This window comes from Hydra viridissima, unplaced genomic scaffold (genome assembly GCF_058129835.1).
Source record: "Hydra viridissima isolate aposymbiotic clone 2 unplaced genomic scaffold, HvirCarnegie_v1 scaffold_10, whole genome shotgun sequence".
In the NCBI taxonomy this organism is placed as follows: domain Eukaryota; kingdom Metazoa; phylum Cnidaria; class Hydrozoa; order Anthoathecata; family Hydridae; genus Hydra; species Hydra viridissima.
This window is the reverse complement of record NW_028324309.1, coordinates 7,464,518-7,608,696: the sequence shown is the minus strand read 5'-3', so window position 1 is coordinate 7,608,696 and position 144,179 is coordinate 7,464,518. Positions and strand designations below refer to the sequence as shown.

Below are 144,179 nucleotides of genomic sequence, written 5' to 3'. Positions count from 1 at the left end.
TGGATCCCTTGGCCCTAATTTCTTGTATCCTGTCAGGCTGAGCACGAAAATGACAAAGACAATCAACAGAGAGGCTGGCAAGTACCGGATTTGGCGACAAAACCCCGTTTTTGGCTCAATTTCCTTACAAAACGTAGAAATTTCGGCCAAATTTGGCCAAATTCGAGGCTTTCACCGTCTCCCATTGGATCCCTTGGCCATATTCTATTGTATCCTGTCAAGCTGAGCAAAAAAATGCCTAAGGGCATCAAGCAATTCAGTGGTAAGTACCGATTTTTGCGACAAATGCACAGAAATGCTTAGAATTTGCTTGTAATGTCGATTCTGTGATTATTTCGTCAAATTGGAGCCTTTCACCCAGATTTCTTGGAGCCTTTGAACATATTCTGTTGTAACCTATCAGGCTGAGCACGGAAATGACAAAGACAATCAACAGAGAGGCTGGCAAGTACCGGATTTGGCGACAAAACCCCGTTTTTGGCTCAATTTCCATACAAAACGTCGAAATTTGGGCCAAATGTGGCCAAATTCGATGCTTTCACCGACTCCCATTGGATCCCTTGGCCATATTCTGTTGTATCCTGTCAGGCTGAGCAAAAAAATGCTCAAGGGCATCAAGCAATTCAGTGGTAAGTACCGATTTTTGCGACAAATGCACAGAAATGCTTAGAATTTGCTTGTAATGTCGATTCTGTGATTATTTCGTCAAATTGGAGCCTTTCACCGAGATTTCTTGGAGCCTTTGAACATATTCTGTTGTAACCTATCAGGCTGAGCACGGAAATGACAAAGACAATCAACAGAGAGGCTGGCAAGTACCGGATTTGGCGACAAAACCCCGTTTTTGGCTCAATTTCCATACAAAACGTCGAAACTTGGGCCAAATGTGGCCAAATTCGAGGCTTTCACCGACTCATCTTGGATCCCTCGGCCCTATTTTCTTGTATCCTGTCAGGCTGAGCACGAAAATGACAAAGACAATTAACAGAGAGGCTGGCAAGTACCGGATTTGGCAACAAAACCCCGTTTTTGGCTCAATTTCCATAAAAAACGTCGAAATTTGGGCTAAATGTGGCCAAATTCGAGGCTTTCACCGACTCCCATTGGATCCCTTGGCCATATTCTGTTGTATCATGTCAGGCTGAGCAAAAAAATGCCCAAGGGCATCAAGCAATTCAGCGGTAAGTACCGATTTTTGCGACAAATGCACAGAAATGCTTAGAATTTGCTTGTAATGTCGATTCTGTTATTATTTCGTAAAATTGGAGCCTTTCACCGAGATTTCTTGGAGCCTTTGAACATATTCTGTTGTAACCTATCGGGCTGAGCACGGAAATGACAAGGACAATCAACAGAGAGGATTGCAAGTACCGGATTTGGCGACAAAACCCCGTTTTTGGCTCAATTTCCAAACAAAACGTCGAAATTTGGGCCAAATGTGGCCAAATTCGAGGCTTTCACCGACTCCCATTGGATCCCTTGGCCATATTCTATTGTATCCTGTCAGACTGAGCAAAAAAATGCCCAAGGGCATCAAGCAATTCAGTGGTAAGTACCGATTTTTGCGACAAATGCACAGAAATGCTTAGAATTTGCTTGTAATGTCGATTCTGTGATTATTTCGTCAAATTGGAGCCTTTCACCGAGATTTCTTAGAGCCTTTGAACATATTCTGTTGTAACCTATCAAGCTGAGCACGAAAATGACAAAGACAATCAACAGAGAGGCTGGCAAGTACCGGATTTGGCGACAAAAACCCGTTTTTGGCTCAATTTCCATTCAAAACGACGAAATTTGGGCCAAATGTGGCCAAATTCGAGAATTTCACCAACTTCTCTTGGATCCCTTGGCCCTATTTTCTTGTATCCTGTCAGGCTGAGAACGAAAATGACAAAGACAATCAACAGAGAGACTGGCAAGTACCGGATTTGGCGACAAAACCCCGTTTTTGGCTCAATATCCATACAAAACGTCGAAATTTGGACCAAATGTGGCCAAATTCGAGAATTTCACCGTCTCCTCTTGGATCCCTTGGCCCTATTTTCTTGTATCCTGTCAGGCTGAGCCCGAAAATGACAAAGACAATCAACAGAGAGGCTGGCAAGTACCGGATTTGGCGACAAAACCCCGTTTTTGGCTCAATTTCCATACAAAACTTCGAAATTTGGGCCAAATGTGGCCAAATTCGATGTTTTCACCGACTCCTCTTGGATCCCTTGGCCCCATTTTCTTGTATCCTGTCAGGCTGAGCACGAAAATGACAAAGACAATCAACAGAGAGGCTGGCAAGTACCGGATTTGGCGACAAAACCCCGTTTTTGGCTCAATTTCCATACAAAACGTCGAAATTTGGGCCAAATGTGGCCAAATTCGAGGCTTTCACCGACTCCCATTGGATCCCTTGGCCATATTCTGTTGTATCCTGTCATACTGAGCAAAAAAATACCCAAGGGCATCAAGCAATTCAGTGGTAAGTACCGATTTTTGCGACAAATGCACAGAAATGCTTAGAATTTGCTTGTAATGTCGATTCTGTGATTATTTCGTCAAATTGGAGCCTTTCACCGAGATTTCTTAGAGCCTTTGAACATATTCTGTTGTAACCTATCAAGCTGAGCACGAAAATGACAAAGACAATCAACAGAGAGGCTGGCAAGTACCGGATTTGGCGACAAAAACCCGTTTTTGGCTCAATTTCCATTCAAAACGTCGAAATTTGGGCCAAATGTGGCCAAATTCGAGAATTTCACCAACTTCTCTTGGATCCCTTGGCCCTATTTTCTTGTATCCTGTCAGGCTGAGAACGAAAATGACAAAGACAATCAACAGAGAGACTGGCAAGTACCGGATTTGGCGACAAAACCCCGTTTTTGGCTCAATATCCATACAAAACGTCGAAATTTGGACCAAATGTGGCCAAATTCGAGAATTTCACCGTCTCCTCTTGGATCCCTTGGCCCTATTTTCTTGTATCCTGTCAGGCTGAGCCCGAAAATGACAAAGACAATCAACAGAGAGGCTGGCAAGTACCGGATTTGGCGACAAAACCCCGTTTTTGGCTCAATTTCCATACAAAACGTCGAAATTTGGGCCAAATGTGGCCAAATTCGAGGCTTTCACCGACTCCCATTGGATCCCTTGGCCATATTCTGTTGTATCCTGTCATACTGAGCAAAAAAATACCCAAGGGCATCAAGCAATTCAGTGGTAAGTACCGATTTTTGCGACAAATGCACAGAAATGCTTAGAATTTGCTTGTAATGTTGATTCTGTTATTATTACGTCAAATTGGAGCCTTTCACCGAGATTTCATGGAGCCTTTTAACATATTCTGTTGTAACCTATCAGGCTGAGCACGAAAATGACAAAGACAATCAACAGAGAGGCTGGCAAGTACCGGATTTGGCGACAAAACCCCGTTTTTGGCTCAATTTCCATACAAAACGTCGAAATTTGGGCCAAATGTGGCCAAATTCGAGTCTTTCACCGACTCCTCTTGGATCTCTTGGCCCTATTTTCTTGTATCCTGTCAGGCTGAGCACGAAAATGACAAAGACAATCAACAGAGAGGCTGGCAAGTACCGGATTTGGCGACAAAACCCCGTTTTTCGCTCAATTTCCATATAAAACGTCGAAACTTGGGCCAAATGTGGCCAATTTCGAGGCTTTCACCGACTCCTCTCTGATCCCTAGGCCCTATTTTCTTGTATCCTGTCAGGCTGAGCACGAAAATGACAAAGACAATCAACAGAGAGGCTGGCAAGTACCGGATTTGGCGACAAAACCCCGTTTTTGGCTCAATTTCCATACAAATTTTCGAAATTTGGGCCAAATGTGGCCAAATTCGATGTTTTCACCGACTCCTCTTGGATCCCTTGGCCCTATTTTCTTGTATCCTGTCAGGCTGAGCACGAAAATGACAAAGACAATCAACAGAGAGGCTGGCAAGTACCGGATTTGGCGACAAAACCCCGTTTTTGGCTCAATTTCCATACAAAACGTCGAACCTTGGGCCAAATGTGGCCAAATTCGAAGCTTTCACCGACTCCCATTGGATCTCTTGACCATATTCTGTTGTATCCTGTCAGGCTGAGTAAAAAAATGCCCAAGGGCATCAAGCAATTCAGTGGTAAGTACCGATTCTTGCGACAAATGCACAGAAATGCTTAGAATTTGCTTGTCATGTCGATTCTGTTATTATTTCGTCAAATTTGAGCCTTTCACCGAGTCCTCTTGGATCCCTTGGCCATATATTCTTGTATCCTGTCAGGCTGAGCACGAAAATGACAAAGACAATCAACAGAGAGGCTTGCAAGTACCGGATTTGGCGACAAAACCCGTTTTTGGCTCAATTTCCATACAAAACGTCGAAATTTGGACCAAATGTGGCCAAATTCGAGGCTTTCACCGACTCCCATTGGATCCCTTGGCCATATTCTGTTGTATCCTGTCAGGCTGAGCAAAAAAATGACCAAGGGCATCAAGCAATTCAGTGGTAAGTACCGATTTTTTCGACAAATGAACAGAAATGCTTAGAATTTGCTAGTAATATCGATTCTGTGATTATTTCGTCAATTTGGAGCCTTTCACCGAGATTTCTTGAAGCCTTTGGACATATTCTGTTGTAACCTATCACGCTGAGCAAGAAAATGACAAAGACAATCAACAGAGAGGCTGGCAAATACTGGATTTGGCGACAAAACCCCGTTTTTGGCTCAATTTCCATACAAAACGTCGAAATTTGGGCCAAATGTGGCGAAATTCGAGGCTTTCACCAACTCCCATTGGATCCCTTGGCCTTATTCTGTTGTATCCTGTCAGGCTGAGCAAAAAAATGCCCAAGGGCATCAAGCAATTCAGTGGTAAGTACCGATTTTTGTGACAAATGCACAGAAATGCTTAGAATTTGCTTGTAATGTCAATTCTGTGATTATTTCGTCAAATTGGAGCCTTTCACCGAGATTTCTGGAGCCTTTGGACATATTCTGTTGTAACCTATCAGGCTGAGCACGAAAATGACAAAGACAATCAACAGAGAGGCTGGCATGTACCGGATTTGGCGACAAAACCCCGTTTTTGGCTCAATTTCCATACAAATTTTCGAAATTTGGGCCAAATGTGGACAAATTCGAGGCTTTCACCGACTCCTCTTGGATCTCTTGGCCCTATTTTCTTGTATCCTGTCAGGCTGAGCACGAAAATGACAAAGACAATCAACAGAGAGGCTGGCAAGTACCGGATTTGGCGACAAAACCCCGTTTTTGGCTCAATTTCCATACAAAACGTCAAAATTTGGGCCAAATGTGGCCAAATTCGAGGCTTTCACCGACTCCTCTTGGATCTCTTGGCCCTATTTTCTTGTATCCTGTCAGGCTGAGCACGAAAATGACAAAGACAATCAACAGAGAGGCTGGCAAGTACCGGATTTGGCGACAAAACCCCGTTTTTGGCTCAATTTCCATACAAAACGTCGAAATTTGGGCCAAATGTGGCCAAATTCGAGGTTTTCACCGACTCCTCTTGGATCCCTTGGCCCTATTTTCTTGTATCCTGTCAGGCTGAGCAAAAAAATGCCCAAGGGCATCAAGCAATTCAGTGGTAAGTACCGATTTTTGTGACAAATGCACAGAAATGCTTAGAATTTGCTTGTAATGTCGATTCTGTGATTATTTCGTCAAATTGGAGACTTTCACCGAGATTTCATGGAGCCTTTGAACATATTCTGTTGTAAACTATCAGGCTGAGCACGAAAATGACAAAGACAATCAACAGAGAATCTGGCAAGTACCGGATTTGGCAACAAAACCCCGTTTTTGGCTCAATTTCCATACAAAACGTCGAAATTTGGGCGAAATGTGGCCAAATTCGAGGCTTTCACCGACTCCCATTGGATCCCTTGGCCATATTCTGTTGTATCCTGTCAGGCTGATGACGAAAATGACAAAGACAATCAACAGAGAGCCTGGCAAGTACCGGATTTGGCGACAAAACCCCGTTTTTGGCTCAATTTCCATACAAAACGTCAAAATTTGGGCCAAATGTGGCCAAATTCGAGGCTTTCACCGACTCCCATTGGATCCCTTGGCCATATTCTGTTGTATCCTGTCATACTGAGCAAAAAAATACCCAAGGGCATCAAGCAATTCAGTGTTAAGTACCGATTTTTGCGACAAATGCACAGAAATGCTTAGAATTTGCTTGTAATGTCGATTCTGTTATTATTTGGTCAAATTGGAGCCTTTCACCGAGATTTCATGGAGCCTTTGAACATATTCTGTTGTAACCTATCAGGCTGAGCACGAAAATGACAAAGACAATCAACAGAGAGGCTGGCAAGTACCGGACTTGGCGACAAAACCCCGTTTTTGGCTCAATTTCCATACAAAACGTCGAAATTTGGGCCAAATGTGGCCAAATTCGAGGCTTTCACCGACTCCTCTTGGATCCCTTGGCCCTAATTTCTTGTATCCTGTCAGGCTGAGCACGAAAATGACAAAGACAATCAACAGAGAGGCTGGCAAGTACCGGATTTGGCGACAAAACCCCGTTTTTGGCTCAAGTTCCATACAAAACGTCGAAATTTGGGCCAAATGTGGCCAAATTCGAGGCTTTCACCGACTCCCATTGGATCCCTTGGCCATATTCTGTTGTATCTTGTCAAGCTGGGCAAAAAAATGCCTAAGGGCAACAAGCAATTCAGTGGTAAGTACCGATTTTTGCGACAAATGCACAGAAATGCTTAGAATTTGCTTGTAATGTCGATTCTGTTATTATTTCGTCAAATTGGAGCCTTTCACCGAGATTTCATGGAGCCTTTGAATATATTCTGTTGTAACCTATCAGGCTGAGTACGAAAACGACAAAGACAATCAACAGAGAGGCTGGCAAGTACCGGATTTGGCGACAAAACCCCGTTTTTGGCTCAATTTCCATACAAAACGTCGAACCTTGGGCCAAATGTGGCCAAATTCGAAGCTTTCACCGACTCCCATTGGATCCCTTGGCCATATTCTGTTGTATCCTGTCAGGCTGAGTAAAAAATGCCCAAGGGCATCAAGCAATTCAGTGGTAAGTACCGATTTTTGCGACAAATGCACAGAAATGCTTAGAATTTGCTTGTAATGTCGATTCTGTTATTATTTCGTCAAATTGGAGCCTTTCACCGAGTCCTCTTGGATCCCTTGGCCCTATATTCTTGTATCCTGTCAGGCTGAGCACGAAAATGACAAAGACAATTAACAGAGAGGCTGGCAAGTACCGGATTTGGCGACAAAACCCGTTTTTGGCTCAATTTCCATACAAAACGTCGAAATTTGGGCCAACTGTGGACAAATTCGAGGCTTTCACCGACTCCTCTTGGATCTCTTGGCCCTATTTTCTTGTATCCTGTCAGGCTGAGCACGAAAATGACAAAGACAATCAACAGAGAGGCTGGCAAGTACCGGATTTGGCGACAAAACCCCGTTTTTGGCTCAATTTCCATACAAAACGTCGAAATTTGGGCTAAATGTGGACAAATTCGAGGCTTTCACCGACTCCCATTGGATCCCTTGGCCATATTCTGTTGTATCATGTCAGGCTGAGCAAAAAAATGCCCAAGGGCATTAAGCAATTCAGCGGTAAGTACCGATTTTTGCGACAAATGCACAGAAATGCTTAGAATTTGCTTGTAATGTCGATTCTGTTATTATTTCGTAAAATTAGAGCCTTTCACCGAGATTTCTGGATCCTTTGGACATATTCTGTTGTAACCTATCAGGCTGAGCACGGAAATGACAAAGACAATCAACAGAGAGACTGGCAAGTACCGGATTTGGCAACAAAACGCCGTTTTTGGCTCAATTTCCATACAAAACGTCGAAATTTGGGCCAAATGTGGCCAAATTCGAGGCTTACACCTACTCCCATTGGATCCCTTGGCCATATTCTGTTGTATCCTGTCAGGCTGAGTAAAAAATGCCCAAGGGCATCAAGCAATTCAGTGGTAAGTACCGATTTTTGCGACAAATGCACAGAAATGCTTAGAATTTGCTTGTAATGTCGATTCTGTTATTATTTCGTCAAATTGGAGCCTTTCACCGAGTCCTCTTGGATCCCTTGGCCCTATATTCTTGTATCCTGTCAGGCTGAGCACGAAAATGACAAAGACAATTAACAGAGAGGCTGGCAAGTACCGGATTTGGCGACAAAACCCGTTTTTGGCTCAATTTCCATACAAAACGTCGAAATTTGGGCCAACTGTGGACAAATTCGAGGCTTTCACCGACTCCTCTTGGATCTCTTGGCCCTATTTTCTTGTATCCTGTCAGGCTGAGCACGAAAATGACAAAGACAATCAACAGAGAGGCTGGCAAGTACCGGATTTGGCGACAAAACCCCGTTTTTGGCTCAATTTCCATACAAAACGTCGAAATTTGGGCTAAATGTGGACAAATTCGAGGCTTTCACCGACTCCCATTGGATCCCTTGGCCATATTCTGTTGTATCATGTCAGGCTGAGCAAAAAAATGCCCAAGGGCATTAAGCAATTCAGCGGTAAGTACCGATTTTTGCGACAAATGCACAGAAATGCTTAGAATTTGCTTGTAATGTCGATTCTGTTATTATTTCGTAAAATTAGAGCCTTTCACCGAGATTTCTGGATCCTTTGGACATATTCTGTTGTAACCTATCAAGCTGAGCACGAAAATGACAAAGACAATCAACAGAGAGCCTGGCAAGTACCGGATTTGGCGACAAAACCCCGTTTTTGGCTCAATTTCCATACAAAACGTCGAAATTTGGGCCAAATGTGGCCAAATTCGAGGCTTTCACCGACTCCCATTGGATCCCTTGGCCATATTCTAATGTATCCTGTCATACTGAGCAAGAAAATACCCAAGGGCATCAAGCAATTCAGTGTTAAGTACCGATTTTTGCGACAAATGCACAGAAATGCTTAGAATTTGCTTATAATGTCGATTCTGTTATTATTTCGTCAAAATGGAGCCTTTCACCGAGATTTCTTGGAGCCTTTGAACATATTCTGTTGTAACCTATCAGGCTGAGCACGGAAATGACAAAGACAATTAACAGAGAGGCTGGCAAGTACCGGATTTGGCGACAAAACCCGTTTTTGGCTCAATTTCCATACAAAACGTCGAAATTTGGGCCAACTGTGGACAAATTCGAGGCTTTCACCGACTCCTCTTGGATCTCTTGGCCCTATTTTCTTGTATCCTGTCAGGCTGAGCACGAAAATGACAAAGACAATCAACAGAGAGGCTGGCAAGTACCGGATTTGGCGACAAAACCCCGTTTTTGGCTCAATTTCCATACAAAACGTCGAAATTTGGGCTAAATGTGGACAAATTCGAGGCTTTCACCGACTCCCATTGGATCCCTTGGCCATATTCTGTTGTATCATGTCAGGCTGAGCAAAAAAATGCCCAAGGGCATTAAGCAATTCAGCGGTAAGTACCGATTTTTGCGACAAATGCACAGAAATGCTTAGAATTTGCTTGTAATGTCGATTCTGTTATTATTTCGTAAAATTAGAGCCTTTCACCGAGATTTCTGGATCCTTTGGAAATATTCTGTTGTAACCTATCAAGCTGAGCACGAAAATGACAAAGACAATCAACAGAGAGCCTGGCAAGTACCGGATTTGGCGACAAAACCCCGTTTTTGGCTCAATTTCCATACAAAACGTCGAAATTTGGGCCAAATGTGGCCAAATTCGAGGCTTTCACCGACTCCCATTGGATCCCTTGGCCATATTCTAATGTATCCTGTCATACTGAGCAAGAAAATACCCAAGGGCATCAAGCAATTCAGTGTTAAGTACCGATTTTTGCGACAAATGCACAGAAATGCTTAGAATTTGCTTATAATGTCGATTCTGTTATTATTTCGTCAAAATGGAGCCTTTCACCGAGATTTCATGGAGCCTTTGAACATATTCTGTTGTAACCTATCAGGCTGAGCACGAAAATGACAAAGACAATCAACAGAGAGGCTGGCAAGTACCGGATTTGGCGACAAAACCCCGTTTTTGGCTCAATTTCCATACAAAACGTCGAAATTTGGGCCAAATGTAGCCAAATTCGAGGCTTTCACCGACTCCCATTGGATCCCTCGGCCATATTCTGTTGTATCCTGTCAGGCTGAGCAAAAAAATGCCCAAGGGCATCAAGCAATTCAGTCGTAAGTACCGATTTTTGTGACAAATGCACAGAAATGCTTGGAATTTGCTTGTAATGTCGATTCTGTGATTATTTCATCAAATTGGAGCCTTTCACCGAGATTTCTGGATCCTTTGGACATATTCTGTTGTAACCTATCAAGCTGAGCACGAAAATGACAAAGACAATCAACAGAGAGCCTGGCAAGTACCGGATTTGGCGACAAAACCCCGTTTTTGGCTCAATTTCCATACAAATCGTCGAAATTGGGCCAAATGTGGCCGAATTCGAGGCTTTCACCGACTCCCATTGGATCCCTCGGCCATATTCTGTTGTATCCTGTCAGGCTGAGCAAAAAAATGCCCAAGGGCATCAAGCAATTCAGTGGTAAGTACCGATTTTTGCGACAAATGCACAGAAATGCTTAGAATTTGCTTGTAATGTCGATTCTGTGATTATTTCGTCAAATTGGAGCCATTCACCGAGTCCTCTTGGATCCCTTGGCCCTATTTTCTTATATCCTTTCAGGCTGAGCACGAAAATGACAAAAACAATCAACAGAGAGGCTGGCAAGTACCGGATTTGGCGACAAAAACCCGTTTTTGGCTCAATTTCCATACAAAACGTCGAAATTTGGGCCAAATGTGGCCAAATTCGAGAATTTCACCGACTTCTTTTGGATCCCTTGGCCCTATTTTCTTGTATCCTGTCAGGCTGAGCACAAAAATGACAAAGACAATCAATAGAAAGACTGGCAAGTACCGGATTTGGCGACAAAACCCCGTTTTTGGCTCAATTTCCATACAAAACGTCGAAATTTGTGCCAAATGTGGCCAAATTCGAGAATTTCACCGACTCCTCTTGGATCCCTTGGCCCTATTTTCTTGTATCCTGTCAGGCTGAACCCGAAAATGACAAAGACAATCAACAGAGAGGCTGGCAAGTACCGGATTTGGCAACAAAACCCCGTTTTTGGCTCAATTTCCATACAAAACGTCGAAAATTGGGCCAAATGTGGCCAAATTCGAGGCTTTCACCGACTCCCATTGGATCCCTTGGCCATATTCTGTTGTATCCTTTCAGGCTGAGGAAAAAAATGCCCAATGGCATCAAGCAATTCAGTGGTAAGTACCGATTTTTGCGACAAATGCACAGAAATGCTTGAAATTTGCTTGTAATGTCGATTCTGTGATTATTTCGTCAAATTGGAGCCTTTCACCGAGATTTCTTGGAGCCTTTAAACATATTCTGTTGTAACCTATCAAGCTGAGCACGGAAATGACAAAGACAATCAACAGAGAGGCTGGCAAGTACCGGATTTGGCGACAAAACCCCGTTTTTCGCTCAATTTCCATATAAAACGTCGAAACTTGGGCCAAATGTGGCCAAATTCGAGGCTTTCACCGACTCCTCTCTGATCCCTAGGCCCTATTTTCTTGTATCCTGTCAGGCTGAGCACGAAAATGACAAAGACAATCAACAGAGAGGCTGGCAAGTACCGGATTTGGCGACAAAACCCCGTTTTTGTCTCAATTTCCTTACAAATCGTCGAAATTTGGGCCAAATGTGGCCAAATTCAAGGCTTTCACCGACTCTCATTGGATCCTTTGGCCATATTCTGTTGTATCCTGTCAGGCTGAGCAAAAAAATGCCCAAGGGCATCAAGCAATTCAGTGGTAAGTACCGATTTTTGCGACAAATGCACAGAAATGCTTAGAATTTGCTTGTAATGTCGATTCTGTGATTATTTCGTCAAATTGGAGCCTTTCACCGAGTCCTCTTGGATCCCTTGGCCCTATTTTCTTGTATCCTGTCAGGCTGAGCACGAAAATGACAAAGACAATCAACAGAGAGGCTGGCAAGTACCGGATTAGGCGACAAAAACCCGTTTTTGGCTCGTTTTCCATACAAAACGTCGAAATTTGGGCCAAATGTGGCCAAATTCGAGAATTTCACCGACTTCTCTTGGATCCCTTGGCCCTATTTTCTTGTATCCTGTCAGGCTGAGCACGAAAATGACAAAGACAATCAACAGAGAGACTGGCAAGTACCGGATTTGGCGACAAAACCCCGTTTTTGGCTCAATTTCCATACAAAACGTCGAAATTTGGGCCAAATGTGGCCAAATTCGAGGCTTTCACCGACTCCCATTGGATCCCTTGGCCATATTCTGTTGTATCCTGTCAGGCTGAGCAAAAATATGCCCAAGGGCATCAGGCAATTCAGTGGTAAGTACCGATTTTTGTGACAAATGCACAGAAATGCTTAGAATTTGCTTGTGATGTCAATTCTGTGATTATTTCGTCAAATTGGAGCCTTTCACCAAGATTTCTGGAGCCTTTGGACATATTCTGTTGTAACCTATCAGGCTGAGCACGAAAATGACAAAGACAATCAACAGAGAGGCTGGCAAGTACCGGATTTGGCGACAAAACCCCGTTTTTGGCTCAATTTCCATACAAAACGTCGAAATTTGGGCCAAATGTGGCCAAATTCGAGGCTTTCACCGACTCCTCTTGGATCTCTTGGCCCTATTTTCTTGTATCCTGTCAGGCTGAGCACGAAAATGACAAAGACAATCAACAGAGAGGCTGGCAAGTACCGGATTTTGCGACAAAACCCCGTTTTTCGCTCAATTTCCATATAAATCGTCGAATCTTGGGCCAAATGTGGCCAATTTCGAGGCTTTCACCGACTCCTCTCTGATCCCTAGGCCCTATTTTCTTGTATCCTGTCAGGCTGAGCACGAAAATGACAAAGACAATCAACAGAGAGGCTGGCAAGTACCGGATTTGGCGACACAACCCCGTTTTTGGCTCAATTTCCATACAAAACTTCGAAATTTGGGCCAAATGTGGCCAAATTCGATGTTTTCACCGACTCCTCTTGGATCCCTTGGCCCTAATTTCTTGTATCCTATCAGGCTGAGCAAGAAAACGACAAAGACAATCAACAGAGAGGCTGGCAAGTACCGGATTTGGCGACAAAACCCCGTTTTTGTCTCAATTTCGTTACAAAACGTCGAAATTTGGGCCAAATGTGGCCAAATTCGAGGCTTTCACCGACTCCCATTGGATCCCTTGGCCATATTCTGTTGTATCCTGTCATACTGAGCAAAAAAATACCCAAGGGCATCAAGCAATTCAGTGGTAAGTACCGATTTTTGCGACAAATGCACAGAAATGCTTAGAATTTGCTTGTAATGTCGATTCATTTATTATTTCGTCAAATTGGAGCCTTTCACCGAGTCCTCTTGGATCCATTGGCCCTATATTCTTGTATCCTGTCAGGATGAGCACGAAAATGACAAAGACAATCAACAGAGAATCTGGCAAGTACCGGATTTGGCAACAAAACCCCGTTTTTGGCTCAATTTCCATACAAAACGTCGAAATTTGGGCGAAATGTGGCCAAATTCGAGGCTTTCACCGACTCCCATTGGATCCCTTGGCCATATTTTGTTGTATCCTGTCAGGCTGAGCACGAAAATGACAAAGACAATCAACAGAGAGGCTGGCAAGTACCGGACATGGCGACAAAACCCCGTTTTTGGCTCAATTTCCAAACAAATATTCGAAATTTGGGCAAAATGTAGCCAAATTCGAGGCTTTCACCAATTCCCATTGGATCCTTTGGCCATATTCTGTTGTATCTTGTCAGGCTGAGCAAAAAAATGCCCAAGGGCATCAAGCAATTCAGTGGTAAGTACCGATTTTTGCGACAAATGCACAGAAATGCTTAGAATTTGCTTGTAATGTCGATTCTGTTATTATTTCGTAAAATTGGAGCCTTTCACCGAGATTTCTTGGAGCCTTTGAACATATTATGTTGTAACCTATCAGGCTGAGCACGGAAATGACAAGGACAATCAACAGAGAGGCTTGCAAGTACCGGATTTGGCGACAAAACCCCGTTTTTGGCTCAATTTCCAAACAAAACGTCGAAATTTGGGCCAAATGTGGCCAAATTCGAGGCTTTCACCGACTCCTCTTGGATCTCTTGGCCCTATTTTCTTGTATCCTGTCAGGCTGAGCACGAAAATGACAAAGACAATCAACAGAGAGGCTGGCAAGTACCGGATTTGGCGACAAAACCCCGTTTTTCGCTCAATTTCCATATAAAACGTCGAAACTTGGGCCAAATGTGGCCAATTTCGAGGCTTTCACCGACTCCTCTCTGATCCCTAGGCCCTATTTTCTTGTATCCTGTCAGGCTGAGCACGAAAATGACAAAGACAATCAACAGAGAGGCTGGCAAGTACCGGATTTGGCGACAAAACCCCGTTTTTGGCTCAATTTCCATACAAAACGTCGAAATTTGGGCCAAATGTGGCCAAATTCGAGGCTTTCACCGACTCCCATTGGATCCTTTGGCCATATTCTGTTGTATCCTGTCAGGCTGAGCAAAAAAATGCCCAAGGGCATCAAGCAATTCAGTGGTAAGTACCGATTTTTGCGACAAATGCACAGAAATGCTTAGAATTTGCTTGTAATGTCGATTCTGTTATTATTTCGTCATATTGGAGCCTTTCACCGAGATTTCATGGAGCCTTTGAACATATTCTGTTGTAAACTATCAGGCTGAGCACGAAAATGACAAAGACAATCAACAGAGAATCTGGCAAGTACCGGATTTGGCAACAAAACCCCGTTTTTGGCTCAATTTCCATACAAAACGTCGAAATTTGGGCGAAATGTGGCCAAATTCGAGGGTTTCACCGACTCCCATTGGATCCCTTGGCCATATTCTGTTGTATCCTGTCATACTGAGCAAAAAAATGCCCAAGGGCATCAAGCAATTCAGTGGTAAGTACCGATTTTTGTGACAAATGCACAGAAATGCTTAGAATTTGCTTGTGATGTCAATTCTGTGATTATTTCGTCAAATTGGAGCCTTTCACTGAGATTTCTGGAGCCTTTGGACATATTCTGTTGTAACCTATCAGGCTGAGCACGAAAATGACAAAGACAATCAACAGAGAGGCTGGCAAGTACCGGATTTGGCGACAAAACCCCGTTTTTGGCTCAATTTCCATACAAAACGTCGAAACTTGGGCCAAATGTGGCCAAATTCGAGTATTTCACCGACTCATCTTGGATCCCTCGGCCCTATTTTCTTGTATCCTGTCAGGCTGAGCCCGAAAATGACAAAGACAATCAACAGAGAGGCTGGCAAGTACCGGATTTGGCGACAAAACCCCGTTTTTGGCTCAATTTCCATACAAAACGTCGAAATTTGGTCCAAATGTGGCCAAATTCGATACTTTCACCGACTCCCATTGGATCCCTCGGCCATATTCTGTTGTATCCTGTCAGGCTGAGCAAAAAAATGCCCAAGGGCATCAAGCAATTCAGTGGTAAGTACCGATTTTTGTGACAAATGCACAGAAATGCTTAGAATTTGCTTGTAATGTCAATTCTGTGATTATTTCGTCAAATTGGAGCCTTTCACCGAGACTTCTGGAGCCTTTGGACATATTCTGTTGTAACCTATCAGGCTGAGAACGAAAATGACAAAGACAATCAACAGAGAGGCTGGCAAGTACCGGATTTGGCGACAAAACCCCGTTTTTGGCTCAATTTCCATACAAAACGTCGAAATTTTGGCCAAATGTGGCCAAATTCGAGGCTTTCACCGACTCCCATTGGATCCCTCGGCCATATTCTGTTGTATATTGTCAGGCTGAGCAAAAAATTGCCCAAGGGCATCAAGCAATTCAGTGGTAAGTACCGATTTTTGTGACAAATGCACAGAAATGCTTAGAATTTGCTTGTAAGGTCGATTCTGTGATTATCTCGTCAAATTGGAGCCTTTCACCGAGTCCTCTTGGATCCCTCGGCCCTATTTTCTTGTATCCTGTCAGGCTGAGCACGAAAATGACAAAGACAATCAACAGAGAGGCTGGCAAGTACCGGATTTGGCGACAAAACCCCGTTTTTGGCTCAATTTCCATACAAAACGTCGAAATTTGGGCAAAATGTGGCCAAATTCGAGTATTTCACCGACTCCTCTTGGATTTCTTGGCATTATTTTCTTGTATCCTGTCAGGCTGAGCACGAAAATGACAAAGACAATCAACAGAGGGGCTGGCAAGTACCGAATTTGGCGACAAAACCCCGTTTTTCGCTCAATTTCAATATAAAACGTCGAAATTTGGGCCAAATGTGGCCAAATTCGAGAATTTCACCGACTTTTCTTGGATCCCTTGGCCCTATTTTCTTGTATCCTGTCAGGCTGAGCACGAAAATGACAAAGACAATCAACAGAGAGACTGGCAAGTACCGGATTTGGCGACAAAACCCCGTTTTTGGCTCAATTTCAATACAAAACGTCGAAATTTGGGCCAAATGTGGCCAAATTCGAGAATTTCACCGACTCCTCTTGGATCCATTGGCCTTATTTTCTTGTATCCTGTCAGGCTGAGCCCGAAAATGACAAAGACAATCAACAGAGAGGCTGGCAAGTACCGGATTTGGCGACAAAACCCCGTTTTTGGCTCAATTTCCATACAAAACGTCGAAATTTGGGCCAAACGTGGCCTAATTCGAGACTTTCACCGACTCCCATTGGATCCCTCGGCCATATTCTGTTGTATCCTGTCAGGCTGAGCAAAAAAATGCCCAAGGGCATCAAGCAATTCAGTGGTAAGTACCGATTTTTGTGACAAATGCACAGAAATGCTTAGAATTTGCTTGTAATGTCAATTCTGTGATTATTTCGTCAAATTGGAGCCTTTCACCGAGACTTCTGGAGCCTTTGGACATATTCTGTTGTAACCTATCAGGCTGAGCACGAAAATGACAAAGACAATCAACAGAGAGGCTGGCAAGTACCGGATTTGGCGACAAAACCCCGTTTTTGGCTCAATTTCCATACAAAACGTCGAAATTTGGGCCAAATGTGGCCAAATTCGATACTTTCATCGACTCCCATTGGATCCCTCGGCCATATTCTGTTGTATCCTGTCAGGCTGAGCAAAAAATTGCCCAAGGGCATCAAGCAATTCAGTGGTAAGTACCGATTTTTGTGACAAATGCACAGAAATGCTTATATTTGCTTGTAATGTCGATTCTGTGATTATTTCGTCAAATTGGAGCCTTTCACCGAGTCCTCTTGGATCCCTCGGCCCTATTTTCTTGTATCCTGTCAGGCTGAGCACGAAAATGACAAAGACAATCAACAGAGAGGCTGGCAAGTACCGGATTTGGCGACAAAAACCCGTTTTTGGCTCAATTTCCATACAAAACGTCGAAATTTGGGCCAAATGTGGCCAAATTCGAGAATTTAACCGACTTCTCTTGGATCCCATGGCCCTATTTTCTTGTATCTATTCAGGCTGAGCACAAAAATGACAAAGACAATCAACAGAGAGACTGGCAAGTACCGGATTTGGCGACAAAACCCCGTTTTTGGCTCAATTTCCATACAAAACGTCGAAATTTGTGCCAAATGTGGCCAAATTCGAGAATTTCACCGACTCCTCTTTGATCCCTTGGCCCTATTTTCTTGTATCCTGTCAGGCTGAGCCCGAAAATGACAAAGGCAATCAACAGAGAGGCTGGCAAGTACCGGATTTGGCGACAAAACCCCGTTTTTGGCTCAATTTCCATACAAAACGTCGAAATTTGGTCCAAATGTGGCCAAATTCGAGGCTTTCACCGACTCCCATTGGATCCCTTGGCCATATTCTGTTGTATCCTGTCAGGCTGAGCAAAAAAATGCCCAAGGGCATCAAGCAATTCAGTCGTAAGTACCGATTTTTGTGACAAATGCACAGAAATGCTTAGAATTTGCTTGTGATGTCAATTCTGTGATTATTTCGTCAAATTGGAGCCTTTCACTGAGATTTCTGGAGCCTTTGGACATATTCTGTTGTAACCTATCAGGCTGAGCACGAAAATGACAAAAACAATCAACAGAGAGGCTGGCAAGTACCGGATTTGGCGACAAAACCCCGTTTTTGGCTCAATTTCCATACAAAACGTCGAAATTTGGGCAAAATGTGGCCAAATTCGAGGCTTTCACCGACTCCTCTCTGATCCCTAGGCCCTATTTTCTTGTATCCTGTCAGGCTGAGCACGAAAATGACAAAGACAATCAACAGAGAGGCTGGCAAGTACCGGATTTGGCGACAAAACCCCGTTTTTGTCTCAATTTCCTTACAAAACGTCGAAATTTGGGCCAAATGTGGCCAAATTAGAGGCTCTCACCGACTCTCATTGGATCCTTTGGCCATATTCTGTTGTATCCTGTCAGGCTGAGCAAAAAATTGCCCAAGGGCATCAAGCAATTCAGTGGTAAGTACCGATTTTTGCGACAAATGCACAGAAATGCTTAGAATTTGCTTGTAATGTCGATTCTGTGATTATTTCGTCAAATTGGAGCCTTTCACCGAGTCCTCTTGGATCCCTTGGCCCTATTTTCTTGTATCCTGTCAGACTGAGCACAAAAATGAAAAAGACAATCAACAGAGAGGCTGGCAAGTACCGGATTTGGCGACAAAACCCCGTTTTTGGCTCAATTTCCATACAAAACTTCGAAATTTGGGCCAAATGTGGCCAAATTCGATGTTTTGACCGACTCCTCTTGGATCCCTTGGCCCTAATTTCTTGTATCCTGTCAGACTGAGCTCGAAAATGACAAAGACAATCAACAGAGAGGCTGGCAAGTACCAGATTTGGCGACAAAACCCCGTTTTTGTCTCAATTTCCTTACAAAACGTCGAAATTTGGGCCAAATGTGGCCAAATTCGAGGCTTTCACCGACTCCCATTGAATCCCTTGGCCATATTCTGTTGTATCCTGTCATACTGAGCAAAAAAATACCCAAGGGCATCAAGCAATTCAGTGGTAAGTACCGATTTATGCGACAAATGCACAGAAATGCTTAGAATTTGCTTGTAATGTCGATTCTGTTATTATTTCGTCAAATTGGAGCCTTTCACCGAGATTTCATGGAGCCTTTCAACATATTCTGTTGTAACCTATCAGGCTGAGCACGAAAATGACAAAGACAATCAACAGAGAGGCTGGCAAGTACCGGATTTGGCGACAAAACCCCGTTTTTGGCTCAATTTCCATACAAAACTTCGAAATTTGGGCCAAATGTGGCCAAATTCGATGTTTTCACCGACTCCTCTTGGATCCCTTGGCCCTATTTTCTTGTATCCTGTCAGACTGAGCACGAAAATGACAAAGACAATCAACAGAGAGGCTGGCAAGTACCGGATTTGGCGACAAAACCCCGTTTTTGTCTCAATTTTTCTTACAAAACGTCGAAATTTGGGCCAAATGTGGCCAAATTCGAGGCTTTCACCGACTCCCATTGGATCCCTTGGCCATTTTCTGTTGTATCCTGTCATACTGAGCAAAAAAATACCCAAGGGCATCAAGCAATTCAGTGGTAAGTACCGATTTATGCGACAAATGCACAGAAATGCTTAGAATTTGCTTGTAATGTCGATTCTGTTATTATTTCGTCAAATTGGAGCCTTTCACCTAGATTTCATGGAGCCTTTCAACATATTCTGTTGTAACCTATCAGGCTGAGCACGAAAATGACAAAGACAATCAACAGAGAGGCTGGCAAGTACCGGATTTGGCGACAAAACCCCGTTTTTGGCTCAATTTCCATACAAAACGTCGAAATTTGGGCCAAATGTGGCCAAATTCGAGGCTTTCACCGACTCCTCTTGGATCTCTTGGCCCAATTTTGTTGTATCCTGTCATGCTGAGCACGAAAATGACAAAGACAATCAACAGAGAGGCTGGCAAAAACCGGATTTGGCGACAAAACCCCGTTTTTGGCTCAATTTCCATATAAAACGTCGAAACTTGGGCCAAATGTGGCCAATTTCGAGGCTTTCACCGACTCCTCTCTGATCCCTAGGCCCTATTTTCTTGTATCCTGTCAGGCTGAGCCCGAAAATGACAAAGACAATCAACAGAGAGGCTGGCAAGTACCGGATTAGGCGACAAAACCCCGTTTTTGGCTCAATTTCCATACAAAACGTCGAAATTTGGGCCAAATGTGGCCAAATTCCAGGCTTTCACCGACTCCCATTGGATCCTTTGGCCATATTCTGTTGTATCCTGTCAGACTGAGCAAAAAAATGCCCAAGGGCATCAAGCAATTCAGTGGTAAGTACCGATTTTTGCGACAAATGCACAGAAATGCTTAGAATTTGCTTGTAATGTCGATTCTGTTATTATTTCGTCAAATTGGTGCCTTTCACCGAGTCCTCTTGGATCCCTTGGCCCTATTTTCTTGTATCCTGTCAGGCTGAGCACGAAAATGACAAAGACAATCAACAGAGAGGCTGGCAAGTACCGGATTTGGCGACAAAAACCCGTTTTTGGCTCAATTTCCATACAAAACGTCGATATTTGGGCCAAATGTGGCCAAATTCGAGAATTTCACCGACTTCTCTTGGATCCCTTGGCCCTATTTTCTTGTATCCTGTCAGGCTGAGCACGAAAATGACAAAGACAATCAACAGAGAGAATGGCAAGTACCGGATTTGGCGACAAAACCCCGTTTTTGGCTCAATTTCCATACAAAACGTCGAAATTTAGGCCAAATGTGGCCAAATTCGAGAATTTCACCGACTCCTCTTGCATCCCTGGGCCCTATTTTCTTGTATCCTGTCAGGCTGAGCCCGAAAATGACAAAGACAATCAACAGAGAGGCTGGCAAGTACCGGATTTGGCGACAAAACCCTGTTTTTGGCTCAATTTCCATACAAAACGTCGAAATTTGGGCCAAATGTGGCCAAATTCGAGGCTTTCACCGACTCCCATTGGATCCCTTGGCCATATTCTGTTGTATCCTGTCAGGCTGAGCAAAAAAATGCCCAAGGGCATCAAGCAATTCAGTGGTAAGTACCGATTTTTGTGACAAATGCACAGAAATGCTTAGAATTTGCTTGTGATGTCAATTCTGTGATTATTTCGTCAAATTGGAGCCTTTCACCAAGATTTCTGGAGCCTTTGGACATATTCTGTTGTAACCTATCAGGCTGAGCACGAAAATGACAAAGACAATCAACAGAGAGGCTGGCAAGTACCGGATTTGGCGACAAAACCCCGTTTTTGGCTCAATTTCCATACAAAACGTCGAAATTTGGGCCAAATGTGGCCAAATTCGAGGCTTTCTCCGACTCCTCTTGGATCTCTTGGCCCTATTTTTTTGTATGCTGTCAGGCTGAGCACGAAAATGACAAAGACAATCAACAGAGAGGCTGGCAAGTACCGGATTTGGCGACAAAACCCCGTTTTTCGCTCAATTTCCATATAAAACGTCGAAACTTGGGCCAAATGTGGCCAATTTCGAGGCTTTCACCGACTCCTCTCTGATCCCTAGGCCCTATTTTCTTGTATCCTGTCAGGCTGAGCACGAAAATGACAAAGACAATCAACAGAGAGGCTGGCAAGTACCGGATTTGGCGACAAAAACCCGTTTTTTGCTCAATTTCCATACAAAACGTCGAACCTTGGGCCAAATGTGGCCAAATTCGAAGCTTTCACCGACTCCCATTGGATCCCTTGGCCATATTCTGTTGTATCCTGTCAGGCTGATTAAAAAAATGCCCAAGGGCATCAAGCAATTCAGTGGTAAGTACCGATTTTTGCGACAAATGCACAGAAATGCTTAGAATTTGCTTGTAATGTCGATTCTGTTATTATTTCGTCAAATTGGAGCCTTTCACCGAGATTTCTTGGTACCTTTGGACATATTCTGTTGTAACCTATCAGGCTGAGCACGAAAATGACAAAGACAAACAACAGAGATGCTGGCAAGTATCGGATTTGGCGACAGAACCCCGTTTTTGGCTCAATTTCCATACAAAACGTCGAAATTTGGGCGAAATTTGGCAAAATTCGAGGCTTTCACCGACTCCTCTTGGATCCCTTGGCCCTATTTTCTTGTATCCTGTCAGGCTGAGCACGAAAATGACAAAGACAATCAACAGAGAGGCTGGCAAGTACCGGATTTGGCGACAAAACCCCGTTTTTGGCTCAATTTCCATACAAAACGTCGAAATTTGGGCAAAATGTGGCCAAATTCGAGTATTTCACCTACTCCTCTTGGATTTCTTGGCCCTATTTTCTTGTATCCTGTCAGGCTGAGCACGAAAATGACAAAGACAATCAACAGAGAGGCTGGCAAGTACCGGATTTGGCGACAAAACCCCGTTTTTGTCTCAATTTCCTTACAAAACGTCGAATTTTGGGCCAAATGTGGCCAAATTCGAGGCTTTCACCGACTCTCATTGGATCCTTTGGCCATATTCTGTTGTATCCTGTCAGGCTGAGCAAAAAAATGCCCAAGGGCATCAAGCAATTCAGTGGTAAGTACCGATTTTTGCGACAAATGCACAGAAATGCTTAGAATTTGCTTGTAATGTCGATTCTGTGATTATTTCGTGAAATTGGAGCCTTTCACCAAGTCCTCTTGGATCCCTTGGCCCTATTTTCTTGTATCCTGTCAGGCTGAGCACGAAAATGACAAAGACAATCAACAGAGAGGCTGGCAAGTACCGGATTTGGCGACAAAAACCCGTTTTTGGCTCAATTTCCATACAAAACGTCGAAATTTTGGCCAAATGTGGCCAAATTCGAGAATTTCACCGACTTCTCTTGGATCCCTTGGCCCTATTTTCTTGTATCCTGTCAGGCTGAGCACGAAAATGACAAAGACAATCAACAGAGAGACTTGCAAGTACCGGATTTGGCGACAAAACCCCGTTTTTGGCTCAATTTCCATACAAAACGTCGAAATTTGGGCCAAATGTGGCCAAATTGGAGGCTTTCACCGACTCCCATTGGATCCCTTGGCCATATTCTATTGTATCCTGTCAGGCTGAGCAAAAAAATGCCCAAGGGCATCAAGCAATTCAGTGGTAAGTACCGATTTTTGCGACAAATGCACAGAAATGCTTAGAATTTGCTTGTAATGTCGATTCTGTGATTATTTCGTCGAATTGGAGCCTTTCACCGAGATTTCTTGGAGCCTTTGAACATATTCTGTTGTAACCTATCAGGCTGAGCACGGAAATGACAAAGACAATCAACAGAGAGGCTGGCAAGTACCGGATTTGGCGACAAAACCCCGTTTTTGGCTCAATTTCCATACAAAACGTCGAAACTTGGGCCAAATGTGGCCAAATTCGAGGCTTTCACCGACTCATCTTGGATCCCTCGGCCCTATTTTCATGTATCCTGTCAGGCTGAGCACGAAAATGACAAAGACAATTAACAGAGAGGCTGGCAAGTACCGGATTTGGCGACAAAACCCCGTTTTTGGCTCAATTTCCATACAAAACGTCGAAATTTGGGCCAAATGTGGCCAAAATCGATGTTTTCACCTACTCCTCTTGGATCCCTTGGTTCTATTTTCTTGTATCCTGTCAGGCTGAGCACGAAAATGACAAAGACAATCAACAGAGAGGCTGGCAAGTACCGGATTTGGCGACAAAACCCCGTTTTTGGCTCAATTTCCATACAAAACGTCGAAATTTGGAACAAATGTGGCCAAATTCGCGGCTTTCACCGACTCCCATCGGATCCTTTGGCCATATTATTTTGTATCCTGTCAGGCTGAGCAAAAAAATGCCCAAGGGCATCAAGCAATTCAGTGCTAAGTACCGATTTTTGCGACAAATGCACAGAAATGCTAAGAATTTGCTTGTAATGTCGATTCTGTAATTATTTCGTGAAATTGGAGCCTTTCACCAACTCCTCTTGGATCCCTACGCCCTTTTTTCTTGTATCCTGTCAGGCTGAGCACGAAAATGACCAAGACAATCAACAGAGAGGCTGGCAAGTACCGGATTTGGCGACAAAACCCCGTTTTTGGCTCAATTTCCATACAAAACGTCGAAATTTGGGCCAAATGTGGCCAAATTCGAGGCTTTCACCGACTCCTCTTGGATCTCTTGGCCCTATTTTCTTGTATCCTGTCAGGCTGAGCACGAAAATGATAAAGACAATCAACAGAGAGGCTGGCAAGTACCGGATTTGGCGACAAAACCCCGTTTTTGACTCAATTTCCATACAAAACGTCAAAATTTGGGCCAAATGTGGCCAATTTCGAGGTTTTCACCGACTCCTCTTGGATCCCTTGGCCCTATTTTCTTGTATCCTGTCAGGCTGAGCAAAAAAATGCCCAAGGGCATCAAGCAATTCAGTGGTAAGTACCGATTTTTGCGACAAATGCACAGAAATGCTAGAATTTGCTTGTAATGTCGATTCTGTTATTATTTCGTCTAATTGGAGCCTTTCACCGAGATTTCATCGAGCCTTTGAACATATTCTGTTGTAAACTATCAGGCTGAGCACGAAAATGACAAAGACAATCAACAGAGAGGCTGGCAAGTACCGGATTTGGCGACAAAACCCCGTTTTTGGCTCAATTTCTATACAAAACGTCGAAATTTGGGCAAAATGTGGCCAAATTCGACGCTTTCACCGACTCCCATTGGATCCCTTGGCCATATTCTGTTGTATCCTGTCAGGCTGAGCAAAAAAATGCCCAAGGGCATTAAGCAAATCAGTGGTAAGTGTCGATTTTTTCGACAAATGCACAGAAATGCTTAGAATTTGCTAGTAATGTCGATTCTGTGATTATTTCGTCAAATTGGAGCCTTTCACCAAGTCCTCTTGGATCCTTTGGCCCTATTTTCATGTATCCTGTCAGGCTGAGCACGAAAATGACAAAGACAATCAACAGAGAGGCTGGCAAGTACCGGATTTGGCGACAAAACCCCGTTTTTGGCTCAATTTCCATACAAAACGTCGAAATTTGGGCCAAATGTGGCCAAATTCGAGGCTTTCACCGACTCCTCTTGGATCTCTTGGCCCTATTTTCTTGTATCCTGTCAGGCTGAGCACGAAAATGACAAAGACAATCAACAGAGAGGCTGGCAAGTACCGGATTTGGCGACAAAACCCCGTTTTTGGCTCAATTTCCATACAAAACGTCGAAATTTGGGCCAAATGTGGCCAAATTCGAGGCTTTCACCGACTCCTCTTGGATCTCTTGGCCCAATTTTCTTGTATCCTGTCAGGCTGAGCACGAAAATGACAAAGACAATCAACAGAGAGGCTGGCAAGTACCGGATTTGGTGACAAAACCCCGTTTTTGGCTCAATTTCCATACAAAACGTCGAACCTTGGGCCAAATGTGGCCAAATTCGAAGCTTTCACCGACTCCCATTGGATCCCTTGGCCATATTCTGTTGTATCCTGTCAGGCTGAGTAAAAAAATGCCCAAGGGCATCAAGCAATTCAGTGGTAAGTACCGATTTTTGCGACAAATGCACAGAAATGCTTAGAATTTGCTTGTAATGTCGATTCTGTTATTATTTCGTCAAATTAGAGCCTTTCACCGAGATTTCTTGGAGCCTTTGGACATATTCTGTTGTAACCTATCAGGCTGAGCACGAAAATGACAAAGACAAACAACAGAGAGGCTGGCAAGTATCGGATTTGGCGACAGAACCCCGTTTTTGGCTCAATTTCCATACAAAACGTCGAAATTTGGGCCAAGTTTGGCCAAATTCGAGGCTTTCACCAACTCCTCTTGGATCCCTTGGCCCTATTTTCTTGTATCCTGTCAGGCTGAGCACGAAAATGACAAAGACAATCAACAGAGAGCCTGGCAAGTACCGGATTTGGCGACAAAACCCCGTTTTTGGCTCAATTTCCATACAAAACGTCGAAATTTGGGCCAAATGTGGCCAAATTCCAGGCTTTCACCGACTCCCATTGGATCCTTTGGCCATATTCTGTTGTATCCTGTCAGACTGAGCAAAAAAATGCCCAAGGGCATCAAGCAATTCAGTGGTAAGTACCGATTTTTGCGACAAATGCACAGAAATGCTTAGAATTTGCTTGTAATGTCGATTCTGTTATTATTTCGTCAAATTGGTGCCTTTCACCGAGTCCTCTTGGATCCCTTGGCCCTATTTTCTTGTATCCTGTCAGGCTGAGCACGAAAATGACAAAGACAATCAACAGAGAGGCTGGCAAGTACCGGATTTGGCGACAAAAACCCGTTTTTGGCTCAATTTCCATACAAAACGTCGAAATTTGGGCCAAATGTGGCCAAATTCGAGAATTTCACCGACTTCTCTTGGATCCCTTGGCCCTATTTTCTTGTATCCTGTCAGGCTGAGCACGAAAATGACAAAGACAATCAACAGAGAGAATGGCAAGTACCGGATTTGGCGACAAAACCCCGTTTTTGGCTCAATTTCCATACAAAACGTCGAAATTTAGGCCAAATGTGGCCAAATTCGAGAATTTCACCGACTCCTCTTGGATCCCTGGGCCCTATTTTCTTGTATCCTGTCAGGCTGAGCCCGAAAATGACAAAGACAATCAACAGAGAGGCTGGCAAGTACCGGATTTGGCGACAAAACCCTGTTTTTGGCTCAATTTCCATACAAAACGTCGAAATTTGGGCCAAATGTGGCCAAATTCGAGGCTTTCACCGACTCCCATTGGATCCCTTGGCCATATTCTGTTGTATCCTGTCAGGCTGAGCAAAAAAATGCCCAAGGGCATCAAGCAATTCAGTGGTAAGTACCGATTTTTGTGACAAATGCACAGAAATGCTTAGAATTTGCTTGTGATGTCAATTCTGTGATTATTTCGTCAAATTGGAGCCTTTCACCAAGAATTCTGGAGCCTTTGGACATATTCTGTTGTAACCTATCAGGCTGAGCACGAAAATGACAAAGACAATCAACAGAGAGGCTGGCAAGTACCGGATTTGGCGACAAAACCCCGTTTTTGGCTCAATTTCCATACAAAACGTCGAAATTTGGGCCAAATGTGGCCAAATTCGAGGCTTTCTCCGACTCCTCTTGGATCTCTTGGCCCTATTTTTTTGTATGCTGTCAGGCTGAGCACGAAAATGACAAAGACAATCAACAGAGAGGCTGGCAAGTACCGGATTTGGCGACAAAACCCCGTTTTTCGCTCAATTTCCATATAAAACGTCGAAACTTGGGCCAAATGTGGCCAATTTCGAGGCTTTCACCGACTCCTCTCTGATCCCTAGGCCCTATTTTCTTGTATCCTGTCAGGCTGAGCACGAAAATGACAAAGACAATCAACAGAGAGGCTGGCAAGTACCGGATTTGGCGACAAAAACCCGTTTTTGGCTCAATTTCCATACAAAACGTCGAAATTTGGGCCAAATGTGGCCAAATTCGAGGCTTTCACCGACTCCCATTGGATCCCTTGGCCATATTCTGTTGTATCCTGTCAAGCTGAGCAAAAAAATGCTTAAGGGCATCAAGCAATTCAGTGGTAAGTACCGATTTTTGCGACAAATGCACAGAAATGCTTAGAATTTGCTTGTTATGTCAATTCTGTGATTATTTCGTCAAATTGGAGCCTTTCACCCAGATTTCTTGGAGCCTTTGAACATATTCTGTTGTAACCTATCAGGCTGAGCACGGAAATGACAAAGACAATCAACAGAGAGGCTGGCAAGTACCGGATTTGGCGACAAAACCCCGTTTTTGGCTCAATTTCCATACAAAACGTCGAACTTTGGGACAAATGTGGCCAAATTCGAGGCTTTCACCGACTCCCATTGGATCCCTTGGCCATATTCTGTTGTATCCTGTCAGGCTGAGCAAAAAAATGCCCAAGGGCATCAAGCAATTCAGTGGTAAGTACCGATTTTTGCGACAAATGCACAGAAATGCTTAGAATTTGCTTGTTATGTCGATTCTGTGATTATTTCGTCAAATTGGAGCCTTTCACCGAGATTTCTTGGAGCCTTTGAACATATTCTGTTGTAACCTATCAGGCTGAGCACGGAAATGACAAAGACAATCAACAGAGAGGCTGGCAAGTACCGGATTTGGCGACAAAACCCCGTTTTTGGCTCAATTTCCATACAAAACGTCGAAATTTGGGCCAAATGTGGCCAAATTCGAGAATTTCACCGACTTTTCTTGGATCCCTTGGCCCTATTTTCTTGTATCCTGTCAGGCTGAGCACGAAAATGACAAAGACAATCAACAGAGAGACTGGCAAGTACCGGATTTGGTGACAAAACCCCGTTTTTGGCTCAATTTCCATTCAAAACGTCGAAATTTGGGCCAAATGTGGCCAAATTCGAGAATTTCACCGACTCCTCTTGGATCCCTTGGCCCTATTTTCTTGTATCCTGTCAGGCTGAGCCCGAAAATGACAAAGACAATCAACAGAGAGGCTGGCAAGTACCGGATTTTGAGACAAAACCCCGTTTTTGGCTCAATTTCCATACAAAACGTCGAAATTTGGGCCAAATGTGGCCAAATTCGAGGCTTTCACCGACTCCCATTGGATCCCTTGGCCATATTCTGTTGTATCCTGTCAGGCTGAGGAAAAAAATGCCCAAGGGCATCAAGCAATTCAGTGGTAAGTACCGATTTTTGTGACAAATGCACAGAAATGCTTAGAATTTGCTTGTAATGTCGGTTCTGTGATTATTTCGTCAAATTGGAGCCTTTCACCGAGATTTCTTGGTACCTTTGGACATATTCTGTTGTAACCTATCAGGCTGAGCACGAAAATGACAAAGACAAACAACAGAGATGCTGGCAAGTATCGGATTTGGCGACAGAACCCCGTTTTTGGCTCAATTTCCATACAAAACGTCGAAATTTGGGCGAAATTTGGCAAAATTCGAGGCTTTCACCGACTCCTCTTGGATCCCTTGGCCCTATTTTCTTGTATCCTGTCAGGCTGAGCACGAAAATGACAAAGACAATCAACAGAGAGGCTGGCAAGTACCGGATTTGGCGACAAAACCCCGTTTTTGGCTCAATTTCCATACAAAACGTCGAAATTTGGGCAAAATGTGGCCAAATTCGAGTATTTCACCGACTCCTCTTGGATTTCTTGGCCCTATTTTCTTGTATCCTGTCAGGCTGAGCACGAAAATGACAAAGACAATCAACAGAGAGGCTGGCAAGTACCGGATTTGGCGACAAAACCCCGTTTTTGTCTCAATTTCCTTACAAAACGTCGAATTTTGGGCCAAATGTGGCCAAATTCGAGGCTTTCACCGACTCTCATTGGATCCTTTGGCCATATTCTGTTGTATCCTGTCAGGCTGAGCAAAAAAATGCCCAAGGGCATCAAGCAATTCAGTGGTAAGTACCGATTTTTGCGACAAATGCACAGAAATGCTTAGAATTTGCTTGTAATGTCGATTCTGTGATTATTTCGTGAAATTGGAGCCTTTCACCAAGTCCTCTTGGATCCCTTGGCCCTATTTTCTTGTATCCTGTCAGGCTGAGCACGAAAATGACAAAGACAATCAACAGAGAGGCTGGCAAGTACCGGATTTGGCGACAAAAACCCGTTTTTGGCTCAATTTCCATACAAAACGTCGAAATTTTGGCCAAATGTGGCCAAATTCGAGAATTTCACCGACTTCTCTTGGATCCCTTGGCCCTATTTTCTTGTATCCTGTCAGGCTGAGCACGAAAATGACAAAGACAATCAACAGAGAGACTTGCAAGTACCGGATTTGGCGACAAAACCCCGTTTTTGGCTCAATTTCCATACAAAACGTCGAAATTTGGGCCAAATGTGGCCAAATTCGAGGCTTTCACCGACTCCCATTGGATCCCTTGGCCATATTCTATTGTATCCTGTCAGGCTGAGCAAAAAAATGCCCAAGGGCATCAAGCAATTCAGTGGTAAGTACCGATTTTTGCGACAAATGCACAGAAATGCTTAGAATTTGCTTGTAATGTCGATTCTGTGATTATTTCGTCGAATTGGAGCCTTTCACCGAGATTTCTTGGAGCCTTTGAACATATTCTGTTGTAACCTATCAGGCTGAGCACGGAAATGACAAAGACAATCAACAGAGAGGCTGGCAAGTACCGGATTTGGCGACAAAACCCCGTTTTTGGCTCAATTTCCATACAAAACGTCGAAACTTGGGCCAAATGTGGCCAAATTCGAGGCTTTCACCGACTCATCTTGGATCCCTCGGCCCTATTTTCTTGTATCCTGTCAGGCTGAGCACGAAAATGACAAAGACAATCAACAGAGAGGCTGGCAAGTACCGGATTTGGCGACAAAACCCCGTTTTTGGCTCAATTTCCATACAAAACGTCGAAATTTGGGCCAAATGTGACCAAAATCGATGTTTTCACCTACTCCTCTTGGATCCCTTGGTTCTATTTTCTTGTATCCTGTCAGGCTGAGCACGAAAATGACAAAGACAATCAACAGAGAGGCTGGCAAGTACCGGATTTGGCGACAAAACCCCGTTTTTGGCTCAATTTCCATACAAAACGTCGAAATTTGGAACAAATGTGGCCAAATTCGCGGCTTTCCCCGACTCCCATCGGATCCTTTGGCCATATTATTTTGTATCCTGTCAGGCTGAGCAAAAAAATGCCCAAGGGCATCAAGCAATTCAGTGCTAAGTACCGATTTTTGCGACAAATGCACAGAAATGCTAAGAATTTGCTTGTAATGTCGATTCTGTAATTATTTCGTGAAATTGGAGCCTTTCACCAACTCCTCTTGGATCCCTACGCCCTTTTTTCTTGTATCCTGTCAGGCTGAGCACGAAAATGACAAAGACAATCAACAGAGAGGCTGGCAAGTACCGGATTTGGCGAAAAAAAACCCCGTTTTTGGCTCAATTTCCATACAAAACGTCGAAATTTGGGCCAAATGTGGCCAAATTCGAGGCTTTCACCGACTCCTCTTGGATCTCTTGGCCCTATTTTCTTGTATCCTGTCAGGCTGAGCACGAAAATGACAAAGACAATCAACAGAGAGGCTGGCAAGTACCGGATTTGGCGACAAAACCCCGTTTTTGACTCAATTTCCATACAAAACGTCAAAATTTGGGCCAAATGTGGCCAATTTCGAGGTTTTCACCGACTCCTCTTGGATCCCTTGGCCCTATTTTCTTGTATCCTGTCAGGCTGAGCAAAAAAATGCCCAAGGGCATCAAGCAATTCAGTGGTAAGTACCGATTTTTGCGACAAATGCACAGAAATGCTAGAATTTGCTTGTAATGTCGATTCTGTTATTATTTCGTCTAATTGGAGCCTTTCACCGAGATTTCATCGAGCCTTTGAACATATTCTGTTGTAAACTATCAGGCTGAGCACGAAAATGACAAAGACAATCAACAGAGAGGCTGGCAAGTACCGGATTTGGCGACAAAACCCCGTTTTTGGCTCAATTTCTATACAAAACGTCGAAATTTGGGCAAAATGTGGCCAAATTCGACGCTTTCACCGACTCCCATTGGATCCCTTGGCCATATTCTGTTGTATCCTGTCAGGCTGAGCAAAAAAATGCCCAAGGGCATTAAGCAAATCAGTGGTAAGTGTCGATTTTTTCGACAAATGCACAGAAATGCTTAGAATTTGCTAGTAATGTCGATTCTGTGATTATTTCGTCAAATTGGAGCCTTTCACCGAGTCCTCTTGGATCCTTTGGCCCTATTTTCATGTATCCTGTCAGGCTGAGCACGAAAATGACAAAAACAATCAACAGAGAGGCTGGCAAGTACCGGATTTGGCGACAAAACCCCGTTTTTGGCTCAATTTCCATACAAAACGTCGAAATTTGGGCCAAATGTGGCCAAATTCGAGGCTTTCACCGACTCCTCTTGGATCTCTTGGCCCTATTTTCTTGTATCCTGTCAGGCTGAGCACGAAAATGACAAAGACAATCAACAGAGAGGCTGGCAAGTACCGGATTTGGCGACAAAACCCCGTTTTTGGCTCAATTTCCATACAAAACGTCGAAACTTGGGCCAAATGTGGCCAAATTCGAATCTTTCACCAACTCCTCTCTGGTCCCTAGGCCCTATTTTCTTGTATCCTGTCAGGCTGAGCACGGAAATGACAAAGACAATCAACAGAGAGGCTGGCAAGTACCGGATTTGGCGACAAAACCCCGTTTTTGGCTCAATTTCCATACAAAACGTCGAAATTTGGGCCAAATGTGGCCAAATTCGAGGCTTTCACCGACTCCTCTTGGATCCCTAGGCCCTATTTTCTTGTATCCTGTCAGGCTGAGCACGAAAATGACAAAGACAATCAACAGAGAGGCTGGCAAGTACCGGATTTGGCGACAAAACCCCGTTTTTGGCTCAATTTCCATACAAAACGTCGAAATTTGGACCAAATGTGGCCAAATTCGAGGCTTTCACCGACTCCCATTGGATCCTTTGGCCATATTCTGTTGTATCCTGTCAGGCTGAGCAAAAAAATGCCCAAGGGCATCAAGCAATTCAGTGGTAAGTACCGATTTTTGCGACAAATGCACAGAAATGCTTAGAATTTGCTTGTAATGTCGATTCCGTGATTATTTCGTCAAATTGGAGCCTTTCACCGAGTCCTCTTGGATCCTTTGGCCCTATTTTCATGTATCCTGTCAGGCTGAGCACGAAAATGACAAAGACAATCAACAGAGAGGCTGGCAAGTACCGGATTGGGCGACAAAACCCCGTTTTTGGCTCAATTTCCATACAAAACGTCGAAATTTGGGCCAAATGTGGCCAAATTCGAGGCTTTCACCGACTCCTCTTGGATCTCTTGGCCCTATTTTCTTGTATCCTGTCAGGCTGAGCACGAAAATGACAAAGACAATCAACAGAGAGGCTGGCAAGTACCGGATTTGGCGACAAAACCCCGTTTTTGGCTCAATTTCCATACAAAACGTCGAAACTTGGGCCAAATGTGGCCAAATTCGAATCTTTCACCAACTCCTCTCTGGTCCCTAGGCCCTATTTTCTTGTATCCTGTCAGGCTGAGCACGGAAATGACAAAGACAATCAACAGAGAGGCTGGCAAGTACCGGATTTGGCGACAAAACCCCGTTTTTGGCTCAATTTCCATACAAAACGTCGAAATTTGGGCCAAATGTGGCCAAATTCGAGGCTTTCACCGACTCCTCTTGGATCCCTAGGCCCTATTTTCTTGTATCCTGTCAGGCTGAGCACGAAAATGACAAAGACAATCAACAGAGAGGCTGGCAAGTACCGGATTTGGCGACAAAACCCCGTTTTTGGCTCAATTTCCATACAAAACGTCGAAATTTGGACCAAATGTGGCCAAATTCGAGGCTTTCACCGACTCCCATTGGATCCTTTGGCCATATTCTGTTGTATCCTGTCAGGCTGAGCAAAAAAATGCCCAAGGGCATCAAGCAATTCAGTGGTAAGTACCGATTTTTGCGACAAATGCACAGAAATGCTTAGAATTTGCTTGTAATGTCGATTCTGTGATTATTTCGTCAAATTGGAGCCTTTCACCGAGTCCTCTTGGATCCTTTGGCCCTATTTTCATGTATCCTGTCAGGCTGAGCACGAAAATGACAAAGACAATCAACAGAGAGGCTGGCAAGTACCGGATTTGGCGACAAAACCCCGTTTTTGGCTCAATTTCCATACAAAACGTCGAAATTTGGGCCAAATGTGGCCAAATTCGAGGCTTTCACCGACTCCTCTTGGATCTCTTGGCCCTATTTTCTTGTATCCTGTCAGGCTGAGCACGAAAATGACAAAGACAATCAACAGAGAGGCTGGCAAGTACCGGATTTGGCGACAAAACCCCGTTTTTGGCTCAATTTCCATACAAAACGTCGAAACTTGGGCCAAATGTGGCCAAATTCGAATCTTTCACCGACTCCTCTCTGATCCCTAGGCCCTATTTTCTTGTATCCTGTCAGGCTGAGCACGAAAATGACATAGACAATCAACAGAGAGGCTGGCAAGTACCGGATTTGGCGACAAAACCCTGTTTTTTGCTCAATTTCCATACAAAACGTCGAAATTTGGGCCAAATGTGGCCAAATTTGAGGTTTTCACCGACTCCTTTTAGATCCCTTGGCCCTATTTTCTTGTATCCTGTCAGGCTGAGCACGAAAATGACAAAGACAATCAACAGAGAGGCTGGCAAGTACCGGATTTGGCGACAAAACCCCGTTTTTGGCTCAATTTCCATACAAAACGTCGAAATTTGGGCCAAATGTGGCCAAATTCGAGGCTTTCACCAACGCCCATTGGATCCCTTGGCCATATTCTGTTGTATCCTGTCAGGCTGAGCAAAAAAATGCCCAAGGGCATCAAGCAATTCAGTGGTAAGTACCGATTTTTGCGACAAATGCACAGAAATGCTTAGAATTTGCTTGTAATGTCGATTCTGTGATTATTTCGTCAAATTGGAGCCTTTCACCAAGTCCTCTTGGATCCCTTGGCCCTATTTTCTTGTATCCTATCAGGCTGAGCACGAAAATGACAAAGACAATCAACAGAGAGGCTGGCAAGTACCGGATTTGGCGACAAAACCCCGTTTTTGGCTCAATTTCCATACAAAACGTCGAAATTTGGGCCAAATGTGGCCAAATTCGAGGCTTTCACCAACTCCTCTTGGATCCCTTGGCCCTATTTTCTTGTATCCTGTCAGGCTGAGCACGAAAATGACAAAGACAATCAACAGAGAGGCTGGCAAGTACCGGATTTGGCGACAAAACCCCGTTTTTGGCTCTATTTCCATTCAAAACGTCGAAATTTGGGCCAAATGTGGCCGAATTCGAGAATTTCACCAACTCTTCTTGGATCCCTAGGCCCTATTTTCTTGTATCCTGTCAGGCTGAGCACGAAAATGACAAAGACAATCAACAGAGAGGCTGGCAAGTTCCGGATTTGGCGACAAAACCCCGTTTTTGGCTCAATTTCCATACAAAACGTCGAAATTTGGGACAAATGTGGCCAAATTCGAGGCTTTCACCAAATCCCATTGGTTCCCATGGCCATATTCTGTTGTATCCTGTCAGGCTGAGCAAAAAAATGCCCAAGGGCATCAAGCAATTCAGTGGTAAGTACCGATTTTTGCGACAAATGCACAGAAATGCTTAGAATTTGCTTGTAATGTCGATTCTGTGATTATTTCGTCAAATTGGAGCCTTTCACCGAGTCCTCTGGGATCCCTTGGCCCTATTTTCTTGTATCCTGTCAGACTGAGCACGAAAATGACAAAGACAATCAACAGAGAGGCTGGCAAGTACCGGATTTGGCGACAAAACTCCGTTTTTGGCTCAATTTCTATACAAAACGTCAAAATTTGGGCCAAATGTGGCCAAATTCGAGGCTTTCACCGACTCCTCTTGGATCTCTTGGCCCTATTTTCTTGTATCCTGTCAGGCTGAGCACAAAAATGACAAAGACAATCAACAGAGAGGCTGGCAAGTACCGGATTTGGCGACAAAACCCCGTTTTTGGCTCAATTTCCATACAAAACGTCGAAATTTGGGCCAAATGTGGCCAAATTCGAGGTTTTCACCGACTCCTCTTGGATCCCTTGGCCCTATTTTCTTGTATCCTGTCAGACTGAGCACGAAAATGACAAAGACAATCAACAGAGAGGCTGGCAAGTACCGGATTTGGCGACAAAACCCGTTTTTGGCTCAATTTCCATACAAAACGTCGAAACTTGGGCCAAATGTGGCCAAAATCGAGGCTTTCACCGACTCCCATTGGATCCCTTGGCCATATTCTGTTGTATCCTGTCAGGCTGAGCAAAAAAATGCCCAAGGGCATCAAGCAATTCAGTGGTAAGTACCGATTTTTGCGACAAATGCACAGAAATGCTTAGAATTTGCTTGTAATGACGATTCTGTGATTATTTCGTCAAATTGGAGCCTTTCACCGAGTCCTCTTGGATCCCTTGGCCCTATTTTATTGTATCCTGTCAGGCTGAGCACGAAAATGACAAAGACAAACAACAGAGAGGCTGGCAAGTACCGGATTTGGCGAAAAAACCCCGTTTTTGGCTCAATTTCCATACAAAACGTCGAAATTTGGGCCAAATGTGGCCAAATTCGATAACTTCACCAACTCCTCTTGGATCCCTTGGCTCTATTTTCTTGTATCCTTTCAGGCTGAGCCTGAAAATGACAAAGACAATCAACAGAGAGGCTGGCAAGTACCGGATTTGGTGACAAAACCCCGTTTTTGGCTCAATTTCCATACAAAACGTCGAGATTTGGGCCAAATGTGGACAAATTCGAGGCTTTCACACACTCCCATTGGATCCCTTGACCATATTCTGTTGTATCCTGTCAGGCTGAGCAAAAAAATGCCCAAGGGCATCAAGCAATTCAGTGGTAAGTACCGATTTTTGTGACAAATGCACAGAAATGCTTAGAATTTGCTTGTAATGTCAATTCTGTGATTATTTCGTCAAATTAGAGCCTTTCACCGAGATTTCTGGAGCCTTTGGACATATTCTGTTGTAACCTATCAGGCTGAGCACGAAAATGACAAAGACAATCAACAGAGAGGCTGGCAAGTACCGGATTTGGCGACAAAACCCCGTTTTTGGCTCAATTTCCATACAAAACGTCGAAATTTGGGCCAAATGTGGCCAAATTCGAGGCTTTCACCAACTCCTCTTGGATCTCTTGGCCCTATTTTCTTGTATCCTGTCAGGCTGAGCACGAAAATGACAAAGACAATCAACAGAGAGGCTGGCAAGTACCGGATTTGGCGACAAAACCCCGTTTTTGGCTCAATTTCCATACAAAACGTCGAAACTTGGGCCAAATGTGGCCAAAGTCGAGGCTTTCACCGACTCCTCTTGGATCCCTAGGCCTTATTTTCTTGTATCCTGTCAGGCTGAGCACGAAATCGACAAAGACAATCAACAGAGAGGCTGGCAAGTACCGCATTTGGCGACAAAACCCCGTTTTTGCCTCAATTTCCATTCAAAACGTCGAAATTTGGGCCAAATGTGGCCAAATTCGAGGTTTTCACCGACTCCTCTTGGATCCCTTGGCCCTATTTTCTTGTATCCTGTCAGGCTGAGCACGAAAATGACAAAGACAATCAACAGAGAGGCTGGCAAGTACCGGATTTGGCGACAAAACCCCGTTTTTGTCTCAATTTCCTTACAAAACGTCGAAATTTGGTCCAAATGTATCCAAATTCGAGGCTTTCACCGACTCCCATTGGATCCCTTGGCCATATTCTGTTGTATCCTGTCATACTGAGCAAAAAAATACCCAAGGGCATCAAGCAATTCAGTGGTAAGTACCGATTTTTGCGACAAATGCACAGAAATGCTTAAAAATTGCTTGTAATGTCGATGCTGTGATTATTTCGTCAAATTGGAGCCTTTCACCGAGATTTCTTGGAGCCTTTGAACATATTCTGTTGTAAACTATCAAGCTGAGCACGGAAATGTCAAAGGCAATCAACAGAGAGGCTGGCAAGTACCGGATTTGGCGACAAAACCCCGTTTTTGGCTCAATTTCCATACAAAACGTCGAAACTTGGGCCAAATGTGGCCAAATTCGAGGCTTTCAACGACTCTTCTTGGATCCCTTGGCCCTATTTTCTTGTATCCTGTCAGTCTGAGCACTAAAATGACAAAGACAATTAACAGAGAGGCTGGCAAGTATTGGATTTGGCGACAAAACCCCGTTTTTGGCTCAATTTCCATACAAAACGTCGAAACTTGGGCCAAATGTGGCCAAATTCGTGGCTTTCATCGACTCCCATTCGATCCTCATTCCATCCTTTGGCCATATTCTGTTGTATTCTGTCAGGCTGAGCAAAAAAATGCCCAAGGGCATCAAACAATTCAGTGGTAAGTACCGATTTTTGCGACAAATGCACAGAAATGCTTAGAATTTGCTTGTAATGACGATTCTGTGATTATTTCGTCAAATTGGAGCCTTTCACCGAGTCCTCTTGGATCCCTTGGCCCTATTTTCTTGTATCCTTTCAGGCTGAGCACGAAAATGACAAAGACAATCAACAGAGAGGCTGGCAAGTACCGGATTTGGTGACAAAACCCCGTTTTTGGCTCAATTTCCATACAAAACGTCAAAATTTGGGCCTAATGTGGCCAAATTCGAGGCTTTCACCGACTCCCATTGGATCACTTGGCCATATTCTGTTGTATCCTGTCAGGCTGAGCAAAAAAATGCCAAAGGGCATCAAGCAATTCAGTGGTAAGTATCGATTTTTGCGACAAATGCACAGAAATGCTTAGAATTTGCTTGTAATGTCGATTCTGTGATTATTTCGTCAAATTGGAGCCTTTCACCGAGATTTCTTGGAACCTTTGAACATATTCTGTTGTAACCTATAACGCTGAGCACGGAATTGTTAAAGACAATCAACAGAGAGGCTTACAGGTACTGGATTTGGCGACAGAACCCCGTTTTTGGCTCAATTTCCATACAAAACGTCGAAATTTGAGCGAAATGTGGCCAAATTCGAGGCTTTCACCGACTCCTCTTGGATCCCTTGGCCCTATTTTCTTGTATCCTGTCAGGCTGAGCACGAAAATGACAAAGACAATCAACAGAGAGGCTGGCAAGTACCGATTTTGGCGACAAAACCCCGTTTTTGGCTCAATTTCCATACAAAACGTCGAAATTTGGGCCAAATGTGGCCAAATTCGAGGCTTTCACCGACTCCCATTGGATCCCTTGGCCATATTCTGTTGTATCCTGTCAGGCTGAGCAAAAAAATGCCCAAGGGCATCAAGCAATTCAGTGGTAAGTACCGATTTTTGCGACAAATGCACAGAAATGCTTAGAATTTGCTTGTAATGTAGATTCTGTGTTTATTTCGTCAAATTGGAGCCTTTCACCGAGTCCTCTTGGATCCCTTGGCCCTATTTTCTTGTATCCTCTCAAGCTGAGCACGAAAATGACAAAGACAATCAACAGAGAGGCTGGCAAGTACCGGATTTGGCGACAAAACCCCGTTTTTGGCTCAATTTCCATACAAAACGTAGAAATTTGGGCCAAATGTGGCCAAATTCGAGACTTTCACCGACTCCCATTGGATCCTTTGGCCATATTCTGTTGTATCCTGTCAGGCTGAGCAAAAAAATGCCCAAGGGCATTAAGCAATTCAGTGGTAAACACCGATTTTTTCGACAAATGCACAGAAATGCTCAGAATTTGCTTGTAATGTCGATTTTGTGATTATTTCGTCAAATTGGAGCCTTTCACCTAGATTTCTTGGAGCCTTTGAACATATTCTGTTGTAACCTATCAGGCTGAGCACGGAAATGACCAAGACAATCAACAGCGAGGCTGGCAAGTACCGGATTTGGCGACAAAACCCCGTTTTTGGCTCAATTTCCATACAAAACGTCGAAATTTGGGCGAAATGTGGCCAAATTCGAGGCATTCACCGACTCCTCTTGAATCCCTTGGCCCTATTTTCTTGTATCCTGTCAGGCTGAGCACGAAAATGACAAAGACAATCAACAGAGAGGCTTGCAAGTACCGGATTTGGCGACAAAACCCCGTTTTTGGCTCAATTTTTATACAAAACGTCGAAATTTGGGTCAAATGTGGCCAAATTCGAAGCTTTCACCGACTCCCATTGGATCCCTTGGCCATATTCTATTGTATCCTGTCAGGCTGAGCAAAAAAATGCTCAAGGGCATCAAGCAATTCAGTGGTAAGTACCGATTTTTTCGACAAATGCACAGAAATGCTTAGAATTTGCTTGTAATGTCGATTCTGTGATTATTTCGTCAAATTGGAGCCTTTCACCGAGTCCTCTTGGATCCCTTGGCCCTATTTTCTTTTATCCTGTCAGGCTGAGCACGAAAATGACAAAGACAATCAACAGAAAGACTGGCAATTACCGGATTTGGTGACAAAACTCCGGTATTTGCTCAATTTCCATACAAAACGTCGAAACTTGGCCCAAATGTGGCCATATTCGAGAAATTCACCGACTCCTCTTGGATCCCTTGGCCCTATTTTCTTGTATCCTGTCAGGCTGAGCACGAAAATGACAAAGACAATCAACAGAGAGGCTGGCAAGTACCGGATTTGGCGACAAAACCCCGTTTTTGGCTCAATTTCCATACAAAACGTCGAAATTTGGGCCAAATGTGGCCAAATTCGAGGATTTCACCGACTCCCATTGGATCCTTTGGCCATATTCTGTTGTATCCTGTCAGGCTGAGCAAAAAAATGCCCAAGGGCATCAAGCAATTCAGTGGTAGGTTCCGATTTTTGCGACAATTGCACAGAAATGCTTAGAATTTGCTTGTAATGTCGATTCTGTTATTATTTCGTCAAATTGGAGCCTTTCACCGAGATTTCATGGAGCTTTTGAACATATTCTGTTGTAACCTATCACGCTGAGCACGAAAATGACAAAGACAATTAACAGAGAGGCTGGCAAGTACCGGATTTGGCGACAAAACCCCGTTTTTGGCTCAATTTCCATACAAAACGTCGAAATTTGGGCCAAATGTGGCCAAATTCGAGGCTTTCACCGACTCCCATTGGATCCCTTGGCGATATTCTGTTGTATCCTGTCAGGCTGAGCAAAAAAATGCCCAAGGGCATCAAGCAATTCAGTGGTAAGTACCGATTTTTGCGACAAATGCACAGAAATGCTTAGAATTTGCTTGTAATGTCGATTATGTGATTATTTCGTCAAATTGGAGCCTTTCACCGAGTCCTCTTTGATCCCTTGGCCCTATTTTCTTTTATCCTGTCAGGCTGAGCACGAAAATGACAAAGACAATCAACAGAAAGACTGGCAATTACCGGATTTGGCGACAAAACTCCGGTTTTTACTCAATTTCCATACAAAACGTCGAAACTTGGGCCAAATGTGGCCAAATTCGAGGCTTTCACCGACTCCTCTTGGATCCCTTGGCCCTATTTTCTTTTATCCTGTCAGGCTGAGCACGAAAATGACAAAGAAAATCAACAGAGAGGCTGGCAAGTACCGGATTTGGCGACAAAACCCCGTTTTTGGCTCAATTTCCATACAAAACGTCGAAATTTGGGCCAAATGTGGCCAAATTCGACGCTTTCACCAACTCCTCTTGGATCCCTTGGCCCTATTTTCTTGTATCCTGTCAGGCTGAGCACGAAAATGACAAAGACAATCAACAGAGAGGCTGGCAAGTACCGGATTTGGCGACAAAACCCCGTTTTTTGCTCAATTTCCATACAAAACGTATAAATTTGGGCCAAATGTGGCCAAATTCGAGAATTTCACCGACTCCTCTTGCATCCCTTGGCCCTATTTTCTTGTATCCTGTCAGGCTGAGCACGAAAATGACAAAGACAATCAACAGAGAGGCTGGCAAGTACCGGATTTGGCGACAAAACCCCGTTTTTGGCTCAATTTCCATACAAAACGTCGAAATTTGGGCCAAATGTGGCCAAAGTCGAGGCTTTCACCGACTCCTCTTGGATCCCTAGGCCTTATTTTCTTGTATCCTGTCAGGCTGAGCACGAAAATGACAAAGACAATCAACAGAGAGGCTGGCAAGTACCGGATTTGGCGACAAAACCCCGTTTTTGGCTCAATTTCCATACAAAACGTCGAAATTTGGGCCAAATGTGGCCAAATTCGAGGATTTCACCGACTCCCATTGGATCCTTTGGCCATATTCTGTTGTATCCTGTCAGGCTGAGCAAAAAAATGCCCAAGGGCATCAAGCAATTCAGTGGTAGGTACCGATTTTTGCGACAATTGCACAGAAATGCTTAGAATTTGCTTGTAATGTCGATTCTGTTATTATTTCGTCAAATTGGAGCCTTTCACCGAGATTTCATGGAGCTTTTGAACATATTCTGTTGTAACCTATCACGCTGAGCACGAAAATGACAAAGACAATTAACAGAAAGGCTGGCAAGTACCGGATTTGGCGACAAAACCCCGTTTTTGGCTCAATTTCCATACAAAACGTCGAAATTTGGGCCAAATGTGGCCAAATTCGAGGCTTTCACCGACTCCCATTGGATCCCTTGGCGATATTCTGTTGTATCCTGTCAGGCTGAGCAAAAAAATGCCCAAGGGCATCAAGCAATTCAGTGGTAAGTACCGATTTTTGCGACAAATGCACAGAAATGCTTAGAATTTGCTTGTAATGTCGATTCTGTGATTATTTCGTCAAATTGGAGCCTTTCACCAAGTCCTCTTGGATCCCTTGGCCCTATTTTCTTTTATCCTGTCAGGCTGAGCACGAAAATGACAAAGACAATCAACAGAAAGACTGGCAATTACCGGATTTGGCGACAAAACTCCGGTTTTTACTCAATTTCCATACAAAACGTCGAAACTTGGGCCGAATGTGGCCAAATTCGAGGCTTTCACCGACTCCTCTTGGATCCCTTGGCCCTATTTTCTTTTATCCTGTCAGGCTGAGCACGAAAATGACAAAGAAAATCAACAGAGAGGCTGGCAAGTACCGGATTTGGCGACAAAACCCCGTTTTTGGCTCAATTTCCATACAAAACGTCGAAATTTGGGCCAAATGTGGCCAAATTCGACGCTTTCACCAACTCCTCTTGGATCCCTTGGCCCTATTTTCTTGTATCCTGTCAGGCTGAGCACGAAAATGACAAAGACAATCAACAGAGAGGCTGGCAAGTACCGGATTTGGCGACAAAACCCCGTTTTTTGCTCAATTTCCATACAAAACGTATAAATTTGGGCCAAATGTGGCCAAATTCGAGAATTTCACCGACTCCTCTTTCATCCCTTGGCCCTATTTTCTTGTATCCTGTCAGGCTGAGCACGAAAATGACAAAGACAATCAACAGAGAGGCTGGCAAGTACCGGATTTGGCGACAAAACCCCGTTTTTGGCTCAATTTCCATACAAAACGTCGAAATTTGGGCCAAATGTGGCCAAATTCGAGGCTTTCACCGACTCCTCTTGGATCCCTTGGCCCTATTTTCTTGTATCCTGTCAGGCTGAGCACGAAAATGACAAAGACAATCAACAGAGAGGCTGGCAAGTACCGGATTTGGCGACAAAACCCCGTTTTTGGCTCAATTTCCATACAAAACGTCGAAATTTGGGCAAAATGTGGCCAAATTCGAAGCTTTCACCGACTCCCATTGGATCCCTTGGCCATATTCTGTTGTATCCTGTCAGGCTGAGCAAAAAAATGCCCAAGGGCATCAAGAAATTTTGTGGTAAGTACCGATTTTTGCGAAAAATGCACAGAAATGCTTAGAATTTGCTTGTAATGTCGATTCTGTGATTATTTCGTCAAATTGGAGCCTTTCACCGAGTCCTCTTGGATCCCTTGGCCCTATTTTCTTGTATCCTGTCAGGCTGAGCACGAAAATGACAAAGACAATCAACAGAGAGGCTGGCAAGTACCGGATTTGGCGACAAAACCCCGTTTTTGAATCAATTTCCATACAAAACGTCGAAATTTGGGCCAAATGTGGCCAAATTCGAGAACTTCACCGACTCCTCTTGGATCCCTTGGCCCTATTTTCTTGTATCCTGTCAGGCTGAGCACGAAAATGACAAAGACAATAAACAGAGAGGCTGGCAGGTACCGGATTTGGCGACAAAACCCCGTTTTTGGCTCAATTTCCATACAAAACGTCGAAATTTGGGCCAAATGTGGCCAAATTCGAGGCTTTCACCGACTCCCATTGGATCCCTTGGCCATATTCTGTTGTATCCTGTCAGGCTGAGCAAAAAATTGCGCAAGGGCATCAAGCAATTCAGTGGTAAGTACCGATTTTTGCGACAAATGCACAGAAATGCTTAGAATTTGCTTGTAATGTCGATTCTGTGTTTATTTCGTCAAATTGGAGCCTTTCACCGAGTCCTCTTGGATCCCTTGGCCCTATTTTCTTGTATCCTCTCAAGCTGAGCACGAAAATGACAAAGACAATCAACAGAGAGGCTGGCAAGTACCGGATTTGGCGACAAAACCCCGTTTTTGGCTCAATTTCCTTACAAAACGTAGAAATTTCGGCCAAATGTGGCCAAATTCGAGACTTTCACCGACTCCCATTGGATCCCTTGGCCATATTCTGTTGTATCCTGTCAGGCTGAGCAAAAAAATGCCCAAGGGCATCAAGCAATTCAGTGGTAAGTACCGATTTTTTCGACAAATGCACAGAAATGCTCAGAATTTGCTTGTAATGTCGATTTTGTGATTATTTCGTCAAATTGGAGCCTTTCACCAAGATTTCTTGGAGCCTTTGAACATATTCTGTTGTAACCTATCAGGATGAGCACGGAAATGAACAAGACAATCAACAGCGAGGCTGGCAAGTACCGGATTTGGCGACAAAACCCCGTTTTTGGCTCAATTTCCTTACAAAACGTAGAAATTTGGGCCAAATGTGGCCAAATTCGAGGCTTTCACCGACTCCCATTGGATCCCTTGGCCATATTCTGTTGTATCCTGTCAGGCTGAGCAAAAAAATGCCCAAGGGCATCAAGCAATTCAGTGGTAAGTACCGATTTTTTCGACAAATGCACAGAAATGCTCAGAATTTGCTTGTAATGTCGATTTTGTGATTATTTCGTCAAATTGGAGCCTTTCACCAAGATTTCTTGGAGCCTTTGAACATATTCTGTTGTAACCTATCAGGATGAGCACGGAAATGAACAAAACAATCAACAGCGAGGCTGGCAAGTACCGGATTTGGCGACAAAACCCCGTTTTTGGCTCAATTTCCATACAAAACGTCGAAATTTGGGCCAAATGTGGCCAAATTCGAGGCTTTCACCGACTCTTCTTGGATCCCTTGGCCCTATTTTCTTGTATCCTGTCAGGCTGAGCACGAAAATGACAAAGACAATCAACAGAGAGGCTTGCAAGTACCGGATTTGGCGACAAAACCCCGTTTTTGGCTCAATTTTTATACAAAACGTCGAAATTTGGGCCAAATGTGACCAAATTCGAGGCTTTCACCGACTCCCATTGGATCCCTTGGCCATATTCTATTGTATCCTGTCAGGCTAAGCAAAAAAATGCCCAAGGGCATCAAGCAATTCAGTGGTAAGTACCGATTTTTTCGACAAATGCACAGAAATGCTTAGAATTTGCTTGTAATGTCGATTCTGTGATTATTTCGTCAAATTGGAGCCTTTCACCCAGATTTCTTGGAGCCTTTGAACATATTCTGTTGTAACCTATCAGGCTGAGCACGAAAATGACAAAGACAATCAACAGAGAGGCTTGCAAGTACCGGATTTGGCGACAAAACCCCGTTTTTGGCTCAATTTCCATACAAAACGTCGAAATTTGGGCCAAATGTGGCCAAATTCGAGGCTTTCACCGACTCCTCTAGGATCCCTTGGCCCTATTTTCTTGTATCCTGTCAGGCTGAGCACGAAAATGACAAAGACAATCAACAGAGAGGCTTGCAAGTACCGGATTTGGCGACAAAACCCCGTTTTTGGCTCAATTTCCATACAAAACGTAGAAATTTGGACCAAATGTGGCCAAATTCGAGGCTTTCACCGACTCCCATTGGATCCTTTGGCCATATTCTGTTGTATCCTTTCAGGCTGAGCAAAAAAATGCCCAAGGGCATCAAGCAATTCAGTGGTAGGTACCGATTTTTGCGACAATTGCACAGAAATGCTTAGAATTTGCTTGTAATGTCGATTCTGTTATTATTTCGTCAAATTGGAGCCTTTCACCGAGATTTCATGGAGCTTTTGAACATATTCTGTTGTAACCTATCACGCTGAGCACGAAAATGACAAAGACAATTAACAGAGAGGCTGGCAAGTACCGGATTTGGCGACAAAACCCCGTTTTTGGCTCAATTTCCATACAAAACGTCGAAATTTGGGCCAAATGTGGCCAAATTCGAGGCTTTCACCGACTCCCATTGGATCCCTTGGCGATATTCTGTTGTATCCTGTCAGGCTGAGCAAAAAAATGCCCAAGGGCATCAAGCAATTCAGTGGTAAGTACCGATTTTTGCGACAAATGCACAGAAATGCTTAGAATTTGCTTGTAATGTCGATTCTGTGATTATTTCGTCAAATTGGAGCCTTTCACCGAGTCCTCTTGGATCCCTTGGCCCTATTTTCTTTTATCCTGTCAGGCTGAGCACGAAAATGACAAAGACAATCAACAGAAAGACTGGCAATTACCGGATTTGGCGACAAAACTCCGGTTTTGGCTCAATTTCCATACAAAACGTCGAAACTTGGGCCAAATGTGGCCAAATTCGAGAGTTTCACCGACTCCATTTGGATCCCTAGGCCCTATTTTCTTGTATCCTGTCACGCTGAGCACGAAAATGACAAAGAAAATCAACAGAGAGGCTGGCAAGTACCGGATTTGGCGACAAAACCCTGTTTTTGGCTCAATTTCCATACAAAACGTCGAAATTTGGGCCAAATGTGGCCAAATTCGATGCTTTCACCGACTCCTCTTGCATCCCTTGGCCCTATATTCTTGTATCCTGTCAGGCTGAGCACGAAAATGACAAAGACAATCAACAGAGAGGCTGGCAAGTACCGGATTTGGCGACAAAACCCCGTTTTTGGCTCAATTTCCATACAAAACGTCGAAATTTGGGCCAAATGTGGCCAAATTCGAAGCTTTCACCGACTCCCATTGGATCCCTTGGCCATATTCTGTTGTATCCTGTCAGGCTGAGCAAAAAAATGGCCAAGGGCATCAAGCAATTCAGTGGTAAGTACCGATTTTTGCGAAAAATGCACAGAAATGCTTAGAATTTGCTTGTAATGTCGATTCTGTGATTATTTCGTCAAATTGGAGCCTTTCACCGAGTCCTCTTGGATCCCTTGGCCCTATTTTCTTGTATCCTGTCAGGCTGAGCACGAAAATGACAAAGACAATCAACAGAGAGGCTGGCAAGTACCGGATTTGGCGACAAAACCCCGTTTTTGGATCAATTTCCATACAAAACGTCGAAATTTGGGCCAAATGTGGCCAAATTCGAGAACTTCACCAACTCCTCTTGGATCCCTTGGCCCTATTTTCTTGTATCCTGTCAGGCTGAGCACGAAAATGACAAAGACAATCAACAGAGAGGCTGGCAAGTACCGGATTTGGCGACAAAACCCCGTTTTTGGCTCAATTTCCATACAAAACGTCGAAATTTGGGCCAAATGTGGCCAAATTCGAGGTTTTCACCGACTCCTCTTGGATCCCTTGGCCCTATTTTCTTGTATCCTGTCAGGCTGAGCACGAAAATGACAAAGACAATCAACAGAGAGGCTGGCAAGTACCGGATTTGGCGACAAAACCCCGTTTTTGGCTCAATTTCCATACAAAACGTCGAAATTTGGGCCAAATGTGGCCAAATTCGAGGCTTTCACCAACTCCTCTTGGATCCCTTGGCCCTATTTTCTTGTATCCTGTCAGGCTGAGCACGAAAATGACAAAGACAATCAACAGAGAGGCTGGCAAGTACCGGATTTGGCGACAAAACCCCGTTTTTAAATCAATTTCCATACAAAACGTCGAAATATGGGCCAAATGTGGCCAAATTCGAGGCTTTCACCGACTATCATTGGATCCCTTGGCCATATTCTGTTGTATTTTGTCAGGCTGAGCAAAAAAATGCCCAAGGCCATCAAGCAATTCAGTGGTAAGTACCGTTTTTTGCGACAAATGCACAGAAATGCTTAGAATTTGCTTGTATTGTCAATTCTGTGATTATTTCGTCAAATTGGAGCCTTTCACCGAGATTTCTTTGAGCCTTTGGACATATTCTGTTGTAACCTATCACGCTGAGCACGAAAATGACAAAGACAATCAACAGAGAGGCTGGCAAGTACCGGATTTGGCGACAAGACCCCAATTTTGGCTCAATTTCCATACAAAACGTCGAAACATGGGCCAAATGTGGCCAAATTCGAGGCTTTCACCGACTCCTCTTGGATGCCTTAACCCAATTTTCTTGTATCCTGTCAGGCTGAGCACGAAAATGACAAAGACAATCAACAGAGAGGCTGGCAAGTACCGGATTTGGCGACAAAACCCCGTTTTTGGCTCAATTTCCATACCAAACGTCGAAATTTGGGCCAAATGTGGCCAAATTCGAGGCTTTCACCAACTCCCATTGGATCCCTTGGCCATATTCTGTTGTATCCTGTCAGGCTGAGCAAAAAAATGATCAAGGGCATCAAGCAATTCAGTGGTAAGTACCGATTTTTGCGACAAATGCACAGAAATGCTTAGAATTTGCTTGTAATGTCAATTCTGTGATTATTTCGTCAAATTGGAGCCTTTCACCGAGATTTCGTGGAGCCTTTGGACATATTCTAATGTAACCTATCAGGCTGAGCACGAAAATGACAAAGTCAATCAACAGAGAGGCTGGCAAGTACCGGATTTGGCGACAAAACCCCGTTTTTGGCTCAATTTCCATACAAAACGTCGAAACATAGGCCAAATGTGGCCAAATTCGAGGCTTTCACCGACTCCTCTTGGATGCCTTAACCCTATTTTCTTGTATCCTGTCAGGCTGAGCACGAAAATGACAAAGACAATCAACAGAGAGGCTGGCAAGTACCGGATTTGGCGACAAAACCCCGTTTTTGGCTCAATTTCCATACCAAACGTCGAAATTTGGGCCAAATGTGGCCAAATTCGAGGCTTTCACCAACTCCCATTGGATCCCTTGGCCATATTCTGTTGTATCCTGTCAGGCTGAGCAAAAAAATGATCAAGGGCATCAAGCAATTCAGTGGTAAGTACCGATTTTTGCGACAAATGCACAGAAATGCTTAGAATTTGCTTGTAATGTCAATTCTGTGATTATTTCGTCAAATTGGAGCCTTTCACCTAGATTTCGTGGAGCCTTTGGACATATTCTAATGTAACCTATCAGGCTGAGCACGAAAATGACAAAGTCAATCAACAGAGAGGCTGGCAAGTACCGGATTTGGCGACAAAACCCCGTTTTTGGCTCAATTTCCAAACAAAACGTCGAAATTTGGGCCAAATGTGGCCAAATTCGAGGCTTTCACCGACTCCCATTGGATCCCTTGGCCATATTCTGTTGTATCCTGTCAGGTTGAGCAAAAAAATGATCAAGGGCATCAAGCAATTCAGTGGTAAGTACCGATTTTTGCGACAAATGCACAGAAATGCTTAGAATTTGCTTGTAATGTCAATTCTGTGATTATTTCGTCAAATTGGAGCTTTTCACCGAGATTTCTCGGAGCCTTTGGACATATTCTGTTGTAACCTATCAGGCTGAGCACGAAAATGACAAAGACAATCAACAGAGAGGCTGGCAAGTACCGGATTTGGCGATTAAACCTCGTTTTTGGCTCAATTTCCATACAAAACGTCGAAACTTGGGCCAAATGTGGCCAAATTCGAGGCTTTCACCGACTCCTCTTGGATCCCTTGACCCTATTTTCTTGTATCCTGTCAGGCTGAGCACGAAAATGACAAAGACAATCAACAGAGAGGCTGGCAGGTACCGGATTTGGCGACAAAACCCCGTTTTTGGCTCAATTTCCATACAAAACGTCAAAATTTGGGCCAAATGTGGCCAAATTCAAGGCTTTCACCGACTCCTCTTGGATCCCTTGGCCCTATTTTCTTGTATCCTGTCAGGCTGAGCACGAAAATGAAAAAGACAATCAACAGTGAGGCTGGCAAGTACCGGATTTGGCGACAAAACCACGTTTTTGGCTCAATTTCCATACAAAACGTCGAAATTCGGGCCAAATGTGGCCAAATTCGAGGCTTTCACCGACTCCCATTGGATCCCTTGGCCATATTCTGTTGTATCCTGTCAGGCTGAGCAAAAAAATGATCAAGGGCATTAAGCAACTCAGTGGTAAGTACCGATTTTTGCGACAAATGCACAGAAATGCTTAGAATTTGCTTGTAATGTCAATTCTGTGATTATTTCGTCAAATTAGAGCCTTTCACCGAGATTTCTTGGAGCCTTTGGACATATTCTGTTGTAACCTATCAGGCTGAGCACGAAAATGACAAAGACAATCAACAGAGAGGCTGGCAAGTACCGGATTTGGCGACAAAACGCCGTTTTTGGCTCAATTTCCATACAAAACGTCGAAATTTGGGCCAAATGTGGCCAAATTCGAGGCTTTCACCGACTCCCATTGGATCTCTCGGACTTACTCTGTTGTATCCTGTCAGGCTGAGCAAAATATTGCCCAAGGGCATTAAGCAATTCAGTGGTAAGTAACGATTTTTGCGACAAATGCACAGAAACTCTTAGAATTTGCTTGTAATGTCAATTCTGTGATTATTTCGTCAAATTGGAGCCTTTCACCGACTCCTATTGGATCCCTTGGCCCTATTTTCTTGTATCCTGTCAGGCTGAGCACGAAAATGAAAAATACAATCAACAGTGAGGCTGGCAAGTACCGGATTTGGCGACAAAACCCCGTTTTTGGCTCAATTTCCATACAAAACGTCGAAATTCGGGCCAAATGTGGCCAAATTCGAGGCTTTCACCGACTCCCATTGGATCCCTTGGCCATATTCTGTTGTATCCTGTCAGGCTGAGCAAAAAAATGATCAAGGGCATTAAGCAATTTGGTGGTAAGAACCGATTTTTGCGACAAATGCACAGAAATGCTTAGAATTTGCTTGTAATGTCAATTCTGTGATTATTTCGTCAAATTGGATCCTTTCACCAAGATTTCTTGGAGCCTTTGGACATATTTTGTTGTAACCTATCAGGCTGAGCACGAAAATGACAAAGACAATCAACAGAGAGGCTGGCAAGTACCGGATTTGGCGATTAAACCCCGTTTTTGGCTCAATTTCCATACAAAACGTCGAAACTTGGGCCAAATGTGGCCAAAATCGAGGCTTTCACCGACTCCTCTTGGATCCCTTGGCCCTATTTTCTTGTATCCTGTCAGGCTGAGCACGAAAATGAAAAAGACAATCAACAGTGAGGCTGGCAAGTACCGGATTTGGCGACAAAACCCCGTTTTTGGCTCAATTTCCAAACAAAACGTCGAAACTTGGGCCAAATGTGGCCAAATTCGAAGCTTTCACCGACTCCTCTTGGATCCCTTGGCCCTATTTTCTTGTATCCTGTCAGGCTGAAAACGAAAATGACAAAGACAATCAACAGAGAGGCTGGCAAGTACCGGATATGGCGACAAAACCCCGTTTTTGGCTCAGTTTCCATACAAAACGTCGAAACTTGGGCCAAATGTGGCCAAATTCGAGACTTTCACCGACTCCCATGGGATCCCATGTCCATATTCTGTTGTATCCTGTCAGGCTAAGCAAAAAAATGCCCAAGGGCATCAAGCAATTCAGTGGTAAGTACCGATTTTTGTGACAAATGCACAGAAATGCTTAGAATTTGCTTGTAATGTCAATTCTGTGATTATTTCGTCAAATTGGAGCCTTTCACCGAGATTTCTTGGAACCTTTGGACATATTCTGTTGTAACCTATCAGGCTGAGCCCGAAAATGACAAAGACAATCAACAGAGAGGCTGGCAAGTACCGGATTTGGCGACAAGACCCCGTTTTTGGTTCAATTTCCATACAAAACGTCGAAACATGGGCCAAATGTGGCCAAATTCGAGGCTTTCACCGACTCCTCTTGGATTCCTTGGCCCTATTTTTTTGTATCCTGTCAGGCTGAGCACGAAAATGAAAAAGACAATCAACAGTGAGGCTGGCAAGTACCGGATTTGGCGACAAAACCCCGTTTTTGGCTCAATTTCCATACAAAACGTCGAAATTCGGGCCAAATGTGGCCAAATTCGAAGCTTTCACCGACTCCCATTGGATCCCTTGGCCATATTCTGTTGTATCCTGTCAGGCTGAGCAAAAAAATGCCCAAGGGTATCAAGCAATTCGGTGGTAAGAACCGATTTTTGCGACAAATGCACAGAAATGCTTAGAATTTGCTTGTAATGTCAATTCTGTGATTATTTCGTCAAATTGGATCCTTTCACCGAGATTTCTTGGAGCCTTTGGACATATTCTGTTGTAACCTATCAGGCTGAGCACGAAAATGACAAAGACAATCAACAGAGAGGCTGGCAAGTACCGGATATGGCGACAAAACGCCGTTTTTGGCTCAATTTCCATACAAAACGTCGAAACTTGGGCCAAATGTGGCCAAATTCGAGGCTTTCACCGACTCCTCTTGGATCCCTTGACCCTATTTTCTTGTATCCTGTCAGGCTGAGCACGAAAATGACAAAGACAATCAACAGAGAGGCTGGCAATTACCGGATTTGGCGACAAAACCCCGTTTTTGTCTCAATTTCCATACAAAACATCGAAACTTGGGCCAAATGTGGCCAAATTCGAGGCTTTCACCGACTCCTCTTGGATCCCTTGACCCTATTTTCTTGTGTCCTGTCAGGCTGAGCACGAAAATGACAAAGACAATCAACAGAGAAGCTGGCAGGTACCGGATTTGGCGACAAAACCCCGTTTTTGGCTCAATTTCCATACAAAACGTCGAAATTTGGGCCAAATGTGGCCAAATTCCAGGCTTTCACCGACTCCCATTGGATCCCATGTCCATATTCTGTTGTATCCTGTCAGGCTGAGCAAAAAAATGCCCAAGGGCATCAAGCAATTCAGTGGTAAGTACCGATTTTTGCGACAAATGCACAGAAATGCTTAGAATTTGCTTGTAATGTCGATTCTGTAATTATTTCGTCAAATTGGAGCCTTTCACCAACTCCTCTTCAATCCTTTGGCCCTATTTTCTTGTATCCTGTCATGCTGAGCACGAAAATGACAAAGACAATCAACAGAGAGGCTGGCAAGTACTGGATTTGGCGAAAAAACCCAGTTTTTGGCTCAATTTCCATACAAAACGTCGAAATTTGGGCCAAATGTGGCCAAATTCGAGGCTTACACCTACTCCCATTGGATCCCTTGGCCATATTCTGTTGTATCCTGTCAGGCTGAGCAAAAAAATGCCCAAGGGCATCAAGCAATTCAGCGGTAAGTACCGATTTTTGCGACAAATGCACAGAAATGCTTAGAATTTGCTTGTAATGTCAATTCTGTGATTATTTCGTCAAATTGGATCCTTTCACCGAGATTTCTTGGAGCCTTTGGACATATTCTGTTGTAACCTATCAGGCTGAGCACGAAAATGACAAAGACAATCAACAGAGAGGCTGGCAAGTACCGGATTTGGCGACAAATCCCCGTTTTTGGCTCAATTTCCATACAAAACGTCGAAACTTGGGCCAAATGTGGCCAAATTCGATGTTTTCACCGACTCCTCTTGGATCCCTTGGCCCTATTTTCTTGTATCCTGTCAGACTGAGCACGAAAATGACAAAGACAATCAACAGAGAGGCTGGCAAGTACCGGATTTGGCGACAAAACCCCGTTTTTTGCTCAATTTCCATACAAAACGTCGAAATTTGGGCCAAATGTGGCCAAATTCGCGGCTTTCACCGACTCCCATTGGATCCCTTGGCCATATTCTGTTGTATCCTGTCAGGCTGAGCAAAAAAATGCCCAAGGGCATCAAGCAATTCAGTGGTAAGTACCGATTTTTGCGACAAATGCACAGAAATGCTTAGAATTTGCTTGTAATGTCAATTCTGTGATTATTTCCTAAAATTGGAGCCTTTCACCGAGATTTCTCGGAACCTTTGGACATATTCTGTTGTAACCTATCAGGTTGAGCACGAAAATGACAAAGACAATCAACAGAGAGGCTGGCAAGTACCGGATTTGGCGACAAAACCCCGTTTTTGGCTCAATTTCCATACAAAACGTCGAAACTTGGGCCAAATGTGGCCAAATTCGAGGCTTTCACCGGCTCCTCTTGGATCCCTTGGCCCTATTTTCTTGTATCCTGTCAGGCTGAGCACGAAAATGACAAAGACAATCAACAGAGAGGCTGGCAAGTACCGGATTTGGCGACAAAACCCCGTTTTTGGCTCAATTTCCATACAAAACGTCGAAATTTGGGCCAAATGTGGCCAAATTCGAGGCTTTCACCGACTCCCATTGGATCCCTTGGCCATATTCTGTTGTATCCTGTCAGGCTGAGCAAAAAAATGCTCAAGGGCATCAAGCAATTCAGTGGTAAGTACCGATTTTTGCGACAAATGCACATAAATGCTTAGAATTTGCTTGTAATGTCAATTCTGTGATTATTTCGTCAAATTGGAGCCTTTCACCGAGATTTCTTTGAGCCTTTGGACATATTCTGTTGTAACCTATCAGGCTGAGCACGAAAATGACAAATGCAATCAACAGAGAGGCTGGCAAGTACCGGATATGGCGACAAAACGCCGTTTTTGGCTCAATTTCCATACAAAACGTCGAAACATAGGCCAAATGTGGCCAAATTCGAGGCTTTCACCGACTCCTCTTGGATCCCTTGGCCCTATTTTCTTGTATCCTGTCAGGCTGAGCACGAAAATGACAAAGACAATCAACAGAGAGGCTGGCAAGTACCGGATTTGGCGACAAAACCCCGTTTTTTGCTCAATTTCCATACAAAACGTCGAAATTTGGGCCAAATGTGGCCAAATTCGCGGGTTTCACCGACTCCCATTGGATCCCTTGGCCATATTCTGTGATATCCTGTCAGGCTGAGCAAAAAAATGCCCAAGGGCATCAAGCAATTCAGTGGTAAGTACCGATTTTTGCGACAAATGCACAGAAATGCTTAGAATTTGCTTGTAATGTCAATTCTGTGATTATTTCCTAAAATTGGAGCCTTTCACCGAGATTTCTCGGAACCTTTGGACATATTCTGTTGTAACCTATCAGGTTGAGCACGAAAATGACAAAGACAATCAACAGAGAGGCTGGCAAGTACCGGATTTGGCGACAAAACCCCGTTTTTGGCTCAATTTCCATACAAAACGTCGAAACTTGGGCCAAATGTGGCCAAATTCGAGGCTTTCACCTACTCCTCTTGGATCCCTTGGCCCTATTTTCTTGTATCCTGTCAGGCTGAGCACGAAAATGACAAAGACAATCAACAGAGAGGCTGGCAAGTACCGGATTTGGCGACAAAACCCCGTTTTTGGCTCAATTTCCATACAAAACGTCGAAATTTGGGCCAAATGTGGCCAAATTCGAGGCTTTCACCGACTCCCATTGGATCCCTTGGCCATATTCTGTTGTATCCTGTCAGGCTGAGCAAAAAAATGCCCAAGGGCATCAAGCAATTCAGTGGTAAACCAGCCGGCACAAAGACGTTTAAAAGATGTTTTTTATTGGTATATTTTTGGTTTTGAAATCGTCTCCGTAGACGTCTAAAACGTGAGACGATAAGACGCTTACGGAAAGTTTTCTTAAAGAGGTCTTGATATTGCGTCTTCAATAATATCAAGTTAATAATAGTTAATGCATAGGAATATTTCATAAAATACATTCTTTGTAAATGTTATTATCTATTTGGAAAATAATAGTAAAACGCATATTTATTCATGTCATACATATTTATTTTTCAAATGCAAATAGTTTACAACCGTAATACATACTAAAATTCAAAGAGAAATGTGTTATTTTAACTATTCATTATTAGTAGAAAAATAGGACTAACACGGAACTTTATTTGTTCTTATATCAGTTAGATTATAGAGTTTCTTAAATAAAACTTTTAAATGGAAATGCAAAAGCACAAATATCAAGCATACTTATTTAAAACATTAACAAGAAATATTACTTCTATCCTACAAATACAGTGGCTGAAAAATATAAGTACGAATTGTTAAAATTTTAGGAGTTTCTACTTGTTCGAACCACATTCGTATTAAACTCCTCAAAGTAATGCGTTCAAATACAGTTCATAACATCTTTTTGGATTGATAAATTCTTTAGCTTAACTAATGCTCGAACGTGCAATAACGACTCTTTTAATAACGGAAACTTTTACAGCATCTGCAAAAATACGTAAACATTTTTAGTAAGTAAGAACAATTCAAACCCATAATAAAAAAAAAACTAAACAACTATATTTAAAGATAGTTAATAGTTACAAGATTGAATAATAAAAAGCATTTTTAAACACAATAAAAACACCCAACAACAACAACACTAATACAAAGAATTTAAAAAGTTTAACAAAAGCAATAAACAATAAAAGTAATAATCAATTACAAAAATGATAAGGGATAAAAGGAATTTTTTATTATAACAACATTAACTTAAAAGTGTAACAAAGATAATAAACAACAACAATAGTTAAAGTTGTTGCAAAATATAATAGAAATCTTAACTAACCTCATCAACAACAACAGCAACAGCAACAACAACAACCACAACACCAACAACCATAACAACAACAACAACAACAACAACCACAGCAATAACAACAACAACAACTATAATAAAAACCCTGCCTGAAAAAAAAAAAAAAAAACATAAAAGAAAATAAATAAATAAATGAAGTTTTAAAAACTGAAACAGATTATGAAAATAATACAGAAGAAAAACTAAAAATTATAGAGAAAAATTTAAAGCTTGATGAAATTGTTAACAATAATAAAAGATCTCGTGTCCATAGAATGAAAATAAATGTATCTTTCCAGCCTTACATGAAGGCAGAGATGGAGGAGAGGGATTAATCTGGATGAGAGGGATTATTGATTTGATTTAGGAGTTGAGACTAGCATCTAGGTGATTGAAAAAAAAAAAAAAAAAAAAAAAAAAGCATAGCACTTGCCTATGTGAATAAAGGAACAGAAATTTTAAAAAAATGACACTTTAAAAACTTAAACAGATGATGAAAATAATATAGAAGAACAACTAAAAAAAAAAAATTTAAGCTTGATAAAAACATTAGCAATGAGAAGTGATAAGTAATAAAAGATAGAAAACAAAAAAACAAAAAAACTTTAAGATAAAACAATAATTAAGATAATAAAAAAGTGTCAGAATGTTGTGGATCTTGCTCCATAGGAGAAAAATAAATGTATCATTCTGGCCTCATTTTTGGCAAGGAGGCAGGGGAGGAGGAGAGAGGATAATCTGGATGAAAGGGATTGTTGATTTGAATGAGGAGTTGAAAACAGCGCTTTGTTGCTACAAAAATAAAAAAATTGCAGCAGCTCTATGTATTAACAAAATAACGGAACAATCAAGTGTAGCTTATAAATATAAATCAAAACTATACAAATATAATTAAACTAACAAACAACAGCAACTATAAATAATAGCAAGAGCTTTAAAATGTGATAAAAGTAATAAACAACAATAGTAATTAATACAAAAAAGCATCACAAAAATGATAAGCAATGACAATAATAAACAGCAAGAAAGGTTTTTACAATAAAAAAAAAATCTCAAATATTAGCAATATAAAGTAGTCAAAATTTATTTTTAAATTCAATAAGAGTTATTAAAGAGTAAATACAATAAGCAATAAATATTAAAAAAACATAGAAATATAATAAAAAGAACAACAACAATAATTAATAAAGAAGTAGTTAAAAAAAACTTTAAAACTTAACAATAATGATTAAAAACAAAAACATTAATACAAAGATTTTAAAATCATATCAAAAGCAATAAAAAATGAAGTTAACAAGCAATAGCAATAATAAGTAAGAAAAAGAACTTAAAAATATAAACTGGTTAATTTTAAAATGTGATAAAAATACCAAACAATAACAATTATAAACAAAACTTAACTTCTTTGAGAGTACAGATAATAAATAACAACAACAACTACACAAGAAAATAAAATTGCAACAAAAGCAATAAACAATTAAAACAATAAACAATAGCAAATGAAGTGCTGCCAGCAAAAACTCCTTAAGTCCATTAAAAAAACAAAAACAAAAAACAAAAAACAGAGATAACTATGTCACTTCAATAATGAACTAATAAACTTTCATGTGTACCAGCTATTTTGAACAAAAAAAATATCTGAGCTGCATAAAAAATAGAATCAATTTCAATAAGGGATTTTACAAGTGACAAATAGATCTAATATTTTTGCCGAATACAAACAAGCTATCATGGCATCCAAAAGAAGAAAAAGAGTTGAAGAAAACTGGTGCAGAAATACAAATAAAAAGATTAAAAAAAAATGTGAAGAAAATCTGTTCTACAATTATAATGATTAACAGTTATTATAATGGAAACTCTTAATTGGTAAAAGGAACAATACTACTGTATTAATAAGTTTAAACAAAGGATCAACACTTGTGATAATTGTAGCATGCTATTGATTAATCTTTCATTATTAATCTTTAGTGTTTGTAATGCCTATACATTTGTTTTGTTGAAGTAGTAACTACCATTAGCAGTCATTATAACTCTATGATATTTCATGGTATTATTGTTTATTTTATTAAATTACAAACTATTTCATTCCTTACTTGAAATATGTTTGAAAAAAGATTAACATTTTAGCATAGAAAATACTATTTACTGTTTAATTTACTTATAGATACATTATAAATGACTTTAACTTAAGTAAATAAGTAAAATATAATAGTTCATAGATATATAATAAAATTTCAAGTTAGGAATTCAGTTTGTACATCTATTTTTAAGGACATATTTTCAATTAAAAAAATATTGAATGTATGTTTACATGTAATGATTATAAAACTAAAGTAATATTTTAAGTTACCTTAAAGAAATCATTAATTAATAATGTTTCAGTTTAGTCTAGTCTAGCTTTTTAAATTTAGTCTCTAAGTTGTAATAAAGTTGCATTTTAAATTCTTTTTAATGTATAAGTTAATAGCAAATTTGTTATAAATTAATGATAACTTTATCAAATTTATATTTAGATTACTCTTTTTAATGCTAACTTTTGAAAGGAGGTATACTTCTAGCAAAAAACTTCACACTCCAACATGATATGCATATCTGAAAAGCACAGGAAACAAAAAAATATGAGTTGGACAACCAAGTCTTGTATTATGTACAAATTATCAAAAAGTAACAGCAGTCTTGTATTATGTACGAATTATCAAAAAGTAACTAACTACAAGTAAGCAACTAATGTTAGTGGAGTATATTACAAAAGACACATGGGTACACAATTTGGTATCATTAACCTTGTTTCTTAAAAAACAACCTTCTATTATAATGTAGAAAATGCTGCAGATAAAGGACCCAATGAAGTAATAACATTTTTAGATGATTATACTAAAGAAAACAAGAATGATAGAAACGAGAAGATAACTCTGTTTGCCTAGAAGTGCTACAGTCAAAACAAAATATATCTTTTGTATTGTTTGGTTAACCTTTGTACAATGGAGCTTTTCAAAGAATAATAATTAATTACCCTATTTCATAACACTTATTAACTGATGCTTTGCAAGAATTGAAAAAAGAAGAAAAAATTGGAGAAATAAGCAAACCATATGAATGGGTTAATATAATGAAATCTTGTAACAAAAAGAATCCATGCAAAGTTATCCTTGTTTTGTTCTTTAAAAATAAACTGTGAGATATTTTCTTTTTTCTTTTTAATTCAACATTTTGAAAGTTTTAATACTTAAAATATAGAAATGATATTTTGGTGCTTATCCTTTCTTTTTTTTGAAAAAAAGAATATTTGAAAAAACATATTTGTTTAATAATTTATTTTTTAAAATAAACAATCAATACTATTGGTTCTTGCAACGAAATTCTGCATATTAAAAAATGCATGATGGATTTTATAGTTATTAAATTCATCAACCATTTATTTTATATATTTAAACAATAAAATTTAAGTTATTTTCTCTTTTTATATCTTTTTTACTATCTTTAGAAAAACAAAACAGACTTGTGAATTTCTTGACAAGAAAGTTTAAAAAATAAACAAAGCAGTGAACTTATTTTAGTTTATTACAAATAATCTTAAAATGGTTACATCTCAAAATGAAAATAGTGTGACTAATGCAGTTTGTGCAGGCAGCATTTCAATTATAAATACAAAAAAGAGTTTAAAAATAAACAGTAAAAATGATAAACAATTAAAAAAAAATCCAATAATAAAAAAAACAAAATTAAAAACAATTTTAAAAGAACAACTAATTCAGTTCATTATTTCATTGGTAAAAACATTACAAACTATGCATGGCATTAGCTACCATTTCAGTTGTTTCTTAGTCTTAAATAAAAGTATAATTACCAATTACAATTCTCCCAACATCAGACCGTTGATCGGAGTAAACCTTTTATTGGTTTTTTGTACCATCTTTTCGACCTGGCGCATTCTTTAGCTTAACCATTACACGTTCTCTCATACTGGACTCTTTCATAGCAGGAAATGTTATTTTCACAGCATCTTTAAGTAAATTAGATAAACAATTAAAGAAAGCAAAATATCTAAACTAGTTTCAGTTCCTCTTAACTTCTGTAAAGAATTTACCCACAAAATACTGCATTAGCTAATTTTCTAGATGTTTCTCACAAACACACACACACACACACACACACACACACACACACACACACACACACACACACACACACACACACACACACACAAAAGCATATTTACCAATTAAAACTCTCCATAACCCAGACTTTTCTAATGCTAACTTTCCGCCACTCCCTTTCATGTTCATTTTACATTGCAGTTTCACAGAAAACATTCTGTCAATGATTTTTGAAGTTGCATCTTTGACATCTACACCCCCAATTTGAGAGAGCTGTTCTACCTGTATACAAAGACCAACTGCAAATTAGGAACTATCTTTAAAAAAAAAGTAGATTTTCTGTCCAATAATTGTTAAAAAAACAACAGTGGTGAAATTACCAAATTTTTTCTGTAGTTTTCATCCTTCAGTTGCTCTTCTACTGTCTCAAACTCTTCTATGCTCAAAAGAGCTGAGATTTGTTTGGTGTCATTATGGACAGCTCTCCTTTCACGTAGCTCATTCATGAATACTGCAATCTCTCCCAAATTGTTAAGAACAGCTTTTTGAAACTCTGTTAGAATAAATTGAAAAATATTGAGTAGAAGTCACCTGAACAGAACATGTTCCAAACAATTCTTTATTGCTATAACTCTCAAGCTCAATCATATTTAAAATAAACCGCTTTAGTCAAAACAATTTTCCTTACGTGCAGTTTCAAGAGGAAAACCTTGGGAGGAGCTGCATGCAACAGGTTGAGGTGTCCTTAACATGAAATAAAATATCACATCACTGCATTGTTTAATCATGCAGAGTTCAATGTGATAAAACTCAGTTAAATTACCTGTTGGTCACAATTGAAACTTTGCGATGATTGACTGACTTTTGAGGACGAAGGGACAAAAGAAGATGGTGGAGTTGGAAATGCTGTTAATTTGGTTTTGTGAGGAGCAGAAGCTGGTATCAATGGAATGTCTGAAAAAAACAAACATAAAAACCATGTATTTGTATTAAATGACATGCATTTGATGTAAACCTATTATAAAAAATCCAACAAAGGGTGCAGTTTCTAACCTGATGTTTCATTTGAGGTCAATGTATTGTCAACAACAAAACCATGCTCATCTTCTGAAGCAGACAAGTCTGATAGTTTACACACTTCAATGTCATCTTTAACAAAAGTAGACATTTACTTTTTAAAAAAAAAAACAAAAACAAAAAAAAAAAAAAAAACACATAGCTGATTTAAAATCTTACTCACACAAATACAATAAAAGTAATAGCAACTTGAAAAAATGAAAAAAGACCTACCATCCTCACATTTCATTTTTATAAGTCTAAACTGCTTCCAGTGTGAACTTGGTGAAAGATTGTATCTCTCAGCCTGTAATACATCTACACCACTTGGCCAATAAACAACCTTTTTTTCTGTATCAATCCATTTTCTTAAAATTACTCCTATTTCTGTTTTGCTCTTCTCTTGCCATACCGCACAAGCCCACTTTTTCATTGGTACTGGTTCCATCTTTCGTCAAACCTTTTTACTAAGTTTTGTTAATCAATCTAAAGAAAACAATTTTAAGATGAGAACAGCTCCAAACAAAGGACAATATTAAATTGATTATTATGATCACAAGTAATGCAACTGTTAATGTAATTCAGAAATACTATAAATCTATTCTAAAACATTTTTGAAATACTAAAATGATCAATAAACTGTTGTTATGAAAAACATTTCAATGTAACCTAATTCTTAAATTCCCATATTGAAGAAGAATAAAAATTGAGCAAGTTGAAATTGGTTAAGGATGTTGCATTGTGCTAAAATAAGCAAATTGATTTTGAAAAACTTTAATTCTGCAGTTAAAAACTAAATAAAAAAAAAAAAAAAAAAACTAAACTAATAAAAAACAAAGAAAACTAAAATAAATAAAAATAAAAAACAAACAAAGTAACAACAACAACTAATGCACAAAAAAAAAATTATTTTTGCTCTGATTCATGCAAAAGAGGAAAATATACAAAACCATTATTGAAAGGCAATACTAAAACCTTCTTTACTCTTACAAGTTCAGTCTTGAGAACCAGAACCCTTTTGGATGTAAATGCCACTTCGTCAAACTTCTCAACAAAACCAATGTCAAAGACTTTAGAATCCACTGGGCTGGTATAAAAGCTTTTAGTATATTTCACCTTTAAACGATTGCACAAGTAGTTATCATCTGCAAGATTTTCAACAATCACAAAAAAATAGTTCTGATGTAGAAAACAAGAATCTCGAAAACTTACAGACAGGTTTGTACGCTTTGAAGTTTTAAATACAGTTCTGACATTTTGCAATTCAAACTGACACTTTGCAACTTGTGATATTGGGTTGTTGCAGTTTCGAACTTGTTTCTTCAATGTTTGCAGAAAATTTTCAAAAGGGAAAGCGGACATTTCATTGAGTGAACAGTCTTGATTTTCAACATCGTCTGAGAGATGAACCAAACTGTGAATGTTATAAACCACAAAGGTTTCACCATAAAAAGTTGCAGCGTTTTCTACAAAACAGTTAAGCAAGTCCCTAGCATAAGATAAGTAATGACGCCTGAACTCACTATTAGAACTCAACAAAATAGAAATAGAAACATGCAGCAAAAGAAAATGTTGATACATGTCGCTTTGAAGCACAGCTTTCAACACCAGAGGACCAGTATAAAGTAAAAACTGCCTGAATTCTGTGGCTTTCCATCTGTCTAGCTCAGACAATGAACGTGGTTGGCGAGCAAAGTCAGAAGGTAACTTGCCATTTAAAGATAACAGTCTGTTAGAAACATCGCTTATTAAAAAGTTTGATAGCCTGCATACTCTTGGACCCTGAACTAAAAAAGCCAAAATTCTTTTTGTTGCTCCTAGACAAACTAAATGCATGTAATCTAAAACAAAGTCATTGATCAAAGATGCACCTAAACTTGAGAGAGGGGATACACCAACTTGATGACCATTTAAATACAACAGCTGATCAAAACAAGCATTAGACCTTAACAGATATGAACTTTGGGGCTTGAACACCACGCGATGAGCAACATACTCACCAACAATCTCACAACGCTCACAAGCGTGCTTTGAGGTGTGTCCAACAACTTGTTTCAAAAATGCTCTAGCTGGAGCATCACAGATAAAAACACCAAGACCAAACTTTAAGTTTGTTTTGTTGAAGGTTATACCAGCTACACAGAGGTGCTTGACTTCTAGAACAAAGTCCTTCAAAAAATCATCTACAGGATGGGGCTTAGATTTCCCACAGTATAGTGCAACAATGAAAACATTAGAGTGAAACATGCCCAAAATAGGCCACATTTGTACAAGCGATGATTTAAACAAAGGCAAACCATCTATGCTGACATTTAACTTAATCTCAGTAACATCAATCACATCCATTTCTTTTAAACGTTGAATCAAACCTTCCTGAATTCCAAAGTAAGTATAGGAGCCACCGCAGATTTCTTGAGTACAGATTCGTCTGGGAGTCTTTAACAACGTTCTAGCATCCTTTTGTAAATGCTCATAACCATGTCTATTGAGAACTGAAAGCAGATCATTGAAGGACTCACGAGATACATTGTGCTTAACTGCCCACCTAGCTAATTCGATGTTTAGCGGTGATGTCTTCGATCGATCAGCACTGCTAACATCGCTAACAATTTCGCTGCAAGCTAAAACGTCATCAACGTGAAGATCGTGTTTGTCTGGTACTGCAACATCACCACTAGAAGGTTCAGTCGAAGTTAGCATCTTGGTAATCTCGGACTGGATTCTTCTATACTTTTTACTGTATACTCTTGCTCTTTCGTTCATTTCAGTGCTATAAACATAACGATGATAGTAAAAGTAAAAAAACAACAACAAACAAACTTGTATCAAAATCTTGTATACATTGCGTCCGCAAGGCAAACTTTAAACTTACAAAAAAGCCGGGGAGGAAGAGATGGTAAAAGCTCTAGACCTGCAGAAGGCATTCTTATTCGTTATATTTAAAAACTCTCTTTCATTAAATACGCAACACAACATTACCGAATCATTTTCATAAAATAAACACGAACATCATGAGAAAATTGATAAACCGTAAATAACATAAATTTTGCAAAGAGATGCCAGCATGTCTAATAACAATTTTGTCCCCCGGTCATTCAAGCTAGCTAAAGCAACTCTGTAAAACAGCCAAACAAAAACTTACTCAAAAAAGCAAAACAAAAAACTTACACAGTTTCCTCCTGATACTTGCAGATTTTGAAACTTTTTTTCATTCAAGACTAAAAAAAAACAACAACTATATAAGAAACCGGGGAGGGAGAAGGCAAAAGCTCAAGATCTGCAGGAAGCATTCTTATTTATCAACTTTAAAAATTCTATCTTATTAAATAGTAACACAACATTTCCAAATCGCCTTCATAAAACAAACACAAACACCGTGAGAAAATCGATAAAACGTAAAAAAATAAAATTTTGCAAAGTAAAACTAGCACGTCAAAGAAAATTATTGTCCCCCGGTTATTCAACCTAGCTAAAGTAACTCTGTAAAACAGCCAAACAACTCGAAAAATCAAAACAAAAACTTACTCAGTTTACTCCTGGCATTTGCAGATTTTGAAACTTGTATCACAGAAGCCCTTTTTATGTCTATTTTCAAAACCTATTAACGTAGGTGTATTTCCCATAATTGGCTCATTAGGACAAACCTCTTGTGGGAGGATAGACATTTGTGGCAGAGGCGAACTTCCAAGCTCATTGTTTGCCTTAACCAATAACACACCAGGAAACGGCCCACGTGAATGTACCAATTTCATTCTATGCACGCTGGATCCGCACAAACCTAGCAATTTTTGACATTCACGTGACCAAAGGGGAGGGGGTTTTATCTTGCAAAAATTTTACTATCTCTCTCTCTCTCTTTCTTTACCCCTCTCGCTCCCCCTCACCCCTCTTACAACAGGCCTATTCGTCGTGCAACTGGAATTTTTTGTGCAGGCCTATTTTTTTACGGTTGTAGACACTGATCTCTATAATAACTGGATAGCGCAACTCTAATATCAAAATTGACGCCAAAATCGCCATATTGGAAAGCCCCAGAACAATGAAATCTGATATGTGCGATAAAGCGATAAGCCGAAAAACAGAACTTAAAGCTTACGGGATTAAAATTTTTGGGGCTTTCCAATATGGCGATTTTGGCGTCAAAAAATATAAAGTTTTGCTCGGAGTTGCGCTATCCAGCTATTATAGAGATCAGTGGGTTGTAGACAATTATTTGTTTAGATTTGTTTTAAAAGAGAAAATGCAATGTTGTTTATCATATGTTGTGAATTGCTGTTGCATGATGTAATGCAAACGATCTCGGATAATTTTAGCGTGGAGTTTTAGAATTCGTTTTAAGCAAGTGATATACATATATTTTTAATTTCAAATTAAGTTTTTATATCGTGCCAAAAAAACTGTTGTGTGTATGCCTGTCACAATAATTATCAAAATGAACAAAATAGATGTATCGAGTGAAGCTAGTAAAGTGTATCAGTGCATCATATTTTAAATTACAATGTTGAGCGTGAAAAACGGATAAAAGCCATTCCAATCTCTAATTCAGTTGTTAACAATAGCACTGTTATATGTGAGTTACACTGGCCTCCAAAATTTGAAACAGTTACAGTATGTGGAGGAAAAAATCGACCAAAAAAAGCTCCATTTCCTTGGCTGGGAGTACCCTTATCTCAGATTCCAACTGCTGGTCCAACTCAAAGAACTAACATAATATCTTTAAGTGGCATTAGAAATACATAATATGATGAGTGTATGAAAATCTTCACTTTGAGACATTTCATAATGGAGTTAAGCGTAATGTTTCTATTTTAACAATCAATCTAATGATAACTGTTGAAACCTGGTCAAAGTTTGATAAGATACTTGACTTTTATGTTCCTTGAAAATGGACAATAAAAAAAAAAAAGGTAATTTTGCAACATATTTTGGTTATTGGACAAAAAATAATTGGAGATCAAATTTAAACATCAGACATAGTTATGTGCTTATTTGGCATATTTTTCATCATCAAGAGATATAAGGCCGAGATCCACAAGATTCTGACATTTTCTTAGTATCTTCATTATTGTTATATCTTAAAGTTCTTTTTATTTTTGTTATTTGTTACTATTTCTAATATTTTTATCAAGTTTTAAGTTTTCTGTTTTTGATATTTTTACTTGTTCTTCTGTATTATTTTCATCATCTGTTTCAGTATTTAAAATTTCATTTATCATTAGATTTTTTTTTTTTTTTTTTTTTCCTTCTTCAAATATACAGTTACTATGCTTTTTTTTTGTTGTTACAGGGCTTTTGTTGCTGTTGTTCTTAGTTAAGGTTTCTATTTCACTTTGATATATTTTTAATTATTGTTGTTGTTTATTATCTTTGTTATACTTTTAAATTAACATGGTTATAATATCAATTTTCTTTATCCTTTTTATCTTATCATTTTTGTAACTGTAAGTTTGTAAATTATTTTTGTAATTGTAAAAATAATCACTTACCATTTTTGTAATTGATTATTACTTTTATGGTTATTGCTTTTGTTAAACTTTTAAAATTGTTTGTGTTTTAGAATGCTTTTTTATTATTCAATGTTGTAATTATTGATTATCTTTAAATATAGTTGTTTTTGCTTTGTTTTGTTTGTTTCTTTTTGTTTTTGTTTGGATTAGGGTGGATTAAATTTCCATCAGCTAATTCTTGCCAATTTCTTTGTTCTAACTTTTCAAATAGTTAAAGATCATGTTTGCAGAAAAACTTTAAGTAATTATGATGTAATCAGACTATTATTTAATGAATATGGTTGAAAATAATTGTATAATACTGTGCAAGATTTTTTTAAAAAATTTATGTACCACTGTTGCAACATCATCTGGCAAAGAATCTGCATTAAATGATCTAGTTGTAAATATATTTTATAGTTTAAAAAAGTTTCATTTAGTTGTGTTGTTGTTTTCTGATTTTTTTCTTATTTTGAAATAAAATTTAAATGGAATTATTTGTTTGGTTTAGTAACATTTTCTCATCATTATAAGAAAATAACAATTATGTGTTTCAGACTGTAAAGCAGGTGAAATGATAATTATAGGTAATATAACTAACAGGTGAAATTATAATTTTGTAAACATATGATGCTTTGAATTAAAAAATATTTCAGTGAGTTTTATTTATGTTGTTCATTAATTTAGGTTAATATTTTTGTTTATCTCATATAAAAAAAATTACTACTGCTCATCCTTATCCCCTTCCTCTCCCTCCCCTCCCCCTGCCCCTCCTTTCCTCTTTGCTATATAAAAGATCCCAAAGGCTAAGTTTACTTCAAATTTATAGACGCTAAATCAAAAACATTCTCACGAGTGAATATACAAGATTAATTTCACTTTCAATCGCCCCTAAGAACTTTTGCGCTGTGATTAAGTTGTATTCTTTGGTTCCAACTAATTATTCTCTATTTATAATACAAAATCAACAGCAATGATATCCATTTCATTATTACATAAAGAGTTGTTTGCTAAACCTACCTAATGCTTATGCAAACGAAAAATATCGTAGGTTAAAAAAATATAAAACTAATGAGAAGATAAAACAGAAAAAAAAAAACAAAATAAATGAACTTGTAAATAAAGAAAAAAAACCAAGCCCAAGTATAGCATCATTTAAAGCAATTAAGCTCATATCATTCTCAGAGCCAAAAACAAGATATCTTAAAAACGTATACAAAACGCAAATTAAAAACCAGTCTTCACGGAGCCCCAATGGAGACCTCTATAAGAAGTCTAAAATGCGCTTGTGCCGGCAGGGAGAGAGGCTGGAAAGTACCGGATTTGGCGACAAAACCCCGTTTTTGGCTCAATTTCCATACAAAACGTCGAAATTTGGGCCAAATGTGGCCAAATTCAAGGCTTTCACCAACTCCAATTGGATCCCTTGGCCCTATTTTCTTGTATCCTGTCAGGCTGAGCACGAAAATGACAAAAACAATCAACAGAGAGGCTAGCAAGTACCGGATTTGGCGAAAAAACCCAGTTTTTGGCTCAATTTCCACACAAAACGTCGAAATTTGGGCCAAATGTGGCCAAATTCGATGCTTTCACCGACTCCCATTGGATCCCTTGGCCATATTCTGTTGTATCCTGTTAGGCTGAGCAAAAAAATGCCCAAGGGCATCAAGCAATTCAGTGGTAAGTACCGATTTTTGCGACATATGCACAGAAATGCTTAGAATTTGCTTGTAATGTCAATTCTGTGATTATTTCGTCAAATTGGAGCCTTTCACCGAGATTTCTTGGAGCCTTTGGACATATTCTGTTGTAACCTATCAGGCTGAGCACGAAAATGACAAAGACAATCAACATAGAGGCTGGCAAGTACCGGATTTTGCGACAAAACCCCGTTTTTGGCTCAATTTCCATACAAAACGTCGAAATTTGGGCCAAATGTGGCCAAATTCGAGGCTTTCACCGACTCCTCTTGGATCCCTTGGCCCTATTTTCTTGTATCCTTTCAGGCTGAGCACGAAAATGACAAAGACAATCAACAGAGAGGCTGGCAAGTACCGGATTTGGCGACAAAACCCCGTTTTTTGCTCAATTACCATAGAAAACGTCGAAATTTGGGCCAAATTTGGCCGAATTCGTAGCTTTCACCAACTCCCATTGGATCCCTTGGCCCTATTTTCTTGTATCCTGTCAGGCTGAGCAAAAAAATGCGAAAGGGCATTAAGCAATTCAGTGGTAAGTACCGATTTTTGCGACATATGCACAGAAATGCTTAGAATTTGCTTGTAATGTCAATTCTGTGATTATTTCGTCAAATTGGAGCCTTTCACCGAGATTTCTTGGAGCCTTTGGACATATTCTGTTGTAACCTATCAGGCTGAGCACGAAAATGACAAAGACAATCAACTGAGTGGCTGTCAAGTACCGGATTTGGTCTGTTGTTTTATTGTTTTGTTTTTTTTTTAATTCAAAAAATGATATCAATATGTAATATTACTCAAGTAAGTATGTAATATCAGTTTTTGTTTGATTGGATTTTCAACAGATATTTAAATCTTTTAGTAAACTGTTTCATTATAAAGTATTTCTAATGTTTTATTTTTGCATCTTGTGTATTGTATTTATTTGACATGTTTTTATATTTATTTTATGTTATTTTTTGTTAAATTTAATATGATTAAATGTTTTTTTTATTTATTTGTTATATTTTCTGCAATTAATACTTTCCCTCATATTCCACTGTATGATCTTTGAATCGAGGTTCTTTATTTTCATAAGTATATTTTAAGTGTTTTTTTAATGCTGCTGCATCTTTTTTTATATTAATCTTACAAAATTGTTTGATTAAAGTTATATATTCCGGAGATAATAGCACCTCTCAGGTTTTAGGGTATTCACCTTCGTTTTGTGGTATTCTTATGTTTAAATATATCATATTTATCATACTTTTAAATGAACATTTTTTTTCAATGCCAGTGTGTTGATAGTATTTATATAAGGTTTTTTACAATTTAAAAATAATACTCCGGCTATTGATTTGCACCCGCCTCCCTTAATATAGATAAAAATGATAAACCGTAATAAATAATATATGCTAATTGTATTTTACTGAAAAAAGTTATTTTTATTAAACGCTTTGCAATATTTATACTTTTTTAATGCGATTCTTGAATTCAAGATAAACTTTTGCTAATACACGCATGTTTTTATATCCTTTCGATAATTATTTCTTCAGCGCTATCTAAAATTATCGATACAGATCTCTCCAAAATGTAAGTTTAAATAAAAAGAATTTTCCTAAACCTTGGTTAACTTTTCTTTCAAAATTCGATGATTTCAATCAGTATTATTAGTCAAAACTTTACCACTAAGGCTATTTTTGTTTACAGTCAGGTTAAAAAAGACATTAGTAAAAGTGTTTAAAAATTTATTTTCCTTTTTTCTTCCCAGGTTTTTACAAAATTACCCAAAAAAGTCGCATCGCGAAAATTTTCAAGATGCTCCAATTTCTGAAAGACTGACATCAGCATATATTAAAATCCTCCCCTGTCGTATGACTTGTATTGCCTCAATAAAAATATCAAATTTGAGAAGCCTTTTTAGGCGTCTAAATCATTCACCATCAAAATGATTGCTGCAGAAGTGAATTCTTTGGGAGTTATTGACTCTTTCCTCTTGATATCTTTCCTTAGCTTGATTTTCTATTACATTTTTCGAAAAAAATATAGAGTTATTGACACTTTTAAACTTAAAGATTTTGCTGAGGTGAAAAAAACTTTGAATTTGAAATCACCTAATGTTGTTAATGAAACCTTAAATGGATTTGTTTCTAAAATGATTAAGTCAGGTAGCTTTTTTTTTTTTTTTTTATTTCTCTTACTGATATTAAAAAAAATATGTGTTTATATTTTATCTAGCATAGTATAGAAAAATCTCAGGTAAATTTATGTCCCAACTTTTTCATTACTTATACCTATAAGAAAAACTATTTCTCTGATGTAAATACAATTAAAAATAGAAACTCACAAAGCTCAGTATTTTTGAGCTTATTTTCTTGCATTTATACTAATACATTTTCTTCACATAGAGTTTGTGTTCTTTTTTAGGAACTTGATCAGTTGAAACAAAGTAGGCTCCTCCTGAGTCTTTTAATAGTTTTCTGAAATGATTCTATGATAGAGAATAATGGCTTTAAAGAGATATATTTTTCCAATCCATAACCTGTTTTAACTAAGCAATTTGTTTTGCTTCCAGTATAATTAGTTAAGAACTAGTTTAAGTAATAGAAGATCAATTAGCAACTTTCATCCATCTGTCTGTGTATAGGCTTTGAACCTATTGTCTTTCAATTTCTTTTGTATATCTTTTGTCCAAACATATTGTTTAAATGTGGATATACAGAAACTTCCATTATTGTATTTTAGGCACTTGAACAATATGCTTGGTCTCAAGTTTCAATAAATTAACAAGTCAGTCTGATGATTTTTTATTGCCATTGTAAAATTCCATGTTATTATTATCATTTTTCAATAAATAACCATATTCAAGTAAGAGGGTGATAGTGTCTTTAATAATCCTCTGTTGTTTTTTTTATTAATGTTTTATAAAATGCTTGAGTTACTCAGTTACTATAACAAAGAGTAGGAAAATTACCTCCAGCATTTCTTATTACCGTAACAATAAAGATAGCTTGCTGAAACACAAATATTTATCAAGATCAAAACTTCTTTGGAAAATGTTACCAAGAAGATAATATTTTGCAAAGACATTTTTGCCTGCACAATTATAAAGCTTAAGCACTGCATTCAAGATTATTGCTTTATCAAAGGCTATGCAGTAAAAACCTGTATAGTAATTTTACAGAACTATAATGCTTTTACTCAAATAGTAGTTTATTTTGCAATAAACATTATTAAGATATTGTTAACCATATAGATATTTCTTTCAATATAAGTCTTGTTAACATTATCAAAAGGCTTTGCATAAAAAGCAACAGCCAAATATCTTGTGTGTACTTTTGAAACAAAATTCATGAGTGATTTGAAGAGATTTTGTTATAAGTAACTCTTGTTACCTTGTGACAAAAGGCTTGTTTTGTACTCGAGTGTATTTAGTGAATACCTTATTTTGTACTCAAATATATTTGTAGTTTAAACACAAAAATTGGAATCGTCATTTTTATTTTTTATGAAAAAAGTACTCAACCCTTTTGCTTCACAACATGTATATACTTGTAAAAAAAAATATGTATCTTATGGTAACATTTTTATATCTTGTTTTTAAATAGTTAACTGCTCCACGTGACTATTTTTACTATTGCATTAAACTGTAAAATTATTATCTGATATCTCCCAAAATTGTTTGAAATTTAAAGTTTATAATATTTTGAAATAGAAATGTTTTTCATAGAAAATGATTGGAAGTAAATTTTTTGCATGGTTCTTTTGCAAAAAGTTTAAGTTCATCATCTAACTGATCATTTCTAACATTAATACCTGAATTAAAGAGTTTTTGGTATTTAATGAGCTTTTGAAAATGTAATAATATTTTAACCTTTGATCTTCTTTTTTGTTGTATTAAATATGTTTTAAAATTTACTTTAAGTTGTCTATAATAAATTTTTTAGAAAAAACGATTGCTATTTTTTATGGCTCACAGACTGGAACTGCTGAAGAATTTGCAAATCGCATATCTAAAGATAGTCATCACTATGGTTTAAAAGCTTCTGTATTTGACCCTGAAGAGTTGGAGATGTCTGAATTAAGTGACCTAAAAGAAAAAATACCTAATTCTTTAGCAGTATTTATACTTGCGACTTATGGGGAGGGAGATCCAACTGACAATGCATTACCACTTAATGAGTGGCTTCATGAAGAGCAAGATTTAAATGGTTAGAATAATGTTTTTTGCAGCAAAGGAGTATGTATGTATTTATATATGTATGTATGTATATGTATATTTATATATACCCTCAATTCTAGAATGTACAAAAAAAAAGAGAAGTTGATTAAATTCATAATGTTTTAAAAACTGTTTATATATTTTTTGAAAATTTATTGTCCATAATGATAGTAATATGTTTTTCATTGTGTTTCTCTAATCACCGCAAATTTTAATCACAATTGCACCAGATGCCACCATTTCCTTTCTATTTGCAGCAGTTTTTTGGTATAGTTGTTCAAGAAGAGAATCAGTTATTATGCCTTTATCAATATGAATGAAACCTGCTAAAAAATCTGATTCAATTTGTTTTCTATCACATTTAGATTAAACTGCAGGCAAAAGTCAGCCTTGTCTGAGCTTGAAAAGTAGAGTAAAATACTTACAATAACCAATGTATTTATTTATCTATTGTTTATTTCTCATATAGGTAATTTATTTCATTATAGTGCATACTTTTCCTAATGGGTATTTTCTTAAATCAATTGTTATTGTGATGCCTTAATATTTTGTAAATATGTACTTGAATTTTGAGAGTCTGACATCCATATATGCTATTTAAGTTTTTGAATTTATTACTTTTGTCACACTTGGGTAATAAAAAATGTGTTTGGTTATTTAGAACAGTTTTAGTTGTACATTACTGGCACTTAATTCTTGTATTTTTCACCACTAAACAGAACTTGAATAAATAAGCTGACTAGCAGATTTTTTGTCACCATAGCTATTCTCTGTAAGGTATGCTGCTGTAACCTAGGTGCATATGTACTCTGTAGTGAAAATAAACTTAATAAGGTTTAAAGTTAATGAATTTAAAAAAATGAAATCTCTTAAATTTTCATTTGGTTATATTATATATATGTACCAATAAATTGATAATTTTTAGTTTATCAGTAATTTAACTTATATATACTATACTATATGAAAAAATGCACAGAAATTACACTTTTTCCATGGCTGAGTTAATAGAGTTAATTATTGCTGAAGTATAGTGTACTGTATTTGTATATACTTATTTGTATTTTTATGAGTATATAAGTACATCATAGTTATATCATAGTACATAATTATTAGTAAATTCTTGTGCAATTATACTTGCACAAGAATTTACTAATAATATGTTGTAAATTGATCTAATGCAAAATACAGTGTACTTATATACTAGTATATACTTATATATAAGTGCACTATATTTTGCATTTGATCAACTTGCAACTTCATGTTATTAGTTTACTTTCAGGTTACTGGATAAAGGTAATGTAAGTATTCACCATGATGTTTGATATCAAAATTTCCCTTCAGCATTTTAACACAGTAATACAAGTTCTAAAATTTCACAAAGAATTGCAAGGGCAAAAAGGAAATTAAAATTGTTACTTTAATGAAAAAGGAATTGATTTTTAAAGATCATTTACCAGAGTGTATAATTTCTTGTCAAAATCTCCGAAGATTAGGTCTTTTTAAATCAATTAGAGAGAAAGATGAAAGTTTAACATGGTAGGAGAAGATACAATTATGAAACAAAAAGTGGGATGGAAAGGATGTAAAAGAAAAAGGTACTTTTTTTGTTAGGTATTGATGAGACAAATGGTCAACAACATACATGTACAAGCTAATTGGTTTATTTGTGAAGTTTTCAGCAGAGCATTGGAAAGAGAACATAGATTATTTTGCCTCAGAACAAATGGTATTGTATCTAACTGCAGTTAATGATGTTGCTGAAAGTGGAGTGATACTCATACAGGATTACAATTCATTTCTGACAAACAGGTTGTCTAGGAAAATTCCCAATACCTAAGAAAGGAACTTTGCTATTAGAACTTGTAAAAGCTAAATAAATTGGTAATTGTAAACATTTTAATTAAAAGGTACCAAAGTATCTATAGTTGATAGAACTGTTTGTTGTATACAATACAATATTGTTGTATACAATACAGTATTGTGAAGTATACAACAAATTGTTGTTAAGTTGGTACAATGCTAAAATTGAATATGGAAAGAATAATTTGTTTGTTGTTAATCTTTTGCACATCAGTTTAAGCTATTGAATGGTCGCATGAGCAATAAAACCAGAAACATGGAATGACTTGTGCAACTCCTAAACATGCTTCAGATTACATCAAACTTTGAGCAAGCCTTTGTTTCAGATGATGAATAAGAATTGTTTACTGGCTTTTTATTAAAGAATTTAATTTTTTTTTTGTATATATTTAGGCAAAAAGTGGAAAAGAGATGTTCTAGAAAGGATGTAATGTTACAATAGTTCATATTTTTCCATTTAAATTTACTAGCCAAACAGAAGATAATATTATAATTGGGTTAGACATAATATTTTATAATTTGAGGTTATATAGGTTAAAATAATTTTTTAAAAGATCAATGTTGATATAAATAATATTATAAATAATCTTCTTTATGATGAAGCTATTTTTTAATCATTTAATTTTTATGTTTCTATGTTAACAATATACTTAATCTATTAACTGAACCAAGAGTAAATAAAGTGGCCTGTATACTATACACCTAAGCTAAATTTATGATTGTGAAAAATGCATTATAGCTGTAAATGTTTAAAATATAAGTTTAAGTTCTTCAGCTATCTAGCAGTAAATTTTGATTCTGTAAATAAACAAAATAATTCTTAATGCTAAGTAATAAAAGTAAAAAAACATTTTTTTAATATTTGTCTTTCTTATCAACATTTATCAAATCAAACAGAAAAAGCATACTGATTTCTTAGTCATCAACAAAGGTGAACAAATTTCTTGACACTGAACCTGTTTTCTCTTGTTTGTGGAAAGAAAACTATTTCCAATTAAAAAGGCTTACCACATTATTTCATTGAAGCTGTGTGAATCATATAATCAACACATGCAATTTCATCAGTGTCAATGAAAACCCTTTTGCATTTGCTGGTCTTTATATTCAATGTTTCTTTATGGAGTTTTTTTTTGCTGTGTGCAAAGATATCGAAAGGGCTATTGCAAACTGCTTAAGGGGTAAAGGGTAACCCTTAATAACCCAACTTGAATCTGAGGATGCTCTATTTAAGAGACACTATTCAGGCTATCACTGAAATGGTTCCACATAAGAGATATTAAGTAAGTTATTAAAAAGGAAGTAAGGAAACTTATAATAAGAAAATAATTACTACCTTCAAAATGTAATTACTTAAAATAATTAAATACTTTTCAAATGAATGGATAAAAAAAACTTGTAATGTTTAAAATCCTTCATGTAAATTTTTTACCACAAATTCCTTCCCCATGACCAAGTTAAAAAACATGAGTGAAAAAGTAAGGGCTAATATTATCATGTAATAGGGAAATATAAAAGGTTTATATTAGGTAAATATAAAAACTTTTATTTAGTAAAAATAAAGTACTATTTTTATTTAATATAAATTTTTATATTTACCTATTATAAAGTGTATGTTCTTATTGAACTTGAGGCTCCAAAATATTCCATGCTTTTTCAGAATAATGCTCAGAAAATCTTTTTCTTGCTTCACCAACCAAACTCTTCTTATGGAAAAAATTAGACAATTCACAAGATTTTCTGTAGAAATAGGAAAAGCATTGTAGATTATCCTAATTTGAGCCTAAATAAGTCTTATACATCTGAGGGGCATTTTCACTCACCTATAATAAAAAAAGGGCTAAAGGTTGACCTTGATGTATATTTATCCTGATATTATTATTTTTCCATTTTTCATTACCCCAAGCATAGGCTAAGTCCTAACCTTTGACTCTAACAAATCAGGAGATAATAACTTACTTGAGCTTAGGAAATAAAAGTTTCAGTAAAACCTTACTGTGAGATTTAACACAATAAATAATTTAAAGTGATCGATTATTGGGAAAAAAAAAAGATTAATTAGTATTTAATTTTATCATTTCTTACTTTTGCAATCAAACAATCTGCTAAATACTATGATCTCATTCCCATATATCACATTCTGAAGAGTGCTTGATATTTGTTTTTCATTGTCCTATGAGAACCAATGTTTGTCATAGGACAATGAATCAACTTATAAATATAACTATTGATCCTGCAACTTTTATTTTATACACAGTCTAATGTATTTATCATATAATGAATAAAAAAAGGTTAAATGGAATTTGAGGAAGAAGAAATATAAAAAATTTCTCTCTTATATTTGTATAGGTTTTATTTACACCCACCATCAATTAAAACTTCAAGGTTGACAAAAGACAAATAGTTGCTGAAAAACATTTGGATTTTGCAACTTTTCCTTGTACTTTCAATGCATGTCTTATTTTTTACTATTATTGCATTTGCTGAAAAAGGAAAATTTCAAAAAACCTTTAGTACTAACTGAAAAACAAACAACATATAATTAATTACACAACATATGATAAATCACACAACTTATATGTATGCATACATACATACATACATACATACATACATACATACATACATACATACATACATACATACATACATACATACATACATACATACATACATACATACATACATACATACATACATACATATATACATACATGCATGCATGCATTTATGCATGTATATATGTACCTACAAGTATTTATATTTTTAAGGTTTTAAGATACTGGCTTAACAGATACCAAGTATATTCTACAGAAAATAAAGCGTAAAAAATTAGAAAAGATTAAGTGAAACATTAAATTCATTTTCAAGTAAAAACCAAAAACAAAAAGATAAACATAGCAACAAGACAACTGGCTTGACATATTTTCCTGTAAGACTTTCAAACTAGAAAATTATTTTTGTTTTGCTTGAAACAGCTACAAAATATTTAAAAATCTAAAATGTTATAGGCCAATTTAAATCTTTTAAACACAGGTCAACAAGCAATCCTAAAAGATTGGCTATAAAAGATTGTTTATTCGTTACTGATATTTTTATTTACTGATATGTAAATTTTTTTTTACCAACGGCAGAAGAGACTAATTTCCCATAGTGATTACCTCTTTATTAGCTTTTCAACATTTGTTATTTAATCACAGCCTGATTTTGTCAAGTAAAAATGTCAATTTGATTAACAATATTTGCTCCTTTTAGTTGTGTAAGGGTCAATGCCAGAAGTTTATAAAAAAAGTCGGATTTTCTAATTGTACCACAAAGCACTAGTTGTACAAGTGGATAATAACAGTTATTGAAGTGTACTAGACTGAAGACTACTGAAAAAGTTCTGCTTAGAGATCATTTTGTTTATTTTTAAAGATGTTTTCCTTTTTCAGATAAGACAAAATCTGTCATAACCCATCACATTGTAAAAAATTAATATTTTAATTTTATCAACTTTTGCCTGGTAACGTTCATTGAAGTGAATTTTTTGCCAAAAAAAGTTATTTTCAAAAGAAATGTTTAGTGGTGTAATCAATTACTGATTAGAGCCAGATATGCCTTAAATTACCTAGTGGTACAACTTAAGGTTTTAAGAAGTTTAATAAGAGTTATCTTGGAATAGGCTCTGGCACAAACAATGTGTGTACGAAAGACTTAATTGCATTTACTCTAAAACATGAGATTTTCAAGCATTGTGATGCTGGAAAATCCTTAGTATACATAATTCTGGAAAATCTCATGTTTTCAGTATTCAATCAATAATCAGATCAACATTCAATCGATATTCAGAGCCTATTGCAAGACAACTTCAGTATTCAATTATTATTCAGATCAACATTCAATCAATATTCAGAGCCTATTGCAAGACAACTCTTATTAAGTTTCTTAAACCTGATATTGTACCAGGAGCATTGATAACTGAAACTTCGCCATTTCTTGATTTTTAGAATTACGAATACGACTATGAATTCTGGAATTTTTAAAAGATCTATAAAAATATATCATTTAAAAGTTTTATAAATAATTATCACAAGCATTTTGATCTGAATATCGAGTCTGGTAAAATAAGGAATTTTAAAATATATCAACTAACTGTCTGGTGTAATCTAAGATTCATAGCAGACTCCTTTTATGAGCTTCACTCCTTAAAAGCAAAAAAAGTTCATTCCTGGTACTGTCTTGCACTTTTTTAATCCAGATCTTGAGATTCAAATTAAAGCTGAGATTTCAGAAATATTTTTATAAACATTTCTCCAAAAAAAGATTCACAAAAATAAAAATTATTTATCACGTTTTTTTTTTTGTTTTTTTTTTTATTATTATTATTTTTTTGAATTTAGGTTTAAACTTTGCTGTGTTTTCTCTGGGAAATAAAACTTATGAGCATTACCAATTTTTCGGAAGATATGTTGACAAACGTTTAGAGGAGCTGGGTGGAAATCGAGTTGTTGATAGGGGAGAGGGTGATGATGATTCTAACATAGAAGAAGATTTTCTAATTTGGAGAGAGAAGTTCTGGGATAAAGTATGTGACTTTTACGGTTGCAAAAATGTTGGTCTTTCACAAGCTGCATCAAGAGATTTCAAGCTTGAAGTACAAAACTTATTTTTTCATTTTTTTATTTTCAGGTTGTGTTATTATTTGGTAACCTCCTAAACTAATCAAATCGTAAACTCAATAAATGTTTATGCGTTCTATTATATTGTGTTGATTTCATCAACTTAATAAATTTAGAAACATGCAAATCTTTTTGTGGGTGAAATTTTTAAAGGTGAAATAACAAAATTAGGTGCGTTTGAAAAGCAACAGCCACCATTCGATATGAAGAACCCATATATGGCAAAAGTAGTTATTAACAGAGAATTGCATAAAGCTGGAGATCGATCATGTATTCATGTTGAATTTGACATAAGTCAATCAGGTAAGTGATGGTATAAACATTTTACAAAAATTCTCAATCGAATGATTAAGGAAATGTGTTTAGTGAAAAAACAAATTTTGTTATTTTTAGCTGAAGTCTCCAAAATATTCAACGTTTAACTTTAGTTTTACCTTTTCTCTTAAAGTAGTTTCTTTATCTTTGCCTTTTTATGTAATTTACCGTGGTCTGATATAAAAATATTTGCAAAAAGTCTTTAATATTTTCTTAGTAACTTTTACCTTTTTTTTTTTTTTATCTATTACCATTTTTATTTTACTATTGTATCTAAAAAATTAAATGCTTTTACATGCTAACGTATTGTCGGAATTTTTTAAAGGCATACGTTATGAAGCTGGCGATCATGTTGCTGTTTATCCCACAAATGATCATGAACTTGTTGTTAAACTTGGAAACTTACTTGGTGTGAACTTAGACGAAGTTATTTCATTAAACAATATTGACTTAGAGGCGTCTAAAAAGCATCCTTTTCCTTGTCCAACGTCGATAAGAAATGCTTTTCTTTATTATGTAGACATTACCAGCATTGTTAAGCATCATGTTCTACATGAATTTATTCCTTACGCTACTGCAGAAGCCGATTTAGCTCTTTTAAAAAGATTGTGCAGTTCTACTTCAGATGGAAAAAATTTTTACAATGAGTGGATTGTAAATGATCATCGTAATATTATAAGTGTTTTAGAAGACTTGCCATCGTGTAAACCTCCTTTTGATTTAGTCTTGGAAATGTTGCCGCGCTTGCAGTGTCGTTACTATTCGATTTCTTCATCCCCTAAAATGTCAAAGAACCGTATCCACATAACTGCAGTTGTTGTAGACTGGATCACCCGAACAGGCCGTCGACAAAAAGGTGTGGCGACTAACTGGTTGAAATCAATCAATCCTGAAATGAACATTAAAGTGCCACTGTTTGTTCGTCAAACTGCCTTTCGCCTTCCTTCCAAGTTTCGTACACCAATAATGATGGTTGGTCCTGGAACTGGTTTGGCACCATTCCGTGGCTTCATTCAAGAGAGACATATGATGATACAAGATGGGATCTCTCTAGGTACGGCTAATCTTTATTTTGGCTGTAGAAAAAAAGCTGACGACTTTATTTATGCCGAGGAATTGTCTAGCTTTGTCGAAAGCGGTGCATTAACAAGTTTATCAGTAGCATTTTCAAGAGATCAACCGGAGAAAATTTACGTAACTCACAAAATAAAAGAAAATCTGGATTCAGTTTGGCAACTGATTAAAGATGGTGGTCATATTTACGTTTGTGGCGATGCTAAGGTAGCGAAAGAAATGCAAAATCTTCTCATCGAAGCTATTATGATACAAGGTGGTAAATCAAACGAACAAGCTAAAAGTTTGATGCACAATCTTAGTAGTATTGGGCGCTATTCTGTTGATGTTTGGTAATTAAGAAATTGTATTTTAAAGTATTCTTTTAATATAAATTTGTCTTATGATTAAACGTCTTTTATAAGACTGAAATTTATCTATCTGAATTAGATTTAGTCATTCTTTTAACTATTGACGTTTTCTAATAACCCAAATAAAACAGATCATTATGGGCTTTTTCAAGTTTTTATAAAAAATATACACCATAGTACTAGTTGCTGAAATGAAAGTTATTTGTAAATCTACAACATTTAAAGATTGAAATGTGAGAAAATGATTTATATCTGACTTTTTATAATAGCAGTTAACAACCATCACTTTGTTTTTTATTTTTAAATTGTCGAATTTTTGTTTCAGCACCAAATTTTATTCATACTTTTTACTTAATTTATATTATTCATGGTCTTATGATAGGTTGGGTCACTTTTCAAAAAAGTGAACCTAAGTTTGTTTGAGAGAACAACATATGGTAAGCAGATGCTGCAAAAACATAATACCAGTTTTGTTGAGTTTCTCTTTTGTTTTTCCGGGACATTTTCAACGACGACAACAACATCAAAGTAGAATAGAAAGTTGAAAGTGAAAAAAAATGCTGTAGTTCTTATTTCTGGTGACCTTTTAGCTTGAGATCGGCATGGCTTACTATGAGTTAATAATCTAAAAGTAGTATTTTTTAGATATGATTATTTATTTAGATATGATGCTTGATAGGGTTTCAATTTCCCTATGACAAAGCAAAAGATTGAAACTGTTGGTTCTTATACAGGAAAATGTGGGAGAAAATTCGTGGCTTCTAGCTCGCTTTGTGACTGCTAAGGTCCAACAATTGAACCTTGAAGTCAATCATTAAAGCAGTACTGAAGTTAAAGAAAAAATGAACAAGTTAACATCATATGACCAATTATCTTTACAGCAAAGTAAATGGTATTAAGTGAAATTATTCTGATAGACAACCTTTTATGTAAAGCTACTAATTAAAAGCTACAATATATCTGTTATTCTGTGCATGGCTTACACCACCAACAGATTCTCATATAGTTGTTACAGAACTTTTTACTTGAAAGCAACGTTTTTGTGTTGTTTTGCAAAGATTTTTTATTTCCACGTTTAGGACAGCCGCTGCAATTTATCAAACAAATTTAAAAATAGAAAATTGATTATAAGATAAAACTTTTTCTTATGATCTTTATTTAACCTCAATCTTTCGTAGTATTCATAATAAAGGTTCTTTTCTCTGGCACTTGAGCAGTTTTTGTTGTATGTCCACTAAGGTAACTTTTACGTATGATTTTTTCAAATCAAAAACAAATTTATGAAATTGTGAGGAGGGAAAATGAGAAAACTATAAAAGTTATCTTCAAGTTTTACCCGACTCAAACATATCATATTCGAACGAAGAACACACGTGACCAATGACACGAATGGTGGGACTTACTCATTTTTCGTGTCAATGGACGCACATGTCCAATGACACGAAAAATGAGTAAGTCCCACCATTAACTTTTAAAACTGTTTTCGCAAACACGACTAGAAATACAATGGTGTGAGTTTAATTAGTAATGTTCTCGAAAGTTCTGTAGCCATTCTGAGACGAAGACTGCTATAAAGAAAACTAGCAAAACCTGTTTTAAAGAACCATGACTCAGAAGTTGAAACAAAAGTACTAAACGAACTTGAAGAAAAAGAAATCTATTGTCTGTACGAGAATTCAAAATAACATCTGCGGACAGATAGAAAAGGAACGGTTGAGAAAATCTTATGCTCTTTTTTTGGGGAGATTTTGAAGAAGAGTTTTATTTTAGAGGGAGTTTTTGAAGATGTATTAAAGAAAAAGCTTTAAGAGATTTAGAGTAATTCTCTTTATGATAGAATTTTAGGAGTTTTTAAGGGGATTTTATGAGAAAAGAGTTTTGAAGATTTAAAAAGAATTTTTTGAGAAGATTTTGTGGAAATTTTAAAGAGAACCTTATGAAAAGAGTTGGTAAGAAAAGATATTTGAATGACTTTGAATATGCGCTATTATCTGTAATAATGTATTGTTATTTGTATAAGTTAATATTAAGAGAATATGTATTAATGGGAAATAATTAAGAATCTTTATCAAGAAAAATACGTAATAGAAAGAGAAAAAAACCAGTAATAAGTATTTCTATTTTTGTTTCCATTTCGATTAAGATAATATTATTTTTATTATTACTTTATGTGTTATTTATTGTTATTGAAAAGTCTGATGCTCCTACCGCGCTTCTACCATATCTGCGCTGCACACTGACAAACCTACCTTATACTCTATCACCTCCTATCATATCTGCCCCGCTTCTCTCACAAACACATCACCGTTGTCTCAACCATAAAAGCTATTTAAAAAAACCCCGCCCTAACAAAATTAAGCAAACAAGAAATGAAATTATCAAATCACAAGGAGTCAGCACCTTTCAAATACATTCAAGATCTTTATTCAAAGTCAAGGCTAGTATCTTCGTCAGACCACAGATAAGGAAGATCATAAGGGTTAAAGAAATTAGTTTCACCAGTATATACTGGACTTGGAACATCGGTACCAAATACAGTGTAATGAAAATACGACTGGGACTATGTTAAAGGTTTAAAATAGCGATATGTAGAAATATAAGTATTCATTTCTAGATCCTAAGCGTTTATGACTTTCTTTGTACTGTTGTGCTTTGTATTGTTCTCTGATTGTTCTTTCTCAGACTGTATAAATGAAAAATGTAAAATTCGTTTGTTTTATCTCTTTAAATAAAAAAACTTCTGTAGGCAAACGTTTTTCGTGAATATTGTGAGAACGACATTTTTAATAATTAAAAAAATATTACTTGCTTGTATGTACATAGCCGTAATAAGGTTAGAGAATTTGGAGGCATGGGTTTAGGGTTTTATGGAAGGTAAATGCAGAAGGTTGGGATCGAGATTGATGGTGCGGGAATTACTTGGTCAGGAAAGGGTGAGGTTTATTTGTTAAAGGGTTAAGGGTATGTTTTCTGTCCTCAGTATATTCTATTATAAATATAACTCAATAAACGTTCTATTAGTGTGTAATGGTTAGCACTCTTTCATTTATTACGTTTATAAAATACAAATAACACTCTCTTACTCTACTTGTAGTGTTCGATACCGTTTTTATCAATTACTTCTATTACTTATATTACTTCTTTCTGTTCTATTTTTTATACGAATGTCTTCTTTATTTGAAACTTCTGGTTATTCTTCTTTAATCAACATTTCTTCTGATTTCTATTCAATTCTTCACTTCTTCTGATTATCAATAATTTATTCTTCTTTTTCTTTTTTGTTATAAAACTTCTTGCTTATTCAAATATTTTTTCATTCTCTCTCTTTAAAATTCCTCTTAAAACTTTCTTAAAAACTCTTTAAAACTTCTTCTCTTTTTGTCCTTCTCCTACTCCTTATTTTATTTTGAGCTTTTTATAATTTTTGGTTGTTTTTCGTTTCGATACCTATTCATCATTTATTTATATGGCAGGTTGATCAGTGTTCGTGTTTACGTCTTTTCCCAGTTGTTTTTAACTTTTCTTCTTTCCATTTTATCATTTACTTACGTGATAGGTTGATGAATCATCGTGTAAGTCTTCTCCCGGTCGCTGTTTTTAACTTTTCTTCTTTTCGCTTCATCATTTAATTATGTGGCAGGTTGAATAAGCCTCTGTGTGTAGGTCTTTTCTCAGTTGTTTTTAACTTAATTCTTTTCGCTTTATCATTTATTTACATAAAAAGTTGATGAGTCATCTTCTATACGTCTTTTCCGATCGTTGATTTTAATTTAACTCTCCCTCCTCACAATATTGATAATTTTCTATAATCTTTAGACATAAACATTTGAAATAAGATACTAAGACAGAAATCATATTACATGTTATTTGTGAAAACTAATACATAGCAATTGCATTTACTTTTAAAACCTCTTAAAGTCAATAAAACCGAATAATATACATTAATGACGTAGCATAACTTTCTTCTCATTTTTAGTTCACTCGGAAGAGGTAAATTTTCCTATACGTAAACAATAACAACCGCAACCTGATGCGCACCAATCGTGAAGTCTGAACCAACCCATTAAATGAAACATGTGACCACCGTGACCACACACCATACAAAAACTCAAAAGACCTAAAATATAAATATTAAAGTTGGAATTCTTTTTTTAAAAAAAAGTTAATATAGATAAAAGGTATAAAAAATTTTATTTTCTTATTAAAATTGCAAAATAAAGAAAAATATAACCTCTCACAGACAATTGACAGACAGAACATTTAATGATGATAGAGCGGCATTTGTTACAAAAAGACTCTCTCTGAGAAGATTTACAGGTATTGCATTCCAAACACAAATCTATTTTAAAGATTCAAATAAATAAAAATTCCAAACACAAATCTATTTTAAAGACTCAAATAAAAATTTCAAACTTGTCTAATAAAAATTAGGATTCAAATAAAAAAAAAAAATTAAAAAAAAAGATACCTAACGTTCTCATTTCTTTCGGAAACTCTGTAACATATTTCATGACTTCCGTGCGTTGTATGTTAAATTTCCAACGATAAAGAAGTTCTCCATAATATCTTTTGAATTGATCATAACGAAAATTTTCTGAGACGTTCAAAAGTCTATGAAGAATATTAACGAAGTATTTATCTCTGAACTCAAAAAACGGAAATTTTTAAAGCGCTAAAAGCAAACTTAAGTTTATATAATTTAACTAATATAACAACTATTTTGATTTCTTTTCTTAAAGATTCTTTATTGATTTCTTGATGAATCAATGTCTTTTAGTTAAACTGTGTGTTTTTAAAGAGAAAAAATGTCATAAAACTATAAGCAATAATTTAATAAATTTCATTACATAAATGTGGCACTAGTCTAAGAAAGTAAATAACATTTAAAAATTGATTTTGATATTCATGTTCAATCGCAACAACAAAAACTAAGAAAAATTAGGCTTTTAACCTAATAATATTTCAAAATGACCTGGTTAATAAGTTAATTGATATTCCGCAAATAAGTGTAATTGCAACATGATTCCTTTTAAGAAAACATTGAAAGAATGAAGGTTAAAATAAGACAATAAAAAAAAACTGACAAAAAAGTAGATAAATGTAAAAACAAATAACTATTCTTGGGAGAAATTCTACCAAAATAAGCCTCTACTGAAGTAACTTACGCGTTAAGAAACTGCGCTATCAAGTAATGGAGCACTTTAAACGAGTACTACGAGTTGCAAAAAGTTTACATTTACAAACTTTATAAAACTACGTTATAATTTACAAAACTACAGGGATTGATTCATTTCTTGCTTCTTTCACCTGATAAAAACACACCTACCGGCAATTTTGACTGTGCTGTTTTAAAAGCTCACTCAGTTTATCTATAGATTTTTCTTCAACAAAAGTAGGAGGTGACCAACTTCCTTCACCAACTGAAACTTTATTATAAACATTGAAAGGAAACTCTGGAGATACTTGAAAACCGTCAGAGTAGCATCGTTTCATATTCTAATTAAAAAATTTCAGTACTTTAACAAAAAAAAAAAAAAAAAAAAGTAAAATGCCAAAGGTCAGGTTCTTTCTCAGAAGATCAGGAAATATCAATTTAAAGGAAAATCTTACTATGGAATATATACCTTGTTTTCCTCAACATTTGATCTTAAAATAATGCTTTTAACATCTTCAGGTAACTCTTGTTGAGATAGGATACAAGACATCATGGCTAAAGTCTGTACATCTTTAACACTCTCGTAATAATTGAATCTACAAAAAACTCATCCCTAAAATCCTGTCTATCAAAAAGATGAATGAAAAAAAAAAATTATTAGCAATTACTTAGTTTTATCAGAATTTTGAACTCACAATGAATCTACAAGCTTTCTGCCGAATGGATGACATGCCCAAGTTGGACCAAACACAGCGTTCAAATCACCTGTAGGTATTAGATCTGGAGACATTACTTTAGCAAGAAGTAACCACATTTGAACAAGATCTTGGCGACAAACAGATTCAGCAAATTTTGCATTTCGTAAACAAAGATTTGAAGGATCATCACCTGATAATCTGAAAAATGATTTTTTATCATGTTAATTAACTTTAAAATTTAAAGATTGATTTTAGCAAATATATACACTGGTATACAAAATATACTGGTCTACAAAACTTTAAAAAAAAATCAAATCTTTTCTAGACTTGGATAAAATTTCGATTTAGGTAAGTTTTTTTTGCTATTTACAAATCTGAAATTAGTTAAACTGCAGCACCTTAGATTTTTGAAATAATGCCTATAAAAGTTTTGCTTAATTTCTTATATTCAAGGTGAATAAACACAAATATTATGTGTGAACAATTTATTGCTCTATTACCAGTATATATAAAATTTTATTTAAGTGTTAAACAGTAATAATACTCTATAATATTTCAATTAAATCTGATGCAAATATTATCCATTTAGGCAACTGAACCAAAAGTTTAAAAAAGTCATGTTTATTAAGTTAATCACAATTTAATTTTTAATTGTGATTAACTTAATAAACAGTATTTACCCTTAGAAACAATAGACATCAAAATAACTGTATTCAGATCATTATAATCTAATTTAACCCGCTACACTTTTACATGGTTTTACATGGTTTATTTAAGTTTTACATATCTAATTCTGAAGATAACTAGCATGACATTTTTAAGTAGGAATTTTGCTAAAAATCATATTCAATTACATAAGCAGATGTTCAAAATTATCAAATTTAATGTGGAAGCCCTTTTGTAAAAAGCTCTACATAACCTGATTATAAGATTTTCAATAAAATGAAAAAAAAGTTTCAAATTCACTAAAAAAATTTAATATCAAAAAAACTTTTAAAAGAATTATCAATAGAAATTCTAATTTTTTTTAACGAATATCTGGACATCCTAAAGACTTGTTTTTTACCTTCAAAACAACCTCATTTTGGATTTTCATCAAGATGAAATAAGGCTTTGACTCACAATGCTAGAATATTCAAGATTGGTATGCACAGATGTTCCCAAACTTGATTACTTTTAATGCATAGCCTCCCTCAAGTTTAGATCTCAACCCAATGGATAATTCAGTATGAAGTGTTCTTTAAACCATACTAATATATTAATTAATTGAAGAAAAAATTGATCAAACCATTGGATGATCTTGATGTCTCCTAGTTCTGTACCACTGAGAAGTCATTCACTGTGTATCTTAATGCATACCAAAAGGAAATGGAAATATCTTTGAGGTCTAACTGTTTTTCTGTTATTATATATACAGGGTGTTCAATAAGTAAAGCACAATTTCATTTCTCTGTTACTAATTAGCCAATGACAATACTTCTAGAATGTTCTTTTTTAAACATACATAAGGAAGGAATATTATGTTGTAGATTGTTATTTTTGAGAATACAGTCATGAAAAATTTTTCTATGGAAGACAGAATTTTCATCATCAAACGCTATTATGGAAGTGGGGCTGAAAGTGCAACAGCAACACTATGAAAGTTCAAACAAGCATATGGTTTAATAGAAGACTCATTCAACACACACAGGGATCTAAAGATTAACTGATAAATTTGAAGAAACAAGCAGTGTTCTCAACCAGCATGAATACCAGTTGTGATGGAATCACTGCATCATGTTGCTTTGAAGATAGGTTGATGCTCCACTCAACAAATTGCAGATGATATAAAATTCCCTAAAACATCCATTCATCATATCCTCTGCAAAAAGCTTGAACTATTTTCTTACAAGTTGATTATGCTACAGGAGTTGAAAGCAACAGACTTACCATTTTGACTCCATTTTACTAGTTAACTGCTTAAAAACAAGGAACTTTAGGACTCTATATCAATGGCAAAATAAATGCAAAGAACTACATTATTGGTCTAAAAAAGAAATTAGTTAATTGCAATGAGCAAGCAACAGAAAACAATTCAAAAGAAAAGACAGCTACAGTCATCAACAACTTAGTGGCCTGTTTGGAAACTGTTGTGCAAGAAAATGGAGGTCATTTCAAGCATCTATTTTAAACTACAAAAAAAAAAATTCTAATTTAAGTTTTTGAAATAAAATTTATTGTAGCTTGATTATTTTTTCTTTTCTTGATTATTTTTTCTTATGTTAAATCTGTGCATTACTTTTCGAACACCCTAAATATTTTCAATAAATATTGTTACTTTCAAAAAACTGAGTTTTGAAGAATCTGGAAACCTTTTCAAACTTTTTTTGAATGGTCACCGCTTTGTCTGGCTTTGAATTGTCAGGGTTGATGAATTGTTGAAAGGAAACTTTTTAAGAAATATCAAATTTTCAATTTTTAATAAGTTTGGAGTAATTCTGTAGGTGTAAATAATGACATGTCTAGGGAACTTCCATGATTTTTAAACCTCGTCTGCCAATCAAATACTATTGTCATAATTAGATTCCTTTTACTGTGATTTGTTAATAGTGGGCAATAAAAAATCTAGTGATAAATATAGTGGTATATCCTGCATATTATCTTTGTATCTAATGATCTTAAGATCTTTAGATACAAAGTTTGCAAAATTATGAATGGGAACCCCATATGCTCTTCATGAATGAGCAGGAAACTCTTCAACTGAAATTTGACTTACATTTGCTAGCTCAATAAGTTTGATAAAATTGTCAGCCATATCAATCAAGTATGAGTAATTTTGGTTGAGAAAAATTAACATTAAACCATGATGGAATGGATTTCAAGAGAACTGACTGTCTAACCTTTTGCAGTTAGATGAGGAGGTAAGTATCTTCTTATAGTTAGAAACTTAGCAAAAATGTAACCAAGTATGTAAAAAATATAAAACCATTTATATAAAAGTTAATTTAACAAAATTTTATTATAATATTGACACGTTTACTGACAAAAGTCATTAAATTGGTGGTCTTAACTGAGATTTTAAGTGGTCTACACTTAAGTTCTTGATTTAATGTAATCTAAATTAAAACCATGATTGCAAAAGTTAAGAATTTATAGTTCTTTGATTCTTCATATTCTAAAATATTTATTTTAAAAAGAAATCTGTTTGATTCAATACAATTGAGAACTATGCTAATAAATAAAAAAAAACAAAAAACAATACACTTGAGAACTATACTATCTAACAAATATTTAGAAATAATATAAAAAAATCTCAATTGAGGTAGAATTATCCAGTTTAAAAACTAGACTTAATATTCTATAGCTGTTAATGTTACATTCTAAAATACAAATAATTTTCTTATTGTTATAATTTTCTTCATCATTTTAAAAACTTACTAAATCAATCAACTGTATATCAATCCACTGTATATCAAATAACAATTAAGAATATTTAACATTTATGAAAAATTTTGAACATTTAAAAACCTCTCATCTTATATTATTTTATTATCTTTTTTATATTTTATATTTTACTACCTAAATAATTACCTAAGTGATACTTCACTAAGCATTTTGTAAATGTGACACTAAGCATGTAGTAAAAGGTCAAATAAAGACTGTCCAGAATGAAAATAGAATTTGAGGTATGTGAAATATTTCAAGAACCACTTTTGCAAGTAGAAATGAGAAAATTCATTTTAAACATATGGCTTAAAATTGTAATAATCCAATTAACTTGCTAGCAAAAAGTACAAAGTTCAAAGGAAAACTGTCAGTCATATCATCAAATTGTTGATTGAAAATAACAAATTGGAAAGTAAGTTGAGAAACCAGCAAAGAGGTCCATCAAGTTTAAGTCTTGATGAAAAAGTGATCAGAGGGATTGATGCAAATCCAAAGTACTCATGTACCAAAACTTCTCAAATTTGAGAAAATGAAAAAAAAATTATCAAAAATAAACAAATGAAAAAAAAAGCTTCTCAAACTTGCTTTAAAACAATGAAAAAAAAATTATCAAAATTGATTAAATGGTTCTGGAAGTATTTGAAAAATCTCTAGGTCATTATCATTTGGGACAATCTTTATGATATCTATCAACAGCATTGAACTAAGTTTTGGTAACAAAAAAAGAGTTAGAAACATTAATGGAAAAGGTATAAAATTATAAACCTGTATGTTTGTGCAAGTTCTTTGGAAACAGGCAAAAGTGATGATGTATCTGTAACATATACCAGACCGACTGACTTTAATTGTTTATATGAACCAGTTCCATTTTCATTCTTTTTCAAAGGTTACATAAAATATCGTGAGACAAAAATGGAAAAGTTAGGAAAAAAAACAATAATATATCTAAGTCTTTTCAAGAATCTATTTATAAAAAATTAATAAACTATCAACATACATAAACTGAAGAGTCAAATGGACCATCATCAGATATTTTCTGATAATAAGCATGAAGCGCAGATAGTGACCTGATAATTAACAACAAATAAGTAAATCTACATTTAGATTTAAATTTTTTTGACTGTCATATTATCAACAAAAAAAACATTTAAAAGGTCTATTAAGACCTTTTAAAGCATTTTATTTGTAATTAAATACAAAATATATGTAAATATATAAATGTATGCATCTAAATAAAAAATTAAAAAAAGAAATTAACAAACCGTAATGTTCTTTCAGCAGATATAATATTACTAAACTTTGCTGGTCTTGCAAACACAACTAAGCGATCTGAAAAAAACGATTTTTTGCATGTATGTGTTTGTGTGTATATACATACAAACATACATACATACATACATACATACATACATACATACATACATACATACATACATACATACATACATACATACATATATACATATATATATATATATATATATATATATATATATATAAGGCAAGTAGTAAGTACATAAGAGGATTTCTGATGTTTTTTGTTTTTTCCTTCTCTTTTTTTTAATTAAAAAGACCATATTATTATTATCATTATTTTTTTTTTTAAATCTATAAAGTCCTAAATATTTTCTTTAAAGTCTACAGTTATATGAGCCATTTATTTTGTAAGCCCGTTTTTCAAAAAAAGCTAGAAATCACATAATTTACATTTAACTTAGTGTGTACTTTTTATTTATAAACAATTTACAGTAAGTATTTAAACATAAACATATGCTTTGATCAATTTAAAATTTGTTAATAAATGAAATTGCATAACAATTGATTATGAAAATGGTGTAAGTCCATTTTCTTTAGAATTACTCATTAAGAACTTATAAAAAGTTTATCAGTCAAATTACGCAAAAGCATAATTTGACGGATAGGATAGAATGAAAAAACCGTTAGCCACAGAAGTGCTTAATATTGCATGGTTTAACATGTCCCAAGAATTTGTGTAGTTGCAAATCAGCAAAATGTTTGTCTAAAACGCATTGTTATCAGTATTGATTTGACAGTATCGAACTGTAGTCCCGATATCTAAATTTATAACATTTTTTACAATTACTTACTTTTATTTTATAAAAAATGGATAATTTCATGTTAATATCAGATAGTGATACAGGTAGGAAGTAATAATAAATTATTATTTTACTATATTTTAAGATATCTATTTTATTCTATTGTAAATAAAAAATCACACAGAAATAAAGCCCATGAATATAAACAAAAGAAGAGTCTTACGATTGGAGGATTAGGATAATTCAACTAATAAAAACACATGTTTAAAGAAAATTACAAAAAGAAGAAGAATTATAGAGCTAGAATGTTCATCAGATGAGGATGTTTCATATAGCCAAAACTTCGATTCTGCAAAAGTAAATGAAGGGCAATATGTCCAAAGAATAAGTAAAATTAAGCGAAATTCTGGACAAGAATATTGTACAAAAAACGGTAAAATTGAGCACTCCTCATGAAAACATTTTAGTATATAAGAAATTTTTTATAAATACTTTCAATATATCTACGGGACGAATTGATCGCATCTTAAAAGCAAAAGATAATCCAAAAGACATGCGTGGGAGAATGGATGGTTTATGTATGTGTGGGACGAAATTACTGCTTCTAGGGGATTACAGGAAATTGCATCTTGTTGCCTGAGACATTTACAAAATGTAACGACCCAAAATCATGTTATAGCTTACAGTGATATGTGCACTGAGCAAAATCGAAATATTCAAATGGCATTGATGTGGTTAAGAGTTTATCAGTCCTCAGAAAATAAAATTGAAATCATCAACCATAAAATTTTGCTTTCTGGGCATTTGTATTTACCAAACGATGCAGATTTTGGTGTTATAGAAATGGCATTACGAAAAAAGAATTTCTTGTACACTCCTGAGGATTATTATGAGATAATAAAACAATGTCAACAAAATAATAATTTTAATTTGTACAAAATGAAACGTGAGAATTTTATTTCAATAAAATATCTAGAAAATGTAATTCAAAAAAGAAAAAAAAATACTGAAGGAGAAAAGGTAAACTGGCTGAAAATATGTTGGCTGTGGTTTTATAAAAGTGCACCATATACTATTTTATATAAAACATCGATGGAGGATATGGAACTTAAGACTTTTAGACTTATCACCAACCATTCGAAGGAGACTACCAAAATTTGAAAGAATCGCGTTAAAGTCTTTGTATATAAATGCCACACCCATTAGACACAAAAAATATGAGGATATGATGCAGTTATTGCCTTATATACCTCCTGTGCATCAAAAATATTTCAAAACACTTCCACATAATGAGCCTACATAAAAACCAGTAACTAATGTTAAGCTCGTTTAACATTGAGAATTAAAAAAAAAACCTATTTTATTTCTTGTTATTATTTTTTTTATAAAGAAAATCAGAACAAAACAATGTATTTCAAGTGAAAATTAATTTTTGATCATTGAAATTTATTGATTTTTACAATTCAATAATTATGAAAGTGGTGTAAGTCCATTTACGACCCTGAAAGAAAATGTTATTTTAGTTAAATTCACATGCAAGTCATTTATGTAATCAAATTACACATTTCTAAATTAGTAGAGACAATGCCAAACTTAGTACAATTTATGCATATTTTTTAATCAACTAAAATGCTAACCTTTAAATATCTCGAAAGCAGAAAAAATGGACTTACATCACTTTCAAAATAAATGGTCCATATGTATGATTACTGGTTTAATCACTATGACATTTTGAGCCAGCAATATGATGCAAAAAAATTAGTTCTGCCAACTGTTAATATGAGTATTTTTTGCTCAGTTTAACATTAAAAAATCAAATTTGGAAAAAATAAATATTCAATATTTTGTTGAACTTCTTTATATTGCTCAATCTTCTAATTTATTTAACTTATATATTCCAAAACATTCAGAACATTTCAAATGGTTTGAGTTGATAATCAAGCATCAAAATATCCTTTAACATTTGCATATAGAAATTTTCAGGTTTACTTAAACTTCTTAAACCTTAACCAGTTGTTTATCTTTGATACCCAGCCTAATCTTGCTTTATGGAGTGTTAAGCAAGTTGAAATGGTTTGGAAACATCTTAGCTATTTTACATTCACTTTTTATTACCTTGATGTAATTTTATGATGATATTTCATTCTTTGAGCATAGTTTCTTTGTGCCATTTTTTGAGGATATTTACCTAAAAATAATAATTTTTAGTGTAAATATAGTTTATACAAAAGATATTTCATAGTATTTGTAGTTGTAAATCACAAATACAATTTATCTGCAATGTTATCAAATTGCTGTAAAATCAACATTGGGATGTCATTAATTGACAGTTGGCCTAATACTTTTTTGCATCAAATTAGTGAATAGCTATTTTCATAGTGATATAGATTTTATACATAATTTAGTACATTATATTTAAGTCAAATTTAAAAACTCATTTCTCATTTCTCTCTCTTTGACAATACAAAATGTGCAAATCCAATAATCAAATTTGTATTTTTATTTAAATGAAAAACAGTAAATTAAACAGTAGCAACTTTTGTTTAACTGCATGTAGAATTACCAATAAAGACTGTAGTAGTGACAGTTGTAGTGACTATATTTGTATTTTAAAAACACATTCTCTTTTGCTAAAGTTTGTGTTTTATTTATCTATTATCAAGATTAGTGTTGTTATCAACTTCAACTAAATCGACTAAAAGTTGACTAGTCAAAGGTCAAAATTAGTCGGTTTTGAAAAATCAAGTATTCAATCTAATCGACTATGGGTTTCCTATTTACTGACTAAAAGTCAATTTAGTCGGTTAATCATCCTAACATCCTTATTTCTATTTTTTCACTTGGTTTATTTTTTCAACCTTCAATAGTGTTACGATGTTGACCAATTAGTAAAGAGACTTTTTTAAGTGGTTTATCTTGTAAAGACAAATTACTTATAAAGATTGAGCCATGCTTAAGAATATCCTTCATAGCGGTTTTTTTAAGTCAACCAAAATATCTGACCATTGAAACCAATTTGCTGTATCACATAAACTTATCTCTTAGCTTACTGTATGTACCACCACTTTATTAATATGTTTCCTTTTTCTCATTATAGTAACCAGTTGATGCTTTTTAAAACAAAATGTTAAGTAATGTGTTATGGTAATCAAATAAGGATGCAAAAAAGTTTTATAAACCTGCCACTCCAAAAAAATTTTAGCCGCCCCATCTGTCCCCACCTATCTATGCCGCCGTTTTTTGTTAACTAAATTTTTGTTAATTTTTTGTTTTAATTGTTGAGAAAAATGATATAAATTGCCCATCTGTTGTTTTTTTTCTCTTTACTTTGTGATAGTAATTTCTGTTTTATTTTGTTTGTTTATTCTATTTTAATTCATCTAATTGATTAAATGAATTAAAATTGAACAAAGAAAATGCTCTTGATATAACAACAGCATGTGCTATTAAAATAGTATTACATACCACTTAGACTTTTTGTTTACTCTCTTAAAGTTCTATTTTTTTCTTAGCATCTAAAAAAAAAATTGGCAAGTAACATTAAAATATATGATTATAATAAAAATTTTTATTTAAGTATTTCAACTGAATCAACTTTTAGTCAACTTAATTGATTTTAAAAGTGCATTAGTCAATTTTGGTCAACTTTGAAAAATAAAATCAATTTAGTTGACAGTCAAATAATTTCAAAGTTGTAACAATACTGATCAAGATCCCTAGAATCAGAAAAATGAGCTTAAAAGTCTCTGTTCTTATTACTTATATATTCCTCTTCAAGATTCAAAATCTTGAAGAGGAATATGTAAGTAATAAGAGCAGAGACTTTTAAGCTCATGCATTCTGATTACCAAGAGATATAAACAAGGACATATTCTTCCTCAATTTTTGTTATTTAAGAATCTTATTGTCATAAAAAATGAGAATTAGAGAAACTGATAGAACATTTTTCATGATGCCAAAAAAGAAAAAAGAAAAAAAAGGAAAGAGTTATATTGAATTAAAACCAAGAGAAACTTAAATTTAAGTGGGAGTGATGGAGCCAAAGACTTAATTTTCCATAAAAAGCCGGTATATAAAATTCTCAGAACTTAGTTGAATTTACAATACTTTAGCTCTTCAACACTAATCCCAGAGGAATATTGATTGAATATCAGAATTATGAAAAAAGTTTAAACTTTAAATGCATTAAAAGTTAAATTTTAAATTTTAAAAATTGCTTTTGTACCATCATTACTCTTTAAAAACAAACTGAGAAAAGTTTGAAAGATAAGCCTACAAATGGGACACCTTAGATACATTAAATAGGTAAAACTTTATTTTTATTAACTAATGGTATTAAAAACTCTTACCACCAACACCACAAAACCTTGCTCCACAAGTCCTTGGAAAAGGTACTGTGTAATCCAAGGAGCTGTAGTCTGAACAACTATCCCCTTTTCTGAATGTAAATGATGATGATGATGGTAAGATATCTGCTGGTGGTGTCATTGGTGTACTATTCTCATCATTTATCTATTTTAAACAAATAAGTTTCTGAGAACTAAGATTAACTTTCTGTAATAACTTTTATTACAAATATTAACTATGAAATAAAAGGTAATTTTATTTGAAAAATGTACGAATTAAACTTTTAAGTAAAACCAAACAAATTATAAGTATACCACTGAGTTCTGAAACTTAAAATCCTCAATTTGCTGCTTTAAGTAGCGCAAACAAGGTTCCAAACAGGGACGATTAAACTTTACATGCTGTAATGACAAATCCTCAAGGCCCTAAAGAGATAAAAATAAAGTGTTACAAAAGCAGCAAAACAGAAATATCTTCAACGAATTAGTCAAAATTCCTTAAAAATAAAATTGTTTAAAAATCATATTATTTAAAGAGTTCTATGGAATGATAACATATTTATAAGTAGTTACACATACTTTTAATATTTTATTCTGCCACTCTACGCTAGTTTTAGAACTTTTTGAAAACTGGAAGTTTGGTGCAACTTTAACAGGATATGAAACAGGGAAACAAATTTCAAGCTTAATTGGGCCATCCAGATTTGTTGCCACTGAACATCTTCGATGTTCTGAATTCATCTATACTTAAATAAAAACATTAAAACTTAGTGCAGAAATCACTAGTGAAATTTTAAAGAAACCAAGGTTTTTTTTCTTGTGTCATAAATTGATCATAAATTGAACTTTCATTGGAAAACATTGAAAACATGTTCAATTCTTCTTGTTTGTAAAAAAAGGTCACTCCGCAATTATAATCACAACTCGTCATTTATTTAAGCTTGTTACTGCTACTACAAATACGTATGGCTTTGCAGCAAATCATTTAAAACTTGTATAGATTAGAAGTGTTTAGAACTTTATAATATTTTGGAAAATTCCAGAATATTTTAGACGACTTTAGAAAATTCTGGAACAATTTAGAACATTCTAGAACAATTTAAAATACTCTAGAACAATTTAGAATATTCTAGAACAATTTAGAACATTCTAGAACAACTTAGACTGTGTATATAGCTCCTTATCTAATTTTACAGTTGCAACACATGACCACATACAAGCATAGCGATAGTAGCATTCAGAAGAGCAAGGATGTCTGGACCAATAATCTGGTAACATTTGAAGACTCTCATAAAAGAAGAATGCTCCCTTTGGAAGAATATTCACTGGAAGAAAAGTCCAGAATGCCTCTCCAAAAGCAAATTATTGGACACTACCATTTCCTTGGACCAAAAATCAAAGGAGCAAATAGCAGAAATTTCCAAAGAAACCACCAAATTGTGGAAGAAAAGACTGAATTTTCCTCATGTATCTGATCAAGTTATGCAAGCAAAGCTTGATAAAATACTGAAATGTTATGATGAATCTGTCAAGCAGGGAAGCTACAAACCCCTTGATGAAACTTTTGATATTACTAAAGTCGATGGAACATGCTTATCTTCCGAGGACAAGCGATTGTACCACCTTCAAGTTGAAAGCAAAGGAACAGTGGGATGCTCTACAGGCCAAGCAGCAAGTAAAGAAACGATCCATCGCTCTAAAAGACAAAAACTTTCTAATGGTCATCCAACTCATCATCTTACTATCCTGGTTTTAGTGATTTTGACTCTGAGACTGACAACAGTGAATAAGAAAACAATGAAGAAAAAGAAGACGAGACTACTCCTACACCAAGCAGAAAACATCATAAACATAAAATTGCAGTCAACTTGGTGACCTACACAAGAGTATCAACAAATAAAGCTGCTAACACATGCAAGCAATTGGCTCATGAAGGCATTGACATCCCAACTCCATGTCAACCAGTTATTTACGAGTCAACAATCAATGAGGCAATCAAGTTGAAAAAAGAAATGATTAAAAAGATGCATACGGAAAGATGGTCCTTACCCTTTGATGGCAAGCACATTGATGGAATCGATTATCAAGTGGTTGCCCTTAAAAATGAAAGAAGAGAAATCAAAGTGGATGTCCTGGACTTGTAGATGGCAGGGGAAAAACTGTTCGATCAGGTTTCAGAAATTACCCAACATCTGCAATGTGAGGTGAAATTCCAGAGCTAGCAATCCTAGCCTTCATTTTATTTCCTTCAACAAGGACAGTTTTGCAGAGAGTATGTCAATTTATATCATATGGCTGAGCAGACCATTGGTTTACAAACCAATTGTACAATGAAAATGACTTTAATAACTTGGCTGAAGTACTGAACCCATACAAAAAGGCTTTAAGCTTTTTGAAAAATCACTGGAAGTGAGAGCCATCCATACTACAAATCCCCAGAAGTAATCAATGCATAGAGCACACAGTCAAAGTAATGGAGGAAATGTATTTGTCATGCAAAAATAAAAACAAATTGCACTTTCTATTCCTTCTACGCAACAAGCAAGAGTTAGAGCAAGAGCAAGGTCAATGGTTTGAGTCATTCTTGGATTGAAAATTTATTGTATTACATGACTATGACATTCTAAATACATTTGAATACATAATAGTCAAAATTGATTTTTCAATGACTGGATGAACTTTATAACCCTAATATATATATATATATATATATATATATATATATATATATATATATATATATATATATATATATATATATATATATATATATATATATATATATATATATATATATATATATACAGTGGTGGAAAAAATAATAAATACACTATCTAAACATTTAGAAAAATGCTTTTTATTCACAGCAATTAATGTTAACTGATATTAATTTTTATGTTTTTATAAACTTCATTGTTAAAAATCATATTTTTAAAAAAATTATGAAGTTTTTTTGAATTTTTCTAATGTTACTAACAATTTTGTTTAAAGTAGCCAGAAATTTGCTGGAAAAAATAATAAATACAGTAATGATTAATCTTCTTGTGTTCTTTAATTTTCAACTGTTATTACTTTTCAAATACGTGTTTGACTCCGGTTATTATTAATACCTTGTGGGAAGAGGATTTGGAGGGGGTAATAGCCTCTTTCCCCATATTTATTTAAGATTAGGGTCACTTCCCTCACCCTTCTCCTTCAAATCTCCAACCCTGGCAGTGTTAGTCACTCCCCCTCAAACTGATATGACTTCCTACACAACTGAATAATATTTTACTTTATATTTTGAAATATAGCATGTTTAATAAGTTTTTTATGTATGTTCAGTTAATTATTTACAGTTTACTAATATATTATATTAATATCATTTCAATTAATTAATTACAATTAGAGTAAAAAACATTGCTGAAGTTGAAGGTATTGCCTCTTACTTTTAATCTGTAAGTATTTTCAATATTTAAAAATATGATATGGTGGTATTAGTAAGTAATACTAGTAATTAATTCATACAACAGCTTCTTTCCCCTTAAGATATTATGGGTAGAAAGTCACATTGCACCTCAGCTGAGCTCTTAGTAATTCAACGGCTTAAAAACAGTGGAAAGTCTTATAGAGAGATTTCAAAAATAACTAAGCGTTCTGTTGGAATGGTTCAAAACGCTCTTAAACCAAAAATACATGTGGAAACTAGAGGTCGCAAAAGAAAAACAAATTACAGAGAAGATAAATTAATTATTCGTGAAGCTAAAAAAGATCCATTTATCTCCAGCAACACCATTAAAAAAAACTTAGAGTTAAATGCAACAGCACTAACAATTAGAGAACGTTTAGCTGAAGCTAATTTGTTTTCAAGATCACCTAGAAGTGTGCCTTTATTGAAAAAACGACATATAAAAGCTAGAAAAGAGTTTTGTCATAAATATTCTGCATGGACAAATAAGAAATGGGGCACAGTTTTGTGGACAGATGAATCTAAATTTAATATCTTTGGATCAGATGGTAAGCAGTTTGTCCGCAGGCCACCAAATAAAGAGTTTGACCCACATTACACTAAAAAAACACTTAAATTTGGTGGTGGAAGCATTATGGTGAGGAGATGTTTCTGGTCATCTGGTATTGGCCCTATCTATTTGATAACAGACACTATGGCAGCTGATATTTATACTAATATACTTGAAGAAATAATGCTTCCTTATGCTGAGGATAACATGCCGCTGCTCTGGATAATTCAACAAGATAACGATCCAAAGCATACAGCTTCTATCACAAAGAGATGGTTCCAAAATAATGGTATAAGACAATTGGACTGGCCACCACAATCGCCAGATTTAAATCCAATAGAAAATTTATGAAAAATTGTAAAGAATGAGGTTGCAAAACAAAAGCCTTGGAACAAAAGGGATCTGTGGGAGTCTGTGAAAACATCATGGTACGCTATTCCACTATTAACATGCCATAAATTGGTCAACAGCATGCCCAAAAGACTAATGGAAGTTAAAAAAAATAAAGAACATGCATCAAAATATTAGGCAATTTTTGTAAATATTATATTAAGTGATTGATAAACCTTTTTCAGAAAAAGAAAAAATTTTGTTTTTGTTCTTAATTGTTTTTAATTATTTTTGTTAAATACTTGTTTTATAAACATTGAATTTTCTTGATTTTTTCAAATATACGATCAAATTAACCATTTCTGTATTTATTATTTTTTCCAGCAAATTTCCGCCTACTTTAAACAAAATTGTTAGTAACATTAGAAAAATTGAAAAAAACTTCATAATTGTTTTAAAAATATGATTTTTAACAATGAAGTTTATAAAAACATAAATTAATATCAGTTAACATTAATTGCTGTGAATAAAAAGCATTTTTCTAAATGTTTAGATAGTGTATTTATTATTTTTTCCACCACTGTATATGTATGTATGTATGTATGTATGTATGTATGTATGTATGTATGTATGTATGTATGTATGTATGTATGTATGTATGTATGTATGTATGTATGTATGTATGTATGTATGTATGTATGTATGTATATATATATATATATATATATATATATATATATATATTCATTCTAATTATATTAAATACTAATATATATATATATATTAAATACTAATATATATATATATATATTAAATTAATATATATATTTATTTAATATAATATTAAATTATATCTAATTATATTAAATACTAATTTAAAGCAATTTAGAAACAAAACAAATCATACCACAATAATAGCACTTACATTTACTTTATAAAGAGGGCTAATTAGATTAATCAATGCAAACTCTTGATTCAATGTTTGTAGATGGGAGTAATCATCATTAGCTTCATTTCTGACTTCAAGTTTGATTACATTTTTGGGAGCTTTGAAAAGAGAAATTTGTAAAGAGGTAAAAACATGATAAATATTTCAAAATTAGTGTTGTAAAGAAAAGGTTTATGCATTATGTAACTCCTCAATTATTTTGAGTGAGCTCATATAAAAACAAGAAATGAAGAAACAAACACTTCAATTTCCTTTTAAGTAACATTTAAGGAAAATGTTAGTTAGGAATACACACAGTTTATAATTCGAAGTTTTTTACTATTATTATTAGTCTAAGTATTTGTTATTACTATTACTCACAATCATATTAGGACTAGAAATTTAAAAATTCTTTTAATAAAGTTCTCTATAATACATAAGGACACACTCACATTTCTTGTCAGACCTGATATTTCTAATTAAAAGTAGCTAATAACCAGTCAGCTATTTCCTTGCAATAACAAGCAGTTAAAATATTTATTCAACCATTAAAAAAGCTACCTAAACTAAATCTAAAACTAAATAACATCTTTCCCAAATAAAATAATCAAAACAGGCAATGCTACAAAATTAAAACTCTGTGTTAATGAGACCTTAATACTAAAAAATACTCAGGATGCAGTTTGATTTTAAGAGATTTTATTTCAGGCTACATTTAAATTTTGGAGGAAACATCATGGTTTCTCCAGCTCCACATTTTTATGGCTCAAACATTTCATTTTTAACAACACTTCTACTTTCTAAGGAAAATGTTTCTTTTCAACTAAGAAATAAGATTAAAGGTTCAGTTCTTGACTTACACCTTGGTAAAAAAAGGATCATGTTTTTTGTTCTATGGTTTGACATTAAACAATTTCCCAGTTTCTATGGATTTTAAGGTAAAAAAAAGTTTCTAACATCCCTTAATTTGCCTCTTTTTAAGATTGTTGGTAAAAACCAAAACTTTTATACCAATAGATCAATAACTTAGAAATCACTAGTACTGAGATTAGACACCTTAAAAATCAATAACATCATTTTAACAACCATTTTTCTTTTTTGATATTACAGATTAACTTCTTAATTGAACACTTCCCTACTCATTATGTCTTGCTATATCATTTCTTATGCACCCTTCCTTTTATTACTTTTATTACTTCCTTTTATTACTCATTTTAAGTTGGTCCTATAGACCAATAACCCTCTGGCAAATATTGTTCATATCAAGTATAAACTGGATAGAAATCAATATATCTATGACAAATTGGTTGAATCTACTTGCTTCTGTTTTTTGATTTGATAATTGATAGAAATGATTGGTGGCAAAATCAGTATGATGGAGTTTCTAATCATACTTTAAAAAGCATAAAAGCTTTTGCAGTGTGAGCAGATGTGGTTTTTAATTTACATTGTGCCTTACAAGATTACTTGGTTTGAATTCCACTAGAAGATATTAGGGCTAAAAAAGATTGTTAATTAACAACAATCTGCAGATTACTTAACTTTAGAACTGGTTACAATTTTGAAACAAGTATTTATGAAGTCATAGAATAACTTGATTAATTTAGAGTGGAGTGAGAGCTTGCATAAAAGATAAAGTAGGTCCTTCAAATGTTAAAATTACAAATCCTACTGCATAGGATTTTCTTTTCATTATCTGTAATAGATTTATTATGGATATAATCTATAATTATGGATATAATCTATAATTATGTATATGTTCTTAGTTGTATTAAAGAAATTAATTACTATCTTAAAGAAAAAATAAAGCAATATGAAGGAACTACAGACACACATAAATATATATAAATAGTCAAACACAAAGTAAATCTAAATTTTAGAAAAGTGTTTTTTTTATTAGGATAGTGAAATAAATGTAAAATAAAAATTCTTACTCTTTTCAGATGTTTTTTCAGTTATGTTAAAACTATCATTAGACTTTTCTATATATGAATCATGCCGGGGTAAAAGATCCAATTTATCTGGTCGATCAGTAGAAAATCTTCTTTCTCTCTGAAATTGTGATCCATCAAGAGTTGGATAGGCAGTCAATGAGTTATTCAGAGAAGAACTATTTAATTTTTCTGTGCTGTCTGTGAATGAAGAAATAAGACTGACAGGTGATTCAACTAAAATTGGAGGTTTTGATGACTTGCTATACTTCCCAGTTATAGCCTGAAGAAAAAGAAAAGCATCATCAATATCATGAACTTTCTGTAACTGGACACTGATTATCAGTCAACTTTTTTAAAAAAAAACTATAATGTAACCATTTATCAAATATCTAACAGCAATGGTGGTTTAAAAAATATATGATTGGGAAGAATAGTTTTTCTTTCAGAAAAAAAAAAAAGGTGTTTTTCCAAACAATGCTTCGAAACTAATTCCACACATGGATTGTATGACCGACATGCAATGGTAAAAGTATTTCCTGTGTGCATCTAAAATATGTTAAATATAGATTTAATGTGTATATGGAGTAAGATTTGACAGTTGAGCCTCAATCAGAGAAATGATAACATTGCCCAAATGTGATTTGGTTTTAGAACCAAAATTTTGTATTTTTATGTATTTCCACCTACTGAATTCAAAAATGACATTAAGATTACATATTAGTTCTTGTTTAAGAAATAAAAGCAAAATTTTCTCTCAAGGGTATAAATTTTCATTTTTTTTGTTTTTGACTATTCATAATGCTTTATTCATGTTTAAAACTTGTGATATGAGTTACGTGTTTAAGCTAAAGTTTCTGACCTGATCTATTCATAGATTTATCTTTATTTACTAGTGTAAAATTTGAAAAATCAACATGTCAAGGAAATGTGTAAATTTAGTGAACAATTTTTGTTACGTTTGTGATGAAATAATATCTTTATCAAAGAAAAGAACTAAGACACCACTTTGCGAAGACTGCTTACCAGCATTACTTTGGTATGAAGGTAGGGGACCAGGATAAGGGCTTAACATATATACAGTATTTCTTGTTTGGTTACACTACAAGAATAGTTAAAAAGTAAAAAAAGATCTTTGGCTTTTGCTGTTCCATTTGTATGGAGGGAGCCTAAAAACCATACATATAACTACTATTTATAATTGACTGCACCTACTAGAACAGGCTTTTCAATGAAGAAAATAGAAACAGTTAAATACTTGCATCTTCCATCTGTCATTTGACCTATTCCACATTTGGATAGTTTATCAGTTCCTACTCCACCATAAATTTATTAATTAGAAACAAAAAATGAAAGCAGAAATGAAGTAGAAATAAAAGAAAAAGAAGAAAACAAGGCTTCCACATCAAATGATTTTGATTTTGTGAGATATAAAAGATAATAGAGATAATAGAGTAGTTCACATTACATAAAAGAAGGCTGGCCTGCAAGAAATTTCAACACCGATGAAAAAAATGTTGTTACTGAACAACTCATCCAAAAGGTGTTCTTTTTCAACCCTTACATATTAAGTTGGTTTTAATGAAAATTTTTGTCAAAGGTATGAACAAAGAAGGACAGGCTTTAGGTATTTCAGAAACAAATTTAAAAAAAAATGCAAAAGTTAGAGGGTATTTTTGTTGGACCACAATTACATCAACTGACAAAGTTTTGAAGAGGCAAGGAAACGAAACTAGGAAAACTCTCAAGGGAGTGATTTGTGGATTTTTAGGCAACGAAAGAGATGATAACTATATTCAATTGGTAACAATACTTCTGCAAAAATACCATCAACTTAAATGTAACATGCTCCTCAAGATTCATTTCCTCCACTCACATTTAGATTTCTCCCCCCCCCCCCATCTGTGGAGCCGTTAGTGATGAACAATGGGAAAAGGTTCCACCAAGATATTTCTGCAATAGAATAAAGATATCAGAGTTGTTGGAATGAAGCTATGCTTGTAGATTATTGTTGGTTTGTGCATAGGGATGCTACAGAACTCGCATACAAAAGAAAAGCAAAAAACGCCCTATAATCTTCTTTATACATATTAGCCTGATGATCATGATTTCTTTATTTAAAATTATTAGAATATATCTGTAATGAAAAAACCAAATACACTTTAAATACTATTAGAATATGTAAATTATATTTCATATTGCTTTGTTGCGAATCAACTAAAATACAAATTTATTGCTTTTGTATATCTCAGAAACTAGAGCTGATAAAAAATTTTTACTGTCATTTTTTTTTCTCAGTCAAAATTGGAATAAAAAAGTTGTATACAAAAAAAAAAAAATTTTTTTTGCTTGTCCAGTGTAATTAGTCAAAAATAACAAAAAATTACAGATCTATTATCACATCTTTCATATGTAGCTAAACACATGTAACTTGATTTTAAAAAATTCAAGTTTACAATGCTGCTTTAAGAATAACGAATGCAAAAGAGGTGAATCTTGATACTTTACCTTAAGTAAGTCATCTAAAACTTTGTTTAGATCTAAACAAATTGTTTGAACGAACCTGAATTGTTTTCTTTTCAATACGCCAGATTTTTAATGTCTGATCTTTAGACCATGATACTAACTGATAGTCTTCTACATCACCTGTTTTTTAAAAAATTAAGTTACTAATATTTAATCAAACTTTATTTCATTTTAAACTTTATTTGGTAATTACTTAAATAAATAATGGGTATGAAAATTTATTTTCAAATAAAATGCATATTTCATAGAAAACTTTGATGTAGATTAAATGATTAAAGCAAACTCATAACTATAATTTAATAAAGTATAATATCATTGAAAAATATGCAACTTATCACATAAGCTTCAAAGTAGGCACTTTATGTCCAACTTTCATGAGAACTAGCAATTAGCAAACTAGCAAACTTATATTTCATTGAAAGCCAGATAGAATCTTTCAATCAAAAGATGAAGTTTATTGCTAAAATCTTTTTTCTATAAATTTATTAAGACAATATGATGGGGAGATGTTTTAGCTATGTTGTACAAAAACAGATAGAGAAATACTTTAAAAAAAAACATGACAAACCAAGAATCTGAGATCTCCACTGAAACTCAAGAATCACATCAGCATGACCATCAAACTTGTGAACATAGTTTTTCAATTCTGAAGTTTTCCACAAAAAGATACTATTATCACCACGACGTAGTTGAACAGTTACAAGCCCAATACCAAAAGGCTATAAGATATATCTTAGGTAGATTAATAGTTTATTCTTAAAATAAAAGAAATCTTTTTAATTTAGACTGTTCTTATATTAGCTAAGGAAATTATCTTTCACCAATTACTTTAATCTTACTGATTGCTTTTACTAAATTATAAAATTATTTAACAAGATAAAATAGAAAGTAAATAGTTTCATTAACTGAACTAGTACTTTTAATCATAAAAATATTTTTGTGATACTTTACTAATATATAATACTTACAGTGAATCGAGCCTTCCAAACAGGGGAGCCAGTGTTTATTGAGCCTTGAGACTGCAACGGAGAATTGATATTCCAAAACTATAAATAATAAACTTTATCTTTCTTATTGATATAAATATTTTGCTCAGAACTAGAACAAGTATTATTTGCTGCTTATTTATAGAGTCTACATTGTAGTCTTCTTAAATATTGAAGTAGTTGCTGCTTATTTATAGAGTCTAGATTGCAGTTGAAGTATTTGCAGCCAATTTTAATTCTGTACTGTTAACAAGGTTTATTTACAAAAATTGCAATTAAATTTTTTGTTTGCTTAATGACTCATTATTCTAGGAACTGAGAAAAGTTGTTTACTGGTGTTAAAGGAAATGTTTAGAGGACAGATAAAGCTAAAGCATAGTTTTTAGAACAATATCAGTATGGCCATGCAGAAGAGCTGATGTATGATGTAACAATATTCTGAACTAAATTGTTCAAAGTTTTATTTGAACAAAAACAAGTGAATCTTAGCTCTAATCATTTATTTTTGTTGAATAAAAAATTTAGTTTTTGTACAACATCTTTTAACAAAATAATTTCATCTTGAGATATATCTTATGATTTAGATTTAACCAATAAAAAAAAAAAACATGGAAATTAACTTTTTTTAAATATCTCATTTTATAATTTTTATGACATTACCTGTTATAGTATAAAATCAACTAGTATTTTGGGCATATTACAAACAACTTTTTGTCATTTGCCTTAAAAAATAAAATGTTGCATTTATATCAGACCTATTACATTATAGGAGTCTTGATACAAATACCTAAAACATAACTTAACTCTTCAAAATAAACCATCAAAGAGCCATTTAATTGTTCATCAGGCATTTTTTTAATTTTTTAAATTTTACATAGCAATATTTGCATAGAACTTTTTTATTATTACTAGTTGTATAATATCTATAAGTTAAAATTTAAAAACTTATTGTTTATAGATTTCCATCATCAAATAATACATTTTTTCAATTGCATTAGAATTAAGATTAATTCCATTACCAGTAGAATTTTTTCTCAACTTTGGAATTTTTCAGTATATTAGAGCATTTGACAGAATATTCATTAGAATAATCTGTCAAATGTAATGATAAACTGAAGCACTAAAAAAATTTCTGGGAAAAGTGAATCAAGTATGCTAGTAATAAATTTCATTTTCAATGGTTAAGTAGATAAAGGCTAATCAAATACTACTTCTCTATATCATTAATAGAAAAAGAATATATTAAACTTTTTTCCACCATGAAATGACAATTAAAAAGCTACATTTTCTGTAAATTAAGTGAAGAATACACTTGCAGAAACTGAATCTTGATAAATCAAATCTGATCTTGATAAATCATATTTTGCAATAAGTTGAAAGTATAAGCCAGTCATGAAATCATGTCCCAAGTTTTATTCCTAGCAAAAGATTATTAATGCAGACCCAGGAAAAATTTGTATTATTTATCAAATTAGAAAAAAAAATTTATTTAGAATACAATTAAAATACAGAGCTGTGAAAAGAGCCTGAAAATGGTAACAATTTTATTGATACTGTCAGTCCAGAGGTAATTAAAAAGATATTACACTATACTATGGTGCATAGGTTATTCTTGTTTTTTCTTGACAAGACATTTACCAGTTTTACAGTTTTAATTAAATTTTAAATCAAAATTCCTTAATTATTTTGAATTATTAGGATCTAATCAATGGAATTTCTAGTACATGTGTTGTGAAGCAAAATAAATAATTAAATTAATACTTTAACAGTGGAATCATTGCTAGCTGTCACAAATTGAGACTCACTCTGTGGTGACCAATCTATACCATGAATTTTGGATAAGTGACCAGCAATATAAACTAAAGGGATATTTCCATTCTAAAAAAAGATTTTTAACAGGAAATACTAAAAAAAGTCTTAAAATATTTTTTTAAACATTTTTTCTTAATTGATAAAACTAACATACCTTTACATATCATTTGAGTTATTGAAGCATTTACTATGTTAAAACATTTATCATGCCAAATTGTGACATTAACTTACTATACTTTCTAAGTGATTAACACATTTTATCAATTTCTTTATTAAAACTTTTCTCAAAAACAGGAAGTATATTCTTAAAAAATTAATTTATGATTTGTTATATTTTTTTTTTATTCAATCAAAATAAAATTATCTTTAGAAATTAATTTTAGTTAAATTTATATTTATTTAATTAAATAATTAACTAAAATATAAATTAAACTAAAATTATATTTAAACTTAAACTTGAACTTTGTTCAACTAAATGTTTTACTATTATTTTAGTAAATACTGTATTAAGTAAAATTTTAATAACTTTACCCTAACATCCCAAATCCTCACATCTCCATCATGAGCACTAGCAAATAAATTTTTATTTTTTCTATTCCATTTCACTTGTGATGATCCAGCTACTGTGGTAAATAATGAAGAGGGTTTACGGGTCTGTCTGTAAAAAAAATCAAGTTATTAAATATGGTAGATCTAGTAAAGTTAAATAACTTTAAATTTAATCATGGTATATGTTCTGCAGAGGTCAAAGAAATTTAAATAGGAGTCTTCAAATGGCACTGAGACTGTCTAGATCATTTTAATTTTTTTGACAATTTCAGAAGCTTTAAACTGTAAAAAGAAAAAAAAAATTTGGAATCATGTTTAAATATTCCTGAATTACATGGATTTACAGAAAAAACAATAATTTGAAGTTGAAATACCATAACAAAGTTTCCCCATCTCAATTAGATATATATACCACAGTTAAAGAACCTGAACTTGATATAAATTTGATAAACACTATTTATGATAAAAATATCAATATCTCATTGAGTAAAAAACCAGAAGATGAGTTCAGAAAAATTAGATAAGAAACTTTGACATTCTCCAACATTCATTTTATCTCTGATTAACCACCACTATCTTAGTCAGTTATCATAATATGTTCAATTAACCCATAAATACAATAAATACAGATGTTTGCATTTTAATTGCTGTTCAAGAAACCATTTTCAGAAAATTTTTATGAAAGTTCTGTTTTTGAAGCTTTGATGTTTCAAGACTAATATTCGCTTTTTTCTTAGAAAATCACTTCAGTATGTCTAATTATAACAGAAATATGAAAATATACAGTGCATTTTAGCTGGTTTTACTGATAGAGAATGATGGTACTGCATATTTACATGAATTTACATGCTCGGTTTTTTTTAAATTAACATGCTAGTACATTTCAGCTGTAAAGTACTGAACATAGAATTTATGTCTTGTTCAAACATTTGTTACCAATTGTACTCTATTTTGTTATTCTGAAAGAATAAATACAGTAAAACTATTCAAAAGGTTTAAATACTTACCTATATCTAACTATATATCCCTAGGTTCTTGTTGGTTGGAAAAGTAAAGTTCTTCAGCTTGCCAAGCTTTATCTTCTTTGTTTTCTTTAAAAACTTGACATAACTTTCTTATACTTTACATCTTTTTAAAGCTTTTAACTTGAAAAATTTATATATTTACAAAGGTTTACTTCAGTGCTCAAATATGAGTTATAACAAATCAGTTTTTGAAATGATAGTGCTTAACCTTTCTTTATATTCAATAGTGAATACTGGATTTTACAGATATGATTTCACTAAATTTTAATAAATTCTTCAAAAATATATCTGATCTATGGAAAGAATAAACAAAAGCTAGAACATTTTTTCTCTGTTTAGAAAATTCTGATTATCTTTAGGGAAAATGCACGGTCAGCTTACCAAAACAATATACTATGGAAAAGGGTTACATGGTACACATTACTTAACCAATTATTGCAAGAGTCATTATTAGTCTTAATTTTTGAGCTGCTTATAGTTTAAAGAAAGATACAAAAACAATTTTCAAATATTCAAAAACTTTTTTACAAATAGAGAAATAAATTTTAAAGTTAATTTGTCTTAGATGAAAGGCAGCAAGTATAAAGTAGTCTATAATGCAGCAGAATGCATTTTTGAATCTGCTTGATGTCAGAATTATCATAAAGAATGGCAAATTTGGTGTATGTACACTGTAAGTTTTAATGCACCAACTTAAAGAAAAAAAGAAATGTGTTTTTTTAGTCCTTCAAACCATTAATACTCCAAAAGTTATTGACTTCCTATTTCCACTTGACCATCCTCTCAAATTTGTTACTTAAAATTTGTAAGAAGCTTATCAAAATCCTTTTTTACCAGTTCAGTAAAGTATCTGTGCTTTTAGCAAACAATAAAACAGAATTGATGTATTATTAATACATCATCATTACTGATCCATGATATTTTTTGAAAGATAAGATATTTTTGAAAAGAGATTTGAATAGTTACTGAAAGAGTTCTAAAAAAGCATTATGACTTTAATTATTCAGTAAACATATTTTAAAAAGTAATTTGAATATTTAAATTTAAAATTATTATATTAAATTATTATATCATACCTATTAGGTATATTTTCAATAAAAGAAAAAAGTAGAGAAAAAGGAATTGGACTTTCAAAATCATTGTTACAAAACAATTTAGAAAGAACTATAAAAGCTCAAGGGATAAATTAGAAGTTGGCCTGTGTAAATACAAAAAAATTTACCTCACATCCCATAGGTTTATATATGTGTCCATGGAACATGTTAATAAAGTATGTGGTTCAAAATAATTCCAATTTATATCACTAAAAATAAGTTAATTTTTAATGAGTCAAGTATAACAAGTGATCAATAAAATCTCTAAATGCAATATTCTAAAAAATATTTGGAGAAAATTGTTGACAGATTTTTTTAAACTTGTATTAACTATTCACTACATTTTTTAAAATTACTTCTACTTTTACTTTATTTGGAAACAGTTTTACTGAGATTAGTTTCATATACTACTTTTCATTTTTATCCAACAATTTTATTTAGTAATTTCTATTTTTTAAATATGTGGTAGAGAAAGTATAATTTTTTTATAAAAAAAATTTTAAACATTAAGCATTTAAAAAGTTGAAACCTCACAATCATAATTTTTCATAATTACGAAGATCATTTAATGATATTATATCAATATTTTTTACATTTGAACTTTTTGTAAATTTTCTTATTTTCTTTTTAACTTTATTCTTCTTTTTGACTTATTTGTCTTAAACAAACATAAAATAAACCAGCGCTTTGTTTTTTTTTGAGGAGATTTAATAGAATTGTTAAAAGATATAAACTTAAGATTAAATTGTTTAAATCTTTACAAAGCTTTTGTAATAAAGGAAAATACCCAACCTTCTAAAATGCACACATACTAAATTTTTTCTAAGACTGAAAGCAATTGTTGAGAATACAAATTTACTAAATTCAACAAAAAAATACAATTTCAACTCTAAAAACAACTTGTTTGGATATGTGAAAAGCTGAAAAAAATTTGACAAAAGGCGATAGTCCTTTTAACCATAAAACTGACAAGTACTAAATTGATAAGGTCACTTTTATTTCCTGGCTTTTTCTAAAAGTTTATTTTTCAAAATGTTTTAGATAAAAAATAAGTTTTTTATTAAATTTGAACATATATATTATCATAAAACTTTCAAGAAAAAAATACAATTTCAACTCTAAAAACAACTTGTTTTTAAAGTTGAAATCGTATTTTTCAAATATTATTTAATTTTAAAAAATTTTAAAATATTTTAAACATTAACAAATAAGGAATTTAATTTCCTTGATTTTTTTTAAATTTTTTGAACAAATTTATAATGGGTATGCCCAAAAATATTTTTCATTTGATGTCATTTACCTTATAGCTCTAGTGTGACCAGATAAAACTGTTCTTGGAGATCCATTGTTCAGTTCTTCTACATTCCATACTTCAATTTTTTGATTCATCTATGTAATTAAATTTTTTTTGCATATTAGTAGAAAAAAAAAGGATGCTTTAAGAAAATAGTTAAATAGGTCTAATAGGTTTTAAAACATATTCAACCTAACACCCTATTTAGTAAAATATACATTTCCTGTGGTTTCCATGACATATTGAATAAAAATTTTATTTGGATAAGTTAATTGCACTTAAGATAAAGTAGATAAAATACAACTATTGGCATATAGAACAAAAAATCATTAATTAGAATAAATATCAAAAAAATAATTTTAATTTTGATTTTAATTTCAACTCCTGTGAAAAAGCTGTTGACAAAAAAAAATTAAAGATAAATTTCCAAAAGTTCCTTTTAAAAATTTAAAAAATTATTGGTGGCATAAATTAGAATCAATGGTATTGATTAAAATAGATAAGTGTTGATCTATATATTAACTTTTTTTAATATGGTATTAGAAACAGAAAATTTGATCAAAAACATTTATTTGAAAACTTTATTATGTCTGATTATATTCTAATACCAAGGCTAATAAAGCTCATGGATCCCAAGATTATTGCAGGCAACCTTACTTTATCTCAAGATTTCATTTTTCTGAATATAAAAGCTGACTATTAGGTCACATCATAATTTTAACTTAATCAGAAATCTATCACTTTCTGATAAAATAAGTTTGGACTAAGTTAAAATTAGATGAAAATGGGAAAATACATTTAGAAATATAATGACCCTAAACAGACTTTTAGCTCAATATCTTAAAATGGTTTTTAAAAATGGCTAATTTTAAAATGGGCCATTTTGTGTGAAATGTTTTCCAATTTAATATGTTAAAAGCTTTTGAACTAATTGTTTACATAACTCTTTCAGAAGTGTAAAAAATTTATAAAAGCTTTCATAATACCAGACTAAACTTGAATTTTTTCTTGCTTAATTTTGAAAAGGTTATTCTTAAAAAACTGTATTTTAAAATGCTAAAAATCAAATTGGATATTGATCTACCAAGGCTGGATAGAAAGTTTGGATAAATTCAAATTCTTTACTCAAAATTTTTGAGTCATAAAAGCACCCCACTCAGTTCTTTAAAAAATCTCTAATTCAAAAGGTCCGCTACTTATGATCTCATGAATTAATTTTCTTGAACTTTTTTTGCATACTTCAATCTATTAGAAGAAGCAAAAAAATGAGTGGGAACTCATTCATTACACCCTTAATTAGATATCTTCTTGAAACTCAAATCTTAGAAAAAAGATTCTTCCTTCTCTCTAGAAATTAGAGACTAAGTTACAACTAAGTTAGGTGTGTGAAAGTGAAAATCTTTAATCATTTGCTGCACAAGCAAACAAGTTTTAGACATTATTTTGACTCAAATCTAGCTAAAATTTGCCAAAATATCTTTAAAAACCAGATTAAATCATCATGCTTATGCCCCAGATCTGTAAAGTAAGCTAAAGAATTGTAAATAAACCGTGTATTGTCAACACCTATTTAAAAGCCTAGTAGAAAAATAATAGAGAAGATATTAACAAAGGCTATTGAGTTCTATAAGCGTTATGGGCAGGCTTGCGGAGCCGCCCAATTTTTTTCACGGCTCCTGGCAAAAACTCGGCTCCGGCTCCGGCTCCTCATAACGTCAATAGAAGAATAAGATTTAAAAGTATACCTTGCCGTCTATTCATAAATTTTTTAATGAATGGAATAAACTACTACATTTTTTTGAAGAATCAGTCTCTTTCATATACCCTTTCATTTCGTACTTGCAAATTTATGCCATTGCCTGGTCATTTCTACAAAATTTTTTCAACTGACTTATTTAGCATCAAATTCCAAATTCAAAACGTTTTCTCTTTTTTTTTTCTGTCAATACACACTCAAAAGTCAACTGTACTCTTTATTCATTCGAAGAAAAACCATGCTATCAATCAAATCCGATTCCATATGACTTCTTCGGTCTGGAGTCAGAAATTTTAGGCCAGAAAACACCCGCTCCACGCTGACTTGCGTCATATGAAGAGCAGAAGCAATCTGGCATGCTTTCTGGATCAACTCGGGAAACAGCTTTATTCCGTCCAAAACAGTTTTGCACTTCGAACTTCCATCATACTTTTTCTTCATGATCTGTTGAGCAAGCTTTGGCAAACTTTGAATAGCCTCTCGGAATTCTTTTTCCTCAAATCGTTTATGACTAACAACGTCTTGGCTGGACTGCTCGCTTTTTTGCTTCCGAGCACGTTCCATTCGAATTCGCATCCTTTTTCTGGGACTCATTTCCTCGGATTCCTCTTCATTTTCCAAACCGCTTCCAGTACTCTCGCTAGAGTCATTTCCATGAAGACCAATTCCACTCCCCTCGATTTCGAACTTCTTTTGCTCATTGAGCTTTTTCTGGATCTTCCACAGAGGGTCTTCAACAATCAATTGAAATATTGTAAAGCAGTTTTAATGTTTTTAAATTTCAAACAAATTATAATCTATCATATTCTTGCAGTGAGAAAAGTAGAATGTCAAAAAGTAAAGTTAAATGAAACAGTATTTTGAATTTCATTAAAAGTACGTAACTTCAAATTCCAATTTTCGTTTAAAAAAATAATAGATTGAAAACAGAGATAAAAATCTGTTGCTCTTCTCCAAGAAGGCATTGATATTCACATCTACAAAGACAGCAGCACAAAAAAAGGGATTATCAAAATAAAGTGATTCCCGATGCACCATTGAATCCCTGATATTCTTCCCAAAATTAGACATTTTGAATTCACCAGAAACTAGCTCCTCCTTCAGAATTTCCTGAATGTAAATAAAGTTCCCAGGCATGAGATCCTGACTCTGGAATTATTGAGTTGCGACTACCAGTTTCTCGAGGATTTTTGCAAGTTCCTCTATTTGCTTCCACTTGTAATTTAGAAGCGTAAAGTCACGGGTTTTAAATTCCGCTTCCAGTGCATTCAGGACATCACGCATCTTAAGAAGTTGGTTGAGCATGTTGAATGTACTGGACCATCTGGTTGCATTGTCGATTACTGCAACCTGTAAATTTGAGAAATTTGAGTAACTTTTTTTAAATTTGATTGTTTTCAACATTCGAAAACGCATAATTGACAAATGTTAAATTCAAACTCAAATTCAGATTCTTATTAATATTCATTTAAACATTTTCATTTATTGCGATTTGCGATTATATTGTATGTACCTTTTTAGTTTTGTGTTGTTTGTAAAATTCATTTGCTTTCGACGTTCGACAAGCTTTTGCTACATCTCAAGCTTTGCCAACCAGAGACTTAATGCCTCGATTTTCCAAACCGTCTTTAACAGCCAGCTGCAAGGTGTGAGCACCACAACGTTGCAGATTAACGGTGCTCATGTTTTCCGATATTTCGTTAAAGTAAGGCCTCTGCTGTTCAAACACGTCGTCAGTGATATAAGCATCCGGTAGATCACCTTCAATTTCAACCTGAAGTTCTTCTTCGATTTCGACGCCAGCAAGTTCTTCAGCAGACTCGTCAGTGACGTCACCTTCTTCATCTGTCTTTCCAAAGTCTCCAACCATTTTTACCATGTTCGATCCGTTATCAGTCGTAATTCCGAGGACATTTTCTTTCCTGATGCCATACGATTCCAGCAGGCCTTCAAGAGATTCTTGATTTTGCTATACATGAAGAACTGCACATTGACGCCAAGAAAGCTTCGATTATGTCTTGAAGCTCCGTCGACTTTCAGAAAAACCAGCTTTCCCTGTAGATTGGTTTTTAACTTAGCCCGCTTTTGTTGAGCCAAAGGCATGATTTGACTTCGAGCAGATTCCCGGTTGACTTTCAAGCCAAAATGTTTTGCCGAATCGCCAGTCAAAATCTTGATTCCTTCACTGCTGAATAGGTTAAAGGGAGCGCCGTTTTTAAGAAACGTCATCTTCATGCCTTTCTTGAAATCCTCTTTCGAAATTGTGATGGTAACTTTGTTGAGAAAGCGATCGATGGGTGCTTGTACTTTTCTTGTCTCACTAGTCGAACCCTGATTTCCTCCAAAAACGGATGAGGTGCGTTTCTTTTCCTTTTCGGCCTTCTCTTTCTTCAGTTTCTGCTCTCTTGCCTCAACAATTTTTGTCAAATGTTTTGAATGTTTATTGACAAATTGGCGTTTCATGATGGTGGTGGGTTTTTTTTTCCGTTGCTCTTTTCCCTCGTACTGCATTTGCAAGTTGCACCGCAAAGTTTGCTGACTTCCTCTCCTACACTAATCTCAACTTGACAAAAAAACACTTCGTCCTCTTCGCGATAAGCAAACCATTTCAGTTCATCATATAACCTCTCGTCTTCTACTTTATCACTCATGGTTGCAATTTACAAATAACAGAAATCGCGGAAAAATTCCAAATATATATTCAACTTTAAATAAATATTGCAAGAGAAGAAAAGAAAAATACAAGATTATTTTTGGGTCATTGAATAATTTTGAAATGAAAAAAAAATGACAGAAGATAAGAATAAATATGGCACTTCATTCATTTCAGAAGAATAAGAATTTAAAAAAACAGTATAAGCAAATATATGGTGGCGGCCATTTTTTTGAGATTTATTTTTAGACTAAACTTGTAAGTCATTTTATTGTATATGAATTAATTTGTTAGAGACTTAGAGAATTTTAAGTTTTGAGTTTTTTGAATGAAGTGCAGAGGTCGCTAAAAAAATGTGTCAAAAATTAAACTAAAATTAAAAAAAAAAAAAAAATTTGTTTAGTTTAAAACTTTTTTGAGAGCCGGGATCTACTAATTTTTCTCGGCTCCGGCTCCGGCTCCTGCAAAAACTATCGGATCCTCGGCTTCTGACTCCGGCTCTGGCTCCGGCTCTGGCTCCGGCTCTGCAAGCCTGGTTATGGGTGCTAAAGGATGTGTCCTGGCAATAAAGAGCTTGTGTCTGTCAAAGTTGATGGTGTAAAAAACATTTCTAGCAATTTCTTTTAAATGATGCTAAATATATAAGGTTTTTTAAAAAATGACCTAAAAAGATTTTTAAAATTTTGTGATTTAAGACACAAGTGGTGCATACCTGTTGGTAGTGCTTCTTGTCTTAATTGAGTCTGTGTTTATGAGTATCATCAGAATGTAAGGCTACTTGTAAGCAATTATCAGGGGTATTAGAATATAAAACATTATTGAAAGCTATGGTTTGCAACACTGAAAATAGAGATTGTGTGATTAATTTTGTTCTTACATTAATGTAAGAACAAAATTAATTTTGAAGTATTACATAAGCAATTTGATTGACGAATATTAATGAAGTGAGTTTTTATCAGTGAAAAAAAAAACTTCCAATGTACATTTCAAATATACATGAACATCTGATACGGAATGACTCTCTGTTTAGCCCCAGCAACTTTACCTTAGCAGAGTTTATCCAAATAGTTTATGACAAGTTAGACAATTTATGAGAGTACCATTTAATAGCAAAATGTTTGAAAATTGAGACAACTTTTTTAAAATGTAAGTGTACCTTGTAAAACCTCCATTTAATATTGAATAATTTTTTCAAATAGGTAAACTTATTGGTACCTTTTGTAAATGTTTTTTTTTACTGTTTTTACACACTAAGAGTTACATTCACTAACTTTGTAATTATACAATACAGATTAGATATACAGCAATTGTATGATATAAGAGATTTATACAAAAGAGAATTATACAAAATAAGAGATTTCAAAAAATGAAAAGACAGAAATTTTTTCGGAGCTCTGATGTAAGGAAAGAAATCTTGATTCAAGAGAAAATGCTTTTTGGTAATATTAAAAACTATAAATATTAAAGAAAACTAAGATTGATATTAACCTGTGGCAGAACTCTTCAACAATAAAATGGCAAAAACTTTATGAAGGCATTTTAATAAATCTCAAGTCTTCTAAAACCAAATAGTGGAATCACAGGTTTTCAATATGAATATAAACAAAGAACCACCCTTAATTAAAAGTACAGTGTATGCAGGTATTTAAGACAAGACTTTAGGCTCTTCAGATGGACTTAAACACCATATTGACTTACACACCAATTCAAAATTAAAGAAAGTAGTTATATGTGGTTAGTTTTCTTATATACTGGTTTGATTACACACTGGTATATATTAAATCTTAATCCACCCAATAACTAAAAAATTTGAATTTTCTTAACAATGATCTATTTATGCCATAAGCTTCTCATAAAAATGATCCTTGTTTGTATCAATTTTTCTTAAGGGCAACTCTTTAATATGTAACATACATGAGGATTAGAAACAATATCTTATAAAAGTCCAAATAATTCCATTAGTCTTACCTAAATCTGTCATTGAATTAGTAACATTTGGGGAAAGACATTTTAAGATTTAATGCAAAGTAAGACAGTTCAATATTTAAGGCTTTTGTTTTTACCTTGTCTTGAAGAATGTTGATACTACAGTGCTGTATTATCTCACACTTAAGTAAAGCTAATACTTTACTTAAGTACCCTGGTATGATTGCTCAAACACATTGATTGTTCAATAGTTCTTTATGTAAATAAATATTGTAGGGTAAGGTTGCTGATATTGTAGCCACTAAGACCAAATTTAAAAATGTAGGCAATCTACTGAGTAGAAACATGGATTTTCAATTGTTTTTCATAATTTAGGGATTGTTTGTTGTAAAGATGTTAAAAAAACTCAAAATTTAAAAAGTGTTAAGTCTCGAAGAATCAAATTAAAAAAATAGCGCTAAGAGTACAATTAAGGAAACTAGATCCTTAATTGTACCATTATAGTCCAATATTGTACCACTTTCTTGATTTCAAATACTTTACAACTTCGCAAACATTTTACGATTTTAAGCTTAAGGGATTAAAATGAATGGTTTTTATAAAATCATAAATTGGAAATATTCTGATATAACATAACATAACACCTAACTTCCCATAATATAATGAACTGAAGTTTTTAATTTAACAAACTCTATGCAAATTGAATTTTTTTTTCTTCTGGAAAACGGCGAAAACAGGTATCACCACATATGGTATAATTTTTATTTAAATTATATGTTTCCCAATTGGTTAGCTAGGATTGGAATAGAAGAGGAAGACAGGTATTAAAGATAGTTATGCTAAATAATGTAAAACAATATACACTATATCTGTTTTAAAAACAATTATAATAAATAATGTAAAGTAAAATACATAAAGACTTTATTTTTGGCAAAAGTTGCAGATATATTGTTTCTGTTTTTGATTAACACGTGCACAGTCAACATGACACCAGCCTAGACAAGCAAGACATTTTATCATATTTTTTTCTATATTTTCTACACAAAGGTAACAAAACCAGCTTTGCTATGAAGATATGTATTTGCATGCTTGAACCTTTTTACACCATTCCTGCCCTGTTCTATCTTTTTAGTTGATATTTGTAAAACTGAGTGCATCTCTAACTCAGTTTTACCAATATCAACTAAAAAGATTAGGACTACTTGTCAATACAAGAGTAGTACTGGAATTTTTTTTGTTGTTGTTTAAGTAGTGAAGTTTGTATTAGAAGTATGGATATTTTTTCAATTGGAATCTCAAAATTAAAAAAATATGTTAACATAAAAAAAACTTAAAAATTGTTAAATTTGAATAATCAACAACAACTGGATAAATTTAATTAAAACAATTTGTATATAAAGCTAGAAAATAACTACTTAATGTTTAGAAAGTTTTTGATTGTTGCTTATTTGAACTCAATTCTCCTATGAGTAATTTGGAAGTTGCTAAGTCTTCTTCCTAAAACATTGAGTTGTTTACTGGCCATATCCCAGTGTCTCTAAATCCATTAATAGCTATTTCCATACCAACAACCTTTGCATAAGCCTCTCCAAAAAGTTGAGACACTTGAAATTGAGTAATAAATCTGCCTGGATGGCTTCGCATCCATTTATCACAGGAAATGTTATATTTAGAATTCAAAGCTTTGAAAAACAATCTATCTAAAGGTTGTAGCCTACTCAGGTGATTTAAGGCCAGTCCAAACTTTTATGGTAGTTAAGCACAACTTTTCTAGTTATCTAAAAGCTAAAAGATATCGATATTGAATTTTATTGTTTTTTCATACTTTGATTTAGAAGGTAGGGTAGAAAATCCGACATTAAATTATTTTTTTCAACAACACACACTGCAGTGTAGAGAACTCGGTAATACTAGGCAATTTTGTTTTGAAAGGCTTTTTGATGACCGCATAAACAGAATGGGTTCTGTAGGTGGAAGTTATTCATAATAAACAAAATAGAGCGTGTGGTCATTATATATACATATAAATATATATATATATATATATATATATATATATATATATATATATATATATATATATATATATATATATATATATATAATATTACTTTAAAAATAACTTTATTATTTTTAATTGGTATTTAAATTAAATAAATTTCGTTAAAAGTTTGGTCATTTGTTTTTATAATTTTTTAAAAGGTACTTATTTTCATGTCTGCATTTAGAAATAAGTTCAGTTTTTTTTATTAAGTAAATTTTCTTGATCTAAATAAGTAATAATTTCAAACCTTTTTGTTAACAAAACATACATTTTTGAGATATGTTATAATAGGTAGGGGCAGTTTTTAGAATAGACCAGTTTAATTTAAAGTTGATATTTTTTTCTTTTAGTTGCCAAATATATTTTGACAGCATAGTCTCTTTTGAGTACTTTTTATGATTTTTTTTTATTTTTTAATGTAGTTGATGGAACTTCCTGGTCAAAGAAATCAATTACTATTTTACAATACTTACTATATAACTAAAAAAAAAATATTTAAAAGTATATTTTATAATTATATAGAAATGTGATTTATTTTACTATAGGAGGATGGATCCTGCTTAAATACAACACATTGAAATTTGACTGATAGCATGTTTAATTTGTATAGTAAAGATAAATAAAACTGGAGAAAATAAAGAAAAAGAAAATGTTTATTTAAGAAGAATGAAAATATTGCAAGAAAGAAAAAGATCTAGATTGAAAATAAATAAATTAATAAAATCAGCAGTAGTCTTTAGTAGACTGTTGACACAACGAATTTAACCGATTTGTTTGGAAGAAATAGAAACCGATTTATTAAATTCTTTTGTAGTAAAATTATTATTATTCGAAATACATTATAAATCAATGACAACAAATGCATGGTCATTAGTTGAATTAACAAGTAATTTACATAAATTTGTTAAAAGCAGCTAAATAAGTTTACAGATTATGGCAATTGTCGAATGTTTATATACACCAAAATGAATTGGAAAAACCTTTAAGATTGGTTTTAAAAACATCCTTTGTGATATTATTGGAGTAATAGTTTATATTCTAGTAATAAATTTTTGTTAAATAGGATATGATTTATATTGATTATCATTATCTAATTTATCATAATTTTTTATTCATTTTGTTTTAACAATAATCATCCAGTCAATTGATTTATTAATTTTTTGTTTGTTTAGATATTATCTAGATTATCTAGATATTGTTTAGATATTATATATATATATATATATATATATATATATATATATATATATATATATATATATATATATATATATATATATTAGGGTAGGTCGATTTTAATTCCGCATATTGCGTAATATTGCAGTAGTTGGAGACAATTAAAATATGATTACTCTCAAAATTTGAGAGATTTTGGATGAAGAATCGCTTGCGGATTTAAATTCTAAGATTTGTAGGATTATGCGAAAAAACACCTTAAAAGGCGTTATATGCAAAAATTGACATTTTAAATATGTTCATATTTAATCGTTTTTTAAAATTAACTGCATTTCTGAATGATTTAAGTTTGTAATAATTTATAACAATTAAGCTAATTTTATAACAACTTTTTAACTATTTGAAAATTTAAAAAGTGAAACTTTTATTCTTATATTTACATAAGAATATCAAAATAAAAATTATTTTTACAATTTAAAACATTTTGAACATGGTTATATATATTCCGGAAAACATTTTCAATTAAAAAATATCATCATAAGAATGGAAATAATGCCCTTTTGAAACATATGGTTTACGCATCTTCCTGCTAAGTAGTTTAGTTAAAACGCAGCTGTGTCGATTCTCGAATCCATAGACATATTGGGATGCTTCCGACACAAGTTTTACCGCTCGCTCAACACTCTGGGAGTGAGATGGAAAGTCGGGGATTTCAGGTTCAACATTATTGTCAATCATATATTGGATTTGCTCAATTGAAAAATTTTGTGTTGTTGGGGGCTCCGTAAATTTAGTATTGATGATGTCAACCAACTCATACCAATGATTAGCATTAAAATTAATTTCCGGAATTTTCTTCAAATTTACTTCCAAACTTGAGTTGTTTACTCTATAAATATAAATCAAAGGTAATTACCACATTTTATGTGTTTTTTTGTTTAATTTATTTTAGTTAACTATAAAAAAAATACCTTTGCCTTAGAGCCAGTAAGATTTGAAAACCAAAGTTTCGTATATTGCTGTCATTATCTTTTAGCATGGCATAAAGAATATTTTCAGGTTTTAGACACAATGCGTTGTTTTTAATGTTTTTTTTAACAATATGTTTAACATCATCAAAGGGGAGATTATTTATTCTAGTAATAGTAGAAAAAATAAGGCGTTGGGATTCGTGAAATTTTGAAGATTTTTTTATTTCGAACCACGCTGGAGCGTAAACCTGAACAATAAAATATACAAGTTTTTTTAAAGAAACGGTTGGTTGATTGTCTCTAGTATACAAACAAAGAAGGCGAATAGCAAGTGTTAACCACCTTGCATGGTTAAGCGGTCCAATTTTATAGGCAGCCCATTTATCAGAAACTTTACCAATACCTATTCCTTTGCAATATTCAAATAAAAGTCTTTGATCGCAACTAAGGTCTGTTAGTATTTCTTCTGGAATATATTTATCTACAATTGGGTTTTCAATACATTCAAACAAAACTTGATTTCTATCCTGAATATTTTCAGCACATCTTTTGCCAAGTAGACCACTGAAGCTTCTTGGCCCGGTTGTGTCACCATCAAGTTTCACAAAAAGAGCTCGTAACGGAAGTTCATTTTGATGTAAAGCGCATCCAATTAGATGTAGTTTTCTTTTTAAAAACTCTTCTAGTTTTACAACTAAGCCACTTATTGGTCCAGTATTGGTAGCAGTATTGTCAAGAAGAACAGCTTGTATACTTTCCAAACTGTTATGTTCTTGTAAAACACTGAACGTTTCGGTAGCAAGAACTAAGCCTGTAGCACCAGTGACAGGAATCGTCCTATGAGTCAAATAATTTCCACTCAATTCTCCATCTTCATAAGTAAATGTGAGGTGATGTTCAGGTTTAATGCATTTCTTTAGTACTTCTCCTTGAGGTGAGTTTATTACTTTACTTGTTTTAGTTATCTGATCGAGCTTGCTATCAACCCCAAGACAAATTAACTGTTTTTTTTGTTCTGAGTCCACATCTTTACTAACGATTTTTACTTTTGACTTGGCCCTATCTAATTTGCATTTATCAATCAAAATATCTTTTATATCAACATCATTTTTCAGGAGATATTTTATGTCATATAGTAAAGCATTTGCAAGGGCTGCACCTACGTTTGACGAACACTCGTTTCTGACTAGTTCCATTGCAAATCTTGGAAGTTTAACCAAGTTGTATTTTCGAATAGGATTATTTATCGGTTTCCATTCACCTTCATCCTAAAAAAAGTTAATAAAATAAAATACTTTTTGTTTCATCTACTACAAATTTTTCATGTATTTATAAAATATTTACCTCCGTATTGGTTAAATCACTTGTTTCTTCAATTAAGTTTACGTGTCGTATGAGGGATTCATCTTCATCAAATAGCTTATGAGATATTTTTTTTCGTTCTTTATCAAGTCTTTGACTCCTTTTGACAGAAAATCTATCAACGGAAGAAAGTTGATATGCACCTTTTGGACCAATTTTTTTCCTCTGATCACGAAGATAAGCTCTGTCTTCAAGAGGTACTTTATTACTTTGAGAGCAAAGGCATACAATATGTTCTTCTATGCAATTTTTTTTATAACATGAAACTTTTCTGTCACTACAGGGAAACACATCTAATGAACAGGAACATGCAGAAATATCAAAAAGTTTGTCTAAGTTTGCATCAAGATTTCTTTTAGCGCTTGCTTTTCCGTGCTTGCGATTAATATCCTTAACAAGTACGAGAAGATCTTTAACTTTCCTATTAATGGATTTGTCCGTTATAAGAGGTAAACTTGGGTTTACTGTAGCCCAAATTGATTTTATGTTATCGCTTATTTGCTGAGTCACTAATACGATATCTGCATTTGGATTTATATGAACAAGGTAGTAATAGTACTGAATAACCTGTCTAAAAGTGCTTGGATCTGTTATTGATAATTCACATGGGCCACCACAATATTTTTTTTCACTTTTCATCCGTGTAATTGTAGCCTTTACTTTTGGCATTTCTTGTGGACTAATTATAAATGTAAACTGTTTTAAAGTATAACACTTAGAGTCATGGGTAACAGCGTGACTTTTTAGTGGGGGTGAAAGCACCAAAAAAACCTAAAATATCAAAACTTACTATTAAAAATCGGCTCTGCTAAAAAATAAAGAAATAAAACCCTCTTGAAAAAATTTAGGGGCCCATGGCCCCCTCGTTTTCAAAATGAGGGGGCCATGAGCCCCAATCATTTTCATTCAGAAATTTAGTAAAACTATTAGTTCCTCCAACTAAATTAAGTAAATCCATTAGTTCCTTCGAAAAGTTGCAAAACAAAAATTATTTAGTATAAATAGGTAAAAGCATTACTCTAAATATAATAATCATAAGTGTTTACCTTTGGTATTAAAAGATTTCTTTATTTTGCGATTTTTTTTTAACCTACTTTTTAATACTTTATATTTAATTTTAAAACCAACTTTTAAATACAAACAAGTTATAATACTTTTAAATACAAAAAAGATATGCAAAATTTAAATTTAAATGCGTGTAAACGATTTAGCGAAAATTTATTGGCTTCTTAAAACAATTGCGCTTTTTAAGAAAACGTTATAATTGGTTACTTTATAAATTCGAAACGAGATATTTTAAAACGAGATTATTATACTTAAAATAAAATATTTCAACATTTGAAATTAACAATTTAACTTAACTAGTCCAAAATTAGGACTTTGAATGTAAATCCGCAAGCCATTTTTAAACCAGGATACTTGAGATTTAGCAAAACCTCATTTCTAATCTAGACACAGTAACTGCAACATTACGCAACATAAAATTAAAAAAAAAAGCTAAAATCGACCTACCCTAATATATATATATATATATATATATATATATATATATATATATATATATATACACGCTGCCAGTTTCTCTTTTTTCAGAATTCTAAAGAAGTCTTTCAATTTTCTTGTTCTTTAAGAACATTGAGCACTTTCTATTTTCTATGTTCTGTTTTGAACATTGAGCACTAATTTAGTCAAATACACTAACACAATTTACATCCAATTTAAAAAATCTATTGCAAATAATAAGTATTCAAGATTTGAATAATAAATAATGTGATTTGTTATAAAACTTTATATTATATACTAATTCATAACATGTTATGAACTCATATATACTCAAAAAATTAGAAAACTTTCTTGTCGGACTTCTTTAGTTACCGCTTTATTATAAACATTTAGAAAAATCCCGCGGGATGTGAACGGTACAATTTTACGTCACCCTCAGATAAACAAAACAAACCTGAAATTTACGGAGACTGGCCTTAAACTACATGAGTATGAGTAGTATGTGATGGCAAAGATAGCATTACTATTCCATGATCTTGAGCTAAAACTAATACTTCTAGATTTTTTTGTATGTATTGAACGACCATCAAGGATAAGAAGTACTTTCTTTTGTTCTGGATGTTCTGTTAAAAGTTTAAAACAAAGATAGTTTATAAAATGCCTAATCTACAAAGTAAACAAATCTGTGGTTATCCAACCACTATCAGAACATCCAAAAATTGTTAATGGTGGTGCTCCATCTTTGAGCTCATTTTTTAATCTTTACGTTTAAAAATTAGCATAGGAGGTACAAAAGGTCCAGCAGCATTCATGCAACATACTCCAGTGGTATTTGAACCTCTCTCACTACTTATTATCCTCCTACCTGATGTTTCCTTTCAGAACTAAAACTTTCATTAGTTTCTGAACTGTACTTATTCCAGTTTTATCTACATTGTAGATCAAATCAACAGTAATATTGTAGTTATCAACAAGTTCTGTAAGTTTATTGAAAAATAGTTCAACCTTTTCTCTACAGAAACCGGTGGCTCTTGCCATAGATGTTGGTTCAGGTAACTTCAAACTGAGGCAGGGGTGACGTTTCATGAATTGGTAATACCACTTCTTTCCAGCCATTGTTGAACTGATTTCCAGTCTTTGTTGAACTGATGAGGTATTTTATTCTTTTCAGCAATTTCAAATGCCAATTATCTTAGGTCTTTAGTATTAATTCCAAACATACACGATTCAAGTTTCAAGACATGTTCAACTAACTCTTTCTCAATTTTAGGAGGTAAATTACTACACCTACCAAAATGCTTAGTTGAGTCATTTGCAAATACATTTTTATGTTCCACATGCCTTTTAAAGATTGGTTTAGGAATTCTGTATTTTAAACAAACAGCATTTAATCCAATATCACTATTATGATAAGCAAAAATAGCTTTTTCCATATCCTCTTCTCTTCATGATCCATATCTCTGTTTTGACATTTAAAATTTTTTTTTTGTTAAAGGGAATTTGTTAAACTTAACACGCATTTTTTAGCGCTCAAAATGGTGGCGTCGGTACAATTTAGGATCTGCCTTAAGGTACAATTTGTGCAACTAATCTGACATTTGGTTATTTAGAAAATTTAGAAAACTAATAATAAGGTATTTTAAATTCCAGGTAGTTATTTCGAATTTAGATAAATTATGCTTTAGCATAAACACACTGAACAAATCATATCTTCTACTTTCTTTAGTGAAATACGCTTAGCCATAAATCCCTAAAATAAGAAATCTCCAATAACAAACCAACAAGAGCTTACTTTGGCCTTAATACAGTTGGATGACAAAAAAAAACAGCTGACTCCTTAATTTCATTCAGCTAAGATAAAAAAAAAATTAATAAATTTCTTGTGGGTTGTAAAAATAACGAGTTTTGTAAAAAGTACAATATAGGCATCGGCACAATATTAGCAACCTTACCCTACATCTGGCTTAAGACAAATTATGGTACTTTTGCTTTTAGTATCATTTGCAAGTAATTTCCTATGCTCTTTTGTAAACTCAAGCTCGATCTTAAAAATATGTATGAGGACTATCTAAGATTTGCAAAAGTCTTTTCTATACCAAGTTCAACCTTTTTATTTGATAGGAATAGGTCTCTTGCCTAGAGCAAATCTTTTAATTTTATAAGTTTATATTTTAACTCATTTTTAAATAGTATGTGCATAATTGATTAGCCCAAAAAAGTCAGAGTTCACTTTCTAAAATTAGCTTTTCTGTTTAGGTGACAGTATGTGATAAGCATTTCAGCCATATATTGACTCATCATATTGTACTATTTGTCATTACTTTTATCTAGAATTTCTGTGCAAGGTATTCCACAAACAATTGAAATTGAACAAAACACCACTTACTCTATTTTAGAAAACCAAAAATTTATATTTGAGCAAAAGTATAATTTAGAGAAGGAAAAAAAATTAAAATCTTTTAGATAAAAACTGTGTATGCATTAATGAGTAATTTTAAACTGTCAAAATTTTAAAAAAATCAAGTTTTTAACATGTAGTAAGTATATGTATAACATTTGTATAACTATTGTATAATAATAAATACCTTTTTTAAACAATATTTCTGTTAACAAAACTATGATTGTGCATGATTAAATTTGAGGATATATTGTAAATATTAAAGCCAATTTAGTGCAGGCTAAAAACTGAAAATATTTTGTAGACAATCACAACTTCAATTCTCATTTTTAAATGGCTTTTCAGGTGCTTTTAGATTGATTAATCAGGGTTTTTTTAGTTTATTTCGTCAGTGAAACAGTTATGATTCCCATTTGCTAACAGGAAACAGAAATTTTTTTTTGTTACTTAAAGGCTAACAACATTGCATTCTGAGAAAGACCCTTCCAACTGATGACAACTATGCAACATGGAATAGGGAGGTCAAAGAAAATTTGCAATAAATGGAGGACATTCATAAAGCTAAGGAGTAAAAATTTGTTTTTACTCCTTAGCTTTATGAATGTCCTCCATTTATTGCAAATTTTTAACATTACACACAGTCACTAGTTTAAACTATGAGTACAAATACTTCTTTTTTAAAATCTTTGTTATACCAATTGTTATTACAAGCAATAAAGGAATGATAACTTAAGTTAAAATCAAAATGTAACATTTTGAAATTTTGATTTAAAAATCTTTCAAATTTTTAAAATAGCTAGTAAAATATATTTAAAGGAAAATAGAAAAATAACTAAAACAAAACAATGTAAAAATTGAACCACTGATATTTTACTATTCCCATAGATGAATGCATTGTTAAGAACACATTATAGTTTTATTTCTTATTCGGAATCTTGTCCTTGAAAAGCTGAAAGAATGTTGTAAAACATTTATAAAAATAAACAAAAACTCTTTCATTAGTATAAAATTTTCTAACAACCAACCACCACAAATTTATTCAAAGTCAATACCACCAAAATCTCTTATATTCAAATCTCTATAATATTTTTTAAAAATACGCTTTACTTTTTAAAAAACTAAAGACATATCACACAGAAAGTTTTAAAACCTTTCTCTTTTATTTCTACTTATTTCTATTTTATACTTACTGTGCTTATTTTCTATACTCATCTCACCCAAATTGTTTACCTTCTGAATATCAGAAAAGTGAAGTGAAATATATGGTCATTAATGCTATGACAAACACATAGGGTTTATAGAATAGCAAAGATAGAGAACTTATGTAAATTTGAAATATAGTTTGAGTCCAGAAAGATAAAATATAACATATTTACCACAGATGCAAATAACTCATCATTGGCAACATGAGGATTCCATTCCAAAACACCTGGTTCCCACTTGTTACTGTAGACATGCTTTCTTGAAATTCCAGGATTATCTAAGTCCACAACAAGAAAGCCCCGCCTCCTATGGAGAATGCCAGATATTACTTTAATTAATTAGTCATGTTATTTTGAGTTAAATAAAAATATGTAAAAATACTTAAAAATAAACAACTTTCAATGAAAGGTTTTTTAATTGAAAACCACAGGGAAAAACAGCACATTTTTAAAGTTTTACTTATTGCCCCTGAAAAGAGTACCAGATATTTAATCTAGTATAGGAAGTTCTATTGTTTTAAATGAAAAAAATGATATTCATTATAACTGAGACTGCTATTTTTCCTCTCGTGTTTTCAACTATGATGCCAAAAATACATTACTATTACTGGTCAAAACTATCTTTTACAAATGCCCATAAAAAGCATAAATCAAGTGACTAAAAGAGCTCAAAAAAACAAAAGTTTTAAAAATGTTAAAACATTTTGTTATTGTTGTGGTTTTAATGTGCGCCATTCTTGCAAATTACTGACAAATGTCACATGTTGCTTTTTTGATTATTATGAGAACACTTTTTTTTTGTAATAGCATGATTAACTATCAACAAGAGTCGCAAGTTGCATTTTAAGAATATATATATATATATATATATATATATATATATATATATATATATATATATATATATATATATATATATATATATATATATATATATATATATATATATATATATATATATATATAGCCAACAATTTTTATTTTGAGCGGTTGGTTAAGAAGAAAGAATTAAAAACATAGATGGCTCTTAAATGCGTTGAACAACAGTTATTTTAACACAACAAAGAGGTTCGCAGTTTTAAATTAAACAAGGAAAGAACTAATTTTACAAGGATTTTGTGTAATGACTTCAATGTATAATTTAAAATTTATCTCACATTTAACAAAAGATTATTAAAAAGAGAAAGTTATCTATTTTAAGCTTTAAGATATTATAAAGTAAACCATATCGTGTAATATTATAATAAGAAAGTAAATGCTCATTTACGTATGAAAGACCCAGACTGCTACTGAGTACAATAAGTTAATAAAATGGACTTTTCCATTTTTAAAATCAGTTCATAAGCCTTTATAAGCTCTACAAGAACAGGTTTTCACATTTGTAAAAATAATTAGTTAAATATATTTGTTAAATATATTTATTATTATCAAAACAATTCATGTAATTTGAATAAGAATGGTTTTTCCTAATGATTTTGTATGAACAACCTTTCAGACTATCTAAATTCAGATTTACAAGTAAATATATCCAAGAAATCAATAGTTTAAGAAAAACACATTCAAACACATCAAAATGCATAAAAAAGTTTAAAAAAGGAATACGCTGCTAAGACAGCTAATTTCCCACTTCTGTTCACACCCATACAGCTAGCCTAGATAAAAAAATAGAATAAAAAAAATTAGCTACAAACCATCGAAAAAGTCTAAAAAATGTTATACGACTTAGACTTTAGATTTTACTATAAGACTATAACTGTTTTGTTTAAAATGTTTTATGTATATAGATAGGCTGACCAAATACTTTACAATATCATGATATTGTATTAATATTGATATTAAGATCTTAGAATAATATGATATTATCATATTAATATAATATCACAGGACAAAAAAAAAAAAAACTTTTTCCATTGCATGAGATATTTTAAACTGAACTTTATGTACTTTTTGACATTTATTTCAAATCTAAGTAGATTTTTTGTTGGCATTCAAAAATCAACAAATTAAATATTTAAAATATTTAATTTGTTGATTTTTCAAAAATTAGCTTTTTTTATAGGCATTTCCATATAATAATTACAAAAAGGTGGTAATAACATTTCAAATAGATATAAGTGCAGACACAATCCTAACTTATTCTATTACATGTGTTGCAGCTGTTACATTTGTCCAACAAAAAAAAAACACTACCAACTTTGTAAAACTAGTGCATAATTCTTATTTCAATCTTCAGATTGGTGATCAAGACAAATATTTGGCTTCATCTACTGTATGCCATATTTATGAAAAGATTCTTTGTGATTGGAAAAAATGAAAAAGAAATGGTCTAGGTTTTGGAGTGATTTAGCAAGAATCAACAAACCACATTATTGACCACTTGGATATACTAAATATCCATGTTATAACATGGATATACTGAATATCCATGTTATCTTTGCGTGTGAGATAATTGAGCAAGAAATCAGCACTAGATATAAAAAGAATGGTTTATTCATGCCAATCTTGCAGTAGGCATGCCAAAAATTGAGAATGAACCAATTTTTCACAAAAAAAAAAAAAAGTTTTTCTACCACACCATTTTAAAATTGGCTCTATGAAACAATTTAATAAGGCACTGAGAACTGAGAGCATTTCTTTAAGAACATAGTTTCAGCATTTCCAGGTTTGTGATTAGATAAAAAAGCAGGAGTTTTAGATATATCTTTTATAAAATAGCAAGTTTACTGTTTTATAAAACTTACAGCAAGGGGAGTGGTTTAATGAAGATATTAAGACAAAGATCATTACCAAAAAAACGCTACAAACACATGATGTTAGACAACTGTTTGTAAATTACCAACACTTTGCAAAAAATCACAAAAAATCTGTAGTTTGCAATAAATACTTAAGATTAAAATTCAGTACATTTAAATCATGTAAGAAAAACTGTCAATATTAGCACAATAATTTTTTGTTGGCCTGTGTGTTTTATGTTACTAAATTTTTAATGTTGGACAATATTTGATTGGTAATTGGACATATTTTTTTAGCCCTGCATCTTAGGGTGGTCCACATAAGCATGGTAAAGAATAAGGTTACATATATATTGATATAAACTATTACATGAAAGAACATTTTGTGAAAATTTGATTAACTTTGATTGATTTAGAGGTTAAACAATCACCTTGAAGTTAATTCATAAGTGTGAAGAAAGACGCTAATACCTAATATTACTAACATGACAATATTGTCTATGTTGCAGGCTCTGTTTTCATAATGCTTAAGTTATGTTTAGTTTTTTACTTATGCTTTCATCTGAAATTAAGTATGAGAATAAGATATTTTTAGGTTAATGATTTGCTGAAGATAGAAGTTAAAAAGTTGTAATATAAAAATTGATTTAGTGTTGATGATAAGTTCTAGAGCCAGTTTACCTTTTTACTTTGTAATTGCAGCAAAGTAGCTATAGGGTCCTAATTATTTGAATAGTCTTTTGTCAGTATCTAAACAATATACCAGATTATTAGTGCAGAGAAGACAGTCTAATCCACTGGTTTAATAGATTAAAAACCTGATTTCTCCTTTAACTCTATTTGCATTTGTTTCTTTAAGTGAGCTTCAGCCACGGAATATAAAAGTTATGACAACAAAAAACAATACAATTTTGAAAATAAGGTTTTTAACAAAAATTAGGCTGATTGGGTAAATGAACTAAGCCTTTATACACATAAGTACTAAAAAACAGTTTTCTTCTTTCATCATAAAAACGTGAAAAGAAATCTTATACAAACTGTTCATTTTTTCAAACTGTTACAGAATTGATTGACATATTTAGGAAATCTGGAGGAACAACTTTTACTAGTTAATGATATCAGAATAAAAAAAATTTCATGCTAAGTAGTAATGTCTTAAAAAGGCAATACACCAAAGCACTGAAAAATAAGCTGAAAACAAAACTCTGTTCAGCTGTATGTTCAACAGTTTTTGACATATCCTGTCAGGATGCAAAAAAAATTACAGATAATTTTGATTGTCAAAGTTACTAGCAAGGAAGGCTTCATGAGTAGAATAAACAAAGAAAGCATAAAGTGATAAGAACAAAAAACTAATAAACTGCAACTAAAGAAAAACAAAGATAAAAAGCCAAATCAAAAATGATAAACTGATGTATTTGTTCTTCAGTAAAGAAAACATGGATGAAGCATACACTGAGAAATGTGATGCAGAGTCATATAAAGGTGATACATTGTTCATATAAAGAGAACCAAAAGGAAATAAAACCAAACGGTCATATAAAGAAAACCAAATGGAAAATATTTTCAGTAACAGTAAAAAACAAGTCATCCTGACTAAAGATGTCACAGGTAACTAACTGAAATGCTATCCAGCAGCTGCAGCACAAGCTCAGGGAAACAATGTTGATAAGATGTTGTTTGTGTTGTACATCTACATCTATGCTTGGTTTGAAACTCCTGTATCTATCACAACTCTAAAAAATGACTTGCAACTTACTTGTTTGTTTTAAATATATTAGAATTCAGTTGTTATTATTAGTACCTAAGTTAAGTGACAGTTTGTATTATCTTCTTTAATTCAAATGTTAAAGTGCGAAAATAAATGCTGACAGTTACAAAATTACAATAAAAGGTAGGTTGAGAAGGCCTACCACAGCAAATGAATAAGAAGTTCATTTATGCAGACAAATCACTGAGCTTTTTATGACTACCAGTATTCTTGACTTACCTGATGTGTATCTTCTCAGCCAATAGATATATGGAACAAATAGTACCCAAAGTTGATACAAGAATTCATAACAGTGAAATAAATTGTGACTTCTTTGGATGCTAGCTTTGCTTTTTGTGAAGAATGAGTGACACAGCTTAAGTGGAGTCAAACTATTTTAGGATTTCAATGCCTTCGCCACCAATGATGATGAGCAAAGAGTATTCTTACAAGAACATTCTATATAAGTTCCAGAAAAATGAGCTATTATTTCAGAAATCTCTCAAAATGATTTCAAAAAAAATTGTTACTGTAGTCTGACAGACTTTAGTCCAGCTTTTTACGTAATCAGGGAATTTAAAAGTTAGTTGACTTGATGATAGACAATCATGAAATAGCAGAAACTGTTTTTCCTTATTTTTGCCCTGTTTTACCACCTCACTGCAATGACTGTGTTAATTTTTAAATGAAAAATATTCTTGTAATAGATTTTGTATTTTGTTAGGAATTGTATCACAACTGATTGTGTTATAGACTATTCAGTTCAGTTTTTGCATATAGACTATTCAGTTCAGTTGTTGCATATGTGCACTATTTTAATACAGAATTTATTTAGTCAAGAGTGTTGTGCAACCTCTAAATATGAATAAATTTGCATCAAAATTTGTCCAAAAGATGCATTTATAAAGTTAGCCAAATAACTGAGTTCAAATTGCAGAAAGTTACTAAAAAAAATTTTTTAGGACCACCCGATGTATTTAATGTAGTAATGCTTGAATAGTACACTTACATTCCAATCCTCATAATTTAAAGATGTAAACCTTCTTGAATTAATTCCCTCAACAGAAAACATCTTATTTCTATCACTAGTTCTTGAAGCCAAATCAATTGAATCCTCAAAATCTCTAGTCAATGACATTACTATAATTATTTCCTGATGCTATGAGTAAGTTTAAAACATTGTTAAGGTTTGGAACTAATATATCAAATAAAAACATTATAAAATTACACTTAAAAAAAGTATAAACACACATTACAACTAATGCTATATTTAAATTATGGATAAAGCAACATTAAAAAAGCTATGAAAGCACCAAAAAAGTTCTTCTGATTTCATTGTGCAAAAAAAAATACATAGATATTTTATATATATATATATATATATATATATATATATATATATATATATATATATATATATATATATATATATATATATATATATATATATATATATAAACACACAATTATTTTATATCAAAACTTTTGGATAAAGCATGATCTCACAAATTTATTGTATATAAATGTTAAAAACACACTTTTGAAAAAACAGGTAGTTAATTGCACAAAATCTATTTGGATATTTACAAATGTCACACATCTATACCTTAATAAATATGTTAAAACATGCGAAAAGAACTTTTATCATGATATTAAGGGAAATGTAATTTAATTAATCAATCTAGAAACTTGATATGGAATTTTTTACAGTATGTATAAAACTTGCAAGCATTATTCGTAGCCTTCCCATGTTTATAGTATGAATGCTCCAAAGTTAAATTTTATCCTTAATCCACAAAACTTATATTCAATCATGGGTTCAATTTGAAAAAATGCTCACATTTTCAGTTTGCAACTAAGTTTGGGAACTTAGTTTGTAGCTAGAAATTTTTAAATAATTGTTCTTAAACTTTTATTTAAAGGTATTAAACTTTAATGATATTGATAGTTTAATCTGATTTGCTCTTCCTAAAAAATTTTATGTTTCTCTGAGTCAATAAAAAAGCTATTTATAGAGATGTAAAAGTGAACAAATAAAATTACTGCTAATTATAGAAAATGGAATAGAGAAGGTAAAGTTAAGTGCCCAAAACTACATTCAGGATAATTTATCAGCATTATATGGAAACAGTTGCTAAATCATATTGATAAGTTAGAATAACAAATGGAAGAAAATGAATATAGGCTAATCCCATTTGTTAAGGTGTCTATTTTTTTATATAAGGAGAACAAAAAAATTTTTAAAAAAAAGCATATAAAAGAAGCATTACAACAATAATACTAATAATACCTATAATATAACATATGGATAATAAAAATATTTTTAAACTTTTTTAAGAAAACTTTGCTAACACTTTTAGGAAACATATAAAAGGAGGACTGTTCTCTCTAAAGGAGAGTGATTGGTCACTATGCATTTATTGCAGCAATTTGGGAAAATGATGTACGTGATGTTTGTTTTGGTTTATATACTTGCTTGACTTTCAGACTAAGCATTCATATTACCTTATCTAAACTTGGAAAAAAGTGTGAGCACTTCAAATCCATGTACATTTAATCATTTGATTATTTTCTTCACTTTCTATAACTCAGCTCTCAATAGGTTCAGCCAGCAAGCTTCACAATCTATCCACGGACACTTAAATTCCCTCTAAAAAACATCTGGAAAAGTGGACTCTATTACAAACAATGATTTGGTGTAATTGAACATGTTTAACTAATTTGATTAAAATGTTCGTTTCTACACAACTCAAATAAGTTAATATTATCTTAGAGTTATTGAAATATTATGTTAAATTATATATTTTCAGGAAACATAGATCAATTATTTCAATAACTTCCTAAATTAAACGCGTTAATTAATATGGTTTGATGGGTTAGTTTTTCTGTTGACATAGTTGTGTCAGGGTGCGGAGGAGTCGCTCTTGGAATGCCATTGTGGCTCACCGCATGCGGCTCTTTTTGAATATGTTTTTTAGATCTTGTTCTCACTATTAAAAAAAGTGTCTTGCAACAAGAAAGCTCAATTTATGGTGATAAAACAATTGAAATTGTTAAAAAGCTTCAGATTGATCAGATAAAAGCTGAGATTTACTTTGATAGAATAATTGAAAGTTGAAGTAAAATTTCTGTAAAAAGTTTGAATAAGTTTTTATGCTAACTATTTTGGTAAAATAGTAATCAATAGTAAACAAAATTTATAATTGTGATACTAAACATGAAGGTGTAGCTAGATTAACATTAAGAAAACTTGCTGATAACATAGTATCTTATTTCAAAGGAAAAATACATTTTTTTAAAAAAAAAAAAAATGTTCGAATGCAAACTAAACACACCAAAGGCTTTGCTGTTTTGAACGCATAAAGAGTTCTATTTTAATAAATTTCAGAAAATTTATTTTGAAACGGATAAAGAGGTTTGTACTTTGTTCTTTACTATTCGTTTTTAATGGAAAAACCAAACGGTTTTATTATTATTATTATTATTATTATTATTATTATTATTATTATTATTATTATTATTATTATTATTATTATTATTATTATTATTATTATTATTATTATTATTATTATTATTATTATTATTATTATTATTATTATTATTATTATTATTATTATTATTATTATTATTATTATTATTATTATTATTATTATTATTGTTATTATTATTGTTATTATCTTAATATAATTAGTACAGAAATGTTTACCGTTTAATGTTCAACGTCGTTTCGTCATTAGTTCCTAGGCTTTGAATTAGTTACTAGGCTTTGGAAGAGCGCGTTCTTCAAATGCACGCGTTGTTGGAGAAAGAATTTTTGAGCGAGTTAAAACTTTTTTCCTTTTGGAATTTAATTATTAGTTTAGATATATTACATAAAGAATCATCTTAATCAATTATATATCATATTATCATATTATAATAATAATTGAAGTAAGTATATGAAATAGTTATATATACATTTTTATCAGACAAAGTAGAAAGGATTAAAATTTCTATTAGATAAAGTAGAAAGGATTTTAATTTTTTAAATCGTTAAGATTTTGTTTGTTTTAGTTTTTCTTTTAGCAGTTTTCTTTTTATTATTTTATTTTTTAGAAAGAAAATAGGGGTATGGATGTTATTTGAAGTTATACTAATGCTATTTCCATAAAAGGGTTATTAATACTTTGAAATTTCTGTGATGCTATTAACTATTTTTGTTCTTTTTTAGAAAATTTAGAAAAATAAATTAAAATTTTGTGCCAACACTGACAACGCATGTCACATGTTAATGTATGTAAAGGTTAAATTTTGTTATGAGGATTACAGTTCTTATGAAGAAAAAAAAGAAGGTAAAGATTATTGTTTGTAAATATATATTTTGTATCTTTTTAAATTTTCTTGCATCATTTTTAAAATTTTTGTTTGCACACGTTTATTGTTTGCATATATGCTTTTCTGATATGTATGTGTATGTGGTAATAAGTGCTTTATAGTTGTTTTATCAATGTGTTTTTATAATAATGTTTTTATAATAATGTAAATTGTTTTTTTACTGTTTGTGTATGTGTTAATATGTGTTATAATTGTTTTAAAAATGTGTTTAAATATGTATATAAGGAATATATTTAACCTTATATACATATTTAAACACATTTATTGTGTTTATAGTTGGTACATATGTTTATATTATGTTGTTTCTGTGTTTTCAAAGTGCTGTGACTTGGTAAACATCTACCTGAAAATCAATTATTGTATTTTAGAGAAGAAGCAGAACAAATGGCTTTAGATCGAGCAGCTCAACGTGATACGCACTTAACGGTATGGTTTAAGTTAAATACTGAAAATGAAAGAGCACATTGCTTTTCTTATGTAGACATTCCTTATCACTTTATATTTGATGATAAACATTGTAAATGGAAGGTTAGACAAAGGGTGGTAATAAGGTGATAGTAAGAATGAATAAAGTTAATCCAGCTGGAGAATTGTTTTTTCTTAAACTGTTACTTTTGCAAGCAAAAGGAGCAACATCTTGGGAGGATAGATGTGCGTACTGTTAATGGTATTGTCCTTGAAACGTTTTGTGAAGCATGTGTTTTGAAAGAATTGTTGTAAGATGACACTGAATGGCAGAATACTCTTTCTGAGGCGGTTTTAACACGTACGCCAAAGCAAATTAGACAGTTGTTTTCAATTATTTTGAACTTTTGTGAATCTGACAATCCTTTACATCTCTGGAATACATGCAAAGCTTTTATGATGGAAGATTTCATTCACTGCTCAATCCCACTTCTAATAGCTGAACAAGCTACTCTTCATCAAATTGAAAAGATTGTTAATCAAAGTGGTAAAATGCTGACTGATTACAATCTGCCTGTTATTGATGAGTTTATTTGCTTAAATCTAAAAAATTTTGATGAAAATGTTCAACAACTGAAATAGTAGAATTGTGTATAAACACAACCAACTGAAATAGTAGAATTGTGTGTAAAATTATCTTTGCATTGGCAATGGGTGCAGAAGTTTGCATTAACTGAAAATATGAGAGTACAAAATGGGGAAGGTGAATTTTCCCAATGGCTACTAAAACTTGGGAATGGAACAATACCTGTCAAAGAGGAGGATCCTTTTAAAGGATGCATTGAAATAACAAATCAGTGCATTATTAGAGATAATGAATCAATTCTTGAAAAGATTTTTGGAGATGCTGGTCAAAATGATTATTCTAAACGCGTGATTTTAACACCAACTAATGTTGATTCATTATCAATGAAGAAGTGCTTGAATGTCTGCCAGGTGAGGTCAAAATTTATTTAAGTGCTGATCAAATTGATACTGATGACCTTAATGAAAGAAATAATTTTCCTGTTGAGTTTTTGAACAGCTTAACTCCTTCAGGTATGCTACCTCATTATTAAAAATTGAAAATTGGTTGTGTAATTTTGCTACTTAGAAATTTAGATCTCAAAGCTGGGTTATGTAATGGTACTCGAATGAAAGTTTGCTCTTCAAAATAATTATATTGATGCAGAGGTTTTGACAGGTGTTTCTGGTGGTAAATGGGTTTTTGTTCCTTGAATTCAGTTGGCTCCATCAGATTCTAATTTACCTTTTGTTCTGAAACGTCGTCAGTTTCCTGTCAGATTGGCTTATTCAATCACACTTAATAAAAGTCAAGGTCAAATATTTGATAGAGTTGGGGTATATCTCAAAAAACCGTGTTATCTCATGGTCAACTATATGTTGCATGTTCAAGAACTAGGGCATTTAATAGTTTGTTTTTCAAAATTGATAAACATCTCATTCAAGGTATGGTAGGTGAAAAGTGTTACACAAATAATGTTATATTTTTTTTATTACTTAAATATTTTTTTCATAGTTTTTGATAAATATACCTGTCATTTAATATGTTTATATGTGTTATATGAAACCATATTTGTTTATAGCTGTATATATGTTTAAATTATGTTGTTTCCATGTTTTCAAAGTGGTGTGAGTTGGCATTATATTGAGCAAGATTAATAACCTTGCCAGCCAAGTGGTCTACTTATAGGAGAGGTTTGACTTGGCAGCATTTAGTGTCAGGCGGTTTTACTGCTTTAGAGCTAGATTGTGTTGTCTAGCCTTTTTTAATTATTCTGGAAACACAATAATGTCTGTTAATGTTTATCGTAATGTGTATGGGAGAGTATGCAACCTTGATCTTTAAATCTAGGGTGTTTTCATGTCCTAAATTTGAAGTAATTGAATAACTAATATTGAATATAAAAACAAATATACTTTTATGTAATTACATGTTTAGTAAAAAGATAAATGTAGTTAACTTTAAATTGGTTTTCTACTTTTGCCTTTCATATTTTAATTTGGTTTGTTATTTTCGCTGGATTTTAGGATCAAGGGTGTAAATATTCTATTTTTATGTGTTATTGTTGTGATGTTTTGTGTTGATAGACTGCTTGGCTTACCTTCACGTTGGTGTCTATTGTTAAAAATGAATAATAGGTAGTTTCATAAATGGAACTTACTGCTTTTATTTATTTACTAAAAGCCAAGACAACATTATGCTAAAAATGCAGTTTATATCTTTGATTTTTTTTTTTTTTTTTTTTTTTAATTTATTTTAGTATTGTTAATCCTTTGCACTTCGAAACAGATTTTATAGTTACATTTTCGATAAATGTTTTTATTAACTGCCATGTCAAAATAGGTTACTATAAATAGGTAAATCGATTTTCAGTTTTTATACGCATTTATATGATTTATAAAAAGAAAACCTGATTACCTTTTATTGTAAATTTTTGTCAGTTAAAATGTTATAAATAGATGCAATTAGTTCAATTTTTTTTAATTTTCTCTATTTTATGCCTAATAATATTTGTTGTACGTAACTTAGGGGATCTTTTTAAACGGGGGGTGAATATTGTAGTTTTGCACATTTGTCAAATATCGAGTTACTTAAATCTTATAAGGTGTTTAACTAATTAATTAGCTTAATTTTGAGGGAAGAAAAATTCTTATATATGTTAAATTCTTAAATCATTGTTTCACATTTTATTATTCTAGTAAAAGGTCTTCATCAAAAACTTGATTACTCTTAATAAAAATAGCTCTATTCTCCTCACCACCATTAAGGCAAAAACGGGGAAGGGAGGTCCTTTATTAGTGTCAAAATATTTAAGAGAATTAAATTTCGAGTAACAAAAGGAATTTTTAGTAAATGGTAGCTAATTACCGTTTATTAAAAACTGTTGAAACAAAGAGGCCATATATAAAAATGGTCAGATTAGTGCAATAAATAGTAATGGTCAAATGTTCAGTAATTTTTAATTTATTTAGTTGTGTGCATTTAAAGTTTTAAAGACAATTTCCTTTTTTAAAGAAACATGTATCAAGGGGATCCAAAAAATTAATAATTCATGTATAATTAACGTTCGCTTTATATTACTCTTATTAATTAAAGTTCATGTTATAAAAAATATAACAAAAATTTAGCTTTTTTCGTCAAATTAAAGCATGATGAAGTGTTATTATTTTCTGTCAGTAAAAACGTATAGTTTTGCACTTAGTAATGTCGAGGAAAATGGTTCTGCCTTACACTGATATGACATGTCAGTTTTAAATTTCTCAAATAATGTTAAATAATTGGTAAATTATTTTACCTCCGCATACTTTTTATTTTAATTTTACAGATGGTTTAATTTTTTAAATATGAAGGCGTTTTTCTAAAAGGGTATTAGTAATGGCTTCGCAACTTTAAATTGTGGAAAACAGCCACTACAAATTAATTTGTTAAAACGGCCACTATAAATTAACATGTTAAATAATTGTAACTTATTTAACTTCCTCCTTCCTTTTCATTTTATTCTTACATAGTCTTTTTTTTTTAATTTGAAGGGGTTTTTCTAAAAGGTTATTAGTTAAGATTTCGCAACTTTAAATTTTGGAAAACAGCCACTAAAAATTAACAGACCGACCATAACCCGTATTATGGGTTGCTTATTGCTAGTTATTATTATTATTATTAATACTATTATTATTATTATTATTATTAATACTATTATTATTATTATTATTATTATTTAGTCTTTTACGCAAGCGGTGTGTTTACCCTTTCTTTCACACAAATTTAAAAATTTACCAAGATACTTATCATTCATTATTGGGTCTAAAAAGTGTACATAATTAGAAAACTCCCTTTTGAAATATAATTGGTAAAATCTATAATATTATGTATTTAACCTTGGATTACGATAAAGGAGAGATTAGTAATATAATAAAGGAGAGAAACCGGGTTTCTGTATTGCATAAACATTTAATTTTGTATAAAAACGTTTACAAATTTTTTTAATATGTTGCATTCAAGAAATATCATCACTTCATATTTTGATAATATAAAATTTTTTTAAATAATTTAATAATAAGAACCTTTTTTAAAAAAAAATGACCGAAAGATTTTATTAAACAATGGCACGAAAATTCCTAGCTTTAGTGCTGATATCAGTGCTTACAAAATGACCAAAACGCGCAAAATATAAGCAATCAAATGATTCAAAAAACTGAAAAATTGATAATAAAAACTGACTTGCATGTTAAAATAAAGGATATTTCACTATTAATATTCCGAAAAGTAACAGAGGAATTAAAAACATCCAATTTTCAATGCTGCCAAACACATGCAAATGAAAGCATCGTCTTCCCAAAAATCTAGTATATTTCAAAATGTCAAGATTTGTCATCATAACTTGAAATTGATTTTGATTTAAAAAATTCATTAGCGGCTAAATGGATTTTTCGGACAAACTGTTCTTAAATTACTATATAAGTTTTTTCAGATTTTTGTAAATTTTTCGAAAAAAGCATTCCGAAATTATACATTATATTCGCGAATATAAAATTTTTTTTGGTCATTTTTTTAAAAAAAAGGTTTTCTTGGCTTTTCTAATCATAACGAAAAAATTTACATCAGTTTACAAACTGTTGCAAATCTCAGTTTCTTGGAGTTTCGACACATTTTTTATGCATTCTAACAACTGTGCGCCTGGTAATAGGAAGCCACTGAAGGTTTCGGTGACTATCATGCCAGATCAATTATATATATTAACAAATTATCTAACTC

General features: G+C 34.3%; 5 protein-coding genes and 1 long non-coding RNA gene across 25 annotated transcripts; 2 read left to right on the top strand and 4 right to left on the bottom strand.

The window, feature by feature from the left end:
- Positions 1-55,438: 55,438 nt before the first annotated feature.
- On the bottom strand, positions 55,439-61,157 carry LOC149882953 (uncharacterized). The gene is made up of 6 exons (XM_090100531.1): positions 61,083-61,157; positions 60,948-61,003; positions 60,640-60,812; positions 60,382-60,541; positions 60,010-60,165; positions 55,439-55,811 (listed from the first exon to the last, which is right to left on the bottom strand). Exons 3-5 carry the CDS (start codon positions 60,763-60,765, stop codon positions 60,056-60,058), a joined length of 396 nt encoding a protein of 131 aa, XP_089956657.1. The 5' UTR covers positions 60,766-60,812; positions 60,948-61,003; positions 61,083-61,157; the 3' UTR covers positions 55,439-55,811; positions 60,010-60,055.
- LOC149882952 (uncharacterized) lies at positions 60,998-61,763 on the bottom strand. Its single transcript, XM_090100530.1, has 3 exons — positions 61,550-61,763; positions 61,313-61,408; positions 60,998-61,213 (listed from the first exon to the last, which is right to left on the bottom strand). The coding sequence occupies exons 1-3, from the start codon at positions 61,761-61,763 to the stop codon at positions 61,074-61,076; spliced, it is 450 nt and encodes a 149-aa protein (XP_089956656.1). The 3' UTR covers positions 60,998-61,073.
- Positions 61,684-65,073, bottom strand: LOC149882951 (uncharacterized). 3 transcript variants are annotated; one of them, XM_090100526.1, is made up of 5 exons: positions 64,841-65,073; positions 64,188-64,533; positions 62,291-64,085; positions 61,985-62,059; positions 61,684-61,801 (listed from the first exon to the last, which is right to left on the bottom strand). In XM_090100526.1, exons 2-4 carry the CDS (start codon positions 64,289-64,291, stop codon positions 61,985-61,987), a joined length of 1,974 nt encoding a protein of 657 aa, XP_089956652.1. In that variant the 5' UTR covers positions 64,292-64,533; positions 64,841-65,073; the 3' UTR covers positions 61,684-61,801. The 3 variants fall into 3 exon arrangements, with proteins under 3 accessions (XP_089956652.1, XP_089956653.1, XP_089956654.1); XM_090100527.1 differs by having other exon boundaries at positions 62,306-64,085; XM_090100528.1 differs by having other exon boundaries at positions 64,484-64,533.
- Positions 65,074-70,029: 4,956 nt separating this feature from the next.
- LOC145193548 (NADPH--cytochrome P450 reductase-like) lies at positions 70,030-81,238 on the top strand. Its single transcript, XM_090099361.1, has 6 exons — positions 70,030-70,070; positions 70,249-70,645; positions 72,425-72,688; positions 78,939-79,192; positions 79,334-79,520; positions 79,858-81,238. Exons 2-6 carry the CDS (start codon positions 70,426-70,428, stop codon positions 80,940-80,942), a joined length of 2,010 nt encoding a protein of 669 aa, XP_089955487.1. The 5' UTR covers positions 70,030-70,070; positions 70,249-70,425; the 3' UTR covers positions 80,943-81,238.
- A 3,139-nt stretch (positions 81,239-84,377) lies between these two features.
- On the bottom strand, positions 84,378-137,256 carry LOC145193063 (GATOR2 complex protein WDR59-like). Of its 18 annotated transcripts, none has more exons than XR_016456094.1 (25): positions 135,594-135,766; positions 131,705-131,754; positions 130,277-130,409; positions 113,118-113,206; positions 111,946-112,026; positions 109,681-109,807; positions 109,099-109,215; positions 107,320-107,397; positions 106,920-107,070; positions 106,389-106,471; positions 103,829-104,108; positions 101,892-102,013; positions 97,218-97,379; positions 96,954-97,064; positions 96,642-96,804; positions 94,408-94,480; positions 91,498-91,564; positions 91,233-91,302; positions 91,001-91,110; positions 86,780-87,007; positions 86,581-86,707; positions 86,283-86,452; positions 85,425-85,567; positions 85,188-85,295; positions 84,378-85,073 (listed from the first exon to the last, which is right to left on the bottom strand). XR_016456094.1 is itself a non-coding variant. In XM_090099350.1 (25 exons), exons 1-24 carry the CDS (start codon positions 135,720-135,722, stop codon positions 84,934-84,936), a joined length of 3,012 nt encoding a protein of 1,003 aa, XP_089955476.1. In that variant the 5' UTR covers positions 135,723-135,766; the 3' UTR covers positions 84,378-84,766; positions 84,897-84,933. The 18 variants fall into 18 exon arrangements, 11 of the variants coding, with proteins under 11 accessions (XP_089955476.1, XP_089955477.1, XP_089955475.1 ...); XR_016456093.1 differs by having other exon boundaries at positions 86,807-87,007; XR_016456090.1 differs by lacking the exon at positions 94,408-94,480 and having other exon boundaries at positions 84,378-84,766; positions 84,897-85,073; positions 86,807-87,007; positions 91,001-91,049.
- A 1,533-nt stretch (positions 137,257-138,789) lies between these two features.
- Positions 138,790-141,259, top strand: LOC149882950 (uncharacterized). Its single transcript, XR_016444652.1, has 3 exons — positions 138,790-138,915; positions 139,327-140,359; positions 140,517-141,259. It is a non-coding gene; the product is annotated as an uncharacterized LOC149882950 (long non-coding RNA).
- The last annotated feature ends 2,920 nt before the right edge of the window (positions 141,260-144,179 follow it).

Coding starts and splice junctions, on each gene's coding strand:
- LOC145193063 (XM_090099349.1), bottom strand. CDS start 135,722: ATGTCATTGACTAGAGATTTTGAGGATTCAATTGATTTGGCTTCAAGA. Junction 130,410..131,704: donor AAATTAGCTGTCTTAGCAGC/GTATTCCTTTTT, acceptor CATTCTCCATAG/GAGGCGGGGCTTTCTTGTTG. Junction 106,472..106,919: donor GTGGAGATCTCAGATTCTTG/GTTTGTCATGTT, acceptor TTTAAAAAACAG/GTGATGTAGAAGACTATCAG.
- LOC149882953 (XM_090100531.1), bottom strand. CDS start 60,765: ATGAATGAGCTACGTGAAAGGAGAGCTGTCCATAATGACACCAAACAA. Junction 60,542..60,639: donor AAAACTACAGAAAAAATTTG/GTAATTTCACCA, acceptor CTTTGTATACAG/GTAGAACAGCTCTCTCAAAT. Junction 60,166..60,381: donor GTTATGGAGAGTTTTAATTG/GTAAATATGCTT, acceptor ATTTACTTAAAG/ATGCTGTGAAAATAACATTT.
- LOC149882952 (XM_090100530.1), bottom strand. CDS start 61,763: ATGGAACCAGTACCAATGAAAAAGTGGGCTTGTGCGGTATGGCAAGAG. Junction 61,409..61,549: donor AAAAATGAAATGTGAGGATG/GTAGGTCTTTTT, acceptor CTTTTGTTAAAG/ATGACATTGAAGTGTGTAAA. Junction 61,214..61,312: donor GACCTCAAATGAAACATCAG/GTTAGAAACTGC, acceptor TGTTTTTTTCAG/ACATTCCATTGATACCAGCT.
- LOC149882951 (XM_090100526.1), bottom strand. CDS start 64,291: ATGTTGTGTTGCGTATTTAATGAAAGAGAGTTTTTAAATATAACGAAT. Junction 64,086..64,187: donor TCTTCCTCCCCGGCTTTTTT/GTAAGTTTAAAG, acceptor TTATGTTTATAG/CACTGAAATGAACGAAAGAG. Junction 62,060..62,290: donor AACTTGTAAGAGTAAAGAAG/GTTTTAGTATTG, acceptor TGCTTATTTTAG/CACAATGCAACATCCTTAAC.
- LOC145193548 (XM_090099361.1), top strand. CDS start 70,426: ATGATTGCTGCAGAAGTGAATTCTTTGGGAGTTATTGACTCTTTCCTC. Junction 72,689..78,938: donor TGAAGAGCAAGATTTAAATG/GTTAGAATAATG, acceptor TTTTGAATTTAG/GTTTAAACTTTGCTGTGTTT. Junction 79,193..79,333: donor CAAGAGATTTCAAGCTTGAA/GTACAAAACTTA, acceptor TAATAAATTTAG/AAACATGCAAATCTTTTTGT.